The 144179-nt window shown below is 35.4% G+C and overlaps 5 protein-coding genes across 14 annotated transcripts in view; 4 read left to right on the top strand and 1 right to left on the bottom strand.

Annotated features, from left to right (window-relative positions):
* Window positions 1-5778, top strand: part of LOC134850620 (uncharacterized) — an 8432-nt gene extending 2654 nt beyond the window's left edge. For both annotated transcript variants that reach the window (XM_063866610.1, XM_063866609.1), the window contains exons 2-6: window positions 1-627; window positions 1291-2425; window positions 2670-2909; window positions 3664-4541; window positions 4939-5778. The exon at window positions 1-627 is cut by the window's left edge. In XM_063866610.1, the coding sequence (XP_063722680.1) occupies window positions 1-627; window positions 1291-2425; window positions 2670-2909; window positions 3664-4541; window positions 4939-5411 (3353 nt within the window). In that variant the 3' untranslated portion in view covers window positions 5412-5778. The remainder of the gene's footprint in view (window positions 628-1290; window positions 2426-2669; window positions 2910-3663; window positions 4542-4938) is intronic.
* A 17166-nt stretch (window positions 5779-22944) lies between these two features.
* Window positions 22945-81366, top strand: LOC134850527 (uncharacterized). 9 transcript variants are annotated; one of them, XR_010164201.1, is made up of 12 exons: window positions 22988-23257; window positions 23640-24026; window positions 40341-41887; window positions 42342-42543; window positions 44490-44653; window positions 77002-77269; window positions 77615-77745; window positions 78773-78971; window positions 79370-79515; window positions 79913-80385; window positions 80765-80828; window positions 81183-81366. XR_010164201.1 is itself a non-coding variant. In XM_063866603.1 (12 exons), the coding sequence occupies exons 3-12, from the start codon at window positions 41812-41814 to the stop codon at window positions 81192-81194; spliced, it is 1725 nt and encodes a 574-aa protein (XP_063722673.1). In that variant the 5' UTR covers window positions 22988-23257; window positions 23683-24026; window positions 40341-41811; the 3' UTR covers window positions 81195-81366. The 9 variants fall into 9 exon arrangements, 8 of the variants coding, with proteins under 8 accessions (XP_063722678.1, XP_063722673.1, XP_063722671.1 ...); XM_063866603.1 differs by having other exon boundaries at window positions 23683-24026; window positions 79913-80375; XM_063866601.1 differs by having other exon boundaries at window positions 79913-80375.
* Window positions 81367-100121: 18755 nt separating this feature from the next.
* On the top strand, window positions 100122-121640 carry LOC134857079 (uncharacterized). The gene is made up of 9 exons (XM_063873427.1): window positions 100122-100668; window positions 103307-103604; window positions 104060-104273; window positions 106516-106787; window positions 107281-107470; window positions 110409-110478; window positions 119728-119850; window positions 120454-120532; window positions 121276-121640. The coding sequence occupies exons 1-9, from the start codon at window positions 100430-100432 to the stop codon at window positions 121387-121389; spliced, it is 1599 nt and encodes a 532-aa protein (XP_063729497.1). The 5' UTR covers window positions 100122-100429; the 3' UTR covers window positions 121390-121640.
* Window positions 121641-135030: 13390 nt separating this feature from the next.
* LOC134850511 (tektin-1-like) lies at window positions 135031-136522 on the top strand. The gene has a single exon (XM_063866600.1). The coding sequence runs from the start codon at window positions 135151-135153 to the stop codon at window positions 136366-136368; it is 1218 nt and encodes a 405-aa protein (XP_063722670.1). The 5' UTR covers window positions 135031-135150; the 3' UTR covers window positions 136369-136522.
* A 3189-nt stretch (window positions 136523-139711) lies between these two features.
* LOC134850463 (3-phosphoinositide-dependent protein kinase 1-like) overlaps window positions 139712-144179 on the bottom strand; it is a 203192-nt gene continuing 198724 nt past the window's right edge. The window contains exons 3-4 of the mRNA XM_063866597.1: window positions 140658-141427; window positions 139712-140493 (exon numbers count right to left, since the gene is read on the bottom strand). Of these exons, the coding sequence (XP_063722667.1) occupies window positions 139805-140493; window positions 140658-141427 (1459 nt within the window). The 3' untranslated portion in view covers window positions 139712-139804. The remainder of the gene's footprint in view (window positions 140494-140657; window positions 141428-144179) is intronic.

Genomic DNA, 144179 nt, shown 5'->3' with positions numbered 1-144179 from the left:
ACCAATCAGCAACCGAAACGTCAAACCTTTCAGGCAAAACTTGGGCTCCACTTTTCATTCCAAAAACTCTTCATAAAATTGTCTTGTTCAAAAATGTCGAAAAATTTGACGGCGAAGATTCAGTTCAGAAGATAAGCAAGCCGATATTAGACCAGCTAGAACATATTAGAAACATTGTCGGACTAGAGGACGGTAAGTTTCTAAAAGTCGACATTGTTATTCTTGTCGCCCAAACACTGCGGAAAAAAACTTCTCAAATAAAGCAAAAAATAGCTGAAAAAATTTTACTAGAAACATCGCAAATCCAATTGTACGTTCTGATGACGAATAAAAAAGTGCCTAAATTTAGTACAAATGCAAAAGAAGCAGCAGGTTTATCAGAGGATGATTTCAAAAAATTGATCACGGAGCTTCCCTCGGAGGATGAAAACTGGCAGCTTTCGAAGATATTACAGCAAGATATTTGTACCCAAAAGTTGACTCTTAACATTGGGGAAAAAGAGAGAAAGTTGGTTGATTCGTGGGAGAGTTATATTGCTAAAAGAAAGGAAGATGATGGTTTGATCAGTGTGCCAGATTGGAACCGAGACACCTCTACCAGTCTTTTGCTTTCTGTCACTGCCGAAGGTAAAACTTTATCATTATCCTAAGTAGTATCCAGTGGTGTTCGCAGAAATTTTTTCTGAGGGCTGCGGATGGCCGCTGTTGTTTTTCGAAAAACTTGAAAAATTTGCGGATTTTTTTAAAGTCGATCAATAACCACCCCTTCCCCCCCTCCCCCCTCCCCCCTCTCCCCCTGGCACCGCTGATAACTTAAAAACGGTTGATAACTTAAAAAAGTGTTTTCTCTTTTTTGACACAATGTTACGACATCGATTTTAGATAAATTTCAATGTTTATGAAGGACAAGCGCAAACGAATTGATGGTAGCTAGTATTTGAAATGCAACCTAATGAATTTAAGCCGTGATTTTTCGGCAAGCCTCAAAATAAGCATATATTTTAGAAAAAAACCTTCGGATCTACTTAACAATTACCCCCTTTTAAGAAAGGGGGGGGGGCAATTGTTAAGAAGATTAATATAACGCATTTTCAACCTATCAGATTGCTGCAAAATTAGAAGTCTCAATACAAAGCTCTAAAGCTAATTTACTGCTTTTATTAATAGGGGTGGCAATTCTTAAGTAGGTACCAAAGGGAGGGCAATTGTTTAGTAGATCCAAACCTTCAACTGATCGGCCAAAAATGAGCATCGAAAAATGGTTTGATTGAACTGCGCTTTTTGTTGTAGGTGATTTATTTCACAACGAGAAACACGTGGGAGAAAAGGTGAAATTCTCAGAGAGAGTTCTGTCCAAGTTGGAAAACGCGAGAGGCGTTCTGATATCCGATTTCGACAATCATCACCTCATGAAGCTGCTAAACATTCCTGATTGCTTCAACTTTGACTTCGAAGTCGACTGGATCCTTTGCACAGTCCAGTATCTCGTAGCTTTTCAAATTTCCTTGTCCACTCTTTCCGGAAGCCTGCAGACAACGATAGTCAATAAACTGGAACAGGTTTTGGAGATTACGATTCCAAAATTAAAATTGGCCCTATTTGTTATACTAGATGGGTATAATAACCCCAGCATTTATGAAGAATTTATTCGACAACATTTGAAGACGGTGATTTATATTCCAAATGCGGACCAGAAAGAAATATCGAGCGTTTTGTCAGACCTGAACAGCTGCTTTTTCAAAGATAAAGTCCCTGAATGCATGAAGAAGTTCAAGAGAATGTTTGACGCTGCGATGAAAAATGGTTACATGTCGTACGTTCAATTGTTAATTCATCCAGAGTTCAATAAAACGCCGGTTTTGTTCTCCTTGAAGCAAGACATGACTTTGGAACTTTTGGACTTGACCGTTTTTGACCTTTTCTGTTGTAACAGAAAGGTAGCCTCGGAAAAGTTTCCGAATTTGGAAATGATTGCCTCTCTATTTTGTATTAGCTGTATTATGATTGATGAAACCTGTCTAAAAACCGAACCCGTTGATATAGAAGAAAGACTGAGACAATACAAACCGCCACAGAATGAAAAGAAAAAACTTGACGCCGTGAAACCTAAATATGAGTTGAACCAAATTCTCAGTTTGCAACAGTGCAATGTACTGAATTCGACAGAAAAGTTCATCGGCTTAATAGGCGAACCGGGATCGGGAAAGACCTCAGTGATGCTGGAGAAAGTGCTGTTCGAATGCCGAGACGACTCGACGGAACTGGTTTTCTTCGTGATTCCGGAGTGCAAACATCCGTTTCGCAAATATGTCGAAAATTTCTTAGATGACAATATGGATGAAAATCATAGAAAGAAAGTGAAAATAGTCCTTGTTGACGAGTATAATGCAGACAGCTTGGAGTCAGAAATTATGCAAAGTCATTCGTAAGAGTATTTTTGAGCTTTTTATCCAAAACAATAATGATGTCAGTTTTCAATTTTTTTTCTGAAAAAAGCAATATTTTATTAAACTCAGCAACAACTCTTTGAGATAAAAAAAACCTTTTGAGAGGCTTGAAACTTGCATTTTTTGCGATCTTTGTTAAAATTAGAGCTGTAATATAAGAAGTACTTAGAATAAAATTCATCATTTTCAATTCTTGTTTAAAGATGGAGGTCTTATTTTTAGCCTGACTTGTGAACACCTGAAAAAGTCGGTCATTCTGATTGAAGAGTTGCACGCAGGTTTCGACATAACGGATCACGGGGAGTACTTCATAAATCGGAGAAATCTGTGCAATGTCATTCTACGATGCAAGCAGTGCATCATTGCATACGTATCTGTCGGAAACCACGACCGATTCCAGTCTCCTCTTAGTCGATTTCTCGTTCAACATTTCAGGGATCTTCTTCACACTTTCCCTTTGGTGTACCTTATCAGAAATTTCATACACTTGAATTAAGATCATTTATCCACGAGGGATAGGACCAACATACGAGCTGTACAGCTCATCACGGCGAACCGCTGTTGTGCCCCTGCTTAAGAACTACATGCAATTTTTTTGGTTATTTTTCTCGGCTGGGTAATGTTGCCTCACCCTCAAGAAACCAGCATTCAGACTTGCTCAAAATAGACATTCTTCTGAAAATGTTTCAATGAAAATGATGCTCAAAGATAGTACTTTTTTGAATTTTTTTGGGTAAGCTATTCTGTTATTTTCCAGAAAATTATCAAAGTTAATTTTTATTTTTTTAAAAAAAATTGGAAAGTTTGGTAGTTTTTTTAACAAAAACAAAAAAATATGGCTGCAAAAACTATGTTAAAATTGGTTCTCACTGCATCATAAAAAAAATCAAATCTGGCCGAGATTTAAGATCAATATCGAAACTGTAGATACATTGGCTCTTTTTCCTCCCCCCCCCCCCCCCACCTCACATAACCGTAACGAGGGGTTTTACAAGGTTAAATATGTGAAGACCAAATATGTATGTCATAGCTAATTAGTCCGCATGCCAAGTTGTGTAACAATCGGACAAAGAGAACAGAGAAATTTTACTATGGTGAAAATTCGCTGGTGGGGAAAAGGAAAAAGCCGATACATTTCCTCGAATTTTGAGAAATGTTTTATTTTTCTTGTCATTTATTTCCAACGGGGTGGATTGTAAAGTAGATCCCATTTTAGTCTCACAAACCTGACAGTTCTCTTCAGGAGTGCTCATCACATAAGTCGCTTTTCCAGCAAATTCATCCACGCCACCAAACCCATCACTCCTGCCTCAGCCAGGGTTCTAGGCTGTGTCCCGTCCTCCCAACATTCTTTCATAGTCGACTATTTCCCAGAAACATCCGAAACTTTCAAAGTTAACACCGACTCCAAGTACAATACTAGTCGTCTAATCACTGTTCTAACCGATAAAACGACTCAACTTGACTCAAGATTGATCAGAAACTTGGACAATGAGCCCGTAGCTCATAAAAACGGTTATTTTTTTGTGGTCGACCCGGTTGAAAACAAATACAAACTTCCATTTACGGGCATTGAAACGTGGTCGGTGGTCGTTATTATAGACATGGCGCATGAAAAGACGGACTTAGTGGCCGTGCAATCAGCAATGCATTTAGCTGTGACCAGAGCTCAGTATGAGGTTGTTATTCTGGCCAATGAGTTCCTAAGGGATAGTCTTCAAGGCTTCTTTGAATCCACAACGTTAGACTATACCGAAACAATGGAATTCATTAAGAAAGATCAGCACTTCTCTAAAAAGCAATTGGAACAAATAGCGTCGGATGAAAAGGAAATGAAGCATAGGATAAATACTGTCTTCAACATCGGAACATTCGATCGACTTAAATCCTTTCTGGAGCAGTTTCCAGTCGAAAGCAAATCAAAATTTGTTCTACCAATTTTGAAAGCATTTTGTCTCAACAAAAGTATGAACAAAGACGAGTTGGGAGAGTTCGTGAAAACATTGGGCGAAAAATTTGGTGAAGAAATCAAAGAGTTGCTACTTAGGGCAATATCTGATCAGCCGGGCCTCGCGACGTTTTCCGACCTGCAAGGTAAGACATATATATTTTTGAAAAAATAAGTAATGCCAACGAACACTAATTGATATATAATCATGATAATTAAAATAAATATTATGATTATTAAATTAACGAATCGCAACCAACGAACACTTATTGGTATTTTGCATTAGCTCAAAAACTTAAAAAAGAATCATGCCTTTGATCAAACGGTTCATCAAACTTAGATAATCCACCCATAAAATTGATAATTGACAAAAATAAAACAAAATCCTTGAAAAATACGGTTCGAAATTGAATTGGCTTTTCTGAAAATTGTCATTTCAGAACTACTGGTAGAAAGAAATGTTTTGGCTGATGTATATCAAACGAGTTGATTTAATTAGGTTGCGTAAACTTTATTTTTGCTGAAACCTTTGATATATTATAGAAATTGAGCAGAAATGTTTGACTTACGGCACAATCGACGCATTTGACTGGATACTGGAGTTTGTCGGTGATGAAAATGCAAGAAATTGGGCTCAAAAATCGGGCCAGTGGCTTTTCATATCTTTCATGAACAACAGACAACAAAAAGTTGTTCCATGGGTGTTGGACAAACTTAAGTGCTATGGACTTCTTGGAGATCAAATTGCAACCACTTACCGAGAGCAATTCGGTTACCATTTGAACGGCCACCGAGAATTCGCTGCAGTAACGCTTCTACTTGCTGTTTGTAGCCAAAATGCGAAAACAGAGTATATTAAACTTCTTGCCGATTCCGGTTTTCCAAAAGAAAAACTGCTGTTTACCCTGGACGGAAAGAATGCTCTTCAATGGTGTCAGCATCACAGGAACTCACATAATTCAGAAGCTCTTCTGATTGCAGAGGGTTGGAAAGATATGTTCGCTGATTTTATCTAAATAATAGATTATCTTCTCGTTAGTTTGCAGTTTCTTCAAAGAATTGATGGGGCTTTAAATTGTTGGGTCGCTTTAAATTGCTGGGTCATCAAAAACCTAAATTTCATAATTTCATTGAGTTCTCTGAATTTTCATTTTTTTTTCATTCTTCGCAGGAAGGGGAGTCTCATAGTGATTAAATTAGTTCACAGTCCATTTTAGTTCTATTTTCTTTATTCCAACTGCATTCAATCTATCTGTCTGGCGCTAATTGGTATTTAACCTTCGAGGTGTCCACCTTTGGTTGACCTCTATTTAATTCACTCCGACTAACCTTGTGATTTGCAGTTTACATCTCTCCTTCTGAAATTTACACTTTCGAAATTTTTTTCTTGACATGGCGCAGCCAACAGGCCAAAGTGGGGGTGGGGGAGAACTCACTGGGGATTACGTCGTTCTGGCCCCCTAAGTTCGCGGAGCCACCAATGCTAAATGAGTTTTGGTTTAATCGGTTTTAATGGGGAATGGTGGCTAAACATGATATTAACCCAAAAAAATTCTACTATGCAGCTACGCTAACAACGGCTCAAGTTGCGGCCTTACATGAGGAGGTGCATGGGGAAAATTAATTGGAGGTGGAGCAGACGCTAATGTCGAATTTATGTACCTGTGTGAGAAACGACAGGATGAATTCCACAGGCGAAAACCACATTTGGACTTGACTTCGACCCGTTATGCTAGGGTCATTAATTCTATGGAAACGGAGTTAAAGAAAGAACGCAACGTGGCGTATGAAACTTTCCAGCTGTTAGCAAGGAAACAGCATATCGGGGAATCATTGGAGCAGTTCTATTTTGTTCTAAGTTCATTGGCGGCACGCTGCAATTTAGGAGCTTTGGAGAACAGAATCCTACGAGAAGTACTCAGTGTGAACAGGAATAGCAGAGAGGCTCAATACAAATTTTGCCGATCGACAAAAAACCCAAAGGAGGTATACCGTATAGCGCTATCTTACGAGCACAGACACAAGTACGTGAAAACGTACGTATCAACGAACGACATTGAAGAGCATTACTGGTGGAGGAGCATTTTAGATCAAAACGGAACCGGGAAAGGGCAATCCGGGGCGGCTATAGGAACAGTAGACAACGCGGACGTGGACCGTAACGAGGACCATCGGAAATCCGAGGAGGAGTGCAACAAGGTAACAAAAAAATGCTAAAATTGCGACCAGGCCATTTTTACCACAGAGCACATGACAAGATGCCCTGCGAGAAGCGCGACCTGCAGCTTCTGCCGAAAGACAGTTCATTACAAAAAAAACGTGTAGGCGAAAATTTAGCAATCGAGGTCAGCTGGCAGTGGGACTAAATCAAGGCCAAGAGGATCTGGGCATGAGCTAACCCGGAGACACAGAGGATATGCACTCGCAACACGAAAGTTCCGTCGGTTGGGTCAACATGCCGGAGGAGAGACACCGATCGCTGGATTTAGACTGTTGGGGTGACTATGTTGTCATGACCATTCAAGGGAAACCGAAATAAAAGTTGCGGGCGAAAAGCTGACAATAAATAGTTAATGGCGAACAGATGAGCGTTTGGATAGACAGCGGAACGCCGATCTCAATTTTTACCATCGGAGAACTAAGGAACATACTGGGCACCGCAGGAGTGAAAGTGAACGAGCTAAAGCCAGAAGATAACGAATTCAGGGATTACGGGAACAATCCACTACACCTACTAAGGACTGACAGTCCTCCTGAAAGCAAACGAATGGGCCGTCGAAGCAAAGATCAAGGTGCTAGGAGGCAGCAGACCATCTATTGTTGGAAGGGACTTGATGTCTAGCCTTGGGTTGCAGCTGATCCAAAAGACACCGGGGGAGAATGTGATGTCCATCCAGGGAGAACAAGATGGTGCAGAGACGTCCAACGCAGAGGCACCACTAGATCAATGGCAACTCTACTTCAGTAAGCAATTTAACAATCTTTTTTGCCTAGTCGGTAAAATTAGAAACTACAAAGTATAAGTTGCAAACATAGTCGAACAACGGTTTTTTGACATACACCGTAATACAAGAAAAGTCTGCGACGCGAGTCATAACGGGCTCAGCGCTTTCATCGAGCAAACAGGCTCCGACGAATCCTTCGCATGTCGCTACTTAAACGACGCTGAAAAAATGTACTCGACGAATGAACTAGGGGCCGAATTTTTCCGAAACTATTTTTTGGGAGGACATTTTTGATTGTTACAGATCATAAAGCCTTAGTCTCACTGCTAAACAGGGAACAATTAAAAGAATAAAACTATGTTCAAACAATTAACACGGTGGTTAATTCGTTATATCTTTTTATTTTCGGATTTGCGAGTAAAAAATAAACCCGAAGCGAAGATCGGTCTCGCAGATTTTTTTTAAGACATCCAAGCTCAGAAGTTGATTCTGTCAGCACACATAATAGTATGTTTACGGTCGCAAAAATCAATTCAATTCGAGGCGCCCTTTCAAAAGTTATATAACTCCAAAAAAAATTTGAGTCGCACAGGCCAATGAAAAGCGAGTATGCATTATATCGAGCAGAGAACGATTGATAGAGGGCAAAATTACATGCCATGGAGAATGTACCAATGACAGTCAAAAGTCCAGCAATTTGCGTATCCGGAAAATCAACTGATACATATGCAAATTCAGTTGGGGCAAAAACAAATTCGAGGAAAAACACTAAAAATTCAGAAATAGAATATATAGCGGCGACAAAATTGAAGAAATTAAACAGAATATGCAAGCATTTAAAACAGAATTCAGGAGTACTAAAAGCAATACAACGCAAGATGGATCCTTTTGGATTGACGATAAGTTAGTAAAACCAAACTCCTGCACGCGGCGGTAAACAACAAACTACGCTAATACCGTCATGGGAAGTCTAATATGTACGAAGCGGCCAAGGACAATTGGTATTCCTTCATATGTCGAGTCTAGCGTCAATAGCGGAAAACTGCCGAGAATGCTCAATGGCCCGTAAGGAATTAAAAAAACATGTGCCGAGAAGAACATGTAGGGGAAAACCTGACCCAAAGAACCAAATGAATAATTACAATTAGATTTCTGGGGACCGATCAACTACTTAAATGAATGTAAAAAGTATGTCCTTGTGGCGGTCGACCGCTTTTCAAGATAGCCCTTGGCCATGGTTTGTAGTTCAAACAGATCCTAAAATATTTAAGAACATATATCACCACATATGGCGTTCCGCGACAGGTTCGTGTGGACCAAGGGAAAAATTTCATGTATAAAGACGTTAAAAACTTTTGGCATCAGGAAGGAATTGAATTTATTGTATCGCCGGTAAACGATCATCGAGCAACGGGTTGTATTGAACGAACCAACGGCAGCCTCTTGAACCTAGTACTCATGCATGCGCGAGAAAAGAAATCGGAGAAGATGCTCGAAAGGGCCCTGGCGCTCTAAGATTTCCCCAAAACGCCACGCTTAAGCTAACGCCATTTGAAGCCCATTACGGTCAAGAGGCTAATACGGTTCTGAGGAATTTGACTAAAAAGCCGTCTCTAAGGAATCTAAGCTGGGTTAAAGTAATACGTTCAAAATCTGCTTCCTTAGATGAACGAGACGCAGATGCCCAATTGATGCCGCACCCAGCAGAAACGAACTGGGGAGTCAGATCTGATACTACCTACAACGTGAAAAACCGACGGCACCCATGGCAGTTATCAGACGATCAGATAAATAATCAGGGGGTGGAGCCAGAAATTGGCCGGAGCGCGGAACCACCGGCGTCAGCAGCGGCACCGACACTGATTATGCAGCAGACCGCGGATAAAATTCTTAGCAGGTATAAACAACTAAAATCTAAAATAATGAAAGAAACCGAACATACTATTAAAATGAGTAACAATGCTGTTCTTAGGAAAACGGGAGTGGCGTTGCGAAAGATCACAACCCCTAGGAAACGCGCACCCGGAGCACCTAGAGCTCCTCCACTCACACCGCAGGAGGGGAAACGTAAAATGATGAATGAGAAGCCATCCAGTTCGAAAAGTAAACGACCGATTACCACAAGCACGAAACGCAGCCGAAAAACCGAAGGGGATTCTTCCGATGACGACAATGACTTGCCTTTAGCGACGAAGCGAATGCTCGGACAAGCAACGACAAGGGCGCCGGGAACGAGTTTACCGGAGGATGAACGGACAACCACCGGAAGTCAGGAGGCGGAAGTGAACCGGCCAACGGCCGAACTGGGGGAGCGAGCCACAATCAGCGTGAAAAATAACAACGCAATGAAAATACGACCGAGCGATTAGGAGACCGCGACGGCATATACGATTTAGCGAAAGACGGAAGTGGCCGGAAATCGAAAAGACCGAGTCGAAACGGAACCGGCGACGTTCGAGGACAACGAACCTGTGGCATTGGGGGAATCTTAAATTGCACAGGCAAGCACGAAGAAACGAGTTCGCAAATAGCGGCTGGTATTGTACTCGAGCCAAGAATCGGCAAGCTCACAGGACGAAACATCTTCGAGACGTTCCGGAAGAAAACCTACGGTGGTCAACAAAATGGGGGCTGTCATGATAGATCATATCCAGAAATCAGAGGGCGGAGAAAAACAACTGGAGTAAAACTTAAAATTTTCAATGTAGTACAGGAAGAGGGCAGGCCGTTGAGCGAACAAAAACTCAACATTTCAGTTTTACTTAGTTGGTATCAAAACCCAAAACTTTAGCTAAGAGTTTTCGTCATAAATCTAAGTTTCATTGAGTACTCTAAGTTTTCGTTTATTTCATTCTTCCACAGGAAGGGGAATGTCATAATAATTAAATTCCAGTTCTATTCTCTTTATTCCAATTGCATTCAATCCATCTATTTGGCGCTAACTGGTATTTAAGCTTCGGAGTTGTCTGTCACCTTTGGTTGAACTCTATTTCATTGTCCCCGACTAACTTTATGATTTGCAGTTTACATCTCTCGTTCCGAAATATACACCATTTAAACCTCTTTCTTGACAGGGCTTTCAATTTTCCCAGGATTAAATGTACCGGATTCTGATGTCATAATACTGGTGTTTTATTATCTTTGGAACTCTATTAAGTTTTTTGTATCTGATCTACGTTATCTCTAGTGTGGAAGGAGACTAATATAAAAATAGCTTGAGATTTTCTGTGCTCTCCGGAAACGCCTAATTGACGAATGAGATTTTCTTAGCTCTCCAGAAACGCCTAAATGACCCAATTTAGGCAAAGTTTTTCGAAAATGGGCACAAAATACTGCTCTTGGACAGTTTTGGAAAACTTTTTCTGACTCAAACATCTGCTTCAAAACTATTTCATACAAGCGGCAATGGCACCTTAAAAAATGGTACCAAAAGGCTGAAGAGTGGTGAAGGGGTCGAAATCAGTAGCGGTCTTAGGGGGTATGGACGCCTCCCCTTCTCAGGGAGTTGACCTTGGGGTGTATCTTTTCTCGCCCTAATTCTGGTATGACATATTTTGGTAGTTTATAATTAAAACAACATGAAAATTTTAATTTTTTGGAAAAAAACGACAACAAATTAGTTACTGCGAATCTAAGATGACCTGTGAAATTCTAGGCATGTGTCCAGGCGCATATCTAGGAATTTCTCGAGGGGGGATTTTCAAAAAAGTTTTGACAATTTTGTCGACCTTTTTTTTAGGTCAACCAAATTGATTTTTTGAGCTCTCCAAAATCACTATTAAGGCTGTAATATGACAAAATTTTCTGCGCCGTTTGCAAAATTGTGAAAAAACAGGCCAAAAAAGTTTTTTTGTGCACTTTTTGGAAAATTTCGTCCAAAAAATCACGTTTTTTCGGCGCGCGCTCCTCCCTCAAAATTAGTATAGATTGGCGCCAAAGGCGCCTTTAGAAAATTTTTAAGGTCAGTTGGCCAAAAATTGATATCTTAAAACTGTACAAAGAGGGGACCCTTTGGGTTGGCAGGGGGTCGAATTCCTGAGAAGAAGCGTCCTCCAACCGCCCCCCCCCCCCCTATATCCGCTACTGCATGAGTCTGTGGTCATTGGCTTCAGTTCAGCTTTTGATAACAACGTCTTGGTAATTTTAGCAATTTAACGGAACCAGTGACAATGCTCAAGTGATCAATTGAGTGAGTGAAAACAGTTTGAAAGCTGTCGCCCAAAGGAACGGAAATAAATTAATTAACATAAACTACTTGAAACTGAGTTTTAGTTAGTGCAGGTCGCTGATGTTACCTATCCGGCCTTTTTATATAACACAAATCAGGAACTGATTAAAAGGGGCGCACGCACCGTTGGGAATTTGACTCCATGACTACAAAGGGTCCACACAAACACACCCTGACTACGCAAATTTCTCAAGCTAATTTTGGTGCCCTTATTTACTAATTTCCACGAGGGCAATGAACAAACTAACAATTGTGAACAGAATTGTTCTTCATACTTTGCATCGTAACTTCACGCGCTTAGCCATAATTACACGGAAAGCAAAAACAAAAATTGAAAAAAGGAAAGGGGAGTGGAAAAGAGCCAAAATTTTTAACACTTTGAATGAACCACATTCTTCTCAATTAAATTCTTGATCCGCGCCTGGCTTTCGGTTATTCAGCCCCTTCGCTTCTCCTCCTAAACGATGAAATTACAAAACAAGTTGTTTCATTAAAAAATTGACAAATAATACCGATAAAGGCAGAAGATTCATATGGGTCAAGCGAAAATGAAGCATTCTCAAACACCACGACCCATAAGATCCGCAACTAATGCTGGGGTACCACGTTCTAATCTGCGTTTTTGACTATGGGTTCCCGTTTCACGTCTTTCCAGAGCATGAAAACCAGATTTTCTATTGAATCCCGATTTTTGTTATGGCGTAATGTCAGCAATCCTCATTTTTGCCCGAGGGTGTTGCAGGTCAATTTCGTGTCGACAAACAACACACTTGGAGTATGCTTTCAAAAGAGTTTTTTAATATATAATACTCAAAGCATCTCTGAACTCAGTCTTTGAAAAGTCGAAATTATCTTCTAACAGCGGCAATCAAGCCAACCACAGAGAACAGTTATTATTTTTACTTCTCATACTGAAGGTCTGCTGGCAACAAGCAAGCACTTCATCCAGTTTGTTTCTATCCAATTCTTTCTGTTGCTCCTCATGGTTTCTACTTACTGCTTTCAATTTCGCTTTCTGCTCGTGTTGATCAAATCCTTCCTGGATTCAATTAGAATTAACAAGACAAGATGTTGCTTTTCGCGAAACAAAAAAGCTAAATTGGCGCTTTCAACTGGATTCCTAACTACCAAATTTCCTCGTTTTGCAGGAAGTGAGAGCAAAACACAATCGGTGTGAGTGATATAAGAGACTCCCAGGAGATTGGGCAAAAATTTTTCTTGCAACAATTTTTCAAGAGAACTGAACAACTGTGGTGTATCTTTATCACTCTGTGAACAACGTTCCATTTACATTGCAACCATTTTGTTGTGCTTACCAGTGCAGCGTGAGGTTCATTTTCAAATTTTGATAACTCATCGATGCACTCCAGCCATTCTTGATTTTGTCGCAATGAAATTGTTCTTCCCTTCTTCTTAACCATAGCTACTCATTTGTTGTCACCCTTCTAGTATTTGGATACCGAAACTGTCAAATGAACACTGAGCTTCATCAAGAAAGTTGGGATGTACAACCAGGTAGCTCTTGCTTGGCTCAGGATAGTAAACAAGTTTTTTACCCATTCTCAATTAGAAATGTCAGGCAATCAAACAGTTTCTTTAACTCGCCAATAGCTGCCAAATCATCTGCGTACCACGTTTGGCGATACTCATCTGGTGATTCGAGTGAGTTCACCAGAGGTATCAGAGAGACACCATAGATCAATATAGCCATTGCATCTCGCTGAGTTGTTACCTCACGGCTGTAAAGAAAATTTGTTGTTCCTGCATCTATTAGCGATGCATATCTTCTGCAGGTTTTGAAGAGAGAACGGGATTACCTGGGTCATAATACTTTAATATTCCACAATGCAGTTTCACGGCTTAATGAGTTGAATTCAATTAAGGAGTCCATTAGTAGAAGGCCACCTCCAACCTTTCTGTTGGTATCGATGATTTCTTCCATTGCGTGGATTGCTCCCTCGATGCCTGACTTTACGCCACAGGCCAGTTGATGTTTTTAACAAATTTCTTCAGAATCTTTTTTTGGTGGCCTCGGCAACACATTTACACATTATTCTTCTCAGGCTTTCGTCGATTCCTATTGATCGGACTCCCGGGCATATGTCCAGTGCAACCAATCGATCAGACGCCAACGCTCGAATTCGGACCCAAGGAAAGTTTTCATTTGGAATTGTGTCAATAAATATGAAACTTGAAAAGGAAAAAATTAAGATCATATATCATGATGAATGACACATGCTAGAGGTTTAATTGAGCAAAAACACCTAGTCTCACCATGATTCGAATCCTGGCTACATTTTTGTAAAAATGCCCTAGGCGGTTTTATTTCTCCAGACAAATTTCGATTATTAACTAATGACTTTTGATATTTTGCTATAATCTGACATGTATTGATTTCGTGAAGCTATATTGACAATTTTTTCAGGCACACCAAGAAATTCTAATTTTTGAAAATTTTGTTGTCTCAGAAAATGAAGCTATAGAGAAGCTTTGCCTTTCGTTGTGTTTTGGTTTTTAATTTTTCTCTCCGCGCAAAATCAGGTCGCACAAAAATTCAAGCGGATGAATTAATTGTTATATCATATTTACTGGTCTTAGCAGTGGCGTGTGAAGAAATTGTTTTCCGAGCTCTCAGAAAAAACTATAAGAAATTCTACTGTAAAACACTATGCTCCAATAAACTACGTTGTTCTCCAGGCAAATTTCGATTATTATTTAATGATTTTTGACATTTTGCTAAAATCTGACATGTATTGATTTCGTGAAGCTATGTTGACAATTTTTTTAGGCTCATCCAAGACTTTAAATCTTTTCACTTTTCAAGGTTTTTTTTCAGATGCAGTTTAACAAGAGGTTTTTAATGTTTTTGATGCGATTTTGTTCCCGAGTTGAAGCGCTGGACAAAAATCGGCATGTATTGATTTTTTTGACTTTCTTCACAAAATTTTGATATGTTATTGTGTTCTTTATCCAGGAAAAATTTGTTTGTCCGACTGTGCTTGATCCAGATTAGATTTGTTTCAATTTTAGCAACGAAAAGATGTTTTGTTTCGACTGTCTCGTGGTGACGCTTAAGCTGAATGAATATAACTGAAAGAATATCTGAAATTTGAAATTGGTGAAAATTAAATGTTCCTAATTGAATTTTCCATTTTTGCTTGGGTTGTTTTGGTTTTCGACTTTTAGGTTAAAACTGATCTGTTTTCCGAAATAAGCTCAACACTAAAATTTGAGCAGTGATGTTGATTGATATTGACAGTAAATTGGACGATTTGCTCGACCAAGCTGAAAAATAGGTCAAGCACACTCTAATTACACCCAATTTTGATTAAGAAAGTCGAAACATTGATCCAGCACAGACGAAACATAGGTCAAGGTTTCGACTGTGCTCAGTCTATATTTCGGATTTCTCAAACAAAAATGAGTACTTTTTTATAAGTTTTGTTTTTCTTAGGTATGTTTAGATTTTTCGCTTGATTTAAAATTGCTTTTTAACCGCAGTTTTCAGTCGCAAAACTGCGCTTTCTCGGATTTCAAAGTGAAGAAATTAGGCGAGCATTTCAGTCCGGGATATATGGTGCTAGAAAATGACTGCTGCGGTTTTCATTGAGGTGATTTTGACTTTGCAGTAACTTGATATATTCCAAAATTGAAGCTGCAGCTGGTTTTGAAAGTTTAAAATTGACAGAAAATGCTTAAATGAAACAGAACTTGAAAAAGATAGCTCAGAGGCCTTATAAATACCAAAATAGTTGAATTGATTAACATCTGTTGCCTAAGGTATAGAGAAATGTTTTCATTAACACTCATCTTTGAATATTTCAACCCATTTTTGTCCAGTTTTCATTCCTTGCTACTCTTAAATATAATAACAAAATTCCAGCCATTTTCTCGAAACTCGGATTTTTTTAAATGTTTTTGATGCAGGTTTAGGTATGAGGTGGGGGGATGCCTGACAGGAGCTGTGCGTTTCACGGAAATTTTACCTTAATCGGTTCAATATGAAAAAGAAATTTTCCAGTTTTTTTGTTCCGAGCAATTGAAAATAGGGAAGAACTTTGTATTCTGGTGTGTTTTAATTTTTTCCCTTTTTTACTTTTTTGCTTTCCGCGCAAAATCAGCCACCACAAATTATCATCTGAGAGAAATGAGTAATATATCATATTAAAGTTTTTTCAGTCGTGATTTGAACGACTTTTAAAAATTCCAAAACAAATCCCAGTGTCGAGAAAAACTGATTTGAAATTTTCGATTTTTACCACGTTTATTTATGCTTAATTTAGGCCATTTACAATAGCCTAATTATGCTTAATTTTATATTAACTCCAGTAAAAAAATGTTTTTGGAGGTTTTTATGTCCATTTTGGGAACAAAAAACTTCAAATGTTTAAAGAAAAAACACTCTGCAAAAAAAATCGATTTTAAAATTTTTTTTGTGATTTTTTTGTTTTTTTTGAGTAAATTTTCTTAAGACACTTTTGTCCTGTTTCCCTAAATTACTATGACTGTATTATATGCCCAAATTGTAGTTTTACGTCAGATCTTTTTATCATACTACGCAGAAAAAACGACACAAAATTGAAAAAAAAAACATAAAATTCGTAGATTTTTAATGACTATGGTCGGAACATTCTGTGCTACTTGCACAGTAACCAGCTACTCTTGTTTTTCGATTGAATTTGAATTATTTCCGATTGCATTGTTGAAAATAAACAAATGCGTTTTTGGCGCTTAAACAAATTAGCTTGCCTCAAATCTGTTTGAAACACTTTTAGGCTACTCATAAGAAAAATCAGAGAAACTTATAACGTCTGAACGTATCAAGCAATATTTTGATTGAAATTTAAAATTTTTGTTTTTCTGTTCATCATACTCCCAGGATTTATAATAACTCGAAGCGACCAAAAACGTACAGTCGACGAAACGAGTCAAAACATACAACCCATCTGATGAACCAAATCGTGTTATAACCTTTAGTTTTGTGTTATTTGACAACCATCGCTCAGATTCATCCGTGTCTATTAATTTCCTGATTTTTTCATCAAGAAATTCTAATTTTTGAAAATTTTGTTGTCTCAGAAAATAAAGTTATAGAGAAGCTTTGTCTTTCGTTGTGTTTTGGTTTCTAATTTTTCTCTCCGCGCAAAATCAGGTCCCACAAAAATTCAAGCGGATGGATTAATTGTTATATCATATTCAGTGGTCTTAGCATTGGCTTGTGAAGAAATTGTTTTCCGAGCTTTCAGAAAAAATTATTAGAAATTCTACTACTAAAATTAAAATACTATGCTCCAAAAATTGCGCTGACAACCATCTCTCAGATTCATGCCGTGCCTGACAATTTTTTTAATTTTTTATCGAGAAGCGCAATTTTTTTGTCTGAAAATTTGGCGGCACCAGAATTGAGGGGGGTGGGGAAGTTTCAGTTCCCAGCCTCCTCTCTCGGCACTCTACTCTACTGCTTCTCAGTTGTGATTCGAGAGACATTAAAAACATTCAAAAAAAAGTTTCTCGTGCACAAATATTGATTGTTAAGTTTTGATTTTCACTCCGCTTTGAGCACCTGAAGCTGGCAAGCAGGCTAGTTTCGATCGTTATCGCGCTGAAAACTTCGGTATACTCCACTGTAATGTTAATTTTTGAAGTTTTTTACTGTTTTTTTTGGGATTAAAGAATATAAAAAATTCTAAGCAATTCTGCAGTCAAATAGAAAAATTTTTCATTTTGACTGTGCAGTCAAATAGAAAAAGTATTTTCGATCTTTTTTCGTTTTTATGGTTTCTATAGTCATTTTTTAAACAACGATAATGTTCAGTATGCCTAATTGATTATGAAGGTCATATATGCCTAATTACTAAGTTTTGGTTCACTTTTTCTCGCACAAAAAAACGACACTAATATGTAGAAAAGAAAGAAAATGTAGTTTTTTAAGATTATGATCAAAATATTATGTGCTACTAGCAACTGCTTGTCCTTGATTCTAATATAAAATTAAATTAATTATGTCGAGGTTATTTCTGGGCTGAGATAAATTATTTCTAGGCTCTTTTGGTACAGAAATTTTTTCATTTTTTCAAATTTTTTTTCTGGTCTAAAATTTTCTAAATTTCGTCATGTCTGGTCTAGATCATATTTTTGGTCACAATTTTTTCATAAGATTTTGTTTAAAGAGTTTTTAATGAGTTTAAACACTTTTTTTGGGAAGGTTATATTATTTTTATCTCAAAAAGCTCATAAACATTCTCGCCTTTTTTACTATCGAAGAAAGACATTTTTACTGCCGAAGAAAGCATTTACTCAATATTGACCTCTACTTTTAAGAAAGGGGATGTAATGTTTGAAGTAGATTAAGGGTACCAATTTAGTCCAGTTTTTGACCAATCAGATAGCAGCATAATAAATGTTTGATAATAAAACTGTACTGATGATAATTATAATACTGTTTTGATTAGGAGAAGGGTGACTCTTTAGTAGATACCATTATGGGTGATAACTGTTTTTGGTTGAGTAGATTAAACAGAATTTTCGTTTTCTGTGTGGCTCAATGTCTTCCGGCAACATTAGACATTCTTAACAACAATTTTTTATGAATGATTTTAAGGGGCATTTAAAAACATTGATTCTCTGAGATCAAATTTAAAAAGGCAATTTAACTGCAATCAAGGTTTTAAAATTGCCAATGGCTCTGATTTCCAATTACCAACCAATTTTATTGAAACAAATTGCTATTAAATTTCTTTGTTCATAGTATATAACAAGACTACTCGAATCAGGAGTGAAGCTGTGAATGTTCCGACTGCCTTTTAGGTTCAATGGAGTTGCGTTCGCTTTGAAAAAAATGATGAAATTTTCAAAAACAGGAAAAAAACTGTGACCGACTCGGTGACCTCCAGACTTTTCAGCTTCCTCACTTTTATGCATCTCGATTTCTGACTCATAATTTCTGTCTGTCTTCCGCCGAATTCAATATAGTTTGTGGTCACTTCTTCCCTTCTTTTTTTCAAGTTCTTCTTCTTCTATCCGCACGTTACAGACTCGGTTCTTTCTACTTCCTCCGTAGGAATTGAAAAACCGGCAGTCTGCCCCTTCTTTTTGCAGAGATTAGAGAAGTTGTCTTGTGTAGAACATGACTGATTGTGTTCTATAGTGAGAAACCTCCTCAGCAAAACCAGCGCAACCTTGAACTTGATTCTGGTTACTGGTAAACGCCTCAACTTCCCGCATTCTGGTGGTTTGGAGAGTTTGCCTGTTGATTTTAAATAGAAAGTGTCGGCTCTTGATTTTTCTTTTTCTCATCTAGAATCAACTCACATAATTCTACCTAAGCAGAATTGTTGGACATATTTTTGGGCCGTTTTTTCTTTCTTTCTGCATTATCTTTGTCAATTTTGCGGGCGTTCGCTGCGTTCATATCGTTTATATTTTGTCTTTCTAAGGCATCTTCTCTATTGCTAGTTTTTTTGTTTTGATGGGTGGTCATTGGGGACAATCCCTGAAAGACTTAAGAGCAGATTAATTTTTAGACTGACTGCCGAAAGAACTGACCTACCCAATTGACCCACCCGGGCTGAGGTGCTCGACTCATGATTCGACCGAAACGGTCGAACGGTGTCCGTTTTCGACTCTATCAGTCGAACAACGTCCGATTTCGACTTTTTGAGTTGAGCGATGTCAAGGTCGACTCACACGGCGTGTATGTAGTTGAAAGAAAAATTCGGTATCATAATAAACCACTCTGATTCGAGCCCCCGTCGTTTTTTAAGTTAAAAGAGCAGCATTTCAAGCGCAACGAATTGTTACATCAAAATATAATTGAAGTTGAAAAAGTTCAAAAAACTGTCTAAAATAATGAACCATAATTTTCTGAATGAAATCGTTCGGAGTTTGTTTTATGAAAGTTGATTGTTCTTCGATTTCTATAAGAAATGCTAGCCTGGAATGCTGGTCAGGGATGCATCTAGGACTTTGTTGACTCTCGTAATTACTATATATTGACGCCTAATGCAATCAACGCTATGACCACCCAAAAGGTACCCGTTTAATACTGTTTTACGAAAAAATTTTTGGGCAATCAACCTTAAAAATTTAATGAAGGCTATATTTTTAAGGTTGATTGGCCAAAAAACCTAAAACAGTTCTAAACGGGTACCTTAAGCAGTTTTGTAGTTTTTCAGCAGTTTTGTAGTTTTCAGCGCGATCCTGACTTTCAAAATTCAATGTTGGTCCAAAGTTTTAAACTGTAGCAGTTTCTATTTCATAAACCATTAACTGTCGGTATCATTCTGTACCTAAAAAAAATCAAGTTTGTGCTGAATTTGATCGTATATCAGGGAGAAGCACTTAATACCCCGACTGCACTTTAAGGCCTATTAAAGTGTTTTTTCTTTTGGTTGCAACGCTTATGAAATAATAGGGGGAAAAAAGTAATTTTTTTCTTGAGTTTTTCTCCCACCGCTAGTGTGGACTACAAAAGTATGTGTTTAGCGTCTGTCCTAATAGCATCTGTCCTAATAGCGTCTGGCATCCCAATCAATTAGCTTCAATTCAAGTTGGAATGATCTAATCCGCGACTTCTTCGTGTAATGAGAAGGCAATTTACCTCGCGTTGATTATCCGAAATTGGCCTAATAAGCCTTTTCAATTATCTATAATTTAAGAAAATATGTACAGGTAATTTTAATTTGTTCATTTGTGTTCGGAACATCAATATCTTTGAAATGGTAAAAGAAAATTTTTGCCACAAAAAGTTTTGTTAAAAATTCAAAAATTGACAGAATGGAAAAAAACGGTCTGGAAAAAACAGCCTAAGCATAAATATTCTGTTTTCTTCGAAAATCGAAACAACAAGGAAAATTTTTGGTCAAGTGCAAACTTAAAAATTGTTTTTAAAAATTTTATCATACCGACCAAATTTTTGGTTTTGAATTACTGTTTAAAATTGATAGGCTATGTTTTTGTTCCGACCATTTGGGTGTGAAATCAGCTACCACAAATAATCATTGGCAGGGTTGAGTGATATATTATATTAACTCCCTTTCAGTCGTGATTCGAACGACATTAAAAAAACTTCAAATTTTTTTTCAGTGACGAGAAAAACTGGTTTTGATTTTTGGTCTAATTTTGAGCTAATTAGTTAGGTAGTTAGTAAATGCAATAGCTTGGGTATCAAAAAATTGAAAATTCAATAAATTTCCTCAAAAAATTTTGAAAACCTTTTTGAAATTATTTTCTGTTTTTCTAGTCATTTCTCTTCAATTACAAAACTATGACTCTCAAATACGTTTAAGTTCAAAATTTTTTGTTCAGATTTTATTTTTTTATCACAAAATGGAGAAAAAAAACGACAACAATTTGAGAAAACATTTTTTTTTTAAGACTGTGGTCGGAACATTCTGTGCGACTCGCACTGTGCCCGGCTATCCGTGTTACTCTATTGCAATTTGCGGAAGTGTGCTCCACCTTTATTGGACTTTCATGGATAGTAATCATTCACATTGAAGTTTTATAGTAAGTCTTGCCTCTCTAAAATTCAAAATTAATCGATTACATTCAATCAAAAATGAATTGTTATAGCACAAATTTTTACTGCAAAAAATCTATTTTTAACCGGTCATAATCCGTTTGTTTTTTTCATCTAAAAATGTAATACATTTTAACAGGTTGTGTTTAATTACATTCTTTTTTATATGTTCCGATTGCTGTTTTTCGTGTGGTCATTATCATTTAAAAATGAAGTTGGTTTAATTTTTTCTACGTTTTTTGACCTATTGTTTTGAAAGTGTTAAACTTTTCATGAAAGTTTTGTCTGGAAAAAATGAGTTTAGGCGTTACTTGAAGATTCAGACTTCAAGGTTACAATATACATTCAGGTTACTATCTGTTAGGTTAAAATATCAATCAAGTTTGATGGCGTCAATAAATGTACGATGAAAAATCCGATTATCAGAAGAGTGGGAAGGAACGATAGCATCGAGTGGAGTTGTTAAAGCAGAGTCAGGAGCCACAAACTACCGCTAAGACCGTGGACTGTGGTATCATTTCAAAGTTAGTTCAGTTGTTATTTAATTGTTTAAAAATGAGACAATGAGTCGAAAAAATGGTCTGTGTTTTTTGATATTCAGACATAAACTTAGCGAAGAGCGCATGAAATGGAGTCAATTTTTATTGGGTTAATTTTTCATAGTTTCTCTGTCAACATGATGACTAATCTACATCTGTCATGATTATTTGTGGTAGGATTTAGGGGGAGGGGCGGGGGGTTGGCGTCTTCCCTACTCCCCTCAGGGATTCGACCCCCTGCCGACCCAAAGGGTCCCCCTTTGGTACTTTTTAAGGAATCCATTTTTGGCCGACCGACTCTAAAATTTTTCTAAAGGCACCTTCGTCGCCATATATACTAGCTTAAAGGGGGAGCGAGCGCCAAAAAAGCGCGATTTTTCTTGTCTAAATTTTTCAAAAAGTGCCCAAAAACTGAGCAGAAAATTTGGCCACAACAGCGTCTTTTCAGTGCTCTAGGAGAGCTCGGAAGAATCAATTTGGTCGACCTAAAAAAAGGTCAAAATTTTCTAAAATTTTTTGAAAATCTGCCCCCCCCCCCCTCGAGAAATTCCTAAGCCCGCCCCTGAATATATACACTTAATAACTTACTGTTCGCTTTTTACCCTCAAGTTTTCCGGCCACAACGTCCAGGTAATTTCAACATCATAGGTATATCATAATTAAGCTAATTGATCAATTAATTAGTTTAAAAAGCATTCTTTTAATTTGCGAAATAATTATTTGTTTTGGTGTTTAATGAAGAAAGCAACCAAACTTTCGAAAAAAAACATCCAATTTTGTTTTTCTTATAAAACTTATTTATGAAAGAATAAGTCTATCCGAGTATTCTGTGATACTTCTACAGTAACTGTTGTATTTTTTTTCTAATAATTTCTGGTCAAAATAGGGCCATCATTTTGTTTATTAGAAAATAATGACATTGGACGCATAATTTTGCTCCTTTGATTGTATATTTTTAGACATTTCCAGTTTTTTTCTTCTATCCAATATGATATTTTTGAGTTCCCTGGGATTATTATCTAGCTTTCATAGTTGATAAGTGTACTATTACACTGGGGTTTTTCCCCATTTCTGTTCTGAAATAATCCGGACTATTCTTCTATCAAGGCTTTACCTTACTTTTGCAACCGATTTTAATATAATTTATCTCTTGGTTCCGAAAGTAATAATTCGGTGTCAAATAACTAGAAATAAGACGCGGTCTGAAATCCCCGAACCTTGTCTCAGTTCTCAAAACAAGTTTTCCCGACAATTTAGCTACAATAACAAAACCTTATTTTTCCAGCCGTTCGTTACTTCTTTAGAAACTCGTTCATACCTTGTGCTGATATAAAAGTTAGCAACTACCTGACTCTGAATCTGGGTTAATTGTTTCAGTTTGAAGCTCCGTTAAGTGATTGCCCGAGAAATGTTACCTGGTTGTAAATGCGACAGATTAAACTTTGGGAAACATTGTTTTCATTTGATTGCTCCGGCGTGACATACTTTTCAATATTAAGTTACAAATCGATTACAGCGAAGAATTTTAACAGGCTTTCTTCACTGACTTCTTCAAATTTTACGAGACTTTCATTTCTATAAAGTCTAACTTTATGCTTTAAAATCGATAGACAGGGCGCGAGTTAAGTGGGTACGGGTATGTCTATTTTTAAGCATTCAAACCTTTCGCACCCCATCTTCGATGCTAATTTATGACACCCATTATTGGATGATTAACACTATAAAGTTTTTTTGAGGCGACTTCTAATTTTCAGGGGGAAGGCGACCAGAACAGTCAATTTTTTATGAAAGTCTTCCAAAAAATGATGAAAGAAGCCGCAGAAATTTTTGCAGATACTGGGATAGGTTTATGTTTGACTTTTTGTCAAACCTCAAAAATCAATTTTTAGCGATATAAAAAAGACCATAATTTTTTTGTTGTTAGTTTTAAACCGCCCTTTTCACAAAAACTGCAATGCCAGTAAGCTCCAGCCTTCTATTTAAAAATTGACACATTTCATATTGAATTTCAGTATCAAATATTTCGCGTCAATTTTTAATCTCACCAATATTGAGGCTGGGAGCTGAACACTTGGGAGAAAACAAGCTGAAATAACCACTTTCCCTCAAACGCTCAAACGGCTGGAAAAGTGTGTTTTCACTTGAAACTGACAGTCTTTATCAAACCACCAATGGCGAAGTAACTAATAAATTATGCAGCAGAATGTGACCATTCTGACCAAATTAAAAGGATATCGAGAAAGAATGGAACCAAAAATGACCAAAGACTGCCCGTCTGGAAGTTGATTTTATTTCGGAGAACTCGGGTGGAATTCCCGGATAAACTATTCATGTTATTTCGACATAAAGATTATATTACAAGTTCTACTGCGGGTATACTTCAAAACAAAAGCCATACGGTAAGCTTATCATTGAAAATTGAATGGTTTTCCTGGTTTTTAAACGTAAACAAATTAAATTTTCCGAGAAGGCTAGTTTTCAGCCAAAAAAAATTACGTTTTCTGAAGGAAGCTTGGATAAGACTTTCATTTTGTAAACATTTGATTTTTTGCAATAATTTAAGCAACAAATACAAGTAATTCTCGAGTTAATAAGTAAAAGCAGCTTATGCGCCTTCAATTATATCCAAGTTCAAAAGAGTTTTCAAAAGTGAAGCGTACAAGTCATTAAAAAGCCTACATCAATTTGCTGATTATTTATAAAATTTATATGAAATTTTCTTAAACGTTATGTTTGTATGTCAAAAATGCAAGAAGAAATCTTTTTTAATTTCTTACCAATCAGCATTTACTAAAAGATAAATAGCAAAAAATAGTTAAAAACAAATCATTTGCCAAACCTTTGACAAGCATTTTAGCTTTTAATTTTTCAATTTTAAATTTTGCCAGACGATCGGCATATACTTAAGGCTCAGGAAAACTAGGCTTATCTAAGATTAACGGTTAATATAAACAGGCCCTGAAATGTTCGGAGTACATATTAACTAGTCTCAAATATTTTTCCACAGAAGGGAAGTTTGATAAAGCTGTTTATTTTCAAATTTTAAAATTTCGTTGGTGTTTTTGCCCCACAGTCAAACATTTTAAAAAGTGCGCGACGCTTAAGTAGTTCACACATACTTGTTGAAGATCAACGATAAACTCTTCCTATCGTATCTGAACTACCCCAGCATTTTGCTGTTAAAATATCTGCTTACCTTTGATCACAGGGAGTTGATTCCTTTATTGTTCCGACTTTCGATACGAAAGTAACGGAATATTTGTGCTCGGGGTGGGTTTTTTTTTTCTTCAAACAAATTTCGACTATTTAAATAACCATTTTTGACGGAATTTTTTTATATCATTCGAAAGGTATTGTTGTCTTGAGCTCAAATTTGAAAAGATATTTCACCTGTGATCATTTTTCGTAAAGTTACGGGGTTTTAAAGATTGCCCTTTTGGCCAATTTGGGACAATTAACGCGCGATATATTTCGCGCTATTAACGCGTAAGCGGAGAGTTAATCCGTCCTAGAAATCGTTCCAAATTGGTTAAAAGAAGCTTATTTGCCTTAAATGGTTTGTTACAAGGAGCGAAATCTATCCTATTGTACTTCATATGGCGTGTGGGGGGATGATTTTCATAAAAAATTTCAAATTTTAGAAATTTTTTTTTTCATTTCGTTTTATTTCATTGAATTTTTAAATGTTATTACTGCTCCATAAACCTTAAAAGGCAGTCGGAACATTCAGGGCTTCGCCGTGATACGAGAAGTCTTGTTGGGGTATGAAAATGAAAGAAAGTTTGTTAACTTTATTTCTATTGCCTAATTTGGTCCGAATAAAAAAGAGCTCAGCCTTAACAATCAGTTGCTTTAAAGCGGAGCATAATTGCTCGGGCAAAAGGCGGAATGTTCCGACTGCCCCTCAATTGGTATCGAATAGTTTTGTCAGAAAAAATTTTTAAAATAACAATAGTTTTAGACAAAATTGAAATGAAGCGGGAAAAATCGAGTCTTTGAAAATTTGTCCTTTCCGCCTCAATTCAAATTGGAACAGTTTTCTAGCGTGGGATAATATACAATTCGTATTTAATAATTCGTGTTTTTCTTCCAGTTTCATAAGCAAATAGCGCAAAATGTAAGTTCCGAATACGACCAAATGGCAAATTTCAATCCCCAAAATTTTATAAGAATTGATGACAAAATATTTGTTTACAACTTGAACCCAGGAGTCTGTATGTTCAACGGGGCTTAAGAAATTTTAGAATATACTGTTTTCATTGCCAAAAACTGACTGAGTAAAAAATCATCCCAAACAAAAATGTTTTAAATTTTATTGGAAAGTTTGAGCAATTTTTTTTTCGGAAGCTTTTACAACAGTTATCAATTGCCAATTTACATCAATTGACTCTGCCTTCATTTTAACAATCGAAATTTTTTTTTCTGTTTCTAAAAACAATTGAATCATTTTTGAATGGCCAAACAATTACGGATTTTGAAACTTAAAAAAATCTCTATCAAAAAGATAGTGAAAATGTTTAACATAGTCAGCTTTCAAATATTTTGAAAAAATAAACAAAAAAGCATCAAATTATTTAGTTTGAGAACAAAATCATAACTTTTAGATGTTGAAATACATGCATAATTGACCTATGTAAAGCTAAACAAGACTGCTCGTATCAGGGCGAAACCCTGAATGTTCCGACTGCCTTTTAAGTTTTTTGGAGCAGCAATAACAAAAAAATTAAATGTAATAAAATATAATGAAATTTTTTTTTCTAAAATTTGAAATTTTTTTTTAAAAAATCATCCCCCAGACGTCATAATAAATACTAAGTGATAAATTTTGATCCTATTAACAAATCAATTATGGCATATAAGCTTCCTTGAACCAATTTGGAACGATTTCTAAGACGGATTAAATCTCGCTTACGCGTTAATAGCGCGAATTATATCGCGCGTTAATTGTCCCAAATTGGTCAAAATGGCAATCTTTAAACCCTCATAACTTCACGAAAAATAATCACAGGTGAAATATCTTTTCAAATTCAAGCTCAAGACAACAAAACCTTTCGAATGATATTAAAAAATTCTGTCAAAAATGGCTAGTTAAAAAGTCGAAATTTGTCTGAAGAAAAAAAAAACCCACCCCGAGCACAAATATTCCGTTACTTTCGTATCGAAAGTCGGAACAAAAATAGACTTACTTTGCATCTAAGTTTCGTAAGATATAATTAACAATCTCTGCCTCCATTGGTATTTAGAGGAATGTTTCTTCAAGCTTTCAAGAAGTCAGCAAATTCACTATGAAATCTAAATGAAACTTTCTTCTTTTTGTATTTTTCTTCAAGTTCTCTAGAATGAAACGTATTTTGAAACAAACTTTATGGTCTTTTGAGTATTTTGCTTTAAAAACAAATAAAAAGACAAGGCTCAGCACAACTACAGCTAGATTCCGTGATATCCAAGTTTTAACCAAAAAAAATTGCATGTAAGACGGAGACCGACTTAGATATTGCTTTTAAATTATGTTCCGTATTCAAAAATGAAACTGTTTTTCAACATCAAACTAAAACGCTATTAATCATTAGCTAGAATTCATTGTTTACCGATCCAATTTCTGAAGAAAAGGCTTGTAATCATGCTTGAGGTACCGATTCAGTAAGTTTTTGATAATTATGGGTATGAAAACTGCTAATAATGCTAATTAAGGATAATCAACGCGCGCTTTTTTCTTATAACACGCGTAAGCGCCAGAACAATTTGCTCCAAATTGAAGTGAGGCAAGTCATTGGTTTATAAATTTCAGATTCCAGAAGCTCATTACATTTTTTTGGACCGTAAACAGCGCGTGGACAATAACACAAAATTGGAGGACAAATAAAGTTTATCAATTTTTAGCCAAGTTTTTTTAATTGGACTGAAAGAGCAGTCGAAACATTACCCTGGTTTCGCTCTGGTATTCGATTACTCCTATAACGAGTAATCAGTGTTTTTGTAACTTTAAAAAATTGGAAACCGGAGTTCTTCACTCAAACTCCTTCTACCAAAAATTTTGTTTGCATCTTTTTTGTAACGCAACTAATAAGTCTCACTTTTTGAACTAACTCGAAAAGAACGACAACAAAACTAGCTCTTACACAAAAATCATTGATTTTTTAAGGCAGCAGTGTGGGCGACGTATCAAATTTCGCTGATTCGCGAAGCAAAAACAGCTGTGCACCTTCAATTATAACTGGATGCATAAAAGTTTCAAAAACACAAACGTCGAAACAAAAGTTTAAATATCTTGCTAATTATTAAAAATATATACATATACAAAATTTTGTTAGCATAAAGTTTTTATTTGAAACCTTATAAATTAGCTCACATGGTGTACCTTCATTAATCTTTATCCCAAATTTGCCCATTTTTTCAACATCTTAATCTTATACCAGGTGATTCGTATAACACTAAAGGCTAAAAAACACAAGCTCAGAAATCTGAAGTGAACTAAATCAGTCTAAATCATACTTTTACTAAGACTTCATAATATTAAGAAAAAATTTATGGTCGATAAAGTTGTATGATAATTTTTCAAATTTTATGTTTGTTTATTTATTTTTGCCCACAGTCAAAAATTGTAAGCGATTGTAAAAATTGTGCTTGAGTAGTGTGCAGTTACTCTTTGAAGGTCATAGGCAAACTTTCATATTGCGCATAAACTACTCCACAATATGACCAACTGCGAAAAAATTCCAATACACTCAGCCTTACCAAACAATTGCCTATTCCATAAATCAGTTGTTTTTATTTGACCTCAGGGAGTTGATATCTTGGGGTGTCAAAAATTTGTTATCTAAAAAGCCTGAATAAAGTAACCACCTCGAATCCTAGTAGTCAATTGCTTTAACACAATTTTTCAAAGCTTGCACAACAGTTGTCAGTTGTCGGTTAGGATTTTAAATCTTAGTTATTTCTCAACTGATTCTGCGTTCGTTAAATCACTTAAAATGATTTTTTAATGCTTCTAAAGATTGTTAAAGGCATATTTTGAGTTTGGGCATTACAATAACGGGAAAAAACTGCTTATGAGAAGTTATGTTTTAGTCACGGGTCAAAAAACTTTTTGACTTCAAAGAGCAAATGAACGAGTTTTTTCTCCACGTTTTTCTACAAGTATTCCAATTATAGGGTTGAAATTTTGGCATATGCTAGATGAAATTATTTGGCAATATCTAACCGGATCAAAGCTAGATAAAATTTGCTAGGGAAGCGTGAAACAGCCAGTATATTATAACTAATTCCAGAGATGATCTTGATTTTGAAAAATTCTTGCGGCAAACACATGTAGTTTGATTTTTTGGGCTCATATTAGTTCTTTGGGGAGCCGATGAGCAGACATTACAAGATCTTGAACACTTATATCACAACATTGATCAACAAAAAGAAACTGCCAATGAGAAAAGTGTGCATGGCCTGGATTAGTCGTTTTTCCATGACAGTTGCCTTATTTTGTTGCCTTATTTCAATGAACATCTCAAAAATGGTCGAAAAAGTTCAGCTGTTTTTTGACCTTAGACCAAGTAAATTTTTCAGTTGATGCTGGCTGTTGTTTTCCGTCATTTAGAGAGTAAGTCTACCTCATCAGCTTCCGCAAGAGCAAACTTAAGCACGTTAATTCAAAATAGTTGAGTGGTTTGGTGAGATGTTTCCACAGCAAGGACAACTCTGAAGCTAGCTATAATATGCCGACTAATTTACACTTTCAAAACAAGAATTCTTAAATTTCGATTTTGCTTGTTTTTTTTTCAAATGTTTCCTTGTGTCAAAACTCCAAACCTATATTTTCAATATGTGTTGGAAAAAACGGCAAAAAAGTGGAAATCGAATATAGTCATTTGCTTCTTGAAATGAAAAACATGCAACTTCATTATGCCGTGACTGTATTAACTATTGCTCCCAATGGTACTTGAATTTAACTTTTTTCTCGAATACAGTTTAAATCAACGGTTAACCATATACTGATTTTGTACCTTGAAAGATTATCTCCTGGTTTCAAATGTAGTGTTTTCTATAAAGTTTTGTGAAACAACCCACTCAAAAAAATTTCAATTAGCTTGCAAAGCGAAAAAGAAAACGTTCAAAAATTAGCGTGCAAAAGTATAATTTTAGATGCTGAAGTACAAGCTTATTTGGACAGTGCAAGGCTTTGAAAATGTAAAGTTTTGAACAAAGCTTCTTTTAGATCTAGCTAACAATCTCCTTCAGTTGATCTAGTTAAGAAGTTGTTTCAATCGCATTTTTTTTTCTGAAAAAAGTGTATTTTGATTTAAACATTATGTTTTGTTCAATTATAGGATTGGATCAAGAGAACGGCCAGCTTACAAGCAAGGCTGCGTACGCACAGTTTAGATTAATTGAAGTTGACACAAATGGTTTACTCAAAAACCGTATCCCACAAAACTAGTCTCTGAAATTTATGTAATGCAGCTGATAATTTTGTGGATTGCTGCAAAATCGGTTATCTTAATCTGTTCGTGAAAAAATTATCCGATGTTCAGGGAAAAATTTTTTTTTGCAAGAACTGAGTGTTTATTAGCATAAATTTGCAAAAAAAACACTAAGAAACAATTATAAAACTGTAAGTCATAGCTTTGACTTTAACTAGCGGACTTAAAACACAGAGAAACGACGTTACACAAAATTGTAATAATAGATTTTTGGACGACAAACTGTATTTTTTTGTTTTTTAGTGTCGTTCAAACTGCTGTTGTCGTCCACACAGTTTTAACTCAATGGAGTTTTTTTACTTTCCGAATTGTGAGCCGCACGACTTTTCACCTGTTAGAAATACCTGTTAGCAACCCGCACTGATTGGTCAAAAAATCTAATTATTGTTTTGAATAACGTGATTAAGAATATTCGTTTTTTTCTTGAAAAGGAGCAAGATTGTTAAGTTGATCTTCTTTTTAAAACTTTTTGTTGACATTGACTGTGGTAATCGATAAGCAAATATTCTATCTTTGCTAGATGATCATCTTTCCATTATACTTTGCAAGTTTTTTTATTTAGCAGCTGGATGATATTGACCATCTCGATCCCCGCCCCCCTTTAATTGATATGTGTGATTTGCTCACATGGCCATTTGAGATAATGTTTTTTCTGAGATGAAACCTCTGAATCGAGTCTTAATTTTATAATTGAAAAATTTGAGCAAAAACCACTTTTGAGCCGTCTTTTTTGCGTTAACATCTATAGCTGAAATCCTATCATCCTATGATCATTTGTGTTGCAGACACCTATGACCCTACGCTCCAGGGCGGATCTAAGATTTTTTCGAGGGGGGATTTTTGAAAATTTTGTCGGCCTTTTTTTTAGGTCTACCAAATTTATTTTGGAGCTCTCCCAAAGCTTTAAAAACGCTGATTTGGTAAAACTTTCTGCGCCGCAGGCAAAATTTTGAAAAAACAGGCCAAAAAAGGCTTTCTTCGGCGCGCGCTTCCCCCTGAAAGTAAGTCTAAGGCGCCTTTAGAAAATCATTAGGGTCCGTCACCAAATATGGATATCTAAAAATTATAAAGGAGGACCCTTCGGGTCGGCAGGGTCCCCCCCCCCCCCCCCTAGACTCGCCCCTGTTACGATCTTTGGCGTTGCATTTTTTTGTGTTAATGTCCAAAGCTGAACTCCTATGATCCTGTGATCATTTGTGTTGCAATTTTTTTTGACCCTATGATCGCTTACAATCAGGTTAAAACACAAGGTCTAATTCAATATACAATTATCTTTAGCAATTTGCAAACAAATTAGCGAGCAATTGATGTTCTCAAAGAGAAGCGCCTAAAGAACTTCCTAAAAGGAAGAGAATACGTCGGAGCAAGTTTTATTTGAAAACAAAGATATAAACATAATCATAAAAGCAAATGTTTGATTTGCACCGTAGTCTTCTCAGTAAATAAGATATATGATGCCCTATATATTAATAAGTAAATAAGATTTTAAACATAAGATTTTGGATGATGCCCTTGATGCCTTCCATTTTTCAAACATTTTCTTAAAATGCTTTCGGGCAGTGTAGAAAACAACCAATTTGGTGATGATGGGTTCATAACAAGTTAACCAGCCTAACAAGCTATTAAAATTTGAATTGAGGCAAAAAAATTACATTTTAATGAAACGTTTCCGGACCCGAGATGAGTCAGTTTTGGTTTTATACAGCATGTGTTACAAGATTTGAAAAAAAAACTTTCTTTTCAAAAAAAAAATTGATAACACGGTGAATGATAAAATAAACCAAAGCTTTGTCATGAGACAATCTGTTATGTTTTGTTTTATTCAGGGCTTTGATATCAAAATGATGCGCAGAAACTTCAAAATGAAAATTGCACTTTAAAGTTTTGAAATTATTTTGCGACAGATCAACAAGACTGCTTGTATATCAGGGCAAAACCCTGAATGTTCCGACGGTCCCTTTAATCGTATCGAATAATTTTTGGAACAGTGTCAAAATTTTAGCCGTACGAAATAAATACAACCAATTAGCTAGCCTCACTTCAAATTGAAACGATTTTTTTTGAGCGGGCAACCCCCAAAACTTTTAAAAAAATAAACGGAGGTGAAATATCTTTTTAAATTTGAACAAAAAAATTATTGTTGAAAACTATAATTTCGATCGGCGAAACTTGACTGGATCAAAAAATCACACCGAGCATAACTATTCCAATTTCTTCGAAAGCCGGAACAACTAAATAGAACTAATTATTTTTGTTAAATCTTTGACGAACCGATTTTGTATTCAGTAAGAATGCTATTGATACTCAAGTTGCAACAGTAAAAAAATCACAGTTTTGCAAAATTATGTTACTTAAAATTTGGTAATAGTATTGACGGCAGTGATTCAAATTGGAGTGAACAACGCGCAATATATTTCGTCCAATTAAAACGTAAGTGGCAAATTATTTTGTTCGAAATTGAACGGAGGCAAAGTATTTTAAAAGTTTTTCTAATTGTTTAAAAAGTTTTTGATTGACAGTAGAGGGCACTGGGAACATTCAGGACTTGGTGATAAAAAAAACTAGCTGAGTATACATTGTTTATGTCATCACTTTCAAAAAGAAGCTATGGAAGCGCCAGAACTTTGATGTTTTAACATTGAATAACTTCTTGATTGTTAAATTGGGACTTTTGTGACAGAAAGGATTGCTTTCACCTCACCTTATAGACATGGATATATCTCTGCTTTGGTGATTTGTTCTCAATGGGTTCAAAAACAAAACAGAAACCGCTGATTTTTTCTATTTCTTGTTCCACAATCTAAATTGCGGGTTGAATATGGTCCGAATAAATTGTGTATTGATTCATTGAAGTTTTTTTGGCGTTATAATAACGTAGAAAAATGTTATCAAACTAAACTTTTTCGCAACGATTTTGAAGCTTCTTCAGGTCCTGTAGACCCCTCCCCCTTGAAAGTCTTAGTACAAAGTTTCCACCCAATAAAAAACTAATCCAACTGTTAAGCTTGTAATAGTTTTGTACAATGTAACGCTTCCCCTGTTTTCATCCCTTGACAGATCGTCTGTTTTTTTCCGTGCGGGATCCGTGTACGGTGTACTTATACATTATTTTGATATTTTGCAACCTATATCATCTAATGCATTTATTTTCTTACGAACTGGCCAAAGCACATTTTTCGGCTATTTGGGGAGGTTAGAAGCAACTCAAATAATTTTTACTATGGTCACGTTAGCCAAATTATTCAGTCTTTTTGCTTGGAGATTTTTTTTTCATTTCCTCACCGACTGTGTTTATCAATCACTTTAGTCTCTCTTTCATCTGAAAACATTTATTTGTTTGCTTTGACCACACATACTTTCAGTGCTTGTTTTTTATACCTTTTAAATATGGTGAGTTTGAAATCAAGATAAAGGGATAAGCGCAACTTCGATAAGACTTATTGAATAATTTATCAATTGCTCTTGTTTGCTATCAGTTTTGTCGTCTTTCATCAACAAAAAACGCACCTATTTTCATTTACCGTCCAAAAAACTTACTTAAAAGTAGCGCATTGCTTCTTATAACGATTTGGACATGTATATATGTACAATTAGTATACAAGTTTTCATGTTTTCTTTTTGTTTTTCTTAGACCAAGCATGTCATTTATCCATGTTTTTCAGTGGCATCAGTAACACGTCTAAGATTTTCCAGTTTTTTATATTCCATCGAATAAAAATGCCAGTTTGTTAGTGACCTATTTTTCCTCCTTTTCAAACAAATCTCCAGCTCAAATTAAATTATTTTCACCACCATTTTAGAGCTGAGCAGCTACTGCATTATAGCAATATTCGATCAAACAAACATGCAAATACCAACCATTGAATTTTTTCAAGTGAATAAAAGCCACAGGCGTTTTATGGTAGCTAAAAATTCTTTGTTTGAAAGTTGAACTAAATTGCGGTAGTTTTCAGCATTTTATTATTTTAAACCTTCCTTACTGAAAATGAGACAAACGCTTCATGTATCAGTAAGTTCAATCAAAACTAATAACAGTCTCCATTTGACATTTCTTGATTTCTTTTGAATTCTTTTGGCAAATGCTTCTGAACTATGGTTTTTGTCTGTTTGACGACCTATCTCGATATTTTAATTAAAAATTTGATGATAACTCGTTGCTTGAGGGTGAGGCAACATTACCCAGCCCAGAAAAATAACCAAAAAAATTGCATGTAGTTCTTAAGCAGGGGCACAACAGCGGTTCGCCGTGATGAGCTGTACAGCTCGTATGTTGGTCCTATCCCTCGTGGATGAATGATCTTAAATTAACTGTGTGTTGCGTTAATTGAAAATATCTATTACAAACGAACAGCCCTTTGCTTTGAAAGAGGACAGGAAATCGTTGCCATAATTAATTTTTGAAAATCGTAAGAAAATTTTACGGACAGAACAAACTTTCGGAGTTTTGAAGAAATTGAGTCCAAATAATCGAATTGGAATGACCAGTTGATAAATTCTGAGTTGCCATGATAATATAGATATTAAGTTGTTGATTGTTTTGGATGGTGATTTAGATACTTAGCTTTTCATTTCACCTGTCTTTTACTTAGCGCTAAAATGGCCTCATAAAGAACTCAAGAAATTTATTTTTGGATAACAAAAATCTTTATTTTTGGATTTTTGCTGTCAAAACTTTAACTGAAAAAAGCATCACTCGAATATACCACTCAACCTCCTGAAATTTCTTTGTGATACCTGATTATTGTAATTGAAATAATTTCGACCCAAGGCTTCTAAACAAGGCTAGATATTAGTTCAAACAGATAAAAACAGAAATGGTGAGGTTTTTTTATGGAGTTAATATTACTGCAAAACAAACAATTCTTATCAAAAAAACATCGGCAATAATTTTTAGCACTAACTTATGAGCTGAAGTCTAAACCTATTGCTACCTGTTTGACAGAATTTTAGGTATATTCCAATGCTAGAACAGCAGTTTTTCCAACTCCTGGGTATAATTGCATCAAAAAAAAGCTGTAGAAAAAAAGGAAGGAGAGGGAGTTGGTTTTTTTTTAAAACAGGACAGAGATCATCACGTCGTCAAGGTAACCTCTGGAAATAAAAATCGTATTTTTGAAAACCAAACGATCTCATTTGATCTCTGCAAAGTAAATCCCACCCAGTACCGTCAACAGGAAAAACTTTAATATCTCTGGAAATAAAAATCGTATTTTTGAAAACCAAACGATCTCATTTGATCTCTGCAAAGTAAATCCCACCCAGTACCGTCAACAGGAAAAACTTTAATACCTCTGGAAATAAAAATCGTATTTTTGAAAACCAAACGATCTCATTTGATCTCTGCAAAGTAAATCCCACCCAGTACCGTCAACAGGAAAAACTTTAATACCTCTGGAAATAAAAATCGTATTTTTGAAAACCAAACGATCTCATTTGATCTCTGCAAAGTAAATCCCACCCAGTACCGTCAACAGGAAAAACTTTGACGTTTGAAAGTGATTACTTTGATAAGTTGATTTTGCACTCAAATTGTTTGCGGTCATTTGAAAGTATTTTTTAGAGCAAAATTTGTTTACAAAAATAGTCTTAAAAAGGCCACTAATAGGGAGGGGTCTGGAAGTTAGCAATTTGATCAAAGCTAAAAGAAAGGCAGTGAAAACAAAGTCATACTTTAATGTGTTTTTCTCCAATCAAACATGGTTTGCTTAAGTCCCGAAAACATCAAAATCATATATGATAAAAAAGGATATTGGAGAGAGAGAGAGAGAGAGAGAGAGAGAGAGAAAGTATTTAAACCGCCTAGCGAATCATCCTAAAATTATTGAATGAAAAATCTAAGGTGTACAATGAATCCCTCCAAACAAGTTTGCAGCCGCTGGAAAACAATTTTATGACTATAATATTAGATCAAGTTTTTAGAAAATTTCAAAATGAACTGCAAGCTAATTTGGTCAAAATTTTTCATGAAAAGTCTATGAGAAACACTGGATAACGAATCAAATTTAAATAAAAAGATTTATTTGACAATGAACAAAAAAGGTTAAAAAAAGAAATTAAACAGAAACTAGCAGACCTTCAACTTTACTAGAAGTATCAAAATTATCAAAAAATTACAATCATTGTTTTTAGCAGTTATTCGAGTTGTTAATAGACAAAAGCAAAAAAAACATCAAAGATTGCTATGATCATAATAATTTTTTTCTAAGAAACAGTCCAATCAAAAATCCAAATCACTACTAATTCAATTTAATTGTTTTGGCACTCAATTTTTTCCAGATTGCTTGAAAAAAGAAAATTTATTATCCAGCTACGAATGGCAAAAAAAAAGAAATCCAAAAACTGATCCAGCAATGTCCTCACTGCAAGCAGTATAAACAATTGTCTAAAGCTAAAAAACCGCGTATTACAAGCTATCAGGTTGATTGAAAGAAGTTTTTAAACTAAAGTAGAATAATTTTTGCACTTGATTTTTATTTGGAGAAATTGGTCAAAAGAACAATTCTCAATCAAATGAAACAGAAAGGTTATTCTTGATTTTGCGCAAAACCTTTTAGGCTTTGAATCAGAATTTTCATTGTACAAATGTTTCTTGTTTGGGTTACGAGTGCCAGTGTAGAAAAAACGTAAAAGTATGTTTGTCAAATTAAATTAAAGCACGTTCGTAAACCGAAACAAATCTAGCAATTAACTAGTCAATTTTGATGTACCGCTAGGTTTTTGTTCCGACTTTCGATACGAAAGTAACGGAATATTTGTGCTCGGGGTGGGTTTTTTTTTCTTCAGACAAATTTCGACTTTTTTTGACGGAATTTTTTTTTATCATTCAAAAAGTATTGTTGTCCTGAGCTCAAATTTGAAAAGATATTTCAACTGTGATCCTTTTTCGTAAAGTTATGGGGGTTTAAAGATTGCCATTTTGGCCAATTTGGGAGAATTAACGCGCGATATATTTCGCGCTATTAACGCGTAAGCGGAGAGTTAATCCGTCTTAAAATTGTTCCAAATTGGGTAAAATAAGCTTATTTGCCATAATTGATTGGTTACAAGGAGCTAAATCTATCTTTTTGTACTTTAAATGGCGTGTGGGGGGATGATTTGAATAAAAAATTTCAAATTAAAAAAAAAATTTTTTTTAAATTTTATTACATTTAATTTTTTAATGTTATTACTGCTCCATAAAACCAAAAAAAAGGCAATCGGAACATTCAGGGCTTTGCCCTGATACGAGCAGTCTTGGTTTTGTTTATTGTCTTCGTCATTTTTTTTGTTTTAACAATGTACAGTCAAAATTGGTTTCTGGACGCAGATGTTACTACACTACAAGCTCTTGTTTAAAAAGACAAAGTGCAAACTCTCCAAAAAAGTCTGAATAGTGTCCATATTTGGCTTGATGATGATCAATAAATGAATTAACTTTGAATCCAGACAAAACAAGAACAATGCTCTTCCCAAAAATCATTAAAAATCCAAAAACGAAACTATCCGAAAGAAAAAACGAAAACGTTGAGCAATGAAGTCATTGTAGATAGCTTTAATTACAAATTAGGATGTGAAAAACATGGCAAACAGCTTCAAATTAATCTAATTGTATTACCTACTTAGGTTGTGTTTACAAGGAAATCGATTGATTAAATTGTGTGAATGTTCAATCTTTGTTAAGCCAATGGGGCAAAACGACGTGCTTCTTCATGCTGCTACTGAAAAAAGCAAACAATTTTTTTGAAACAACTTAAAAATTGTTTAATCAAAGTTTGCTTTTTCGAGCAACGCAGTGAGTCAATCAAGAAAACTAGAAATCAAAAACCACTTTTTGCCTTCAAAAAACTCTATTTGTATGAACTACTGAAACTTTCAACTAAAAAGGTGAGAAGGAACTGACCTTCAGTTTTTTTAATTAAATATTTTAGTTTCGCTGAACTTACTAAGATTGAGACAAGAATACTGAGAACTCAAAATTTTGTCCTTGATCTAAAAAAGCATTCAAAAGTTTCACTTCAGGCTAGGATAATAAGACTAATGTTTTCTCATAGCTGAGTTTTTTTGAATAGGTTTTTTTTTTAAATAAAACAAGACTGCTCGTATCAGGGCGAAGCCTTGAATGTTCCGACTGCCTTTTAAGGTTTATGGAGCAGTAATAACATTAAAAAATTCAATGAAATAAAACAAAAAAATTTTTTTTTTCTAAAATTTGAAATTTTTTAATGAAAATCATCCCCCCACACGCCATATAAAGTACAAAAGGATAGATTTCGCTCCTCGTAACAAACCAATTATGGCAATTAAACTTCTTTCAACCAAGTTGGAACGATTTCTAAGACAGATTAACTCTCCGCTTACGCGTTAATAGCGCGAAATATATCGCGCGTTAATTGTCCCAAATTGGCCAAAATGGCAATCTTTAAATCCCGTAACTTTACGAAAAATGATCACAGGTGAAATATCTTTTCAAATTTGATCTCAGGACAACAATACCTTTCGAATGATATAAAACAATTCCGTCAAAAATGGCTAGTTAAAAAGTCGAAATTTGTCTGAAGAAAAAAGTCCACCCGAGCACAAATGTTCTGTCACTTTCGTTACGAAAGTCGGAACAAAAAACTAAAACACATCCAAAAACATAGGTCCTTCTCTGTATCGGCGGGTGGACTAATAAGATTAATTGAAGACCGGTTCTTCAAAATTCCATGCTACAACCACAGCAGTTTGTTTACATGATTAATCATTTATTTTTAAAACTTTATTACAATTTAATTTGAACTCGGCAGTCGATCGCTGTGCAGAAAAAAAAGAATGTGCTGCTCAATTGTTGTTGCTAACGTTCAAAAAAATTGTTGAGTTTGATTGCAAAAGAAAACACTGATGGCTTAATTCATTTTCTTACTTTGAGAGTAAAATTAATGGTAAACAACGTATTTCAAACGCATAAGTTCATGCTTTTTGTTTTGCACTCCACCTCGCAATTCAGAAGAAACTTTCAACTTGAACTCAATAAGGGCAAAAAATCAGAATGAGGTCACACTGTTAAAAATGGGAAAAAATGGAAAAAACTTGGAAAGAATTTATTAAGATTATTTATGATTATGGTTATGATTTTTTTTTGCGTAAAAGCACTCTTCTGACCTGCTGGAACGGAACAAAGGCATTTATGTTTCATTTGGGTCGAATAACAGAAAAGGCTCACGCATTTTTTCTGAAATAAGCTTCTGGTTTCAAACTTTTTCTCCTTTTTTGGCAGTGAATTAAATCAGATCGCTTTTTTACAGTACTGAGCCAGTTTGTAGAATGGCTGGCTTATCTAGCGCCCTGTTTCCTCCAGCCCACCAGCCCAGGGAGTTATAACTGAATAAAAAACCATCGCTCTTGCCTATCTTGACTACTAACCACCAATTTAATTGAACTCGGGACCTCTCTCCTTTCTCCTCATTTTCCCTTGACAGGTAGTTAGTTATCTTCCACGTGTCACTATGCCACAAAAATGCAAAACCAACTGTCCGTCCAATTAACCGAAAGGTATCAAAGCCCAAGTAGCCTATAAACAAAGATCGTAACTCATAAAATAAGTTGTTTTCAGGCTTTTAATCAGGAGTTAATTTATAATTTGCACTTACACCCAAAGCTTTGAGAAAGTCATTTGACCATATGTTATATACAAATTAACTTAATTCTTGATTAAAAAAAAACTCACAATCTTTTTATATGACAGCAACGAAGGTTAGTAAGGAAGGTTTGTAATATTAAGTTGGTCGCTTCTACCATTTTTGTATTTTTCTATCGGAAATTTATTCGACCTCAAATTGATTATCATAAAATATCTACGTTTTGAGTTCTCTGCCCGTTATCTTTTCTCAATCATAAATGATTTTTCCACATAAGCACCTTTCGTTCAAAACCCGCAACTACAGTAGCATATAACTTTTTATATCAAATCAGGAGACTTTTTTCAAATCAACTTTTCACCGGGCTGCCTGAGTGAAAAGAAACCATGGAATTGCATTGTCTTCCGTTCCCCTTGTCTCTGATTACAGCCCGGGGCTTTTTCCACTTTTACCTTGCAAACTCCAAAGCCAACAAAATTGGATCGCTAGTTAGTTAATTAACTACCTAATCATATTTGAAGTCTTAAATCTGAAAATAAAACAAAAAATGATGTATTTATTTTAAATGTCAACGTCATCTTAATGGCTCTTGAATAACAATCATGAAACTGTTAAATTTATTCCATATTTTCCTCTTCTGTTTCAGAAGATTTCATCGGAAACTTTGGGAGCTCTCATTTTGCTGCGGATTATCAAGATAGACAATTTTCATCTCGAGTACGCGTTGTGAAATCATCGAGTTAAGAAATCATTTTGGAAAGTGGATTAAAAACTCTCTATTTTCTTCTTGCGCTTACGGACTCCCATTAATGAAGTTTATGACAAGAAGTTATTATTTTATGGGCAAATCTCTTCCTGAAGAGGGCTTTGCATCTCGTTAACTTCATATTCACGTGGAGTTACAATTTTGAAACAGCAGTCAGTTATATTTCTACTTTTACATTTCTCTATTTTTCTATTACCTAATGCAATTCCCTTCATTTTTCCATTCATCCATGAATGTTTATTGAAGTCGTCGAATATCTCTAGAGCTTTCACTCAGCGAAATTGGACCGAAAAAAGAAGCGCCAATTTATCAATCTCAACTCAATACTATTTGCAGGGGTAGATAAAAAACAGCGGGCAAATCTCTAGGCGAAGTTGCCTTCAAAAAACCCTACCGGTGCATATTGAAAAGAAGACGTGCCCTGTACAAAAAATTTTAAATCGAGGAGTTATTAATATTTAAAACTCCATAGAAAAAAAAATAAAGCTTCGTTTTTTCTCGCAATTCTATTAGGTTATTTGACGGAATAAAAAATATACCATCCTGTTATAAACAGTTTATAACCAATACCATATTTATTTGTGCTGATTAGGCTGCCGCCTGAGACTATTATCTTTATCAATTGAGGTCAGTGTCGCGTTTATTTTCAATATAATCTTACTTTTTATCGTTCAGTTCCAGCCCAACGCCTCATTTCCAAGTTAGACCCGTTGGTACCAGTGAGTATAGCGTGGGTTTTTCCCATATCGCTATCTTGATCCAGCCACTTCAGTATTTTCTAGCCCAGAAAAATAAACGTCTGTATAACATAACATTCGCTGAAATAAAGCACCATCTAAAGGTATATATGTACACCACTACACTACACCTTGAAAAAAAATACCAATTGAAATATTGATTGTATTTAGAGTTGGTGGAAAAGTGAGATATTAACTTCGTTTAATTTGCTGATAGATAAAACAATTATACCAATACACTGCGCTGTACGATACTCTTTACGTACTGATATTGGTCATTCCTTCTTAAAAAAATAGACATTTGAAAAAATTGCGTATCGGAAAGTTTTGATCTCGTTTTTTTTTAATCGGATGTCATATTGCTATAAATTACTGTTCATAAAAGTACCAATTAGCTCAAATAACAGGTACAGAAATGTACACAAGACGTTAATCTTGTTATCAAGTCAACTTTATGGCTGGTTTATGTTCGATCAAATCCCAGGCAGCCATCTGAGCCTTAGGATTTAAAGGGACGAAAAGAACGATTTGATTATTTTACATCATCTAATCCCGCTTATTGGTGCTGCTCCCTCTTTTCCTGCCATTTTCCAGTTTCGACCTCACATTACACGATGACACTTGTCAGCCTATTCGTCGCTGTTATGACATGGTGGACGATAGCGACAGGACAATTCGACCCTCAGCCACGTGAGTGAAAAACGTATTACTTAATATTTTTCTTTGAAAAATTTCCGTCTGATTTAGAAGTTTTTTCAATCGTTTGTTGATTTAATTGAAAGAAGTTTTTCTAGGTTGATTTAATTGGAAAACTCTTCTTGGCTTAAAATTGTCGAACGTTTGAGTTTTGATGTTTCTTTCTATCAATATTGTCGCTTTCAGACTTTCAATTAGCCAAATTAGTCTCGATGAGTCAAAATCAGAAACAATTCACACACATCAGATATTCCAGACAACAAATTTACCGCGTTAAGATTAAAATAAAACTAAATAACCAAAAAAAAACTAAAAAAAAAACTTTTTCAAACCTAATTAATTGAAACAGTCAATTTAGAGCCAAACTCAACGTCGACTTTCCTTAACATAAAAAGCTTGAGAGATGTGATGTAAACCTGTAAAGAAAGCTTAAAAAAGTTTGTTGTAGTGGAGAGGACGTACATCCTGTCTGGTCCTCAGAGGTGGGAGGGGTCAGTGAACAAGCCAGTGTCCCTTAACTGCGAGGCCTTCATTCCCAGGAATAACATCATTCAGGGGGGCGTGCAGGTGCAGGAGATGCGCTGGATGTACAAGGCCTCTGGCGCTCAGAAGTTCCAAGAGGTGCAACAGTCTGCAAGTCGCACCAACAAGTAAGAAGTCGTGTTCCCACCCTGCACTCGAAAAAAAAGACAAAATAATTGAGATTTCGTTAAAGCAAAGGGTGGAGTTAGAAATGTGCGCGGGCACTGTATAACCTTAACCGCTGGCTCTTCTAACGTTTCTCCCTCATCTGCACTTTTTATATTCTTAACTAGTTTTTTGCACCTGTTCCAATTGTCATGAAAATAGAAAACTGGGTGTATGTGGTTTTATTGCCAAAAAACAAACCCACTTTTTTCAAACTGTACATCCTCGTAGAGTTATTAGAATTACCGCAAAATTGATGTTAATATCCGGAAGAAGGTGCAGCGAGGATAGACATCGGATTTTCAATAAACTGAATATCTTTTGACCTTTTTCGACAATCCAAGCCGTCTTAAGATACCGAAAAATCCCAATTTCAACAAAATTTTTACTATCGATATCAATACGTCGAAATAGATATCAAAAAGTCAGAGCATAAACCGATTTCGTGTGGTGTACCGCAAGGCTCAGTTTTAGGACCTCTTCTTTTTCTTATGTATATCAATCATTCAACATTGTCTTGCAAAGAAGGTGAGACTGTTTTGTTTGCAGACGATACTACAATTTTAATTTTCCATGCTGACAAAATGGACAATGACATTTTTGTTGAAAATATGGAAATCTGCGAAAACTGGTTTGAAAAAAGTTGCGTAACCATCAAAGAGTCAAAATTACACTATATGAATTTGAACTTTGGGATAAAAAAATATGTTGAGTTGGAAACTTTCCAAAGAAAACACGAGTCAAATGGTTGCAAAATACTTAGATATTTTGATTGAAAAAAAATTATCGTACAATTATCATACTAAAAAAATGCAGCAAAATTAGCAGAACTTTGTGGTGGTCTTTACAAGGCTAGACATTATTTGTTAAAGAAACAAATCATATATATTTTTTAAAAATTCCTATCCTAGAAGTGAAATACAATATGGTATAATGGTATATGGTTGCACATACAAAGGTCATTTGGGCAAAATTTTCAAAAAAAAAATAACCAGGGCAAACAAAAATTTCAATCCTTTTGTGAAATCATAATTGAAAATGGCATGCTTTCAGCTTTTGAATTGTTTTGCAGTAAAATATTTAAAACCCTGTTCAAGTCAACAAAAACAGCATGAGACATATTGATTTTGAATTAGGCAAATTAAACAAACGCATTGAAATAGGCAAATTGAATTAAACAAACGCATATCAAACACGTAATAGAGCCAGAGGCATTTTGGCATCTATTTCACGTCAGACTAATAATATGGAGAAGTCCCAGACACGTTTCCTTATAATATAGCAAACAATTTTTTGCAGAAAAATTTCCTTATGCCCTTAAACCTTGAAAAAATTGATATCAAAACTTCAAATGGAAAACCTCGTCAATTATTGATTTTTTTTTCAATTTAGCTCCCGCTTGTTGAGTAGTACTTAATAATTTACTAAATACGTGGTAACTTAATTCAAACTTCAAAGTTATCTGCTCGGCCTAAAAATGCCAAAAATGACGTTTTGGAAGTTAAAATGAGCACGCGCTTCCCCCCTAACTCTTTGGTGTTTATCCGCTGAATCTTAGGAAAGTTTTCAGGGCTGTTTGACTCTGAACATTCAAAAGGAGAACATTTGGCAGGTCAGGGGTCGAATCCCGGAGGTCGACACTAGCCCCCATAAATCTTTTCCTGACCCCAACCCATCCTCGTGATTTCGACGCTTTTGCCCACTAGTTTACTAGTTGGTTTTCGACTGACGCCTATCGTTATTTTTTCATAGGCGTGGGCAATTGCCGACTTTGTAACAAAGTAACACCAAACGATTTTTGTTGTAGATTGTTTGCGTAGTAAATATAACAGAGGTGTAACACGCTAGACTTTCAGAATTTTTTTAAAACGAACTAGTTTCTGCTGAACTTTGTTATTTTTTGTTACAGGGTCACCATCTTCACTACCAACTACAACGACAAAGCCCAGACCAAATCATCCCGACTGGAGTTCGAACGGGTGCAGGGGGGCAATGCGGGCGAGTACAAGTGCACGGTGGGGGGAGGAGTGACTTATGGGGGAGCAGAGAGCGAGATTGCACTCGTTCGAATCAGTGAGCATATCATTTTATGTTTAAACACATAGTGTCAGGCATAGCAATCGCAACCGCCTATAACACACATTAAAGTGATTCTGTTTTTTTTAGCTTATTTTTTGGTTTCATCTAGTAAATTAGTGATACTCTGTCTAGACGGTAGACTTAAAATCTCTATCAAAATCAGTTGAATTTAAATTAGGAACAATCCAGGAAAAAACCAGCATTTTTTAAGCTAGTAACCCGTTTACTTGAGACAAATTTCCCTGATGCTGTTAATACCATCCATTCCTTTGGATCGGTCGCGTTCCTCGAATGAAAGGTTAGATAATTAGTAACACCGCCCATTTAATTTGATTTATTCCAATATGTCCATTTTAATTTAAGCATCGGGCGTTTTAATTTGAGAACTGGTTATCGAGCACCATCAGTAAATGCATCTGGCATTTAACATAAAGGTTCAACCTAATTTCAAACGGGCGAATAACCAATTTTTTTCATCGCAGTTCACTTTAGCCTGAGCTTACCTTACCCATTGCAAAAATCGATGTTAATACAAGAACAACTATGATTGATTTTTTGCCTCTCAATAGAAAAAAAGCACCAGTCTTTTAGTAAAGGTCAGCCACTTAATAGCTAACAGGCTGTCAAGAAAGTGCTCTTGCCATTTTTCGTCTTTCAAAAGCACCCAAGGCCTTGTTAAGTTTTTTACATGTTACGGACAATTTTTTATCATGTCACGCTGGTAATATTTTAAAAGGGAATTGGTTTGACGTGTAATAGCAATTTTTACGTCACAGCCTCTTCTAAGCTGCAAATGGTTTCAAGTCTGCATACTCGTGAAGAAATCAGAAATTTTTGTTCTGATTTTCTGAACAATGAGCATGAGCAAATCAATTTCCTAATTAGTTATGGAATTAAAAGAGCTCAGAAATTTTGTTTTCTGTTCCTTTTTTTGCAATAGTATTTTTCCTCGTTTCATTCTTTTTTGCCGGAAGTTTTATTCATTATCTTTACTTTTATAACTAAAAATGCTTTGCTTTAAATTCTATCGCCTAAAAGCAAACGTAATTGGCTTTGAAAAGCGTGAAAGGAAACTTCCACTTTTTGATGAATTTGAACAATTGTTTTTTAGTTGACAATTTTTAGCTAAGTAAACCTCACGTCATTTTTTCATTTTTATAAAATTATGCTGGGCTATAAAAGGACCGAGTTGGTTAACTCATAGAGTAATTTCGGATAGGGTACACCGTCTGCTCGTCACGCTATCTTATTTTCGGCCGGATAGATTCGTGCAACTTCTTAGTCTAATACCGATCCTAATCTTACTCTTATACTATCTAGTCTCAGGTTGTTTAACTAGTCTCTGCTAGGCTCAATAGATCTAGGGTATACTGGTTTATTGCGGCTGCTGAAGTGATCGGGAGAGTCCAACTAATTTCTAAGTTAAATTCAAATCTCTCTGGTGCTGAAATTACAAGTAACTTCAGCACTTACAAATAAGTGGGTTGTTAGTTAGATGGATCATGATTGGTTAATATTAAATACTTTATATTGGTAAAATATCTAAATTATCCAATCATAAAATGTAGTCTAGATCAGGTTCCACCCATCCGGGTTTTACAGAGTTTTTTAGAATAGTTCTTCTGCAATTCGAAGGATGGATGATGGAAGTTGGTGTTTGGCGAACATCTTATTTCTTCTGTTTCCTTTTTGTTAAAGAAGTTCCAGGAAGCTGGAGTTAGAGACATAAGACGTTGTGTCTTCTAGTGACAACGACTAAGTCTTCGCAACAAACTCAAATCTGATTTCAGAATGGTTGGCTATGTCAGGTTTTTCTGTTCTGCGTGGAGAACTTCTTTTGTGTCTGATCTAGTTTGGGAATGGCGTGGAGATTGTGCGTGGAGGGGATGCCTGGTTACTCGGATCTGTACGTATACTTGAACATCGAGGTGGTCATTGGTCTAGTTCAATGAAGTCCTTTTCTGCGAAGTCAAGTCGTACTCTAAATCCTTTGAGTTGTGATTGTGAGTGGCATATCGATTGTGGTTGGTCATTCTCTCTCGAGTGTAGTGGGGTCGTTTTGTCTTTAGATGTTCGTCCTTGGTGTTGTATTCTGATCTATGTATTGCATAATGTAATTTACATTTTATAAAACATTTATTAGTTTAATATTTTTTAATTATGATTTTAGTTAGTTGTTTTCACAAAAGCTTTTTGTTTTAGTTCGGTTATTTTGAAGAGTTACTCACACTTGAGTAGCTCTTATTAAAAATAGAGGTGTGGTCACAAAGCGTGGATGTAGCGCGGTGGGTTAGGCCGGCTATAGAGCATGCTCAGGACGTCCTTCCTGGTGGGTTAGGCCAGGAATGGGAGTATGATTTCATGCGGTTCTTGTGAGGGGTCCTGTTATGTGACAACGTTTTATGTTGGGTTTGTTGTGGTTTTTCTTATGTCTTGTTGGTTATGTCCTTTTTCCAAAAAGTAAATTGTTCGTGGTATGGGTTTGTCTTTCGACTTTTTTGTGTTTTATTATTTCTTTCTTAGACTTTATAATAGTCTTCAAAAGAATAAATTATCCAGTTTTAAACTGGGTTAATCCGGTTTGGGTACCGTTGGTTTCCTTTTCTTAGTCATGCTGTTATTCTATGATTTGTGGTATTTAGTAAGCTGCGTTGGTTAGTTTTGTTTAGTATATGATTCCTTTCCAACCGGGTTAAAGGAAAGTTTGAAACATGTTATTATATGTTAGAGTTGTTGAGTGTGAAAACTTGAAACTGAAATTCATTATTTTAAACAATTCTTCGTGGGCGAGCTGTGCGAGTGTGGATAGAATTTCTGTGCGAATGAATGAAAATATCAAAAGGTTAGTACTGCATTTGCATTTTATTAATTTACTGCATAGAATTTGGAAATTTACTGCTAGTTATGGGGGAATTTTAAGTTACAAATTTTCATCATAATTAGATTTACTGCTTGTGGGGAAAATTTTAGAAATGAATTTACTGCATTGGTATTAAATTTATAAATTTATAAGTGTAAGAGATTAATAGAAATGTTGAAATCTGTTTGATGAAATTTGCGATCTTTATTTGTCTTTTGTGGTTTTTGTAGGTGATCGTCGGATAAAGGCTAAAAATCTAAAGAAAACATGAATAAAGTATGGTGAGTTTTTTAATATTTTAATTAGTTAGTAATATTCATTTAATTCATACTTACCTGTTAGTCGTCGGGGAAAAAACCGTGGGGGAAGATGTCGTGAATTAGTTCTGAAGTTGTTAGTAGTTTAGCTAAGATGCGGATGATATTTTTAGTCTGAAGCAGTGGCCAAAGCAATTGAAGTGCCTTAATAGTGGTTAGTTCTTCAGTGCCAACTGCAAACTCATAAGGTGTGTTTTGGATTAGATTATATAATTTGTGATTGAATTTAGTGTTGTGGATGAATTCTAAAATTGGGATTTCTATGGGTTGTACAAACTCGTGCGGGATAAGGAAGGGTCGGGATTCTTCGGCGTTGAAGGTCTTGGTGATGGGACAGAAGATGTACATTTGGGTTATGGGATCATAATTGCGAAGAATACCATGAAGGTTAGTATCTTTAATGCAATATGTGAAATTTAGGAAAAATGGTGAAGTGTATTTGGAATTAATGAATTGAAAGCGATGGTGTGGTTGTCTAGAGGGTGTGTGTAGGTCAAAGTGATTTTGGATGAAGCGATAATAACTATATGTGTGGGTTTGTTTAGTGCGCAACATAATATCGTGTGAGCAGTGCAAATCTCTTTCGTGTGGTGCAAGGAAATGAAAGGTTAGTGAAAATATTTGGAAGCGTTCTTTAAAACTTTCGTATGCTTGTGTGTCTGTTAGTGCTTCTGAAATAATGTGATCAAACTTTCGGTCGAAGATGTTTAGTGTAAATATATATGGTGTCTTGATGAAAAATTTCTCGGTAATTTGTGGATTAGCGAAGCGATCGTCGTCTAAGAATTGATCTTGGTTAGCTCTGATGATGTTGTGATCATAGTATTCGAGTGTATATTCGTTAGCTCTAGGTGCAGTGTGTGTTTTTAGTGATTTTTTATATCCAACGTAAGTAAATTGTCTAGCGGTTAGTGGTGTAGTGAGTCGATATAGCATGTCCGTATTTCGCTCTATATCGATGTGAGTGTTAGATAAAGGTAAGCAAAGAGGGTTAGTAAAATGATAATATGAGGTCCAAGAGAGAGTGGGCATTAAAACGTATTCATCTACAAAGTTGCGTGTTTCGTTAGTGTCGTGGGGGGTGTTTAAGGTGTATTGTGGGAATGAGGGTAAGGTGATGGCTAAAAATTCTTTTGTGTTAGTATGCTTGGGGTGGTTGATGTATTCACGGGCTGTTCCTGGTTTTGCTGGGAAAGGATGGTTGGGGAACTTTCTTTTAAAAGTGCGGTAAGCTCTATTAGTGTTGAGTGAAGATTCAGTTGATGTGGATGATGGTGCTAATGATTCAGTATAATTTGAAGAGGGTGTAGGGGTAGGGGGATTGGATGAATTTATAGTGGAGGAGATTTGGTTTATGGTTGGGGTATTAAGGTGGTAGGGTTGTTGTTGAAGGGTAATAAAATTATCTAGCTCTGGGGAGATTCGGGGGGTGTCTGGAGAATGAGATGATTGGTCAGAATGGTATGAGGAGTAGGTTGGGGTAACTTGGGAAGCATAAGAGGGTGTGGGAGTGATTGGGTCAGGGTTATTGGATAATATGGGTTGAAAAGGGGGTTGAGAAAAATTAGAAGAGTTATGAAAATTATTGGATGGGGATGGTTCTGAGTCGGCAAATTCATCGGGGGTTTCAATATTCGGGTTATTGAGTTGTGAGATGGAATATAAAACTGAGATGTGTGAATTAGTGTCGGAATTCATGCCTGATGTTACATTACTAGGTGAAAAATCGGGTGGCGGAAAAGCAAAAAGTGGTATTATTGGGATTGGAGAGGTAAGATTGGTTGGGTGGGAATTTGATCGGTGTAGTGATCCAAGTTGGCGGCTCATCGTGGGCTAAAAAAATGATTATTTTGAGACTGAAAAGCGGTGGTATGGGGTTGTTCAATAATTTGTTCATAAGTATTATCATCTTGTGACTGGTGTGTCATTATATGTTGGATGGGACTTTGTGATGTGGTGAGTCGAAAATTTGGATTATGTGTGATGGCTAAATTTCGAAAATTTCGTGGGACTAGGGATAGTGGATGGTTATTTGGTAGGGGTGGTAATTGTGGTGCCGTTGGCGTTATGTCTACATTGTTATGTTCTTCGTCGTATGTATTTTGTCGTGTTGCTATTTTTGTGTTATATTCTTTTATTTGTGCGTCTAAAAGAATTTTGTTTATAGATGTAGAAAAGATTCCAAAAAATCCTGCAAAGAGTATGCGTGCTACGCTTGCTTGTCTGTTTACTTGTGTGTGTATAGCACATGTGTTGTAGATTCCTTTTAAAAGTGAGAAAAGAAATCCAATAAAGTTAAACATTGCGTATAAAATAGTCAATTTTTCTAAGATGTAGTAGGGCCATCCTAGAAAATCGAGGATCTCATTTTTGAGTGTAACAAAGCTAAAAATGTTAATTGGTGATATATCTTGGGGACGGTATTTTTCACCGTTTAGATATATATAATCTTTAATGTCTTTAAAATATCCGCTATAGTCTTGCGTGTAGATATCGGCAAATCCTGCGGTTTCTGCAAGTTTGCGTAAATTTTGGTCTATTGATTGTCTTTGTATAGTGTCCATTTGTGTTAATAATTCTTGGAATTGTTGTGTTCTAATGTGATGTTGAATATCTGATTTTGAATAGATTCCTATTGATTGTAAGTCTATATTTGGGTTTCGAGCAATAGCGCGAATGCTTTCTGGTGAAAATTTTTTGAGTGATTGCATTAATGTGGGATATGGAGTGAGAAGATAATATTTATTTTCATCAGGGTTTAGTTGTACTACATTGTGGCTGTTTTCTGATCCACATGGGACTGCGGTATCCCAGAAATAGGTTCTTCGTGAAAGTGTATCCACGAAATGTACTTTATTCTTATAAAAGATAGGGATTCTTTTATAACATCTTTTATCTTCAAAAACGTATAGTGGTGATATTTTTTTAGTACAAGTGTAAAACCATAAGATGTTTCCTTCATAGTCTAAAAAATTTGATCTATTTCCAGATAATAAGTATCCTGCATAGGGTATTTTTAATACTGCTAGTGCAAGTGATTGTAATATTTGTGTTCGTTCTAATTCGCATAGTTGGTGTAGTGTTTCTAATACGGAGAGTGACATTTCTTGAAAAATTCGGCTAATTGTATAATCTAGTTTCATATCTAAATGAATATCATAGTGGATATTACCGAAATATGTAGTATTCATTAGTGATAATTCTTGTAAGCGTGTGCTTCTGGTGTCATGGGGTTTTAGATGTCCACCAGGTTGTCCGTTGCTTTTTTCAAAATTAACTGGTATATAGGATGTTCCTTCGTTTGGAGGATGACCTGTGGCATATGGGTCGATTTTTACTTTTCCAGTGGTCATGTCGAATCCTTTTTCGTATTCAACTAATATTTCAGAGTATTGTGTTCTGTGAAGTGGATTCCTGTATTTACATGCAAGTTCTGTTTCTTGATATATTTGAAAACGTGTCAATTTATTTTCTATATTGTCTATGTTTCTAAAATTAGAACTTAGTTTTCGTGATGGATGGACTTGTTCATATGGAATTGATTGTATAAAATATTTTTCGTGAAATTTTATCATACGAGCGTGTATTTTTGCTACTTGAAATGTTGTACATGTATCTTCGGGGAACCAAACAATTGTTGCTTGTGTTCTCGTTGTAGGGTCGCAATAACCTTGATCATTTTTACAAGGTAATCGGATTCCTTGATAGATCATTGTATTATCTGATAAATCTCGTGTTAGTTGTATTTTTTCGAGTTGTATTTTCCAATCAAAAAACATTATTTCTTGGTATCCTTTATTTTTTGTGTCTGCTTTGCAGTTTGATGGGTCATTTATACCAATGTGTGGTATCCAATGTTTATCGTGTAGGTCATAGGTTAATCGTCCGTGTGCGCCGTTATACGGGTATTTTTCGTCTAGTTTTATATGTCCTTGGTGTCTTTCAAGTTGTGATTGATGTACAGAGTCTGGAAAAACTTGAAAATTAACTAACTTTCTTTGGGAGTTTTTATTCCGTGTGATGTTTAGTCTAAGTAATTCATTTTTACAATCGTCGGGATTGAGATGTAAAAGACGTTCTATATTACTTTGATAGAATGATTCATGGTCAAGTCGGTTTTTGTTTCCGTTCGAGACTTGTGAACAATGTACTTTCTTTTCGGAAAATGTTGCTGTGAATTTATAACCTGTAACTGTTGTTGCTCGGGCTTTTGAATAGAGTGTTGCTATTACATCTGTGGTTTCTATAGCTTGTGGTTCTGTTTCACATTGTGATACTTGATTTATTGCATATTTATGTAGTGTTTTTTGTTCATTTTCTTCACAATCGTAATGTGTTACTAATAAATCTTGTGGTCCTGTACGAGGGGAAGGGTTTATGTTTTGATTTGAGATTACTAGAAAAAGGAGTTGGAGAAAAATTAATAATTTTAGAATATACATGTGTATGATAATCCTGAGTATGGATTATAAAATGTAATGTAGCCAATTGTGTTTTTGGTATATCTGTCGTATTTGTATATTACTTCAGTAGTTATAAACGGTGGTGGTAGTGATTGAGCTGTTATGTTAGGTGGATTTAATGGGTAGGGATGTTGGGTAATATTATTTAACTTAACTGTGATTTCAAACTTTAATTGTAAACTGTTTTGTTGGAGTATTTGAATATTGTGATCACGGATATCGTTGTGAATATCTTGGCGATATTGTAATCTATTAAGTGCCCAGTTATGAAGGCGGTTACTTTCTTGATGTTGTCCAAATAGTGGTGGAGGTGCTGTAAATGTATTCCAATCTAGTCTTAAAGGAATATTTATTGATGATTGTTCTCGATATCTGGCGTCGAGATTATTTGGAAAATTTAAGTTAAAAGGTGGTGGTGAAATCTGGCTTATTGATGGTGTTGATGGTAGTGATAATGTTTCTGGTAGTGATGAGGATGTTGTTGTATCCGTAGAAATATCTATGGGGTCATTGACTAAATTTGGTTCACCTTGTGTAAATGAATGTGTAGTCCAATATGGAAATCGTGATGTTTGGTTTGTGGGGTTGAAAGGATTTTCACGTATTTGCTCAGATGTTGGTGTTGAACCTAAGTAATCTGATGGTAGGCTTGAGGTGCTACGTTGTGAAAGAAGCGTAGGGGTTTCTGGTAATATACCAATGGGGTTTTCTGGAGTGTTTTGTGATGGGGATTGAGGTATATCAAAATGAACTCGGGGAGTTTGAAGATTTCTGTTTCGTCGAGGATGTATAATTTGTCTATTTATTTCGACTGTATTTTGGTTTTGACTAGAATTTCTTATTCTACTTAGTTCTTGTGGTAGTGTTGGGTATAGGTTATATGTTGGTTCGCTTAAAAGTGCTTGTCGTTGAACTGGTTCTAGTGGTTCTGATAAACGAGCATGTCGTTCTTCAAAAGTGTATGGATTGTCTTGAAAAGAAATTCGTGTAGATGTTTGAGGATTTTGAGTAGTTGAAGGTGGTGTTTGGTTATCTTGGGATGATGTCGGTGAAGACTGATTCTGTGACTGTTGGGTAGCAATTTTTGATGGATTTTTGAATGGTTACTTTAGTGGGAAGGTTTATGTTTATTATAGTATTCTTCCAAAAAAAGAATTAGAAGGATTGTTGCTAGGGCAAATGTGAAGATTGCTTTCTTTATACATTTACATATTGTCAAAATGAGGGATGATAAAAATGTTATGAAAATTACAAACAATAAAAAAATATCGGTTCTACTGAAAATTGTTCGTATCATTTAGACAAGTTATATGACTCGTACCTGTGGATGTAATCAAGGGTTTTGGAAAGTTGGAGGAATAGTTCGAGTATAGTGTAGAAAATTAAAAAAATGTTACAAAAAATGATTAGGATTATTAGAAAAGATTCAAGTATATCAAAAAGAAATATTATAAAGGTTTCAAGTATTGTAAAAAAATGTTTAAGATTTATGAGTATTTGAGTAACTGATTGAGAGAAGAGCATTTAAGAAATGATCTCTTGGTCGAATATTTTTTGCTGTTTGAGGCGATTTTCTAGTGTGGTCGGATTATTTATTAGTTTTTTGACAAGTGGGTTGAGTTTTGTAAAAAATTGTTGGGGCAATTTTCATGGTGACTGGGAGGTCGTCTTTTTCTTTATTTTTGTTTGTCAAATGATCCGGGGTATGGTGAGATTTTTATACTTTAGGCTAATTAAAATGTTCATTTTGTTACTTTAGGCTAAGTTAACAAATTTGCTTTGGGGGTATTCGTGGTCTGAGTTGGGGAAATATTGTTGATCTTTGGGTTATTAGATAAGGGAGGGGTACGGTATTATGGTGATATTTATTTTAGTTGTCAAGTTGGAGTGGTTTGCTTATTTTTGACCTGGAGGTCGTAAAGTTATAGTTATAGATGTGCCTGGAGTTCTATATGATTCGTCTTAATTGGTCTTAGTTTGAGTTAGAGAAAGTGACGGATTGGATGAATCCTATTGGTCTATTTTGAACTAGAATTATTACGTACTTGTCAGCATGTTATTTTGAAAAATGTAAATGAAAAATGTTTCGGAGGTTTCAAGATTGTGAAGCAAATGTTAAAATTACTTTTGAAATTCCACTTTCTTTAAAATTTTAGATTGGGGGATGAATATTTTATAGTTTTTACGTGGTTGATTTCGGAGTCTTGTTGTTTTTCTATTTTCTGATTTGTCGATTTGTTCTTGGGGTATTATTTGTTCGGTCATTTTTCTATTTTTTCTTTGTTTTGGAGATTCTTTATGGTTTTGTGTATTGTTTTTGGTGGCGGTTGGTTTTGTGTTTTGATTTTCGGTGGGGTTATCATTTTGTTCTGTGTTTTTCAGATGTGGTTCATTTTGAATGATTTTTAATCCTGTGAAAGAATATAATTGAGTTAATTCGCGGAGTGCGTATTCTTTTGGGTAATAAGGTAATAGGTTGTTTCGATGTTGAACGATTTCTTTTTTGTTTGAGTCGGTAATTTTATATGTGACATCAGTGGGTTTTGCAATTATTTGGTATGGTCCTTTTCGAAGGGGTTGTAATTTTTTAGAAATTCCTTTTTGAGTATTAAAATTAGGTATTAAAACAAATGTTCCAATTTTTAATTCGGAGGCTGGTGTAAAACGTGAATTGATTTGTTCATTAATGTTTTGTCTTTGTAATAACTTTTTTGTTATTTTTTGATAAATTTCATTGTGTTTTTTATCTCTATTTAGAATCCATTCGGTGTGTGTACCGGAGGCTAGTTTAAGAATTTGTGGGTGATGAAAATGATCTTCATCGTGTGTATGTAAAGGTAGGTTATAACAAATTGAGTCTTTATTTGGTTGACAATAACCTTGTGCGTTTTTATGAGAATTTGCTGTAAACATTATTGGTTTGCGTGGCTTTTGGTTAAAAACCATTTCGTATGGTGACATTCCTAAAGTTGTCGTAATTTGTGAATTATACGCTAAGGGAAATAATTTTACATCTGCTGACCATTCGGTATATTTTGTATCATTTCCGTTGATGATACATCTAAGATATTCTTGTAATGAACGGTTCATACCTTCGACTAAGCCGTTTGTCCAAGGTGCATGAGATGTACGTGGTTTGTGTTTAATGTTATATAAATGACATAGTGTGATAATTTCATTATTTATGAATTCTGTACCGTTGTCTGTAACTAAAATTTCTGGTAGTCCGAATTTTGCTATCCAGTGTTCATAGAGTGTTGTGTAAGCGTAATAAGCGTTACAATGTGGTACTGGGTTAAGTGCTACATAATGTGTAAATGCGTCAACAATTACCATAATGTAGGAGTTTCCTTCTGATGAGGGTGAAATTGGTCCTTTAGTATCAAATGAGATACGATGATTAAAGTACAAACTTTGTCCTTTAAAATCTTGTTTTTGTGCTATTTGTTTTTGATTTGGGTAAGGTTTATTTAGTTGACATACTATACAGTCATTGCATAGTACTTTTATCCAAATTGGTGCATTTGGGAAATAAAAGTTTTGTATAAAATTTGAATATGTTTTCTCTGATCCAGAGTGTCCTTTAATATTTTGTGTATGTGAAATATTAAAAGCTATAAGAATCATACTTAAAGGGAGACATGGAACTGTAGATTCATTCAGGTTATACTCTAAAAGGTCTGTATTTTCGTTAATTGTTGTGTTGTTAAATTTGCGAAAGTATCGGAGGAGTGTTTTGTTTCCTAGAATGGTTGAATCTGCTTTGATAGGTTTAGTTTTATATTTGTGCCATGATTTCAGTTGTCGAATTACTGGGTCAAGGTTTTGATATTGTTTCAGTGTTGAAATTGTAATTATTTCTGTTGGGGGGAGAAAAATGTTTTTGATTTCTAATTTAGATAAGGGTATTGTATCAAGTGGGTCGTGAAGGTCAAAAACTTGATTTATTGTGTATTTTGAATCATTTGTTTGTGGTCCTGATAAATTTATTTTATCAGTTAAATCTTCTTTTTCAATTAGTGGAAAATGGTCTTTCTTAGGCGGGTGTTGTTTTGTTCGTTTTTGTTGGGTGTTATTTTTTATCCATTGAGAATATGGGATTGGTTTGAAGGTTGATGTTCCAAGTAAATCAACTTCATAATGATTATTTTGACAATCTAAATAAAGTGGGAAATGTTGTAAACTATTTATTTGTGATTGTTCAATATCAGTTTTTACTGCATATTTGCATTCCAATCGGGGTGATGTTTCGTTTTCTGCAAGGTAGAATTTTATGTTTTTGGGTATTTCAACTGTTGTTTTTCGTGTAAGTAATTCAGGTGGTGTATTTCGACTTAAGGTGTCTGGTAATGCAAGATTTTTTCCTGCAGTCCAAACTATATGTAAGTTTGGAAATTTCATTAGAATTAGTTGAAATCTGTAAACTCGGTGGTTTGGGTTAGATTTTTGTGTAAAGAGAAAGATGATTGGTTTATGGTCTGTGAATAGAACTGTTGGATGTTTTGATCCAAGTATCAGAAATTCATATTCTGTCAGTGTATATATTATGGCTGTACATTCTCTCATTAGAGTTGAGAGTCGTAGCTCTGCTTGAGTGAATAATCGAGAATTTGCTGATATGAGGTTCATTTTATTTGTACCATTATGTGATTGTAATAGTGCTGCACCGATGCCAAAGTTCGAAGCATCGCACATTGCATAAAATGGTTGATTTGAATCTGGAATTGTGTTTGAAATTTGTTCAGTTAAAAGTTTCTTTACTTCTTCAAATCGTGTTTGATGTTCTGTGTTCCATTCAAAATTATTTTGTTGTCTAAGGATGTTATAAAATGGTCGTAGATATAATTGCATTTTATAAACATATTTACTTAAAAAGTTTAACATTCCAAGAAATTCTTGGATTTTCTTTTTATTTGTTGGTGGTTGAAGTTTTTGCATAGCGTCAATGCGTGATTTCAATGGAGTGATTGTTTTTCTTTCTATATTATGTCCTAAGAATTTAACTCTTGTCAAAAAGAAGTGTGATTTATCGGGGGCGGCCTTCAGATTTTCGTTCTGAAGTATTTGGTGATATTTTTCTAAAACATTGAACATCTCGTCTTTTGTTTGTGATTGCATAAAAACATCGTCTAAATAGGTGATTGCGTTTTTCTTGAGTATTAGTGGTCTAAAAATTTTGCTCATAAAAGCTGAAAATGCTGCTGGTCCTATGGATATTCCATAGAATAAGCGGTTGAATTCATATTGTTGGTTTCCGATAACAAATTGTGTTAAACGTCGTGATTGTTCATCTAGTGGCATTTGATTGTATGCACTATTCATATCGGCGGTTGTAAAGTATTTGCCGTTTATTTTTGTTAAAATAACTTGTATTGGTTCAATGGGCCAATTACATTTTGATTCATCTATGAGTGAATTGAGGTATCTAGCGTCGAGAACGATTTTTAATGATTCTCCTTTAGCTAGAATGATAACGGGGTTGATAAATGTGTTGCCTTTTGGTTGTTCTTCTTTATTAACTGGTGATATAATGTTGTATTGTTCTAAAATATCGAGTAATCTGTTCACTTTATCATGTAAGTGGATTGGTACTTTACTTGCTCTCTGTTTTTTGAAAACTGCGTCTGGTTTTAACGGGAGATGTAGTGATGAACTGATTTTTCCAACATCGAATTTTGATGTTGCATAGACTGATGAATATTTAATTAGCTGTTTGGCTAATTTTTCGAATTCGTCTTGTGTTATTTGTGAATGTTGGAAATTAAACATTGTTAAAAATTTTTGTTGGTCCTCTGTGTAGTTACTTATGTTGAATGTAGGTTTGAAATATGGAGTTTTTGTGAAATAATCCGTATTTCTGTTTTCGTTACTTATTATATTATTTATAGATAATTCTTCATTAAGAATTGTAGATTGGCAAATATCTAGTAATTGGAGTATATTATTTACGCGATAGGCTTTTTCGTGTATTGGTGATATTGTAGCGTTGGTTTCACAATATCCTAAAAGTCCTAAAGGTAATGTTACTTGGTAAGGTGTGTTGTTATAGACATGTAAGGAAATGATATCGGAATTCGAATTTTTCAAATATTTTATGGATGAGATTGTGATTTTGAAAAATTTGTGAATAGGTTTGAATTCAAATTCTGACATATTAAATTTTTGTTTGTTTTGTTCTTTATCATATTGGTGAACTTGTTTGATTGAAAAATTATAGATATTTCCTGATAGTGGTTTTAGGTGTTTTCTTTGTTGGTTAAATATCGGGTAGAATTTTGAAAAGAATGGTGGTTGTTTATTTAATCTTTGAAAAAATGTTAAGGATGTTTCTTTTGTTTTTGTATATTTATTAAGGTGTATTGTGGGAATGAGGGTAAGGTGATGGCTAAAAATTCTTTTGTGTTAGTATGCTTGGGGTGGTTGATGTATTCACGGGCTGTTCCTGGTTTTGCTGGGAAAGGATGGTTGGGGAACTTTCTTTTAAAAGTGCGGTAAGCTCTATTAGTGTTGAGTGAAGATTCAGTTGATGTGGATGATGGTGCTAATGATTCAGTATAATTTGAAGAGGGTGTAGGGGTAGGGGGATTGGATGAATTTATAGTGGAGGAGATTTGGTTTATGGTTGGGGTATTAAGGTGGTAGGGTTGTTGTTGAAGGGTAATAAAATTATCTAGCTCTGGGGAGATTCGGGGGGTGTCTGGAGAATGAGATGATTGGTCAGAATGGTATGAGGAGTAGGTTGGGGTAACTTGGGAAGCATAAGAGGGTGTGGGAGTGATTGGGTCAGGGTTATTGGATAATATGGGTTGAAAAGGGGGTTGAGAAAAATTAGAAGAGTTATGAAAATTATTGGATGGGGATGGTTCTGAGTCGGCAAATTCATCGGGGGTTTCAATATTCGGGTTATTGAGTTGTGAGATGGAATATAAAACTGAGATGTGTGAATTAGTGTCGGAATTCATGCCTGATGTTACATTACTAGGTGAAAAATCGGGTGGCGGAAAAGCAAAAAGTGGTATTATTGGGATTGGAGAGGTAAGATTGGTTGGGTGGGAATTTGATCGGTGTAGTGATCCAAGTTGGCGGCTCATCGTGGGCTAAAAAAATGATTATTTTGAGACTGAAAAGCGGTGGTATGGGGTTGTTCAATAATTTGTTCATAAGTATTATCATCTTGTGACTGGTGTGTCATTATATGTTGGATGGGACTTTGTGATGTGGTGAGTCGAAAATTTGGATTATGTGTGATGGCTAAATTTCGAAAATTTCGTGGGACTAGGGATAGTGGATGGTTATTTGGTAGGGGTGGTAATTGTGGTGCCGTTGGCGTTATGTCTACGTTGTTATGTTCTTCGTCGTATGTATTTTGTCGTGTTGCTATTTTTGTGTTATATTCTTTTATTTGTGCGTCTAAAAGAATTTTGTTTATAGATGTAGAAAAGATTCCAAAAAATCCTGCAAAGAGTATGCGTGCTACGCTTGCTTGTCTGTTTACTTGTGTGTGTATAGCACATGTGTTGTAGATTCCTTTTAAAAGTGAGAAAAGAAATCCAATAAAGTTAAACATTGCGTATAAAATAGTCAATTTTTCTAAGATGTAGTAGGGCCATCCTAGAAAATCGAGGATCTCATTTTTGAGTGTAACAAAGCTAAAAATGTTAATTGGTGATATATCTTGGGGACGGTATTTTTCACCGTTTAGATATATATAATCTTTAATGTCTTTAAAATATCCGCTATAGTCTTGCGTGTAGATATCGGCAAATCCTGCGGTTTCTGCAAGTTTGCGTAAATTTTGGTCTATTGATTGTCTTTGTATAGTGTCCATTTGTGTTAATAATTCTTGGAATTGTTGTGTTCTAATGTGATGTTGAATATCTGATTTTGAATAGATTCCTATTGATTGTAAGTCTATATTTGGGTTTCGAGCAATAGCGCGAATGCTTTCTGGTGAAAATTTTTTGAGTGATTGCATTAATGTGGGATATGGAGTGAGAAGATAATATTTATTTTCATCAGGGTTTAGTTGTACTACATTGTGGCTGTTTTCTGATCCACATGGGACTGCGGTATCCCAGAAATAGGTTCTTCGTGAAAGTGTATCCACGAAATGTACTTTATTCTTATAAAAGATAGGGATTCTTTTATAACATCTTTTATCTTCAAAAACGTATAGTGGTGATATTTTTTTAGTACAAGTGTAAAACCATAAGATGTTTCCTTCATAGTCTAAAAAATTTGATCTATTTCCAGATAATAAGTATCCTGCATAGGGTATTTTTAATACTGCTAGTGCAAGTGATTGTAATATTTGTGTTCGTTCTAATTCGCATAGTTGGTGTAGTGTTTCTAATTCGGAGAGTGACATTTCTTGAAAAATTCGGCTAATTGTATAATCTAGTTTCATATCTAAATGAATATCATAGTGGATATTACCGAAATATGTAGTATTCATTAGTGATAATTCTTGTAAGCGTGTGCTTCTGGTGTCATGGGGTTTTAGATGTCCACCAGGTTGTCCGTTGCTTTTTTCAAAATTAACTGGTATATAGGATGTTCCTTCGTTTGGAGGATGACCTGTGGCATATGGGTCGATTTTTACTTTTCCAGTGGTCATGTCGAATCCTTTTTCGTATTCAACTAATATTTCAGAGTATTGTGTTCTGTGAAGTGGATTCCTGTATTTACATGCAAGTTCTGTTTCTTGATATATTTGAAAACGTGTCAATTTATTTTCTATATTGTCTATGTTTCTAAAATTAGAACTTAGTTTTCGTGATGGATGGACTTGTTCATATGGAATTGATTGTATAAAATATTTTTCGTGAAATTTTATCATACGAGCGTGTATTTTTGCTACTTGAAATGTTGTACATGTATCTTCGGGGAACCAAACAATTGTTGCTTGTGTTCTCGTTGTAGGGTCGCAATAACCTTGATCATTTTTACAAGGTAATCGGATTCCTTGATAGATCATTGTATTATCTGATAAATCTCGTGTTAGTTGTATTTTTTCGAGTTGTATTTTCCAATCAAAAAACATTATTTCTTGGTATCCTTTATTTTTTGTGTCTGCTTTGCAGTTTGATGGGTCATTTATACCAATGTGTGGTATCCAATGTTTATCGTGTAGGTCATAGGTTAATCGTCCGTGTGCGCCGTTATACGGGTATTTTTCGTCTAGTTTTATATGTCCTTGGTGTCTTTCAAGTTGTGATTGATGTACAGAGTCTGGAAAAACTTGAAAATTAACTAACTTTCTTTGGGAGTTTTTATTCCGTGTGATGTTTAGTCTAAGTAATTCATTTTTACAATCGTCGGGATTGAGATGTAAAAGACGTTCTATATTACTTTGATAGAATGATTCATGGTCAAGTCGGTTTTTGTTTCCGTTCGAGACTTGTGAACAATGTACTTTCTTTTCGGAAAATGTTGCTGTGAATTTATAACCTGTAACTGTTGTTGCTCGGGCTTTTGAATAGAGTGTTGCTATTACATCTGTGGTTTCTATAGCTTGTGGTTCTGTTTCACATTGTGATACTTGATTTATTGCATATTTATGTAGTGTTTTTTGTTCATTTTCTTCACAATCGTAATGTGTTACTAATAAATCTTGTGGTCCTGTACGAGGGGAAGGGTTTATGTTTTGATTTGAGATTACTAGAAAAAGGAGTTGGAGAAAAATTAATAATTTTAGAATATACATGTGTATGATAATCCTGAGTATGGATTATAAAATGTAATGTAGCCAATTGTGTTTTTGGTATATCTGTCGTATTTGTATATTACTTCAGTAGTTATAAACGGTGGTGGTAGTGATTGAGCTGTTATGTTAGGTGGATTTAATGGGTAGGGATGTTGGGTAATATTATTTAACTTAACTGTGATTTCAAACTTTAATTGTAAACTGTTTTGTTGGAGTATTTGAATATTGTGATCACGGATATCGTTGTGAATATCTTGGCGATATTGTAATCTATTAAGTGCCCAGTTATGAAGGCGGTTACTTTCTTGATGTTGTCCAAATAGTGGTGGAGGTGCTGTAAATGTATTCCAATCTAGTCTTAAAGGAATATTTATTGATGATTGTTCTCGATATCTGGCGTCGAGATTATTTGGAAAATTTAAGTTAAAAGGTGGTGGTGAAATCTGGCTTATTGATGGTGTTGATGGTAGTGATAATGTTTCTGGTAGTGATGAGGATGTTGTTGTATCCGTAGAAATATCTATGGGGTCATTGACTAAATTTGGTTCACCTTGTGTAAATGAATGTGTAGTCCAATATGGAAATCGTGATGTTTGGTTTGTGGGGTTGAAAGGATTTTCACGTATTTGCTCAGATGTTGGTGTTGAACCTAAGTAATCTGATGGTAGGCTTGAGGTGCTACGTTGTGAAAGAAGCGTAGGGGTTTCTGGTAATATACCAATGGGGTTTTCTGGAGTGTTTTGTGATGGGGATTGAGGTATATCAAAATGAACTCGGGGAGTTTGAAGATTTCTGTTTCGTCGAGGATGTATAATTTGTCTATTTATTTCGACTGTATTTTGGTTTTGACTAGAATTTCTTATTCTACTTAGTTCTTGTGGTAGTGTTGGGTATAGGTTATATGTTGGTTCGCTTAAAAGTGCTTGTCGTTGAACTGGTTCTAGTGGTTCTGATAAACGAGCATGTCGTTCTTCAAAAGTGTATGGATTGTCTTGAAAAGAAATTCGTGTAGATGTTTGAGGATTTTGAGTAGTTGAAGGTGGTGTTTGGTTATCTTGGGATGATGTCGGTGAAGACTGATTCTGTGACTGTTGGGTAGCAATTTTTGATGGATTTTTGAATGGTTACTTTAGTGGGAAGGTTTATGTTTATTATAGTATTCTTCCAAAAAAAGAATTAGAAGGATTGTTGCTAGGGCAAATGTGAAGATTGCTTTCTTTATACATTTACATATTGTCAAAATGAGGGATGATAAAAATGTTATGAAAATTACAAACAATAAAAAAATATCGGTTCTACTGAAAATTGTTCGTATCATTTAGACAAGTTATATGACTCGTACCTGTGGATGTAATCAAGGGTTTTGGAAAGTTGGAGGAATAGTTCGAGTATAGTGTAGAAAATTAAAAAAATGTTACAAAAAATGATTAGGATTATTAGAAAAGATTCAAGTATATCAAAAAGAAATATTATAAAGGTTTCAAGTATTGTAAAAAAATGTTTAAGATTTATGAGTATTTGAGTAACTGATTGAGAGAAGAGCATTTAAGAAATGATCTCTTGGTCGAATATTTTTTGCTGTTTGAGGCGATTTTCTAGTGTGGTCGGATTATTTATTAGTTTTTTGACAAGTGGGTTGAGTTTTGTAAAAAATTGTTGGGGCAATTTTCATGGTGACTGGGAGGTCGTCTTTTTCTTTATTTTTGTTTGTCAAATGATCCGGGGTATGGTGAGATTTTTATACTTTAGGCTAATTAAAATGTTCATTTTGTTACTTTAGGCTAAGTTAACAAATTTGCTTTGGGGGTATTCGTGGTCTGAGTTGGGGAAATATTGTTGATCTTTGGGTTATTAGATAAGGGAGGGGTACGGTATTATGGTGATATTTATTTTAGTTGTCAAGTTGGAGTGGTTTGCTTATTTTTGACCTGGAGGTCGTAAAGTTATAGTTATAGATGTGCCTGGAGTTCTATATGATTCGTCTTAATTGGTCTTAGTTTGAGTTAGAGAAAGTGACGGATTGGATGAATCCTATTGGTCTATTTTGAACTAGAATTATTACGTACTTGTCAGCATGTTATTTTGAAAAATGTAAATGAAAAATGTTTCGGAGGTTTCAAGATTGTGAAGCAAATGTTAAAATTACTTTTGAAATTCCACTTTCTTTAAAATTTTAGATTGGGGGATGAATATTTTATAGTTTTTACGTGGTTGATTTCGGAGTCTTGTTGTTTTTCTATTTTCTGATTTGTCGATTTGTTCTTGGGGTATTATTTGTTCGGTCATTTTTCTATTTTTTCTTTGTTTTGGAGATTCTTTATGGTTTTGTGTATTGTTTTTGGTGGCGGTTGGTTTTGTGTTTTGATTTTCGGTGGGGTTATCATTTTGTTCTGTGTTTTTCAGATGTGGTTCATTTTGAATGATTTTTAATCCTGTGAAAGAATATAATTGAGTTAATTCGCGGAGTGCGTATTCTTTTGGGTAATAAGGTAATAGGTTGTTTCGATGTTGAACGATTTCTTTTTTGTTTGAGTCGGTAATTTTATATGTGACATCAGTGGGTTTTGCAATTATTTGGTATGGTCCTTTTCGAAGGGGTTGTAATTTTTTAGAAATTCCTTTTTGAGTATTAAAATTAGGTATTAAAACAAATGTTCCAATTTTTAATTCGGAGGCTGGTGTAAAACGTGAATTGATTTGTTCATTAATGTTTTGTCTTTGTAATAACTTTTTTGTTATTTTTTGATAAATTTCATTGTGTTTTTTATCTCTATTTAGAATCCATTCGGTGTGTGTACCGGAGGCTAGTTTAAGAATTTGTGGGTGATGAAAATGATCTTCATCGTGTGTATGTAAAGGTAGGTTATAACAAATTGAGTCTTTATTTGGTTGACAATAACCTTGTGCGTTTTTATGAGAATTTGCTGTAAACATTATTGGTTTGCGTGGCTTTTGGTTAAAAACCATTTCGTATGGTGACATTCCTAAAGTTGTCGTAATTTGTGAATTATACGCTAAGGGAAATAATTTTACATCTGCTGACCATTCGGTATATTTTGTATCATTTCCGTTGATGATACATCTAAGATATTCTTGTAATGAACGGTTCATACCTTCGACTAAGCCGTTTGTCCAAGGTGCATGAGATGTACGTGGTTTGTGTTTAATGTTATATAAATGACATAGTGTGATAATTTCATTATTTATGAATTCTGTACCGTTGTCTGTAACTAAAATTTCTGGTAGTCCGAATTTTGCTATCCAGTGTTCATAGAGTGTTGTGTAAGCGTAATAAGCGTTACAATGTGGTACTGGGTTAAGTGCTACATAATGTGTAAATGCGTCAACAATTACCATAATGTAGGAGTTTCCTTCTGATGAGGGTGAAATTGGTCCTTTAGTATCAAATGAGATACGATGATTAAAGTACAAACTTTGTCCTTTAAAATCTTGTTTTTGTGCTATTTGTTTTTGATTTGGGTAAGGTTTATTTAGTTGACATACTATACAGTCATTGCATAGTACTTTTATCCAAATTGGTGCATTTGGGAAATAAAAGTTTTGTATAAAATTTGAATATGTTTTCTCTGATCCAGAGTGTCCTTTAATATTTTGTGTATGTGAAATATTAAAAGCTATAAGAATCATACTTAAAGGGAGACATGGAACTGTAGATTCATTCAGGTTATACTCTAAAAGGTCTGTATTTTCGTTAATTGTTGTGTTGTTAAATTTGCGAAAGTATCGGAGGAGTGTTTTGTTTCCTAGAATGGTTGAATCTGCTTTGATAGGTTTAGTTTTATATTTGTGCCATGATTTCAGTTGTCGAATTACTGGGTCAAGGTTTTGATATTGTTTCAGTGTTGAAATTGTAATTATTTCTGTTGGGGGGAGAAAAATGTTTTTGATTTCTAATTTAGATAAGGGTATTGTATCAAGTGGGTCGTGAAGGTCAAAAACTTGATTTATTGTGTATTTTGAATCATTTGTTTGTGGTCCTGATAAATTTATTTTATCAGTTAAATCTTCTTTTTCAATTAGTGGAAAATGGTCTTTCTTAGGCGGGTGTTGTTTTGTTCGTTTTTGTTGGGTGTTATTTTTTATCCATTGAGAATATGGGATTGGTTTGAAGGTTGATGTTCCAAGTAAATCAACTTCATAATGATTATTTTGACAATCTAAATAAAGTGGGAAATGTTGTAAACTATTTATTTGTGATTGTTCAATATCAGTTTTTACTGCATATTTGCATTCCAATCGGGGTGATGTTTCGTTTTCTGCAAGGTAGAATTTTATGTTTTTGGGTATTTCAACTGTTGTTTTTCGTGTAAGTAATTCAGGTGGTGTATTTCGACTTAAGGTGTCTGGTAATGCAAGATTTTTTCCTGCAGTCCAAACTATATGTAAGTTTGGAAATTTCATTAGAATTAGTTGAAATCTGTAAACTCGGTGGTTTGGGTTAGATTTTTGTGTAAAGAGAAAGATGATTGGTTTATGGTCTGTGAATAGAACTGTTGGATGTTTTGATCCAAGTATCAGAAATTCATATTCTGTCAGTGTATATATTATGGCTGTACATTCTCTCATTAGAGTTGAGAGTCGTAGCTCTGCTTGAGTGAATAATCGAGAATTTGCTGATATGAGGTTCATTTTATTTGTACCATTATGTGATTGTAATAGTGCTGCACCGATGCCAAAGTTCGAAGCATCGCACATTGCATAAAATGGTTGATTTGAATCTGGAATTGTGTTTGAAATTTGTTCAGTTAAAAGTTTCTTTACTTCTTCAAATCGTGTTTGATGTTCTGTGTTCCATTCAAAATTATTTTGTTGTCTAAGGATGTTATAAAATGGTCGTAGATATAATTGCATTTTATAAACATATTTACTTAAAAAGTTTAACATTCCAAGAAATTCTTGGATTTTCTTTTTATTTGTTGGTGGTTGAAGTTTTTGCATAGCGTCAATGCGTGATTTCAATGGAGTGATTGTTTTTCTTTCTATATTATGTCCTAAGAATTTAACTCTTGTCAAAAAGAAGTGTGATTTATCGGGGGCGGCCTTCAGATTTTCGTTCTGAAGTATTTGGTGATATTTTTCTAAAACATTGAACATCTCGTCTTTTGTTTGTGATTGCATAAAAACATCGTCTAAATAGGTGATTGCGTTTTTCTTGAGTATTAGTGGTCTAAAAATTTTGCTCATAAAAGCTGAAAATGCTGCTGGTCCTATGGATATTCCATAGAATAAGCGGTTGAATTCATATTGTTGGTTTCCGATAACAAATTGTGTTAAACGTCGTGATTGTTCATCTAGTGGCATTTGATTGTATGCACTATTCATATCGGCGGTTGTAAAGTATTTGCCGTTTATTTTTGTTAAAATAACTTGTATTGGTTCAATGGGCCAATTACATTTTGATTCATCTATGAGTGAATTGAGGTATCTAGCGTCGAGAACGATTTTTAATGATTCTCCTTTAGCTAGAATGATAACGGGGTTGATAAATGTGTTGCCTTTTGGTTGTTCTTCTTTATTAACTGGTGATATAATGTTGTATTGTTCTAAAATATCGAGTAATCTGTTCACTTTATCATGTAAGTGGATTGGTACTTTACTTGCTCTCTGTTTTTTGAAAACTGCGTCTGGTTTTAACGGGAGATGTAGTGATGAACTGATTTTTCCAACATCGAATTTTGATGTTGCATAGACTGATGAATATTTAATTAGCTGTTTGGCTAATTTTTCGAATTCGTCTTGTGTTATTTGTGAATGTTGGAAATTAAACATTGTTAAAAATTTTTGTTGGTCCTCTGTGTAGTTACTTATGTTGAATGTAGGTTTGAAATATGGAGTTTTTGTGAAATAATCCGTATTTCTGTTTTCGTTACTTATTATATTATTTATAGATAATTCTTCATTAAGAATTGTAGATTGGCAAATATCTAGTAATTGGAGTATATTATTTACGCGATAGGCTTTTTCGTGTATTGGTGATATTGTAGCGTTGGTTTCACAATATCCTAAAAGTCCTAAAGGTAATGTTACTTGGTAAGGTGTGTTGTTATAGACATGTAAGGAAATGATATCGGAATTCGAATTTTTCAAATATTTTATGGATGAGATTGTGATTTTGAAAAATTTGTGAATAGGTTTGAATTCAAATTCTGACATATTAAATTTTTGTTTGTTTTGTTCTTTATCATATTGGTGAACTTGTTTGATTGAAAAATTATAGATATTTCCTGATAGTGGTTTTAGGTGTTTTCTTTGTTGGTTAAATATCGGGTAGAATTTTGAAAAGAATGGTGGTTGTTTATTTAATCTTTGAAAAAATGTTAAGGATGTTTCTTTTGTTTTTGTATATTTATCTTTGATTAATATTTTACTATTTAGTATGTTAATTGTTGGTATATACTTCGAAATAAATGGTATTCCAATGATATTATATTTAATGTCAGTGATATGGAATATTTGTTTAAATGGCTTATTTAAAATTTTGCTTTGTTCCATTGTTCTGGTGGGGAGGAGAAATAATTGGATTTTTCCGTAGTTTATCAATGTTGATCCTTGTGCTGTTGCTAACTTACTGGAGGTTTCAATAGGTGTTAGCTTTGGGTGTAAAGTTTTTATTTCATTCCATGTGGGGATGTTTATTATGTTTGATTCTGCTCCTGAATCAATTAAAAAATCTATTTCAAGGTCTGGTGGTTGAAATTCTTTATTTCTTGGGCTTTCTAAGAGAAATGGTATTGTCCAAATTTTTTCTTTGGGTTGTTCTTTTTGTATATTTTGATAAATATGGTTTGTATTCAAGCATTTTGTTTTGGTATTTTTATTGGTTTGATTTGTAGTGTTATTCTCATTTGTTTCTTGCGTCGTTGGTGTGGAATTTATGGGTGTAGTGTAATAATTTTGAAGAAATTCTGATTGATTTTCATATATGTGTGATGAAAAGGGTTGTTCATATATGACAGATTCATAGTCATTTTCGACTTTTATCATATTGATAGAAAGAGTGTTTTCAGTATCACTTTCTGAATCTGATGATGTACAGTTTATTTGATTGAGTTGTAACGTATCAGTTACTGTGTCATCAATACCTGGAGGGTCTGATGTTGTTTCTGGATTAGATTGTACTTGATTGATTTGTCTTTGATGTTTAGGTGTACTACTTCTGTGGCGATTATTAGGATTATTATAGTTATTATTATTCTGGTGTGGTGATTGGGAATAATTTCTATAACGATTATTATAACTTGAGTGTCGATTTTGTGAATTATTTCGCGATCTGTTTTGGTAATTATTGTTTGGTCTGTTATAGTTCGATCTAATATATGAGTTATTCCTTGATTGATTGTTCGGGTAATTCTGGTTTCGGTTGTTTGAATAACTTCTATTTCGATTATAGGAGTAGTTTCTATTCCTATTGTATGATGAATTTCGTGATTGGTTGTTTGGATAGTAGTTATTTCTTGATTGGGAATTAGATCTAGAAACAAATCGTTGTGTATTTGAATTTGATCTGGAGTAGTTATTTCGACTATTTGGTCTATTGTAGTGATTTTGTGATGAATTATTCGTGTTTCTTCGTTCTGGTGATCTTCCTCTATAACTTGAGTTATATGGTGATTGATTTCTTGTATAATTTGTATTGTTCGGGAGTGGTTTTCCTGAACTGTTGATGCTGTAGACTGTTTTGTTCGGTAGATTTTGATCTTTTTTCATGTATTGATAGAATGATTTATTTGGTTCTTTATATTTTTGAGGTTTATTTTGATTGTCTTGCTGTTTTTGTCTACATTCGGAAATACTATGTCCGTATCGTCGGCAATAATTACACCATTTTTTGAAAGATGGTTTGCCTTTAAAGTTTGGGTTCTTTTCGTAAATATTGAGTATTTCAGTGATTTTTTCAACGAGGTCTGTCTCTGATTCCTGTATATTATTAATACTAGTGGGAGTCGTTTCAATTCTGTTAACGTATTGTAATTTCAGATTTTCCGTTTCTTCTAGTTTCATCGTGATTTCTGCTTGTTCTAATTTGTCTACTAGTTTTCGAAAATCTAAATCGGGTTCTCGAATTGAAGAAGGATGGGATGCTCTCTTTTTTATTGCTATTTTCCTTAATTGTGGTGTTAAGGTCATCATTAAGATTTCTGTCATCTTTGTGTTTTTATAGTCATGTGTATTTAGTGAGTATGCTTTTCGAACTAGTGTTTCGATTCGTACTGCTATTTGCTTGATGGTTTCGTTTGGTAATCTGCGAATTTCATTACATAAAACTCTTTGTTGTTGTTTGTTTCTTTCGGAGTCAAACATTTTTGAAAATTCCTGTGTAAACCTTTTCCAGTTTGATTTTATTTCTAGAGGTAGTACTGAAAACCATTTTTGGGCTGCGCCATCTAAGGTTGTTTGTATTAACGCTGTGCGTCGATGTATCCAATTTTGATGTAGTGGCGTATTAATTGGTTCAGGTCCAATATTTAAAATCAGGTTTGCTGTTACTGCATTTAAATAATCTTCTACAGAGTATTCAGGGTCTGTTCCTGTGAAAACCATTAAAGGTTTGTTTGATGTTATTGATGATCCACCCATAAGGTATGGATTCATTGTCATTTGTAATGATTCTGCTGCATTTGGCATTTGAGAAAAATTTGAAAGTTGGTTTCTTGTTATTTCATGTTGTTGGAGATAATATGGGAGTGGTATTTCATTTTGCATTTGTGATGCTTGATACGAGTGTGCAGTCATTGGATTTTGTTGTTGAATTGGTTGTTGATGTTGTGCATCTATTGGTTGTGGAGAAAAATTTCTATGATTTGTACGTGTTCTCTGTATTCCTTGTCTACGATATTCTTGAGTATTTGGTGCAAATATATCTGGTTGTAAAAAATCATCATCTGAGGATAAATAATCCATTTGATAAGATGTCTGTTTTTTATTTTTATTTTGTTGAAAAAATGGGTAATTTTCACTGTGATCCTGTGGAGGATTTGTTTGGAAATTTATTGAATTAGGTTGGGTCATTGGGTTATCCCAATTTCGAGATCTTGTATATTGGTTAAAATTTCTTTGTGGTTGATTATATGTTTTTGATGGATGTGTATAATTATAATTATGGTCTGTAAAGTTGTTTTTAGTGAATGTTTTGCGTGTTTTTGATGGTATTGTCATGGGTCTGTATGTTTGGTAATCCATATGTGAATATTTAGGGGCAACCGAAGGTTTAACGGTTGATTGTAAGGTTACCTGTGTTTGTGAAGGATTTGTATTTCTTGGTGTTGTTAAATTTGGGCGTATTGGTGAAATACTTTGTTGTGTAGTTGTTGTGTGTACAATTTCTTCATTTATGAAGTGTGATGGTGTCTGTATATCTTGTTGAGTAAGATTCCTAGTTCCATTGAGGTTTTCATTGTGTATAACTGTAGAGTTTAAACTATTATTTTGTGTATCGGGTAAAAATGTATTATAGTTTAATGGTGTCGCATCAATGGTTAATGGTATTACTTTTACATAATCTCTTATGTAAGATATTGTACTTATTGCTTGACTTGAGATTGTTTGTGGGAAGCTTATAAATGCGGGATGAGACCATTCGGGGTCCCAAACATAATCTGATTGTTCTGTGATAGCGGTATCATCGTTCGAGTTTTGGGGTCTAAAATTTTTTCTTGCTTGTGCAATTAAATCAATATTGTGTGTGAAATAATCTATTATGAACCATGCCAAAATTTTTTGTAGATCGTGTTTTGTATGTTGTGAAACGTCGTCTTTCTTGAAATTTTCTTTAATGATGTTTAAATAACTAGAGAGTAGTGTGATTTCATGTCGTACTCTTAAATGTTTAGATGTTTCTGTCGGTGAGACATTTGTTATTGGGATTTCGTTTTCTAGTATCGAAATATAACTATATATTATTGCGAAAACTTCATTGGTGAATATGGAGTTTGCTCTTTGTGAGTTATGATAGTGGATGCTTTTTATATATTCTGAAAAAACTTTTGAAAATTCTAAATCAAGATCGTCTGTTTGAATTGTATATTTTCTATTATTATGGTTTGGTGAGGTGAATTCTATGGAGTAGATTCCATACTGTTGTGTTATGTTGCATATATCTTTTAAGTAGTGGTCTATGATTTGTCTTTTGATTTTTACATCTGGGAACTCTGTTTTACATGGACTGATTCCGGGTTCAAATAAATTTAATAGTAAATTTTTGCAAAATATATGCTGTCCTCTATCAGTGGTTGCATCTACTATAAAAGGAAAGATTTCATCATCATCTGGACTTTCTTCACCTGGAGTGTGCGTTGAGCTCATTTTTTCGTTCGATGACTGTTAATATGTAATTATTAATGTGTCGAATTGGTTGATTCCAATTGTATAAATGTACTGGTTTGTGTTTATACTGCTTTTTTATTCTTCTTTTTCCTCTTTTTGATGAATTTGAAGTTGTTTCTGAGTCAGAAAAATATAATTGATCGTGAAGTGGGTAATTTTTATCTATTGATTCTTTTAGTTTGTAAAGTTCGTCTAAACTGTTGGTTTCTGATTCTGAAAATGCGTTTCGATTTTTTGAAAATCTTTTTCGTGTTATTTGTCTTTGTTTCGTTATTATTTTTCTTTTTAGTGTTTGTCGTTTTGTTCGAATGTATCCAACTGTTTGTGTATGAGGCGTGATTACAAGGTCGTATTTTTTGTTATCTATTTCACAATTGTGTAAAACGATTGTTTGTTTATTTCCTAGGTTTTTAAATGACATAAGGTTTAGAATGACGGATGCAAAAGGTTGTTAAATGATTTCTATTTTCCTAAACTGTTAGTTCTTACGATTTTTTGGTTAGCTTAACCTGGGTCTATTTGTTCAGGGTTGGAGAGAAAAGTATATCGATTCCGAAGAATGATTTTTTACTTTCTCGTGGCTAGTATAAGTTAAGGTGTTAACTTACTTAATCTTACTTAGGGGTAGTGATTGTGTTCAAGGGTTGGAGAATAGTAAATCGATCCACAAGGTTCAGGTATAATTAGAACGCGAGTAGTTCGTTAGATACTATTTTAAACTTACTAAGTCTAAGATTTATCCTGGGTCTGTTAAGAGGGGGGGTCAAGTGAAGGATGAATAACCGAAGTTCTTCACTGTTTATCCTAATTTGAATGATTAGTTTTGTTTAAAAATTTCTATTAGTCTTAGGTCTTTAGAAAGGGTTGGGTAGTGAATCGACGTTTGAGGTCGTTAGACACTAATTAAGTGGGTGGGGGAGAACAAAGTTGTTCTGTTTGATCCAAGGATAAGCCTTGATGATCAAATTTGAAATTTAATTAAGTAGAAAATGATTTAAGATCCAAGGATAAGCCTTGATGATCTGGTTTTAAAATTAAGTGAATTTAAGTTTTAATAAAATTTTAAATGTGTGTAAAGGAAAGTTTTAGTGTTTTGATGATATTAGTGGGTTTATGATTGCTGTTATGTTTTAGGTGATGGAGCTGGAACAACAGGATGATTTATGATTACTAACCATTTATTGTCATGCTACTAATTTTTATTTTTTATTTTTCAATAAATATTTTTCAAACATGTTTTGTATATTACTGCAGAGTTTTAGGAAAACGATCTTAGATCTTTTTATCAATCGTTATTGTATATTAATAATTTTGTTTAGCGCCTGAAATGATTTTGAAGATTAACTTCAAGGTTTTATGTTTGCAAATGAAAATCTAAATTCATTGCCAGTAGTATTCTAAATATAAAAGTTTGTTCTGGTTTTTGCCTAACTATCATATAGCTATATGGCAAGTTTCTACTTTGTCGTATGTCGTCTCTGGTTCGAGGTCTTCTTCCAATTCCGGGTAGTTCTGTTATGGTTCGGAATATTGGCTCTGATCTATTGAGTCGTAGAGACATTTCGATTAAATTATTGTCGTATAACATTTTGTAAATGTTTTTGTCTAATTTCTAATCTATTTTGGTTAATTCTAAGCTATTAAGGTCTTGTTCGAGACTTATGGTCGCACCAGATGAGTTAGGACCGAGTTGGTTAACTCATAGAGTAATTTCGGATAGGGTACACCGTCTGCTCGTCACGCTATCTTATTTTCGGCCGGATAGATTCGTGCAACTTCTTAGTCTAATACCGATCCTAATCTTACTCTTATACTATCTAGTCTCAGGTTGTTTAACTAGTCTCTGCTAGGCTCAATAGATCTAGGGTATACTGGTTTATTGCGGCTGCTGAAGTGATCGGGAGAGTCCAACTAATTTCTAAGTTAAATTCAAATCTCTCCGGTGCTGAAATTACAAGTAACTTCAGCACTTACAAATAAGTGGGTTGTTAGTTAGATGGATCATGATTGGTTAATATTAAATACTTTACATTGGTAAAATATCTAAATTATCCAATCATAAAATGTAGTCTAGATCAGGTTCCAACAAGAACAACTATGATTGATTTTTTGCCTCTCAATAGAAAAAAAGCACCAGTCTTTTAGTAAAGGTCAGCCACTTAATAGCTAACAGGCTGTCAAGAAAGTGCTCTTGCCATTTTTCGTCTTTCAAAAGCACCCAAGGCCTTGTTAAGTTTTTTACATGTTACGGACAATTTTTTATCATGTCACGCTGGTAATATTTTAAAAGGGAATTGGTTTGACGTGTAATAGCAATTTTTACGTCACAGCCTCTTCTAAGCTGCAAATGGTTTCAAGTCTGCATACTCGTGAAGAAATCAGAAATTTTTGTTCTGATTTTCTGAACAATGAGCATGAGCAAATCAATTTCCTAATTAGTTATGGAATTAAAAGAGCTCAGAAATTTTGTTTTCTGTTCCTTTTTTTGCAATAGTATTTTTCCTCGTTTCATTCTTTTTTGCCGGAAGTTTTATTCATTATCTTTACTTTTATAACTAAAAATGCTTTGCTTTAAATTCTATCGCCTAAAAGCAAACGTAATTGGCTTTGAAAAGCGTGAAAGGAAACTTCCACTTTTTGATGAATTTGAACAATTGTTTTTTAGTTGACAATTTTTAGCTAAGTAAACCTCACGTCATTTTTTCATTTTTATAAAATTATGCTGGGCTGTTTTAAAATCCTTTTATTTATTTATTGTTTTTTGTGTCCTACAGATTTAGAATAAGAGTTAACTAAGGGTCCTACACTAACCCAGCACGAAGAAACAAGTAAGGTTAAAAGTATATTGCAAGTCAGTCAAATGAAAATTTTTAGAAAGGTTACGAACTAACAGTGTTTCAAGATAAAAATAACTGTAAAATCATCTTGACAAAGTGAGCATTAGCACCAGTTTTAGTAATTACTTGAGACCAGCAGTTGTTATTTCAACAATGTAAACCTATTATAATTTTTTCACTTTGCTTCAAATTACAGACACACGATAAGCAGAAAATTGAGACTAGCTGAAAGTTCAGAAGACCGAATGTTTAAAAAAATAGTTTTTCACGCCAGAGCCTTTTTGGAGAATTTTGAAAGCAGTTCAAATCAACTTGCAAGCCTTTCTCCAGTAATCAATCAGCTCGCAAAAAACAGTTGCTGTTCGGATCAAGCTATGAAATTTCGATATCGCAAGCTGAGCCAGACCGTAAATCGGTTTCAAAACTTTACGTTTCATAGAACGAATCAGTTCTCGAAAAAATAAAACTTACTCTGAGCAAGCTATTGAAGCTACGAATCCTTAAATAATTCAAGTTAATTTCGGGAAGTGAACCGGAGTGCGAAAAATTTTTCTAGGCAAGCTGTTCAAGCTATTAAACTTCAATATTTCAAGTAATTTCATGGAGCGAATTGGTTGGCAAAAACACTCACGTTTTATCGAAGCAAGTTATTCAAGCTATAAACAATTGAAATATTTCGAGTTGCTTAGATCAAAACATTTTGCTAAAATTTTTTTTTAAGCGAGCTAATGGAGCGAGCTAATAGAACGAATCAGTTTTAAAAATTTAAAATTCACTTAATCAAGCTAATTTAGCTATAAAAAATTGAAATATTTACAAGTTATTTAATAGAAGGAAACATTTTGCGGAAATGAGTTTTTCTGCGCAAGCTAATCGAACCAAAAAATCCAAGCGCTTCGTAGACCGAATCCTATTGCCAAAAGTTAAAAATTCTAAGCAAGCTATTAAAGCTATGAAACTTTGAACTTTTTCGAGTTTTTGTGCAGACCGAATCGGTTCGCCAAAAGTTTGAGTTTTTCTAAGCAAGCTTTTAAAGCTAAGAAATTTTGAAATATTTCAATTTAGTTCATAGACTGAATCAGTTCGTGAAACAATTAAGTTCTTCTAAGCAAGCTTTTTCAGCTAGAATTTTTGAAATAATTCAAGTTATCTATAAACCGAATCAGTTTGCGAAAAGCTAGAGGTTTTCTAAGCAAACTATTCAAGCTATGAAACTTTATTTTGTGGATCGAATCGGTTCGCGAAAATTTTCAGTTTTTCTAAGCAAGCTTTATGGCTATAAAACTTTAATTGATAAAGCTATGAAACTTTGAAATGGTTATATTTATTTCAGGGACGAAATCGGTTTTCGAAAAAAAATTCTCAGCTTGGAGGTTCCTTTTTGCAATTTATTCGTTTCAGACTGAAATGAATCTGTAAACGCCAAATTTTGGACAAAAAAATGGCAAGTACTGTCTAGCCTTGAAGTTGGATCGAGTTCATCTTTATCTGATGGTTGCTTTGAATGATTCTTAAACGCTGTGGTTGATAAAAAAAGTTAAAACGTTGCGTCCATAGCGCACTAAACTTTCATTTAATATATAAGATATAAGATACTGAAAATGCTTTTGCATGAGATGCAAAAGTTGTCAACCGATCATTTACGACGTTTTTTTTTTTCAGTTGGTTCTAGAATTTGCGTAGAAAATTCAATTTCGGTGTTCGGTACATCAAAGTTGTTTGCAGTTCGAGAAGTTACAATTTGAATGAAATTGATTTAAATAATTTTAGAAATTAAGAGACTTGATTTGGTTGGCTTATGAATCTTCTGTTTAGTCCCGGACATGATGATCTATCCAAGTGTGGTAAACATGGAGCTGAACAAACCCTTTTCGATCACGTGTAACCTGTCAATCAACCCCGCCCAACTATACGACACACCTGGTCTGGGTCTGAACCAGAATGGACAGAATGTTCTGAGACCAGTAGTGAAGTGGACTGTGTCGACCCAATTGGGGGTGGATCCGGATGATGTGAACAGAATGCAGGCACTGTACGAGGACTATGCCAGAGACCCGCAGACACTCACCAACCTCAACATTATGTAAACACTTCTATTTTAATATAAAGAAAGTCCAAAAGAGAGTACATGTTATTTGAGGTTCAAAATCATCAATGATATTAAATAAATCTATATTGAAAATAAACCGAAATTAAATCTATTTTTGCTCAATATCAGCAATGAGCAAACGTTAACTTCGCAACAACGAGCAATAACTAATTACCAATAAATGTCTTTCTACGACAGTGCTGTACTTTTTTTTAAATATAGAACATACCAAGAGTTTCTATGAACTATATGAAGGTGGTTTTGTAAGGCTTAAGTTTCATCGAAATAAAAAGATAATTTTTTCAATAATTTCACATCAAATTGGTGTTTTTGTCCAAGAGTGTCGCGCGATGGTCAGACACTGCACGTGGCCAATGCGACCACAGATCACGCCGGCTACTACTGGTGCACTTTCCAGAGCTACTCCAAGTCATTCACTGGACACATCAAGCAGAGATCCATAGTCAGGTGTAAGTAGCTGGGAGAGCGGTCTGTATTTAGACAACCGCGTATTCAGACTCGTCCGAATTTAGACAAATACTATATGAACCAATCAGAATCGAAAAAAGACATAAATAATCCAAAATAAATAATAATTATTTAATAATTTCTTCTTTGTCTCGATTCTGATTGGTTGAAACAGTCTTTGTCTAAATACTGCTATGTAACCAAGTAGCTGCCACTTCTAAATCACTTTTACTGTGTAATTTTTTGAGGCAAAGTGAAAAATCTCCCCTTTATTAGTTTAGGGAGGAGACCGTTTTTTTTGGTTGAAAGCACTGCTTTTCAGTCAATCAGAATTTCATAGAACTGGATGATTGTTGGATGATTGTTGGGTGATTGTTCAATTGGCTAATTTAGGGGCGGATGGGGGAGAGGAATAGATGAATTGGGCTCAAGATTTGATTGAAGGTAGAAAAAAGTATTTGGCGCGCCCGAAATAGTAATTGAGATAAAGCAAAACATTTGCAGTGAGTTCTTAGCACGTTCTAGTTTTGGCTTTTGATTTTATATCAGATATCTTTACTAGTTGACACTAACCTGGTCCTGTAATTTTTCAAAATTGGCTCTGGCTCAGTTTCCTCAAAAATTATCAGTTTTATCAAAATTTGAACAATTTTCTTCCATCGTAAGCAACTTTTTCTTTAATTTTAAATCAGAAAATTGATACTGCACGGTCGAGCAGAGTGTTTTCCTGGTTTCGCCTACTTTCCTATTTTTGAGATACTCATGAGTTATGACCTATTTGGTTATACTCATAGAGTAATTTCAGATAAGGTACACCGTCTGCTCGTCACGCTATCTTATTTTCGGCCGGATAGATTCGTGCAACTTCTTAGTCTAATACCGATCTTAATCTTACTCTTATATCTCCTAGTCTCAATAGATCTAGTGTACACTGGTTTATGCGAGTTAGTTTCCAGAAGGAGAACAACTGTATTCTAAGTTTAATTCAGATTGCTCTCTTGTTTTGATGATATTTTTGATCGGTTTCAGACGGACCTCGGTTCCAGGAGGCCAAACTGCGCCACTTCAACACCACCCGCACCCTCAAGTCCTTCTTGGGGGAGACAGTGGACATCTACTGCAACATCATCTCCCTCCCATTCGGGGTGGTGCAATGGTACCGCAAGGGAAACATCCCACTCCAGCACAGCCAGCAAAGATACCCCCTCCACCCTCACAAAAGCGACAGGTTATTCACACCCCCTTGTTATAGTTTAAATAAATGTCTCTATGAGACAGAAAAAATTATGTAATGATAGAATTTTTTTCGCAATTGATAAGAAAACAGTGAGGAAAAACTTTACAAAAAAACTTTCCAAGCAGTTAATCAAAGTTTTGTAGCTCAACCTTTGCACAAATTAATTCTACTCGCCCTGAAATCTATCCGCTATAATATTTTTGACTTCATCAGACGGTTTTAATTGTACGTTGCGTTAGTCTTAATTAGGATTGGTTAGTACCAGTTAGAATTTGAGCCGTTAGATTAGTACATCTCTTTAGATGTATGCTTATGATCTTTTACATAAACGTGTTGTTTTATGGTTTTGTTATGTAATATCTCGCCATACATGCTGAGTCTATTACTAGGTACTACTACTTCCAACTGGACAAGTACCGCAACCCTACAATCCTCAGACTGAACCGGGTGCTGTATGACGACAGGGATGAGTACACGTGCAACGTCACTGCAGGCGGCATCCGACTCTCCTGGTCCACACTTCTCAAAGTCAAAGGTAGCCTTTGATAAGTTTTGGGGAGGGGGTTAGAAAGTCGAAAGCGAGGAGGAAACGGGAAGAAAGGGGAGTTCGAAAACAATTTTAGCACGATAGTACGAATAACAATTAAGAGTACGAAAAAAATTTTACGATAAAAATTTTTGTTCGAAAATAATTTTTGTGATTTGCTTTCGTAATGTTTTCTCACTTTTTAATTTCTGAATTTAAACTCAAAAACTCCTTTTTTGTATAGACCGGTCTTTTTTCTTAATGAGTAACGTCGCGCAACTTTATGGCATGGTATGGCACAGGGGGATTTAGAATTTTCTTGAGGGGGAGGCGGATTTTTTTGTCAACAAAATTGGTTTCCCGAGCACTCCAACAACACTAAAAAAAGCATTTTTTTTCTTGTCAGACAAATACTCAGCCTTCTACCCTCTGGGAGTCATTCTAGCCCAAATAGGACTCATTTTCGGACTCATTTTTGGAGCTGAGCGAGTCTACAATCCCAAAGGTCACTCACACTCCCACCATCATCACAATCACTCCAACGCGCACAGCCACCACAGTCACACTCACACCCATACTACCCACAACGACCCCCTAGGCAGACCCCTGGGCAGTTACGGGGGCGGGGTTCTGAAGAATCACGGGGGTGGGGCTGGGAGCTTACCTCGCGGGATCCCCTCAGGAGCTTACGAGAATTACCAGGGGAACATTAGTCAACACGGGGGGACGATGCCAAATGTGTATCTAGATTCATCAAATCAGCAACGCATGAACAGTAGTATGAACATAATAAACAACAACAACGTGAACAACTACGGCGGCAATTCCCTGAGCAGAATACCTTCAATGCCGCCTATATCTCTTCTACAGTAAGTGTAGGTGCGTGTTGGTTGCGGCAATAGTAAAGTCCAATTTTTTGGCATTCATTTTTCAATCGAAAAATTTGATCTAGATTTGAAGGTCTATAATAGCTAATTTTGTTATATAGAAGTAAAGTTTTATACTTTTTTTTCAAGAAAATTTATTTGACACATATTTAAGATAAAAAGAGGTTTGGACTAGATAACTGCCATGATCAAGGGCATTCCCAAAAGTCTTCATAAGGTCACTGCTGTTATTCCCGAAAGTTATTTACTATATAAAAGTTGAAGAATTTTTAAGTTGAAGAAATTTACTATATAAAAGTTTTTAACACGTTGATCATTGCAGTTAAATACGTAATAATTACTGTTATGTAATAATAGTTATGTAATTTTAGTATGAGTGATGTATCCCCAAATGGGAGGAGTCCACAGTCCACTAATTTGCTGTTCGCGTCAAAGGTAATTGGAAAAAATAATTTTGCAGTTAAAGACAAATCTTAGAACTAGGTGAAACAAAATACATTGCCCGCTGATTTTTTTTGTTGGTGAACTAGTTTAATTTTTGGTGAGTCTGAAGCTTTTCCTGAGTTTGGGTCTGAAGCACGTCCACTTTGATATTCATTGATCTTGAGGCTATATAAATATCTTGAGGCACTTAAATATCTTGAGGCTATAGTTTACCTTATTGCAGCTTGTCAATAAATATTAAAAAGACGTTTAAAAAATTTCGCCTGGACTTTTTTCATTTGATCGGCAAGTCTAAAGGGTAAATAGTACTTCTGCGATCAATTCATATTAGTTATATTTTTTCAGGGTAAAATTTGAGACATCAATTGGGAAGACACTGACACAAACCCAAATGAACAGTGACAAGAAACCTTGGAAAAACTGCAATGCTTGATTTTATACATAATTCCGATTCATGGTTTTAATTTAATATTTATTTATATGCTACGGATAATGATTAACCTTGGTGTTATCAAACTTTTCGATACAATTCTTTTTTGAGAAGAAACTCTTCAAGTCTTGTTTGAGACGAATTACATAGTGGAAATTCAATTGAGGTAACCAGGGGCGGATCTAGGATATCTCGAGGTGGGAGGGTTTTCAAAAAAAATTCGAAAATGTTGTCAACTTTCATTAAGTAGACCAAATTGGTTTTCTGAGCTCTCCGAGAACACTGTATATATCCTATTTTGACGAAACTTTTAAATGTTTTGAGCCGCAGGTACATTTTAGAAAAACTAGTCAAAATAGCTGTTTTTTTTCCGACGCGCTCTCCCCATCAAAATTAGTACATTTAGGCGACGCAGACGCTTTTAATTATAAGGGTTGGTTGGCCGAAAATATATGTCATAAAATGGGGGGACCCTTTGGTTGGCGAGGGGGTCGAACCCCAAAGAGAAAGAGCACCCGCTCCCCCCACCACATCCTCTACTAAATAAGACCCTTGAGGTAACTATAACAAAAAAAAAACTGGTTCTTGTCTAACAAAGCGTTCAGACCAATGTTAGTTATTGCAAAAATTAAGTCTTTTTCAAAATTTTCGCTCCAGTTTTCTTTACAATTTTTGTGTTTTCTGGACCGAAAATTTATGAGAATGGAGAAGCTAAAATTGAGCTGCCACAACTAGTTACTGGTAGCGTAGTTCACGTTCAAAACTAACAGTTGTCACTCTCTACTTGCTTAAACTGACTTTCAAAGACATCAGTTTTAAAGCTTAAAAAGTTGAGATTTTTTTATTGCAGTTGTGACGCGTATCACGATTGATATATTTTAGTCTGGTATAACAGTCGACCCATGTGAGTCTTTTTTGTGATATTTTTTTGGAGTAAAAAAAGCAGAAAAAAAACAATAAATTATCCCGGATTCTTACAAAAATTGCCATCCAAAAATTGGCTAAGTTGAAAAGTAAAACGGCAAATAATCGTAGAAGGCAAATATAAATATGTAAGCAGTAAAAAGTATTTCTGTGGTCATATTATATTGTTTTATTAGGGGTGACATTTGAGACATCAACTGAGAAATAATTGACCCAAACAAAAATTAACTGTGACAACAAATCTTGGAGAAACTGCAATACTTGTTTTCATACATATTTGCGAACCTTGATTTTAATTCGATATTTATGTGCTACGGATATTGATTAGCCTTGGTGTTATCAATCTTTTTGATGCAATTATTTTTCGAGAAGACACTCATTAAAGCTGTTTTGAGAGACGAATTACATATTGGAAACTTAAACCAGGTAACCACGTGCAGATTTAGGTTTTTATCAAGGGGACGTCTTTCAAAAAAATTTCAATCATTTTGTCAATTTTTTTTTTCAGGTGGAAAAAAAAATATTTTCTTAGCGCTCCCAGAACATTATGAATACCTTGCTTTGTTGGCATTTTTGCGCCGCAGTCACTTTTTTGAAATAACTGGTCAAAAAGCTGTTTTTGAGCACTTTTTTTTATAAAGTTTTGGCTAAAAAAAACGCTTTAAAATCCCCTTCAAAATTAGCAGATTTAGGCAACAAAGGCTTCTTTAGAAAATATTAAAAGTTGGTTAAGTAATACTATGTAACACCAAAAAATAATTAGGTTAAATTATGTTTTTAGGTCATCAAAATCTATCCTAAGGCAGCTCGCTTGCTTTATTTGCTCGAAATTAAAGAAATAGTCAAAAATTACAAACTAGTTTCTCACAAAATTGGGTAAGCTGTTAAAAAAATTTCTAGAAGACAATCAAATCACGACTGTAAGGGCTTTAATTTATTATTTCAACCAACCCAGTTCAATGACTATTTGTGATACCTGATTTTTCATGGAAAGAATACAAAACATTTAAGTTTCTCAGCGATAGGTTTAAAAATGGTTGCTCAAAATGAAATTCTGAAAAATTGATGGAAACTGGAAAAAGTTGATGTTGTTGTTCCGACTATTGAAAATGGGGAGACCAATTTCATTAGTCTGATCAACAATAACATCAACGTTTTCAAGCTTTGACCAATTGTTCTGAATTTCAATTTTGAGCCATCTGTTTAAAATATATCGATAAGAATTTTAAATGCTGAAATATAATCTGGTCTACACGTATCTTTGTTTTTTGACTTTGGGTTGATATCTGAAAAGGTATCCCTGTTTGAGTATAATCTAGCTGCATATATAGCGGGTGAGTTATTGAGAGTTAGTCCAAAAGGGCCCAAAATTTTAAAATTTTGATGTTTATTAGGAGGTTTTTTAAAACTATCCGTGTCAAAATCAACCAACATAATTTCAAACAATTTCAGTTTTCGTCTTAAGGTACTCCAAAAAATACGAATAGAACTGCAAATTGTACTTATTCTAGCTAGGCATGAAATTAAACCTGGACTCGGGTACCTCAACTGAATCCGACTTAAATTACCGTGTTCATTGTGAAAAAACATCCAGGTGAAAGTTTTTGATGGTTCATTGAGGTATCCCAAAAAACCACACAAAACGTTTTAAGACAATAGACAAAATTTTTTTGCAATTTTATCACTTTGGTGTCGTACTTTTAACTATCGCATCGATTCAATGATGACGTTTCAATTTTAAAAAAAATATTTTTTGCTATGATTTATTTTTTTATGTTTTATAGCTTAAAATTAATTCTGCGCTATAAGCGCTGAGAAAATTCTGTCACGAAATCTAAATAAAAAAGACTGCTCGTATATCAGGGCCTTGAATGTTCCGACTGTCCCTTAATTCATTCATATCGAATAGTTTTTGGGAAAAGAAAATATTGAAAACCTATAAATTTTTGACAATGTGAAATGTTGAGTCGTACGAAGTTAATACGACTAATCTGATCAACTAGCCTCAATTCATTTTGGAACAATTTTGTTGTGCTGGATAAATCGCCATGCAAAAAAAATTCGAGTTACGCTCTCAGCAATAGATTCTTCAAAGCGAGCATAATTTTGTCCACAACATGGCCAATTTGGCAGCTTTCAAACCCCCAGAACTTTACAAAAAACAAACGAAGGGGAAATATCTTTTTAAGTTTGAGTTCAAGAAGTCAATATCTGCACTGGGGTATAAAAATTTTGGGGAAAACTAAGATTTGGATCGGCGAAAATTGACTGAACGAAAAAACCACACCGAGCATAATTATTCCGTTTTTTTTTCTAAAATCGGAAAATTTAGCAGTCTCAAAAATATTTTAACCAATTTTCCTACGGCAGTAATTTATCGAAGAAAAAATGGTGGAATATTTATGCTTGGAGTGGTTTTTTGTTCAGTCATTTTTTCAAATTTTGCTAGCCAATTTTATCAGAATATTTTTATATCATCTAAAAAGTGTGGTTGTTCTAAGCTCTAATTAAAGTATTTTTTGTTTCATTTTTCTGAGAAAATTGTCACAATTTTCATGCAAACACTGCTCCATAGACGTTGAAAAACAGTCGGATCAAACAAAGTTTCGCCCTGATATGAGCAGTTTTTTTTTCGTTTCAAAGTTTGCGCGTCTCATAATGCGTAAAGAAAAAACAGAAATAGCGTTTATAACGAGTATCCTTCACAGCAATAATCCATCGAAACCTTGTTTTATAGTAAAAGTGTTAGTATAGTAAAAAAGTATAATCGAGAAACTTAGCACAGTCTATATGAAATCAAATCATGCATTGATCGAAGTATAAAAACATTACTCTTCAAAAAAGTCTGTAACTACCAAGGGTTAGCCGCAGTCATAAAACTTTTTGTTCACCACATCAAACAGAGTCTGCTAAAACTTTTAGTAAAAAATTCAGTAAATTTTAAAATAACGAACATTACTCAAATGCATTACTCGCTTGAAATTAGACTAAATCGCAAAATTTTCAAAAGCGCCTCTGAAAGGGCCTCAATATAGAATATCACTCGAGCCATTCCGATGTTTATTTGTGTGTGGTACCTGATTTTGCAAGGAAAACAAAAAACAAAGGTAAACTAGATTAGCCGGTTGCTGTGCAAGTAGCACAGATTATTCTGACGAAATTCACTATAAAAAGACGAAAAAAACTACACGAATTTGAAGAACATAATATTTCAAAAAATTTTAATTTTAGCGTTGTGATGATAAGACTTTACACACGCGTTAAAAATAATAATTTAGGTAAAAAGATCTAGCCAATTTTTCAAATGGTCGAAACAAAAATGATGAAATTAAAATTAGGCAGAAAAATGAGTCCAACTGATATTAAATTGTGTCGGCCTTTTAGTAGAAGTCTGCAAATGTCGTCAATGCCAAACTTCAAATCGATGATAAGATTTTCTTCATTTTAGATTACCAGTAGTTATTTTTAGCAACTTCATGCTTAAAAAAAACGATAAGAATGCAAAAACTTACAAGACGAGTAAGTGCATTCTGCAGCAGCGCATGCACGACTGGGATCGTGAATTTCTGCAATTTTATGAACATCAGAGGAATTTAGTGGCATTTCAGTGCAAAGCGGGAAGCGCCTCATGTTCTTCCAGAATGGCTCCCAAAATGCACTATGTTTGATACTGTTACAGGTTAAACAAGTCATCAAATCTCACTAAAGTTGACATTATATTCTCACTTATAATCGTTGATCAAAGTTAAACAGCACAAAGTTGACAAGATGTTGTGATCTTACATCAGGTTTTGCAATTATTGCAAAACATACTTAGTTAATTAACCGGTCACTCATATATGACCTTCATGAGCCATTCTCTCCGGCGGAGAGAATGATCTCTCATTGTTTTAATGTTTTAACTTATCGACTAATTCATCTTAATTCTTATTCTTTTTATTAGTTTTAACCTAGAATTAGCTACAACAAAGTAATATTTTATCATGGCGCAGTCATCTAACGAATCTAACGTGAGAGCAATACCTCCCTTTTGGCAAAACCATACGGTAGACCCACCCATCCCTTGGGAAGACTGGAGTGATCTGTTTCAATTAGCTATAATTGCTAAGGAAAACATAGATATAGAAAATTTACTCAATCCGTCGGAGAGACATCACCCACTACCTCCAAATTTGGAAAACTCAACGGACGGTGAAACAGATACTCAAAGACGCTCGAGATTGGAGAGAAATTCCCAAGAACAAAGACGATATGACGAAGAAGAAACAGCATCGATAAAAACCGAAACCAAGAAATTCAACGGAATGCGAATAGAAGAAGCAGACAAGAAATTACGTTCGGTTTTATATCTGGCATTGGGAAATGAAGGAAAAAGGATCTTCGGACAAAAATTTACTAAGGTGAAAGTCCTACAAATTTCTTTTAAGGAATTCTGGGAGTTCTTAGCGATCGCTTTCGTAAGAAAAACAAATGTCACATTTGAACGACATAAACTGTTAAATAGAAAACAACGCGATAGAGAATCCCTCGAACAATTCTGGGGTGCCTTAGCTGAAATGGCGAAAAAGTGCGACATAATCGCAGGAGAAGAAGAGTGGATAAGGGATATTTTCATAAATAATATGAAAAACTATGACATCTAAAGGAAATTGTTAACAGAAACCCTCCCTCCACGCGAAGCACTAAATGTAGCACTCATAGACGAAAAAGGAATTTTAAATCATTTGAAGTTTACCAATAATTTTAAATTCAACGGATCATCCGTACACAAACCAAGCAACCACTTTAACGTCAAAAGAGAACCAACACTTAACATCGAAAGGAGTAACAACTGTATGAAGTGTGGCGGATTATTCTCAAAAGGTCACTTAGCAGTTTGCCAAGCAAAGGACACGACTTATACTTCATGTAAATTCAAAGGACATTTCACCAGACTTTGTAGATCTCGTCGCAAAAATGTAAACATTGTAAATACCCAAATTGTAGATAATACAGATTTTAATTCGTCGGATATTCAGGATGTAAATACTGACCTCATGGATAGAGAATGTTGTGGCGTCATAAGCGCATGGTCAGAATCTGGACAAAGCGAAAACGACGATTATTCTGTACTAAATGTAACTACGATTTTTGATAACGACGGAAAAGAATTGAAGAAACTATTGAACATTGGACTCGGAAAAGAAAACCAAGTAATTTTAAACATTCAAGTGGATTCAGCTAGCCCGGTGAGCTTCCTTAAGAAAAACGTACTTCACGAATTAAGGTTAGGAGACCCCTACTTGAAAATTTATCCAGTGGATAAGACAACTAGAGACCATACTGTGGATTCACAGATAATGCCATAAACATCACTGGAAAGGTGAAGCTTCTAATTTTTTCAAATGGTTGGTCAGACAACGACTGTCAATTCTTCCTAACCGAGGGACACGAGAGAAATATCTTAGGAAACGACAACCTGCCAAAAGTGGGGATAGAAGTCTCTCAGAAACACTTCCCACACTTTCAGACTAACAAGCAGTGTCAATAAATTCCATCTCTCAAACAAACCAAGATAGGGAAATTTTGAATATAACAAAATCATTCAAAAATTTATTCCTTCGGATTGGAAAAATTAAAAATCAGATGAAAATCACCCATTTCCATGAACCCTTAAAACCAATCCAACTAAAGGAAGACGAGTCCCCCTTCACTTACTGGACGCGGTAAAGACAGAACTCAATAAACTAAAAGCGGAAGGACATATTAAAAAATTAGAAAACTGCGATGAAGACAGATTTATTAGCCCAATAGTCATCACTTGTAAAAAAGATAAATCCATCAAATTAGCCTTGGATTCCAAATTCATAAACAAACAGATTTACAAGAACAAATATCAAATGCCAAACATCCACGAACTGGTAGACAATGTCGCGGCAAAAATTACTAATGATTCCGTTGGAGAAGTGTGGTTTACTAACTTAGACTTAAAAAACGCGTACAGCCAATTAGCACTAGATAAACTCACTAGTAACCAATGTAACTTCAGTATCGTGGGTGGTGATATTACGGGTACTTACCAATTTTTAACTGGTTTTTACGGCTTAGGGGATATGCCTAACGAATTTCAAAGAGTAATGGACTCTACGTTAGGTTCAATCCCATTTACTAACTGTTACTTGGATGACATTTTAATCTCTTCCAAAGGATCATTCTTAGACCACAAGAATATTGTATTAAAAATTTTATCAACCCTCGACGAATACAATTTCGCGGTGAAATGGTCAAAATGTAAATTTTTTCAAAAAAAAAATAGAATGGTTGGGATTCAAAATCTCTAAATCAGGTATTACCCCATTATTCGACAAATCGAAAGCCATAAAAGATCTACCTACTCCGAAGAATTTGAAAGAACTACGATCATTTTTTGGTTCTATAAACCAATACATTAAATTCGTCCCAAACTTAGCATCCTTAGGAAGCCCACTCCGACCGCTTCTAAATAAGAAATCAATATTCCAATGGAACGATGACCATACAAAAGCGTTTGAAAAAATTAAAGGAGAAATCGTAAATCTAACAGAGAATACCCATTTTGACGTGAAACGTAAAACTAGAGAAAAAAACAGACGCGTCACATAATGGACTCGGAGCTTCGCTTGAACAACTCCATGGGAACGATTGGAAAACAATCTCATTTGCTTCACGCTTTCTAAACTCTCACGAGTCTAAATACTCTACGAACGAGCTCGAACTACTAGGGGTTGTATGGGCCGTCGAACATTATAAGAACTACCTTTACGGATCAGATTTCGAAGTAATTACTGATCACAAAGCTTTATTATCCGCTTTTTTACCAAACCACGGGAATAAAACTTACCACAGTAGACTAAAAAGATGGGTAGACAGATTATTACCTTTTAATTTCTCTATAAAACATATCGCAGGAAAAGACATGGGTTTCACTGACCTTATTTCTAGAATTCCATCAGGAAAAGCTCTTCGAATATCACATTACGATGAAGAATTCGTAGTAGCAAACATTATTAAGATTAATAAATCACTAAATCCGTCAGAGAAAATAAGAACTACATGCTCAGCCATTGGTTTTAATCTGGAAAATTCCGATTACGCTTTTTTACGTAATTACCTAATGGCAGCAGTGTTAAAACTCATTAACTCGTCTTTTCCAATTTGCTCATTTAACCACAAAAGAACAGAATTTTGTACTACAAATTGCATTCCAACGGATTATTCTAATACAAATACATTAATTATTTCCATTTCTAATTCCGCATTTCTTTATTTCTTAATCTCTAATTGTAGTTTAATTATTTCACCTGTAGATAAAAAAAATTGTAGATACTGTTAATATGAATAATAAGAATATTGTAATTAATCCCACCACTTCCGGTATTTCCGTAGATTTAGACTTTCAACTTTTACCAGACCACGCTAATCTAGTTAAAAAATACCGCGAAAACTTGAAGTTGCCGGATCGACCCTTGGATTTAAATATTTTATTTAACGCCAAGTTAGTAGCTCTCTTGACAGAAGACGATCCCATGTTAAGCCCAATTGTTAAAGCACTTCAAAATAAGGTGGAGAAAATTAATGCAGATTCTCCGTATTTCAAACATTTTACCCGAGACCTGCACGAATCCGACGGATTACTCTATATGGACGGTAAACTCGTTATTCCATTTACTTTACGAAGCGCGATGATGAAGACCCTCCACGAAACACATCCAGGTCAATTTGGAATGAAATACTTGGCTCAATACATCTGGTGGCCTCATATTAACAGGCAAATCTACTTTTACGGAATAAATTGCTCAGAATGTACATCGGCGGGTAAGAATTTGAAAACTGTCATCCCTAAGTCACAAATTAGTGAACTTCCTCCACTATCGGAACCGAACGAAGAACTTAATTTAGATTTCGCGGGTCCTTTGGATTCTTACTGGGGGCCAAAGAAATACGTTTTACTTTGTATCGACAGATTTTCTAAATTCCCGTCGGCAAAAATTACATCGTCTACTTCTTCAAAAACAGTTGTAGAATTTTTACAAGACTACATATTCTTACACGGGATACCTTATTCTATAAGGGTAGATCACGCTACTTGCTTTACAAGTCAAGACTTCAAATCATTCTGCGATTCCAACAACATCAAAATAATCTTTTGCACAGTAGGCGACCACCGTTCCAACGGATTAGTCGAAAAACTAGTACACACTGTGAAAATCAAACTACTGGCTATTTCAAAAGAACATCATAAAAGCACACTGCAGAGTGCCGTTTCAAAAATCATCTGGAATCGACGTTCTACCTATCAATCAAAAATTAAATGTTCACCCTTCGAAATCCACTATAACAGAAAACCAAATACTATTTGGAAACAACTAGCCTCTGTTAAACCCTCCTTTGGAATTCTCCTTCGAACAATTCTGGGGTGCCTTAGCTGAAATGGCGAAAAAGTGCGACATAATCGCAGGAGAAGAAGAGTGGATAAGGGATATTTTCATAAATAATATGAAAAACTATGACATCTAAAGGAAATTGTTAACAGAAACCCTCCCTGCACGCGAAGCACTAAATGTAGCACTCATAGACGAAAAAGGAATTTTAAATCATTTGAAGTTAACCAATAATTTTAAATTCAACGGATCATCCGTACACAAACCAAGCAACCACTTTAACGTCAAAAGAGAACCAACACTTAACATCGAAAGGAGTAACAACTGTATGAAGTGTGGCGGATTATTCTCAAAAGGTCACTTAGCAGTTTGCCAAGCAAAGGACACGACTTATACTTCATGTAAATTCAAAGGACATTTCACCAGACTTTGTAGATCTCGTCGCAAAAATGTAAACATTGTAAATACCCAAATTGTAGATAATACAGATTTTAATTCGTCGGATATTCAGGATGTAAATACTGACCTCATGGATAGAGAATGTTGTGGCGTCATAAGCGCATGGTCAGAATCTGGACAAAGCGAAAACGACGATTATTCTGTACTAAATGTAACTACGATTTTTGATAACGACGGAAAAGAATTGAAGAAACTATTGAACATTGGACTCGGAAAAGAAAACCAAGTAATTTTAAACATTCAAGTGGATTCAGCTAGCCCGGTGAGCTTCCTTAAGAAAAACGTACTTCACGAATTAAGGTTACGAGACCCCTACTTGAAAATTTATCCAGTGGATAAGTCAACTAGAGACCATACTGTGGATTCACAGATAATGCCATAAACATCACTGGAAAGGTGAAGCTTCTAATTTTTTCAAATGGTTGGTCAGACAACGACTGTCAATTCTTCCTAACCGAGGGACACGAGAGAAATATCTTAGGAAACGACAACCTGCCAAAAGTGGGGATAGAAGTCTCTCAGAAACACTTCCCACACTTTCAGACTAACAAGCAGTGTCAATAAATTCCATCTCTCAAACAAACCAAGATAGGGAAATTTTGAATATAACAAAATCATTCAAAAATTTATTCCTTCGGATTGGAAAAATTAAAAATCAGATGAAAATCACCCATTTCCATGAACCCTTAAAACCAATCCAACTAAAGGAAGACGAGTCCCCCTTCACTTACTGGACGCGGTAAAGACAGAACTCAATAAACTAAAAGCGGAAGGACATATTAAAAAATTAGAAAACTGCGATGAAGACAGATTTATTAGCCCAATAGTCATCACTTGTAAAAAAGATAAATCCATCAAATTAGCCTTGGATTCCAAATTCATAAACAAACAGATTTACAAGAACAAATATCAAATGCCAAACATCCACGAACTGGTAGACAATGTCGCGGCAAAAATTACTAATGATTCCGTTGGAGAAGTGTGGTTTACTAACTTAGACTTAAAAAACGCGTACAGCCAATTAGCACTAGATAAACTCACTAGTAACCAATGTAACTTCAGTATCGTGGGTGGTGATATTACGGGTACTTACCAATTTTTAACTGGTTTTTACGGCTTAGGGGATATGCCTAACGAATTTCAAAGAGTAATGGACTCTACGTTAGGTTCAATCCCATTTACTAACTGTTACTTGGATGACATTTTAATCTCTTCCAAAGGATCATTCTTAGACCACAAGAATATTGTATTAAAAATTTTATCAACCCTCGACGAATACAATTTCGCGGTGAAATGGTCAAAATGTAAATTTTTTCAAAAAAAAAATAGAATGGTTGGGATTCAAAATCTCTAAATCAGGTATTACCCCATTATTCGACAAATCGAAAGCCATAAAAGATCTACCTACTCCGAAGAATTTGAAAGAACTACGATCATTTTTTGGTTCTATAAACCAATACATTAAATTCGTCCCAAACTTAGCATCCTTAGGAAGCCCACTCCGACCGCTTCTAAATAAGAAATCAATATTCCAATGGAACGATGACCATACAAAAGCGTTTGAAAAAATTAAAGGAGAAATCGTAAATCTAACAGAGAATACCCATTTTGACGTGAAACGTAAAACTAGAGAAAAAAACAGACGCGTCACATAATGGACTCGGAGCTTCGCTTGAACAACTCCATGGGAACGATTGGAAAACAATCTCATTTGCTTCACGCTTTCTAAACTCTCACGAGTCTAAATACTCTACGAACGAGCTCGAACTACTAGGGGTTGTATGGGCCGTCGAACATTATAAGAACTACCTTTACGGATCAGATTTCGAAGTAATTACTGATCACAAAGCTTTATTATCCGCTTTTTTACCAAACCACGGGAATAAAACTTACCACAGTAGACTAAAAAGATGGGTAGACAGATTATTACCTTTTAATTTCTCTATAAAACATATCGCAGGAAAAGACATGGGTTTCACTGACCTTATTTCTAGAATTCCATCAGGAAAAGCTCTTCGAATATCACATTACGATGAAGAATTCGTAGTAGCAAACATTATTAAGATTAATAAATCACTAAATCCGTCAGAGAAAATAAGAACTACATGCTCAGCCATTGGTTTTAATCTGGAAAATTCCGATTACGCTTTTTTACGTAATTACCTAATGGCAGCAGTGTTAAAACTCATTAACTCGTCTTTTCCAATTTGCTCATTTAACCACAAAAGAACAGAATTTTGTACTACAAATTGCATTCCAACGGATTATTCTAATACAAATACATTAATTATTTCCATTTCTAATTCCGCATTTCTTTATTTCTTAATCTCTAATTGTAGTTTAATTATTTCACCTGTAGATAAAAAAAATTGTAGATACTGTTAATATGAATAATAAGAATATTGTAATTAATCCCACCACTTCCGGTATTTCCGTAGATTTAGACTTTCAACTTTTACCAGACCACGCTAATCTAGTTAAAAAATACCGCGAAAACTTGAAGTTGCCGGATCGACCCTTGGATTTAAATATTTTATTTAACGCCAAGTTAGTAGCTCTCTTGACAGAAGACGATCCCATGTTAAGCCCAATTGTTAAAGCACTTCAAAATAAGGTGGAGAAAATTAATGCAGATTCTCCGTATTTCAAACATTTTACCCGAGACCTGCACGAATCCGACGGATTACTCTATATGGACGGTAAACTCGTTATTCCATTTACTTTACGAAGCGCGATGATGAAGACCCTCCACGAAACACATCCAGGTCAATTTGGAATGAAATACTTGGCTCAATACATCTGGTGGCCTCATATTAACAGGCAAATCTACTTTTACGGAATAAATTGCTCAGAATGTACATCGGCGGGTAAGAATTTGAAAACTGTCATCCCTAAGTCACAAATTAGTGAACTTCCTCCACTATCGGAACCGAACGAAGAACTTAATTTAGATTTCGCGGGTCCTTTGGATTCTTACTGGGGGCCAAAGAAATACGTTTTACTTTGTATCGACAGATTTTCTAAATTCCCGTCGGCAAAAATTACATCGTCTACTTCTTCAAAAACAGTTGTAGAATTTTTACAAGACTACATATTCTTACACGGGATACCTTATTCTATAAGGGTAGATCACGCTACTTGCTTTACAAGTCAAGACTTCAAATCATTCTGCGATTCCAACAACATCAAAATAATCTTTTGCACAGTAGGCGACCACCGTTCCAACGGATTAGTCGAAAAACTAGTACACACTGTGAAAATCAAACTACTGGCTATTTCAAAAGAACATCATAAAAGCACACTGCAGAGTGCCGTTTCAAAAATCATCTGGAATCGACGTTCTACCTATCAATCAAAAATTAAATGTTCACCCTTCGAAATCCACTATAACAGAAAACCAAATACTATTTGGAAACAACTAGCCTCTGTTAAACCCTCCTTTGGAATTTTAGACAAAGGGAAATCAATTCTGTCTAAGGAACGAGCTAAGGATTGGAATGCGGACGACAGACTAGAGGATGGCTACAAGGACGACTTGATAGCGAAGAAGAATCAAAACCCGAAAGAAAAAGGATACGACACGGACTACGCTTCATCCTCGAAAATCATCCCAAATAGACTACCAATCAAAAGTCCATTCAAAGGTAAAATCCTTCGGAAAACTAACGGTAACATCAACCGAGACTGTTTCTATAAGGAACTAAATAAAAGAATTATAGATTCTTCTACTTCGACAGTAAAATTATCCGACGGAAAAATAAATCGAAAATCCGACATTGCGATTCCTATTTCTACTTCAAATAAAATCAGACCTTTTAAAGGAAACATTTCATTCCCGTATTTTCCTAGTCCTAATGTTGAAGTAGGTCAGAAACAGGAAGGCGTAAGACGTAAATCAGGAACGAAAAAGCCAACGAAAAAAAGGACCAGACAAGTGGATCCGACCCCTTCTGACAACTTAACTAGGACACGCATATCAGGATCATCACGCAATACTACAAGAAGTCAAACACGCTACTCAAAGAAGTCATCAACTCCTCCAGGTTACCTTGCTTCGGATGAATCTATGCTAATTCCTTCGGATATTTCGGATACCAGTGAATGGGAATGGATAGCGGGAGGCTTCCCTTGTAGGGATGTAGCCAGAGAGCGTTTTATTTCAGACTCACTTACACCTCACCTCTCAATCGCAAATAATTCTAATCACACCATAACCAATCCTGAAATAAAATCTGAGATTTTAGAAAACGACATTGAACCAAGCAGAGAACAACCTTTGGACCAATCTTACGAGTGCCCAATAAGTATAATACCCGCCAACCGAACACATAGTACTGAGGAGCAGAGAACCTTAAGCCAGGGAAGGGACAATGACACCATTGAACAACAGGACCTGCAAGACGTGCCTAATCCAATGGAAAACGATTCAAATACGGACTTCCCGGTGTACGAGATTAATGACTCAACCGACGAGTGTACTGTACCTGACAAGTGTACTTTACCTGCTAACCCTACCAGCATTTTCGGTAAAATTCCTCCTACCATCCGCCGCTCCAGTAGAAATGTTGGTCCACCAAAATTTTATGGTAAACGTTATTTTATTGATGCAGTAGAGAACGTTCAAGAAGCCTCGGGTTCGGCGGCCGATCCTATCGTGATAGAAATTGAAGGACCACACGACACCATCAACAAGACAAATCCGGCGGAGTTAATTGTCTTAGATTCAAATTCAACATCACCTGATCAAACGTCAACTTCATCAACCGACGAATCACTGAGAATGGAAATAGAAAATTTTGGAGATCACTCTGATCTCGATAGCGAACTTTTCAACACAGAACTTGAAAACTTTTTAAAAGAATATAAATCATTGTAATCACTCAGCTATACTCCAATCTGTTATTTTGGCTTACCAAGAAGCACATACTACCTTATAAACTGGTGCTAATCTTCAAATATTAATTTGTCGATCGGTAATTGTAAGAACTTTATCCTTCGGATAAACTTAATCCAGAAAAAGAAAACATCATCGTGTGCTCTCATAAATCATCCAAATCGACTTCCCTTCAGTTAGTCTATTACAAAGCAAGACCCCACCCATAAAACGTTGTGTAAACTTCACCGCATTTTATTTTGCTTTAACATAACCCTTATCCGTTGGATTCCGGATAATCTTTCTTGCAGTTATAATAGCTGTATTTAATGCTATAGGGAGCTTTAGTTAGTGTCAGTTCCTCATTTTTAAGGCGCTTTAATTTTCTTTCCTTCGTCCTTAAAGGGGGAGAAAGGAGTCAGTCATAGTTAGTTATAGTGCATTACCTTATTCGCAATTTAAATTTTTTTCTGCTTAGGGGAATGTTGTGATCTTACATCAGGTTTTGCAATTATTGCAAAACATACTTAGTTAATTAACCGGTCACTCATATATGACCTTCATGAGCCATTCTCTCCGGCGGAGAGAATGATCTCTCGTTGTTTTAATGTTTTAACTTATCGACTAATTCATCTTAATTCTTATTCTTTTTATTAGTTTTAACCTAGAATTAGCTACAACAAAGTAACATTTTATCACAAGAGGTAAAAAGTTCCAGGTTAAGATTCACTGGTGAACAAAGTTAAAAGCAAATTCAGGATTATATTAGCTAAATATCTAATTTCAATGTCCATTTTGGACAACATTTCCTTCAAAATTAAGCATATCTTTTACAAAGGCTAAGTGCAAATGATCAGAGCTACCCTCTGTGAAACTGTCAATATAAATTTTGCATCGTATCAGTGTGAAAACTTAAATAAACTCGGACATTTCTTACCTTTTCACGCAAATTAGAAACCACTTGCTGCATATCAGGAAAACAGGCTTTTTCAGAACCGGATTACATCGGTACCTTATTGAAAGAAAACATTGATAGTTTCACAGAGCGTAACGACGCTGTTCGTTTGCACTTAGTCATTTAAAACTTTACCTGATGTTTGTTTGAAATGTTGTCCAAAAAGGGAGATTGAAAACAGACATTTCAGAGAATGAAATCATGAATTTGTGCCTAACTTTGCCCACTACTGTATTATTAACGCTAGTGACCAAAATCAAGCGCAAAATCCCTTTTTTCCCTAAACGCCTGTTTCATGGATGATTTTGGATAGCATTCCCTGGATATTCAACCAACATTTTTTACTGCAACTGTTAGCAAATGATCTGAACTACACTCTTTGAAAGTCTCATTTTTTATTTTAAAAAACGAACAAATTTTTTCCGTGAATGAAAATACCAGTTTTCACCATCTGCTTTTAGTTTCTTAAAACGCAATTCTCAAGAAACAGCTAAATTTAGCAAAAATGTCCAATTTTTACCCCATTTGGTGTTTAGCTTATTTGTTTTGTTGAAAATGTCGCGCGTTCTTATCAAATGACTGAATAATTTTACTCAATTTTTTCGAAAAAGCGTTTAATTGTATGAAAAACTTACTGCAGATGTTAAAAAAACTGGCCTTTTCAGACCCGTAAAGAACTGGTAATGACTTGAAACCCAGTTTTGACAGTTTTGTAGAGAGTAGCTTAAATTGTTCTGTCCTGGTTTTAAGAACTTCATTAAATCACTTGAGAATTTTTTGTCGCTAGTTGCTGGTTTTTGTTGTTCTTGCATCTCATGTTCATTCAAATCCTGCAATTACATTTTCTGGTGTAATTTTTGTCAACAAAATTTTATATTGATTTCATCAGTCTAGAATGGCTTAAGCCAAAAATTACCAACAATTAGATTACATTCAACTCGCAACATAATCGTGAGACAGAACTATATAATCTGTTAGCTCGAAATATACTGCCATCTCCCGAATTAAAAAATGACAATGTCACTTAAAATTTAGCACATATTTTTGAAAAGACTGTTTTAGAGTTTGATGATCAAATCATAGACTGTTTCTCCTAAATTTCTTTTGAATGAACATTTCTTATAACTGCGTGAGTGCTTTATTTCGCTGGTTTCTAAGAAATGTTCATCCAAAACAGATTTAAAAAAAACAGTCTATGATTTGATCATCAAACTCTAAAATAGTCTTTTCAAGAATAAGAACTTAATTTTAAATGACATTGTCATTTTTGAATTCGGGAGTTGGCATTATAAGTCGAGCTAACAGATTTTGTAGTTCTGTCTCACGATTACGTTAAGAGTTGAATGCAATCTATTCGTTATTTTTAAGTATAGTATTTTTTTGCTTTAGCCATTCTAGACCGATGAACCTAGTTTTTTAATTGTGATTTGGTTTTGTAAACTGTACATTAAAAATTGGTGAATTCAATTTGTTCAGCCTTTCGTGAACAATTTTTTGTAATTCGTAAACATATGACTTACAAACATGCAGCACATTGTCTTCAAGAGAAGGTAAATCTGTCGATGCGAACCTCCGTTTGTAATTTACGAGTCTTAAGAACCTTTCAAATCCTTAAAACTTTTTAAGAACCTTTTGAATTCTTCGAGGGAAGACTTATTGACATATCCATAAACCAAGATGCCGCATTTATTTTTGGTTTAATATATATGTCCGAAAGACGCAAAAGCAATCTTTGGTTCAAAAATTTACGCAATTGACAGGTCAAACCCTACCAATTTTGCTATTTGAGTGAAATCATTGTCTATATGTAGCTGATACTAATTTTGAAGTCAATACAGATATTAAATTTTTGAACTAACAAAGAGTGGAAGGCCGTCTATTTGCAGGCAGGGTGTTTCCGAATGGTATCAATTTGCATTTAATTTTTTTCGTTTTAACATTAGAGCTCAGATATCAGATCTTTCCCTACCATATTGGCTTCTTTCTGGAACTCTAGATGATTTGTTCTTTGAGTAGAAATCAGAGATATATCATCTGCATAAAAAATAACAACAGTACTTACAGCTAACAAATTTGAGTCAATGATATAAATTTAAAAAGTAAAGGGCACAACACAGACCCCTGCGGTAGACCATGAGGCACAAAAAACGTTTCTGATTTAAAACTGGCAATGTCCACATATTGCATTGCTTTACTTGAACAGCTTTCTAGCAACTTCGAGGTCGGCAAAGAGATTTTCAAATGGTGAAAAAGTTTTCAAATTTAAACTTTTAAACATTATTCATCTATTGGTGTTTTCTCAGGCAAATGGTAATAGAATTATGCAGAAATCTGCAAAAACAGCGAATGTTTGCAAAAAAAAAATATTTTGCGTTTTCGCATTGGAATGGTTTCCTCGTAATTTAGTCTGAATTATGGTAAAATGCATAAAAATTGTTCTCGGGACTGAGACTTTTTTGATTTTTTCGGAATCCGTGTTACGATCAATAGGGCTTTAGTGAGCAGCCAATGAACACTTTCGAGCTTGCTTTGATATAGGAAACATTGTGTGATTGTGAAAAACAGTGTGTTCATTGTTCGTTACCTTTCTTTATGTGGTTTGTTCGGAACTAAAACTGGTCGAAAACAACACAACCGGTCGGAAATAAAAACCAAAAATTAAGCAATCATTCAAAACAAATCTCAATCTGTACAAAAAGAGGGAATAGTTTTTTAGTATAAGTTATCTCCACGCGCTAAACTGTTTGTTTTTTATAAATTTACAATCTTTCAAGCCCACTGAAACGTCCATGGCAAAAACTCAGTTCAGTCGTCGTATTGAGGAAACTTGTTTTAGTCTACATTCAGGTCTGATCAAACTTCCGGAAACAAAACTATTACTAATTTTCTGAAAAAATCTGAACGTGAACACGTCACCAAAGTTATAAATCCAGATTCTCTCAATGCATTTTCTGACTTCATCCGGGAAAATAGAGGCTGTCTAGACCATGATTTTTTTACACCAACTGAAATTCTGCGCGAGTTTTAATTTAAAATTGGTAGCTTAAATCTCTGTAATTTTACCTACACGAAGAGAAAACAGAACTGACGTAACTATTATGCGGCAAACCTTTATTTTGTTTTAACCCCCTGTACATGGGGCAGACAACTCAGAAGCTTGTTTAGGTTTGCCATAAAGCAATCAACATGAAAACCAAAACAGGAGCTTTAGCTGTTATTGTTATATTTTCTGAGCTGTCTCTAATACCATGTCGAAATATGGTTTCGCCACTGTGAGTTCACACTGAGTTCTTATATTTGCCATATTTTGATAACCGTTTCCTGTCTAGAAATACATGATAAATTCACTGCTGGAACCTTAACCCAGATTTATCTTGAGCCAAGAATCTAAATATTCTAACAACTTCTGAAGTTGAAAAAGGTACATACAAACTCTTAGCTATAACCCAAATGCACACATTGAAAAAATCAAAGCCTAAAAATCTATTTGACTTTAAATAAACATAATTATTTATAAAAACGAATCGGCTGCAATAATTGGAGACTTTAAAAATGACAAAATGTTTTATTTTCTTTGTTTGTTTTATGGTTTTACCAAACATAACAACGCCAAAACAGTCACCTGAAGCTAAAATTAAAGTTAAACTGTCCGATAAATTTATTGACCAAGTTTTTCGCCAATTTTCTGAGTTGCTGAGTGAAAAAATGCACAGCTGGAGATATTCATTGGATTTCGACGACAACTTCATGACTTCTACCAAGGATGGAACAGTCTTGATTGGATCATTCAGGTGAGTGAAACAGGTTGAAAACCCATCCAAAAGTCGATGCTTCCAACTATATGAGTAACTTTTTTTTCATTCAAAAAATCCTTCTCTTATGACCAAAAAGCTATGATATTTTAAGAACAACATATATCGATTGATCAAAACAAGTAAAACATTGATTATAAAGGCGAAAAGAATTTCTTCCAGTGAAAACAAAAAAAAATTCTATACAAAAGTTTTTCTGTGCAGTCTAGTCTGCCAGCCGATTTTCGAGAAAAATCACAGAATTTCTCCCGTTTATTCCGTTTAAAGTCGTCACAGCATGCTGACCATGAATAAGAAGACAAAACTTGGCAAGTTTTCATGCTTAAGAGTATTCTTTTTTCTCCTTTTTTTAATCTGAAAATGGAAGAAACGAACGGTTTAAATTTTTTTTTCTTCAGACCAGTTTCGACGTTTCAGCCAGCTAATTTTTGTATCATCTGAAAAAATATGAAGCCTTGAGCTCAAAATCAAAGATATATTTGACCTGTCATCTTTTCCGCATGAAGCTATGAAAATTTGAAGAAACAATTTTCTACAAATTTGTAAGATACTTCGAGTTGGTTCATTTTTAAACCAAAAACTAATTCAGATATTTTAAAAAGCAGTCAAAACATTCAAAACTTTGCCCTGATACGAGCGAGCAGTCTTTTTGCTCTTGGTTTTCGATATTAAAAAATAGCCATTCCATTCCAATTTGTTCAAGAAGTGACTGAACATTTGTTCTTGGTTTTTTTTTCTACAGATAAGTTTTAATTTTTTAATTAGCCATTTTTGAAAGGATTTTTTTTTCAGTCAAGGCAACAAGACTGCTTATATCAGGGTAAACTTCGACTTAAAATTAATGGAGTAGTGTTCGCCTACAAAATGATGGAGATTTTCCCCACAAGCTATATAAAGTATAAAAATTATTGTTCCGACTTTCGAAGAAAACGGAATATTTATGCTCGGTGTGGTATTTTTATTCAGTAAATTTTTGGCGATCGAAATAATAGTTTTCGACAAAAATTTTCTTATTCCATTGAAGATATCGACTTGACTTCCTGAGTTCAAATGAAAAAAGATATTTTACCTCCAATAATTTTTTAGAAAGTTCTGGGGGTTTGAAAGTTGCCAAATTGGCCATGTTCTGGACTAAATTATGCGCACTTTGAAGAATTTATTCATATAAATGATAGCGTAACGCGAATTATTTATTCGTGGCGAATTACCCCGTACAACAAAATTTTACAAATTGAATTGAGGCTAGCTAATCAGATCGGTCTTATTAATTTCGTACGACAAAACATTTCATACTTTGATATAGTCCAAAATTTATTGGTCTTCACTATTTTCTTCTCCCAAAAACTATTCGATGTGAAGTAAGGGATAGTCAGAAATTTAAGGGCTTTGCCCTGATAAACGAGCAGTCTTGTTTCCTCTATAGCAACATATTAAATAGTTCAAATATGCATCAGTCCAATTTGGAGTTAAAAGGGATTGAACCTTGGCTTACGCGTTAATAGCGCGAACTATATAGCGCGTTAATTATCCCAAACTACCTAATAGATTATCTTTAAACCACCATAGTTTTACGAAAAACTATCACAGGTAAAATATCTTTTTAAAAATGAGTTGAGGACAACAACAATGATACCAAAAATTTCCGTCAAAAATGGCTGATTAAAAAGTCGAAGTTTGTCTGGAGAAAAAAACTACCCGAGCAAAAAAGTCGGAATAATAATGAGCAAATTTCAATTTTAGAAAAAAAATATTTCCTTTCAATTATTTTTTGAAGTTATGAGGAATTGAATTTGGGACTATTTTGACCAACTTTGGAATAATTACGCCCGCCATCAGTTTTCTGGAACTAATCATTAATCTTAATAAGTTGCAAATTCAAACGTTCAAAAATTATGCCATATTGAATTGAAGCAAGCAAATTAGTCCAAATAACGCGTTAGTAATAACAAAAGTATCTCTGTGTTCTTGACTTTGTGCCTAGTGGGCTAACTAAAAAACGAAACTTTCAAAAGAAATTTTTTAAAACTTTATCTTTTTGTCAAAAACTACTTCACGTAGGTTATGGGGCCAGTCGGAAACTTCAAGGTTCGCCCTCGTACAATCTGTGTGATAATACGTAATTATACGCAAAACCAATTGTTTTGCACTTGACATAGCGAGTTAGGCGGAATTTTTTTCATAAGTTTCATCAATTTTTAAACCGAAAAAAAAAAATTCTTAAATTTTAAAAGGCGGTTGGGTTGTTTTTTGATGTGCCCTAATACGAGCAGCCAGAAACAAAAAACTATAATTGAATAATAAACCAATAGCGCTAGCAGCATTACGGGGACCCTATAGAAAAATAAACTTAAAAACAGGAGCCCCTCGCCCCTCAGGAGTTTAACTACCCCGATTCTGACCACCATAAGGGTCCTATTTTACATGAATTTTTGACGAACCGACCCAAAAATTTTCTGAAGGCGTTTTTGCTGTCAATTCATGCTTATTTTGAAAAATGCGCGCCAAAAAAACGCAATTTATGGTCACTACTTCCAAAAAAATCTAAACAATTGATAACTTGATTTGCCTGTTTGACAATACACTTATTCGAAACTTTGCTCCTTACTAACTTTTTCAGGGATCCAATTTTAACAGTGGGCAAAGAACCTTCGAGTAAAAAGATCTCAATCACTGCCACGTTTCCCGCTCTCACTCTTCAGTGGAACTACCAGCTGTATGCTTCTGCCTTCCGGGTCAAAGTGTACTGGGGCAGAGCGAGGTTGAACTTCAGACTGACGAATCTGGCGATAACCTTTAACCTACCCGGGGTCAGTTTAACCCCTGAAGGATCTACGTTGTCATCGGGCAATTTGGAGTATGCTTTGAAGATGGACGGACCTGTTTCGTGGACTAGCAAGGACTGGTATCTGCAAAAAGTTAGAAGTGCTGATTTTTTAAAATTGTGAAAACTTTTACTTGATGTTGCACCAAAATTCAATTGGCGATAAAAAAAATTAGCTTTCCAAAGATAATACAGATTCGGCGATGGTTGACAGTGGGACTACTTTTACTTTTAATTTACTTTTACTTTTACTTTTAATTGTAAATTTTACTTTTAATTGTTTCAATTTTACTGTTAATTGTTTCAATTTAATGGTTTTACTTTTTTAGTTTCTTACAGTAATTTTACTTTTAATTTTACTTTTAACTGTTTCAATTTAATTGTTTCACTTTTTTTAGTTTCTTATAGTAATTTCAAGAAAAAAGCACGTTAAATGTGTTTTTTTAAATATTTTCAGGATATATTTAGGGTATACTATTAGTTTATTTTTGTATGGTGTACACAAAACATATTTTTTGTATAAACATCTAATGTATCTTCTGGTTACAGTGGAACTTTGAGAAAGAATTCGGGCAGGGCGAAGACTACGGTGCTAAACTACTGCAGTCGAAGTACCAGAACCAAGTATTGCGAAACCTCACGAGAACCTTGGCAAACTGCCTCGACGAAGACACAAGTGTAAATATTGATACAATCACGCGTTTTCTCAATGATTCGGTCGGAAAACTACCCAAATTATCTGCCAGTGAACCTCTTCTTAAAGGTATGAACTGTTTCAACACGTTTTTCTGTTTTTTTTTTGCCTTGAAATTTATGCCTGCAGCCGAAAAGGGTCTTTATTTGGTCAAAATAGGGTCTCTGTTGTGGTTTCTATTGTTTTTTTTGAAAACCTTCATCCCTCCCTCGAGAAAATCCTAGATCCGCCCCAAATTGCAAAGAAACCCTCTACGGTTCTTTTTCTGGATAACAAGATAATCATGTCCGGATATTTTTGTATTCAGGCTTTTTTGATTCGCATTTTATTTTTGTTCCAAACACGTCATAATTAGTTAGGGCAAAGGCAGTAGCTGAGTAGGGGAGGGGGGAGGGGGCGGTCCAAAGTGTCCCTCTTTTTGTTATAATTTTACGACATCCATTTTTGGCTCAGGCTAGCCTCAAAAACTTTCGAAACGCGACTTCGGCGCCAAAATAACTAATATTGAGGAGCACACGCCGAAAAAAACGCAATTTTTTGGTCAATCTTTTAAAAAAGTGCTCAAAACGCCATTTTGAGCATGTTTTTTGCTCGGAAAATCAAATTAGTCGACCTATTTCATTTTTTTCCCGAAAAATCGCCCCTCCCCTCTGAAAAAATTCTGCGCACGCCACTGGGTATAGGGTAATTTTTTCAGCTGATTTCAAATACTTCATGGGAAGCTTGCATGTTAAAGTCTAGACTGCGGTTTCTATAGATCTACACAGGCGCACAATTTTATGGCTTCAAAAAACTCATAGTTTCGCCCGATGATATTAAAAACAAGTTATATTTTTGTCAACCTTTTAAGCAGAAAATCTTATTTCTTAAGACTGTGTTCAGAACGCTCTCTGCATTTTGCAAAGAAAAGAGGCATTGCACTTATTTCAATCATGCTGATTTCTCTGGAAAGTAACTTGATAATAAGTTTGAGGCTTCCAACCAAGAATCGTAATTTTGGCTGAACCGAAATGTGCCAAATAAATAAAACTGTGCCGAAAACAGAGGCGCCCCTCTGGAAACACAACACAATTTGGAAATACAACACAAAGGGGGGAGCTTTTCAGTTTTTATGTGAAAAATATAGTTAAATAATGATTCATTTAATTTATCATTTGTATGAAAACGACTGCTTGAATATCAGGTAGGGAAAATTTTGGCAGAGAAAAATTTGATGAAATACAATTTTTTGCATTTGTTGCAATATGAAAACCCTATCTTAAGTGTTAAAATTTGAAAGTATTTTGGACCGTCTACATATTGTAGAGGAAGATAAAAAAGTAGAGTACAGCTTTGATTTATTATCTAGCGGAAAGCTGGTAAATGGCGAAAAATACACTTCCTTTGCCGGAAACGCAATTTTACTGTCGGAATCGGCGCCGAAACTACCCTAGTCGATCAAGGAGGGTTATCTTGCTAGATTTTGCAAGATTCCCTCAAATGAGGGTTATCTTGCAAAATCTTGCAAGATGGAGGTTATCGTGCAAGATCATCAACTATAAAATTTTCGCAAAACCTTATTCTGAGAGCCAGAGAAAGCTATTAAGATCCAATTTGACTACTGCCACAAAGAATTCTGAAATAAAGCTCGGAAAAAGCAGGTTAAACAATTTTTGAAAATGATTATATATTTTGATTTTTCATTTTTCGTGATGTAAATTGTTTCAGATTGCCGTTATAATTTATGCATTTCAAATTAAAATTTTCAACAACATTATTTTTGACTTTATTGGAATTTTTCATCTAGTTTTTGCAATTTCAAAGGTTAAATTTTAATTTTTCTTTTTATATTCCAAATTTTGTTGAATTAGCTTGAAGTAGAGAGTCAATTAGCTTGAAATATTTTGTTTGCTGTGTTCAAGTAAATCCGATGACTAATTACGTTTTAACAAGTTTTGTCCAAAAAATCGCGTTTTTTCGGCGCGCGCTCCCCCTCAAAATTAATATATGTTGGCGCAAAAGGCGCCTTTAGGAAAATTTTAGGGTTGGTCGGCCAAAACTGGATTTCTTAAAAAGTACCAAAGGGGGGATCCTTTGGGTCGGCAGGGGGTCGAATCCCTAAATCCGCCCCCCCCCCCTAAATCCGCCCCTGTCTAGCAAGATATTGCAAGAATCTTGCAAGATCTTTTAAAGAGATGCATCCTCTTTAAAAGAACCTTGCAAGATCTTGCAAGATAACCTCCCTTGACCAACTAGGGTAAGCTGAATTATGCCGAAAAATAAGATTCCTTATTCCAACAGTTGAACGCTCATAAACTGCCTACTTTTTTAGTCAACAACGACAAATTAGCCAAGTTGAATGTAGCGCAACTATACGAATACGTTTCAATTGGCCTTTACAGCAACAACCGCTCTGTTTGGTTTTCCATCAACCTCAAGTCCACAATCGGAACACGAAATCGACGCAGGCACGTAGCCGAATTTAAAAATGGGGAGGAACTAGAGGCGGATTGTGAGGATGAGAAACCGGACCAGGATTTGAGCGTGGCTGTAAAAAGAGTTCCCTACAAGATTGACTTAAGCAGTGAATCAGCTCAGTTAAACGTTTGTATTAATTGTTTCCAAGTTCTTTTCCTTTGAGCTCTATGGCAAAAAAACACAAACTTTTTTCTGTCATTTTTGAGAAAAGTGGTTTTCTTAAAAAATGAACTGCGTTTAAGAACGTATCGTTTTGAATTCCTTGCCTAATTTTCTAAGCCTTAGCCTTCAATTTTTTAAAATTTCGGCATGGAAGGGTGCCAAAAAATCAACCAATTTTAATGGCCAATGTTTCCACAAATAATGCAAAAACTACGAACCTTTCAACATCTGGAGAGGTAGCCGTGCCTTTCTCAAAAGAGCTCAGATATTCAACTTCGTCGGACAAAAAGCCGACAAAATTCCGCAACACTTTTGATAAAAACTTCAACATGACCAGGTAATCTGATTTTGAAAAAATTTTGCGCAGTCAGCGAAAATGGTTCCAAAAACTTTAATAGGGGACATTATGATTTGATGCTATGTATCACTGTTTTACTGATTTTTGCTTGATTTAAAGGCTCTGAAATCTTTGGACTATGATCTTTTCCATGAGAAGGTCATTGGTCCCTGGAAAGATGAAGTCCACACTCTGGTGGATAGAGGAAACGAAGTGAAGCTAACGGGTCATAACGTCTCCTTTCAACAAATTGGCCAGACTACTGGATCTCGACTGGAAAGAAAAGGATCGTGGACTTTCTCCGAAATTGGTAGATGATGAAATCTTTAACCGAATCGCTGAGCGGATCCCGTAATTTATATCAAAATATTCGATTTAACGGCAGAACCTTGAATGTTTTGACCTCCTTGAAACGTTAGGTAGTGTTTGGCAATATACAGGAGAACTTTTTTTAAAAGAAAAAAAAAGATTCAAAAAACTGTTTTTTGAAAATCATTTAACTTTCAATATCAAGAATAAAATTATACATTTTGCCTCTATCAACTCAAATTTTGAATTTAATGGCGTGCCTCAGTTTAATTTGGAACGATTTCAAATTTGTTGGCTGCTCACACCACGCGTTATTAGAAAATTGGTGAAAAATTCGCTCTAACTATCCCATATTGTGTAGTCCCATAATTAAACCCCCATAACTTTATTAACAATGATCAGAGGAAAATATCTATTCAATTTCAGCTTAGGGAATCAATATCTTTCAGGCTGCATAAAAATTTGGTCACAAATATTCGGTTAAAAATTGAAATCTATCTGGAGAAAAAAAAACATCTCACAAAAAAATTGTAATTTTTTTTTCAAAAGAAGATGAAGAAGAAGAAGAAGAAGTTTTTTCACTCAACGTGAACAGAAAAAAATTGATTCCAGAAAGAACAAACATTTTGTTGAGTACAAATTTTAGCAAATTGAAAGTTTTGTTTGAATTGACAAATCGTAAAATGCACTGAGGAAAGTTGATTGTGGATGCGCGTATGGTTGGATAAAAACCCATTTGGAGCGTACCCTGGTGACAAAAAATTTACTCAAAATTTAAGCATCGATTTTAAAACTTTTTACAGGAAAAAACTGAATAAAAACTAAAACAAAAAATTTCATATACATTTTTGATAACTCATCCACTAGAAAAAAAATGACCCCTAAACTTGCGGAAAATTTGGGCGGGATAACGCCCCCTTTTTAGACAATTTTTCAAAATTCTTCAAAAATTACTATACTCTATTGATGCAAAATGAAGCCACCCAACTCTGTATTCCCATTCTCACACTTGAATAGTAAAAATTATGTTGTCTGCAGACATTGCCTGATCTCTGCAAGAATGCAGTTCGAACAACCCCACCCCACACCAGAAATAATCATAAGTATATCAGGTCGCAAATATATTTCTCAAACATATATCAATTGGCAAACATAAATAGCGAGTTCAGTTCAGTGTTTTCGAGTGTTAAGACATCCCTCAAACTCTGAACAATTTTTATTTCAATTCCTCTTTTTTTAATTAGAAATTTTTATTAGATACTTAACTGTTTTGCTAGAAATAATTCAACAGTTTGCATCCTCTGAGCTATATTGATGGATGTTTTAATCTTGTTTGGAAGCAAGAGTTTTTCTAGAAAAAAAAAACAAAAAACAATTAGTTGTTCGACTTTTTGGTTTTAAGATCTGAAACCTTTATATTGAAAAAATTGTTAAAATAGGCAGTCAATTTTAGGTTATTCTAGAACTCTGAACAAAATTTGACAAAATAGTGCGCAAATAGCTCATGAATTGTTTAATATTTTGTGATAATTAAATTTTCACCTGCATTTATCGCTTTTTGTCCCGTAAAATATCATCCTGATTTTTTGCAGAAAAAAATTAGGGTGGAGTTTGGGTTGAGAAACTTGAGAAAATAGGGTATGAAATCAGCACTTCGTTTGGCACAAATTTCATCATCTGGGCAACAACTCCATCTTGTCTTCCTAATTTAATTTTAAACTTTTCAACATGCGTCTACAAAGACATTTTTGAATCAACAAAAACACCGAGATATTTGCAAAAATTTTTTATTGTTCTTGTGTGATGATTATGACACAAATTAAGAATGGAAGCACTAATGTTATTTCGAAAAAATAACGAAATTGAGTAATAAACGTTAATTAATAACTTATTTCTATTCAGTCAGCCACATATATTGTTAATATCCCTAATGAAAACTTCCAAGAAATCTTTCAGGCATGCAACATTAGTGTCATCCGCAAATAAATAAGTCGTAGAGTCTTTCACGCATTTGGGCATACTTTTTACATAATTCAAAAAAAGTGGTGGACCATTTCGAGACTCTTCCGGACTTACTTGTGATACATTGATTCAATGAGAGTACACCAGTTTCGTTAAAAACACCATGTCGCCCATTACATAAATAGCTCTGCAACTAGTTATTGCATTATCGCCTAGTTTCATAATTCAAGTTATAGTAGAAATGATTTTTTTGTAAACGCTTGTTCGATTTCCAAGAACATGCTACTGTTCATTTCGTTTTTTTTCTAAATCGGAGTTTTTTAATTCGACTAATGCATGGATGGTTTTGTATTTTTTTTTGGAATCCAAATTTTATTCATAAAAAATTAAATCTGTTCAAATAAATGTATAGACGGAAACAAATTTTTTTGGGGAAACCTTACCTCGGCTATTTACAATAGAAATTCGCCGATAACTTTTTTCATCTGCTTTACTCTCATCTTTTCAAAACGGTAGGACTTTGGTGTTTTGAAAGAGCTGTGGAAACTTTCTTTTTTGAATGACGCTAGATTTATCACAGACGCTAGATACGGTGGAACTACAGGCGAAACTTTTTTCATGGTAATGTCTTTACAGGCGAAACTTTTTTCAACTATTTAACTTTTTTACTAAACCATCCGGAGGACGGATTTACTTTTTTAGAGCTGACCAATTCCGGTGCAAACAGTTCTAAAATTTTAAAAAAATGTCAGAACAAAAGTCAAAGTCTTTATTCCAAAGTCGGAACAATTAAAAAAACGTTTGATCATAACAGTCTGGGTATTCAAATAATATACAACTCTAACATTCGATATGCTATGGCTTTTCATTGAGTAATGTTTGTGGCTTGTTAGAAACATAGTAAATGCAGATGGCTAAAGGTTCTTAACGTTATTCTAAGTGAAGCCATTTGTGTTAACAGAAAAACGTTGTTTCAGAAGTTGACAGGCACAGCGACTTCTTCGGAAAACTGAAAACTTATTCTATCCCCTTCACCATTTCGGCCACGTAAGTATTCACATTACAACAGCTAAAATACTCCATGATTCAAATTATATTAGAAAATCAAACTCAAAGAGTTTTCGAAACGTTTTTTTTGAACACCAGTAACAATTTCAGTGGCATCGGCATCTTATCTGTAAAAGCGTTGAATTTGTGCTGATACATTTTAATGCCACATCCAATTTTGACTAAATGCTTTCGGCTGACATCATCCGACAGTAAGCAGCTGCTTGCAACATTATGAGGTCATCGGCAACTCGCAGCGAAAGTCAACCCGAAAAAAAACAGACAACTCGCAATATTTAAGGAGAGAGACAATTCACAAAACTCAACAAACTAGCTCGCATCAGGGCGAATCAATTTTTGCTTCAAATACCCTTTAACAGGAGCGAATCTAGGAATTTCTCGAAGGGTGGGGGCGGATTTTCAAAAAAAATTTCGACCAAATTGATTTTTTAAGCGCTCCCAAAGCACTAAAAAGACTTTGTTTTGGCCAAATGTTGTGCGTCGCAGACAAAATTTTGAAAAACAGGCCAAAAAAGATTTTTTTAGGCATTTTTTAAAAACTTTTGACCGAAAAATCGCGTTTTTCGGCCCGCACTCCCCTCTCAAAGTTAGTATAAATTGGCGCCGAAAGCACCTATAGAAACTTTTTAGGGTCCGTCGCCAAAAATGGATATCTCAAAATAGTACTAAGGGGGGAATGTTGCGCCTTAGTTATCCCAAAATGTCCAAAATGACAATTTTCATTGCCCTTACTTTTACGAAAAACGAAATAAGCGAAATAATTTATCAATTTTAAATTGAGCGAAGCACATCGATAACTTTCAGATAGTATAACAAAAACTTTCGTCAAAAATGGCTATTTACATTAATCGCCGAACTTTGTCTGAAAAAGCTACACCGATCAGAAACATTTCGTCACTTTCTTCAAAAGTTGGGGATCAACAAATGAATTTAAACAAGGCAATTCGAACAACTAGCTTCAAGATAGATGAACGGCCGTTATTTTTTAATCGGCGCAGAATCAACAGTTAACAAACAAGACTGCTCGTATATCAAGGAAAAACGCTGAAGGTTCCAATTGCCCTTTAACTGGTCCCGAATAGTTTTTAGTAAGAATATTAGAAAATAGGAATTTTGAGTTGATAATGTCAAATATTAATGTTTGATTTGTCTTAGGAACTAATACGACCGATTGGCTTGCCTCAAATCAATTTGGAACTAATTTGTTGTGACTGTGAAAAGCTTGGAACTGATCCCAACCGGCTAATGATTTTGGTCACAACATTTTCAAGTTACATATCAGCTTAGCTATTGTGTATCGTCTCATTATCCTAAATTCGATTTTTTTTACTGGAAAAAAAAACTTTCAAAAAACAAAATTGCTAAAAAAACTTAAAAACTTAGTTTTTTAAAATTCTTTTTTAGTTTCTTACTTCAATCATTGTGGTCGCATTTGCTAGAATCATAAAACTTTTTGCATAGCAACTGGTTAGCCTGAGTTTTTTACTCAAAACAATTACGTCTTTTTTGCCAAAGACATTACAACAAGAATAAGTGAATGAACAAAAAAAACACATAATTTAATTGTCGAGTCAGGATGACATTATTTAGCTCTTTTACTGCTTTCTATCTTATTGGTATACGTACAACAATATCTTCTTTTGATATTTGTCGAACAACTTTAAAAAACTGCAGCAGTTAAACGACAAAAAAAAACAATTCATCTGAAAGAATGTTGGATATTTTTTTTTTGAAATTTGTTCAATCAGATAGAAGAAAGTCGGAGAAAAAAGTCATACGCTGTTAACAGGGACAATCTAAGTGTAAAATGTGTTATTTAATGTTGACCGTTTAACCTCTGAGCTATACTTAGTGGTGACCTTTACCATACTAATTTAAAACACCTGCCAAAAGCGCAACGGCTTTTGTAAGATTTGGAATTTGTTCACTACCATGTTTTGATATGCAATAAATCATCTGAAACTAATTCAACCTTTTTAACATCTTTTACTTTAGATAGATACCACAGTCTTTTATTTAGTCTTAGATAAAAGCCTACAACTACCTTGTAGGAATCTTAATCAATCACATTTTTAAACTAGTCTTAGTTTAAGTTATCCAATCTTAATCAACAACGAGTTTTATCCTAATTTTTTAACATGGCGCAGTCAAACGAGTCGAATCTACGAGGACTAGAGTTTTTTTGGAATAACTCATCGAATGAAAATCAACACGACTGGGAAAGGTGGTCGGAAAAGTTTCAACTAACAATTATCGCGAAAGATTCCGTAGACATCGAAGACGTAATCAACCCACCGGTAAGAACCGAACTAGTATACCCCATGGCAGAACCACCGGACCCGTCCGATGATCAAGCCCGTCGGGCCGAAAAAAAGAAGAACACCACCGAATAGCTATACAAAACTACAACGAAGAATTGAGAAGGAGAAGGGCAGAAGACAACGCAAAATTCAACGGACTTCAAATCGGAGATATCGACAAGAAACTAAAATCACAGTTGTACCTAGCACTCGGAAAAGAAGGACAGAAATGCTTCTCACATAAAAATCCTGGGAAAAGAATATTGAACATTACTTTTGCTGAATTCTGGGAATTACTCAAAACTACTTTTACGGTCACTACAAACCTAACATACGAAAGATTTAAATTCTTTGGCCGAAGACAGAAAGAACACAAGTCTTTAGAGATATTCCACGAAACACTTTCTGAATTGGCAAAAAATTGTAAACTGGGGAACTCGAGTCAGAATTAGTCAGAGACATTTTCATCACAAATATGAGAAACGTCGAGATTCAGAAGAAACTATGTATAGAATACTTTACCCCGGAAAATGTACTATCTTATGTATTAGTTCACGAGAAAAGCACTAAAATCCATCAACAGTACTTAAAATTCCCAGCCTATAACGCGGTACAGAGACCACAATACATAAAGAATGAACCAACCCTAAACATCGTCGAAAATAACAAGTGCCGCAACTGTGGTCAGCAATTCAAAAAAAGACACTTAACCACATGCCCGGCCACGGACAGACATTGCAATACGCGGGGACGCAAAGGTCATTTTGCTAAACATTGCAGGAGTTCAGCAAGGACGCAAACAAACATTATCGAACAGAATCAATTACCCCAGGAAAACGAAAAATACCCGGGCCAACCCGCAGGAAAATCCCGAATTTGAAGTCAACTTAGACGATTTTTTAGTTCTAGCTGTAGACACGGATAGCCAAATAAATGCAGTAGAAGACAAGATAGAACGTGGAGTGAGAACTGTATTTAACCACGAAGGATTAGAACTAAAAAAGACATTGAAGGTATCTCTGGGAAATTTCAACCCTTACTGTACTGAAATCCAGATTGACTCAGCAAGCCCAGTTTCATTCATGAAAAAAGACCTACTACATGAACTGAAGATACGAGATAGATTTTTAAAGTTAGAACCTGTGGATGAAATAACAAAGAAAGCATACCAGGGCTTCGGGAGTACAATCAACATTATTGGAAGAGTTCGGGTGAGAATCCGATCGAAGGGATGGGAGGCTTGCGATCAAGAACTCTTCATTACCGAAGGAGCAGAAAGAAACCTCATCGGAAACGATATTTTTTTCCGAATCTGGGAATAGTAGTATTCCAGAAACAACCTTCACCCAACGGGTCAAAGTCACGGAAAGTTCAGAAAGGATCACCCATCGGTATAGACGTCAACCAAATAAGATTTGCATCGGACAGCAAACAAGACCAAAACCAAGAGACACCATCTCAAAGTGAGTTTAAAATATACATATCAAAACATTTTTCAGACCTCATAAAAAGAACCGGCAGATCAAAGAACTTCGTAGTCAATACTTATTTTAACGAACCAATAAAGCCGATACAGGTGAAGGGGAAACGCATTCCGATCCATCTTCTCCCTAAAGTCTAATTATGTGTCGACGAACTACTAAGAGACGGGCACGTTGAAAAAATGTCTAGATGCTCTGAAGATTGTTTCATCTCCCCTATCGTAATTACAGCTAAAAGGGACGGATCAATTAAGTTAGCATTAAACACGAAATTATTGAACAAACAGATATTTCGTAATAGATATCAAATGCCGAACCTATTCGAATTATTTGATAACGTAGCAAATACGATTAGCGGTCACGACGAAAGAAACATTTGGTTCTCATCGATTGATCTAAAGTACGCATATAGTCAAACACCGCTTTCAAAAAAGGCAAGTAACCAATGTAATTTCAACATCGTGGGGGGAGAAGTAACGGGTTTCTACCGTTTTAAAACCGGATTTTATGGACTAGGCGATATGCCTAATGAATTTCAACGCATAATGGACCGTTTGACGGAAAAGTTATCAAATAGCCATTGTTACCTCGACGACATCTTAATCGCCACCGTAGGTAGCGAGGATGAACACAAAAAGCTAGTTATTAACGTTTTAAAAAAGCTAGACGACGAGCGATTAGCCATAAAATGGGAAAATTGCACATTCTTGACTCACAACATAGATTGGTTGGGATTTAAAATCGACGCAAAAGGGACGACACCATTAATACACAAATCTGACGCAATCAGAAATCTGAAAGAACCAAATTGTATAAAAGATATTAGATCACTAATGGGATCGATTAACCAATTCAACAAGTTCATACCAAATTTAGCGTCCTTATCAGCACTGTTTAGAGAACTTATACAGAAAAATAAACCATTTAAGTGGTCCACGGTGCACGCTGAAGCGTTTGAAAAAATTAAGAAAGAAATTTGCAACACGGTAACGAACCATCATTTCGATGTAAAACTGAACACCCGAGTGAAATGCGATGCCTCACATTTAGGATTGGGCGCGTCTATCGAACAAGACTATCGGGGGAATTGGAAGACTGTAGCGTTCGCAAGCAGATTTTTGAACATAGCCGAGTTAAAGTACAGCACCAATGAACTCGAATTGCTGGGACTAGTGTGGGCATTAGACCATTTTAAAAACTATTTTTTGGGCAAACAATTCTCAATTTTAACAGACCACAAAGCCTTATTAGGAGCACTGAAAGATGACAAATATACTAAAACGGCTCAATCACGTCTCATCCGTTGGGCGGACAAATTACTACCATTCGACTTTAGTGTCGAAAATTTACCGGGTAAAGATATGGGATTCGTTGATTATATATCCCGACACCCATCGGGTGAACCCGTAACAGTTTCTGTTGATGACGAAAAATTTGTTATCGCATGGGTAAATCAGATTAGTACACTCCTAGGTTTCGATCATCTGATGCCGAGAAATTCGTGGTCGCAAATAAGAAACAAATTCTGCCAACATTTCTTAGCCAATGACGTCACTTACTGCAACACAATTGGCCAGTCGACAGATCATATGATCTGCCAAGAAATAGAACGTGAGAAACGAATAGCTAACGCCGCTGAAACTTTCCAAGCTATAGCTAACTACTCTAACATTTCAGTGTGCCAAAATTCTCACATGCGTACGGAAGATTGTGACTCATCCTGCAAAATCAACGACTTTTTTTAAACAAATTTTAACATCCTGAAAGAAAGATATGGCTGAACAATTAGAACCTAATCAACAGAAAGAACATTCTACAAATGAAAACATGGATACTTTAACACCAAGTACTAGTAACCCGTCGGATAACCCCGTAAAAAGATCACCTATTAAGAAGAAAACAGTTAACATATTCCCTTTCTCTTGGCCAGAAATATTTGATTCAAAATTTATGTCCTTATTATCAAAACAAGATCTAGTACTGAAAAAGATAATTAAAGCAATTGAGGAAGACCGCAAACAAGATATTTTACAATTGGGAAATTACTATAAATCGTACTTAAATAACCTACACGTTAGCGGAGGATGTCTTTATCTGGAAATTCGACTAGTTATCCCAGCATGCCAAAGGTCGACAATGCTCCACCGGTTACATGAGGGTCACCCAGGCCAGTTCGCAATGAAAAGTCTGGCAACTCAATACATCTGGTGACCAAAAATTTATCGCGAAATCCAAGTCCACGGCGAAAACTGTATTGAGTGCGTTAAAGCAGGTAAAAACTTGAAACCTCTTTCAAACCATAATACCCTAGAGAAACTCCCAACGGTCAAAGAACCAAACCAAGAAATGGAATTAGATTTCGCCGGTCCGTTACCTCTAGTATGGGGAATAAAAAAATACATATTGGTATATGTGGATAGATTTTCAAAATTCCCATCTGCTCAAATAACATCCAGCACATCGGCAAAATCCATCATAAACTTCCTTAGTAAATACATAGCTCTACATGGGATATAGCTCTACAAGAGACTGGTTTTATCTCCAAAGAAGTCAGAGAATTTTGCCACGAACATAACATAAAGGTGATATTTAGCCCAGTGGGTGACCATAGAGCCATTGGATTAGTTGAGCGCTTAATCAAAACCATTAAGGAAAGGCTCTTGGTTATGGCACAAGAACGCCCAAAACCATCGCTAGAATATGCACTATTGAAAATAATAAAATGCCTAAGAACGGTAACTCAACAGTCGCTTAACTGTTCTCCCTTTGAAGCACACTTCGGTAGATCCCCAAACACCATCTGGCATGATTTAGTCAAGTCACCCTCTTCAAATAACCTTGATTGGAACAAAACTTTGTTATGCATAGATAAGGGCAGAAAACCAATGAGCCGAGAACGAAGACACGACTGGGACGCCCCTGACGATATAGAAGACGGAGACTTAGACGAGAACTCCTCATCCTCTGATGATATCTCCAATGCAGTGAGATACGTTCCAACCAGTGCTGGCTCCCCACTCTAGGATACGTAAATCTGATTTAGCTATCAAAAGACAATCTACTCAGAAGAAACCCAGCCCGAGAAAAAGAGACCAATTAGTTAAATTCTACGCAACAAAGGGACTGAGGAAGACTGCGAAACCGCAAAGAAATGTCGGGTTTAAAAGTTCAAGAGCGACGCAAAAGAAAAAGAACCTTCAGTCGAAATTTGAAGAGCTTGATATAGCAAGGCGGAACACGGCCATGAATAGCTCCAGAGAGACTCTTCTTAGAGAGGAAGAAGAACAGAGGAAAAGACCAAGATTTCCAATAGGCCCCGAAAGCGACCAAGAATCAAGCCCGTCGGGCAAACCCGACCACCGTAAAATTTGCGAAAACGAACTTGGAGCGGCGAATTACCCAAATGAAGACATTTCAGACGAAAACGCTAGCGATCTAATTTCGTTAAAAGAGCTTAAGACCAAAACGTCACTTGAATCTGCAAAACCAAAGGAAGATTCAATTCTAGACCGAACAGACCCTAAGGCAGAATTCACGGATCAGTCCGAACAGAAAGTAGAGATGGATAAGATTCCGCGGATCGATCTGGATTCAGGCGACAATGATAGGGACCCACAGGTGACCCAGCAGCTGGTTTTCCTTGACACTCATGAGGAGGCCGAGAAAATGAACCAAGAAACGCCGTTTCCTTTGGAGAATCCTGGAGGGGAACCGACCGAGAAGAGTGTCGAGCCTGACCCTATCAATAAAAAACCGAAACTGTCCGGTACAGCCAAGAGGAAAGCGTCATCTCCGGTGAAATCACCGCCCCCGAAGAAACTGCCTGAGATCTATACACGACAGAACACTAGACCCATGCGAAATAGACAGCCCCCAAAGATGCTGGATGAGAGAGTGTTTACCAGCGTAGTAGACTTAACAGACGAAAATTCAGACGACCAAACATCTAGTTCAGCAAATACTCCCCCAGCCTACCCAATGATAGAAGCAATCTCTGTCGAAATGGAGAGCCATCAAGTTGACGTTGTGGACTTGACAACCTTGACACCACCCTCACCATCGCATCCCACAACAGTTTATTTGCTGGAATAAAGCTTCGAGTATCCGAGTGATACAAAGTCTTCTGTAACAGCTAATCAAAATACTCCACGCAAGAAGGTCAAATTCAGTCCTGAGGTCTGCACCACCCAATTCAACCCATCGGGCCTACCCTCCGAAACTTCCGAACCAACATCTTCACCAATTGTACTCGATCCGGACTGGCTGAACACTATCTCTACCATTTCGGCGATAGAACTCTTAGGACGGCCAATGATGCTTGAGGAGCTAAGGAGATGGACGATTAACAGAGCTGCAAATCGGGACGCAAATTAGAAGTACTTAAGACTAGTAACTTTGCTATTAAAACTCTCAGAAACTATCCAACCCTGCGTAACACTATAACGCATTTAGAGCTAAGACAAACTCCTAGTGCTGGTATAATACGCTAAAATTGGATTATTTCTGGTACCACTATAAATTTTAAATTGAGTCATATAACCTTGCTTTCACTTCTGCTAAATCCTTCTCTCACCCATTGGGTGTCACCACTGGATAAATATTCGACCTATCCATTATAGTGCTACCTTTTTGTCCATCGGGCCCTTCTGTGGGGTCTTCCTTGACCAGCCTACCCGCTCATTCACCCCAGCGCCAAAACAATTCTTTTGTGTGGCGAAAGTAATGGGTTATAGATAAATTTTCGCTTTTATGGAAGATGCTATTATGGTTCACGGTGCTTGTTATAGTGCTATCTTCTTGCCCATCGGGCCCTTCTGTGGGGTCTTCCCTGACCAGCCTACTCGCTCATTCACCCCAGCGCCAAAACATTTCTTTTGTGTGGCGAAAGTAATAGATTATAGATAAATTTTCGCGGGGAATGTAAAATGTGTTATTTAATGTTGACCGTTTAACCTCTGAGCTATACTTAGTGGTGACCTTTACCATACTAATTTAAAACACCTGCCAAAAGCGCAACGGCTTTTGGTAGATTTGGAATTTGTTCACTATCATGTTTTGATATGCAACAAATCATCTGAAACTAATTCAACCTTTTTAACATCCTTTACTTTAGATAGATACCACAGTCTTTTATTTAGTCTTAGATAAAAGCCTACAACTACCTTGTAGGAATCTTAATCAATCACATTCTTAAACTAGTCTTAGTTTAAGTTATCCAATCTTAATCAACAACGAGTTTTATCCTAACTTTTTAACACTAAGATTTTCTCGGGGGAAATTTTTTCTACCTTTTTCTTTTTTTTTTAGGTCGACCAAAATAATTTTTGAGATCTGCTGTCCTCCTAAATCAGTACAAAGATCTTATTTTGACCACGCCCCCCTAAATCCACCCCTGGATGTTAGTCAACTCGGGAGAGTACAGCAACTGCCCCGCCTTTTTTTTTTAGCTCTATGACGGTGAACACTCGATCGAGTGGAACTTCTTTCTTCCACAACTACCTGTCAAGCTGCAAAATGAGCAACAATGAAGAAAATCCGTGCACCGAATGCCATGAAAACGAACAAATTAAGTACGTATTACTAGGGTTCATCTGAGCAATCAAACGCATTGCTTAAGTCAATAAAATTCAAGTTTTTAAATTTTAACGTTGTCCCCTCCCCTAAAAAACTATAAGAAATCAGAAAATTAGGAAGAATGTGGCTACAGCAAAAAGAGTATCTTCCATTAAAAGTTTTTTAAAGTTTTATAAAAGGAAGGAACATTAAGAAGACTTATGACGTTTTTAATCAAAAGATTTACATATCGCCAGGGGCTGATCTAGGATTTTCTCGAGGGGGGATGTTCGAAAAACTTTCGAAATTTTATCGACCTTTCTTTTAAGGCCCCAATCAAAGTGATTTTGTGAGCTCCCCAAATCACTATAAAGACCTTATTTTGACAAAATTTTCTGCACAGCAGGCAAATTTTGAAAGCATGCCAAAAAAGAAGTTTTTAGGCACTTTTTGGAAATTTTGACCAAAAACTCGTGCTTTTTTCGGCGCGCCCCACTAAATCCGCTGGCGCATATAGTCAAACTATGAAGCAATAAACATTGTTGTATTGATAACCAGGATAAAGTAAAAACAAACCTAGACAAAATTTGCAATTTTTTAATGCGTGCTTTTGTTTTTAGAAGCTACGTTCAATCGAGAATGAGATCTTTAGGCGACTTGATTTCGAAAGCCAATTCTAACCTTACAATTGAATGGAAGGTAAGCAATTAATTTGTTAAAAAAACAGAGGCCAATTTAGGATGCTTGAGGCTGCGTAGAACTCTTGAAACAATTAGACCCCTTCAACCAAAAGATTTTTGTCCGATTTATTTACAGCTGACAGATCCTATAAAATGACAAATTTTTTTAAATTTAAGTGAGCAAAGCAAACCGATATCGCAAGAATTCCACGATAGCCTAAACGGTAATTTGTCACGTTCTCTTACAAATTGAGTGATTCACTCTGTTTTCGAATATCTCAAAACTAGTTTAAAATGGTAAGACAAGGAAACATTTGTCAATTTTTGGAATAAAAATAGCCTGTATTTCTGGCACTTCCTTCATAGATTTAGTACAAACTGGCGTGGCGGACCACAGATTCCTTAAAAAACATCAGAAAAATACTTTATCTGCGACATGGGTCGAGTTCCTAAATTTTATTACCAAAACTCGCGTAAAACGAAAAAAAAAATGGCAAAAAAACTAAGTTTTTTTGACGTCCTGCAGAATATAATGGTCTGTACACACATTTTGATCCTTCTTAAACTTAGTAGAAAATTTCACCCCTCTAGCTTTTCGCCCGTGATAAATTACCCCCAGGTCCCATAATAAACTTGGGGGGGGGGGGGGGGGGGGGTGAAATTTTTGTGGCAAAATGCGCTACTAAGTTTAAGAAGGGCGAAATGTTTGAGGGGGGCGACACGTGCCACATTCATTCTATAAAAAAAACAATTTTCATTTAGGTCAATCTGCCGAGTCAATTCTCCTATAGCAGTTTGAAATCTGATTGGACAGTTTATGAGTCAGTGATGGACGTGCAGCTCCATAGCAACATCCTCAACAACAACGAACACTGACAAGAGTCACACGGTTTAAACAAAAAACAGATCTATTTTAAAAATTTCGGTTTTCCAAGAAGGGGGGTTGTCCTCGATATTAGACTCACAATTAGTTTCCTGCATGAAACTCGCCAACCAGTTTTTTAATCAAACACAGGGTAATAGTAAGTAGAAGTCAAAAATTGTAAAATGGATCTGAGAAAAAATAGTACGGAAAAACTGACCACTTCATAGATTGCTGACGATAGTAAAGATATAATTTAGATTAACTCCTGAATTTAATTATGTGAAGAAATAATACAGATGTTCAACAATATTGCTGAGCTTAAATTTATTAATCTAATTAAACTATCTAGATGTTTTGATTATAAGTAAAATCTTTTCTGAGCCTACCACTGAAAATGGGAAGGAACTTTGTATTCGTATCCGTTGTGATTTCATCGATACCTTTAAAAACTTTTAAAAGTCTTGTGCTGAAAAAACTGACTCGAAGTAATGGTTTTTTAGACTAATTTATTGCGGCGAGAAACGCGATCAAGTAGAAAGGGAGCAGAAGCGAATTAATCAAGAAAAGAGACAACTTTTTTTCCATAATTGGGTTGTTCTAAACTAGTAAGGAAAATTCAGCATACCTAATCTCCCTGTAACCAAAATTTGAAAAATTCTGAAAATAAATTTAAAAAAAATAAATGATTTTTTGAATAAGTTTTTTTTCGAAACAGTTTAGTTGATAACAGTGGTCGGAAGTTTTAGTGCTATCTGCACATCAACCGCTCGCGCTTATTACGTTTAAATTTATTAACATCTGAAGTTTGAACAATTTTTTCTTCTGTATGCATGATTCATTGAATAAGTTCACTGAAGGCACATTACGTCAAGTAGAAACGAAATAATTCCTTCACGAAGAGACAATTCTGCATATTTCTTCACCTCCATTTCCGAAAAACTCTCTTCATAAATAATCGACTTAACTTTCAACCTTTCTATAATTTTATTCTTCAATAGTCGTTGCTTCGTCCACGAATTGACTTCATCATGCGCTTTTTTGAACTCTATTTCGCCATTCAGTTCTTGTAACCAACTTAACACTTTAGCGGTTCCAACTTTATGATCAGAAACTTTATGGTCCACAATTACAAAATTCTCCTGCTTTTTTGGACTTTTATCGGGATCATCATTTTTCCTCCGAGAACCCCAAGCGATTGTAGCAGCCGCAATGAAGTGATTGCTCACAAATCCGATGTTCTCAAAGCCGTCAAACGAAATCTCCACTTCCGGTTGTCTGAAATTACTAATCATTTCATGCAATTGTGAAAAAGCGTGAATAGCCATAGTATATGATTTTTCAGGCCTCCCGAGCCAGGAATGTAAAATGGGAACGTGGTGCGCACGCATTCTCATCGTTCCTGCAATTGTTATTAAGTATTGAGAAACAGTCATCGGATCTGAAATTTTTTCAAACCCGAACTTAAAGTCAAAATCTTTAAAATCCCATTTGAAAAACGTGGGCGTCAGAAAAAAATTAGGCTGGGCGATCATGATGTAATCGTAAACGTTGAAGTAATTTTTTATATCCGGGTGTCCGAGGTATCCAAATTTGTACAGCACTTCAATTGGCAAATTGTTAAGTTCAAGAGGTTCGTAATAACAGGTAGAGTTTAGGTTATAATTTAGAGATGAATAATGAGGTAATGGAACACATGAGCTTGGAAGTGATTTGCAACTTGAAGGTTCGCAGAAGGTCAGAATGTCAACAACGTGGGCAGTAAGAGAATCCCGGGTCCATTCAAAGTAATCCAAGATGCCTTTCCAAGAAGCAAAAACGGTAACCCTAAACTGCACCACAGGGTCTTGATATTTGACAAACTTCCAGGGTTTCGCAGTTGTGCTCAAGAACTCCTTGGGTCGTTTCAGATAAAACATCAGTGCGATTCTTTTACGATTCGGGTTAACTTTTGGGATATATTGATAAGGGGGCATCAGTTTATAAGCAGACTCCCTGATATGACGATAGTCGGTGAAAGTTATCATGGTGTTTATCGGCATTAAAGTTTGATTGGAAAAGTTTTCATTCGGCAAGGGTATAAAGCTTTCCAATTCTCGAGCGTTGCCGTACAAATGAGATAATGACCGCGAAATCAGGCAAAATGTTGCTTCAAATTTCCAAAACAGTAAAAGAAGAACTAAAATAACTCCGACGCATTTCACTTTAAGTATAAACCTCGAGAAACGTCGTCCGTTCATAACAAAGCTTTTGACGAGGTAACCACCAAGTTTTTAGAGCAGAACACTATTTTAGCACCAACGTTTCACGTGCAAAAACCGAGAATCGTGGATTTCCGTTAACTAAAATGTTGTCTAGACTAGATTATCCAAAATCGTGGCAAATTTAGAGCAAGTAACGGATTATCATTTCCTTATAATCAATCATTAGAATCCAATTTTTTTTCAACACAATCCATATTTTTTGTTCATAAAACCCATACAAAACAGAATAGTTTTGTAAAAGTGAATTGCTTACTCTGTTTTTTTTGCTTACTTGTCTCGAACACGAACAAACACGCTCATCGATATGTTCACCATCTCTTGTTCCACCTTAACCCCCCGCCCCTCCCACTACGTCTCATCACCTCCGACCCTCTCACAACGTCCCCCACCCTTCATTATGTACCCCCCCCCCCCCCACGCTACCCTTATCACGCATCCATTTAAATGAATATGTTTATTTCAATTAGGAGTTAAGATGAAAAGAAAAAAAAATAGAAAGTTAAGATAAAAATAGATATTAAGATAACAATATTCTATTAAAATCGATTATACGCTGATTTTTTTTCTTCAATAATTATTAACATTATAATCCATTTTAATCAATTATTAATAAATGTTTCCAAACTTTAGAGAAACAGACGATAAAAATCCAATATGATCGATTATGATTCATTAAACTCCAGTGAGGGTCATTGTTTTAGGATGTGAAACGCCTATTCGTAAAAATACTTTTGGAAATTTTCAAACCAATTTTACAAAACGAGCGCAAAAAAAACTGCGGAACTTAAGAAATTAAGAATAGTTACGTTCAAGGGCCATTCAAATTGGATATTATACTTTTTTCTGAGTGTGAAATTGCTCGCTTTCTGCATCTGCAAAAACTTTTTCCACCAGCCTGAAAGTTTAGATTAGCAGTGAGTCTGAAATCAACTATCAGCTAACAGAGGACATCAACAAACTAGTTTAATCTCGTTGTTCAAATTTTCAAAAATATCTTTAAGCTTACAAAAATGCGCTAAAATTCTGCCTAAACAAAGTCCAGGCAAAACCAAGCATGTGGTAAAGCCATGTCAAAAAAGTCGCGGCGAAACTGATATATGACGAGATTTAATTTTAACGCGATTCTATTAAGACATCTAACTTTAATTGGAAAACGCCACTGTAATTAACATCCGCGTAGAGCGCAAATAATTGTCAATGGCCTACCAAGCAGATTTTGTAAGATCGAAACTGCCACAAGTGAGAAATTGTTCTATGCAAAATAAAACAATGATAATTTGGTTTTTTTTCGGCATTTATCAAAAATGTGAATCTAATTGTGGTGTACGGAAAATATCTTAGTATTTCTGTTGAAACTTGAGCAGTTTGTAGAAAAAATGAAAGTTAATTTAGTGCGCACAACCGTTCAAACAATTCTCGCAAAAAGGGTTACCGAACATAAAATCATGTGCCACCTTTTTGTCAAAGGGTCTAAATTGACTTAGATCTCATTAAAATATTAGATCCCAGTAAAAGCAATTAAAATAAAAAAGTGCGAGATAATTTTTTAAATTAAAAAACTAGAAAATGGCATTTTGATTTTCAAAATGGCATTTTGGTTTTTGGGAACTTACAATTTACAGGTTTAACACTGAGAAGTTACAATTTAGCGCAGTTCATGAGGAAAAGTAAACGAACAAAATTTTTGTTAGGATCTTGGAAGTATTTAATGGTAACCTAAGTGGTAATTTAGATAATTTGCTCATAGTTTGCCGACTTCTTTTGGGTTTTCCAATTCGAAGTTTTTCTTTGATGTACATTAGTAGACAAAATTAAACGCAACTGTGGATTCTACTTTCTAAAATGCCTGTTTTCAATGTCCATTTTGAACCACATTTCATTCGAATTTCAGAGAGACTTTTAAATAGACCAAGATCAAATGATCAAAGCTACCCTTTACGAAACTATCGTTACTTGCTTAATCCGGGCCTGAAAATGCCAGTTTTCCTTATCTACACTAATTTTTTTAACTTCGCGTGAAAAAGTGAAAAAGTAAGAAACAGTCGAGTTTATAAAGTTTTCACACTGATAAATTCAATTTTCTCGCCGATAATGTTTGACATCGCATGAACATTTTTTTTCTCCGCTTATTCAAGAAAAAACTCACTACGATGCAAAACTTAGTGCAGTACGAGAAATCCGGCATTTTCAAACCCAGATTACATTGGTAAGTCTTTGAAACCAATTATATGGACAGTTTCACAGAGGACAGCTTTGATCATTTGCTCTTGGTCTATGTAAATATTTTTCTGGAAATCGAAGTAAATGTGGTTCAAAATGGACACTAAAAACATTTTAGAGAGTAAAATTCTAAATTAGCGCTTTTTTATTTTATCCACTGGTGTAATTTCGAAATTTACGATTAAAACTCAAAATTAAGCTTTGCTGATAATCGATTGCAAAGTTTGCTCAGCACACTTTTGGATAATCAATGTGAACGTGCTCGTTTTTTGCTGCATACTCGTTTTTCGCAACATTTAACTTATCTATTTGATTGCAAAAACCATAGTTGGCTAATTTAATCCACGATAACAAACAACCGTTAGAGACTACAACATTTTGTAAATGTAGCACAATTTTCAAATGCGACACGAACAAATTGTGCACTGGTTTTTTAATTACAGCATAATTTGACCGACCAGGGCTAACTTAAAATCAGATATAAAACATTCTATATGTTTCCGTACTGTAGTTGAAAAATTAAATTCTAATGGGCAATAGGTTTTGATGCTTTATTTGAACATTCAATCAAACGAATAGAATGTAATAACTACGTATGGGCGAGATTTTGTTTTCAAATGTGCGTGCTTTTACATGTCGTTTATACTGGATAAGCCACATCTTATATTGCATCTCGAACTTTAACCACATCTTGAAACTTCGTGTCTCAATTTGTGCCACAAAAATTCTCGATGCAGTATATAGCTGTTGTTTATCTACAATATAAGTAACAGCTATATGTTTTATCGAAAACAAGTGTATAAAAAAATGAAGCCACGCAGTTTCGAGATCAGAAAACTCGAGATGCAATATAAACTGAAACTTATCTTGTATAACAATGCGAAAAATTTTTTAGAAAAAACCCGCAACATTCGAAAAAAGTGTTCAAGCTTACACTTTTACTTTTCATTTCGTTTAGTATGATTGTTATAGGAAAAATGTTGCACTAATGATTCAAATGATGCATTATTGTTTTAAATATTGCACTAAAATATGGCACGGAAACATACTGCACACATGTAAAGAAACTATCTCACTGTAAGTCTATCTCACTATTGTATACATCACGTGTGTGTAGGTAAACATACTCGTGCGCGCAATAGACTTTTAGGTCATTTTTTAGAGCTTTTTTATCGTAAATGTTGGCTTTCCACATTCGTTGGAAATTATGTTTTATGATTTCATGTTATTCAAACTATTTTCAAGTGGTTATTATGGGGGGGGGGGGGGGGAGAGATTGCTCAATTGATCCCTTATTTCGTACACTACTGGAGCAAACAAAAGATTCAAAATTTTGGTGAATTAAGCTCTGAAGATTATGCGTTTGGGCCATCCATTCCTTAGCAACCAGACAATTAAACTTTAGTGGGACCGGGATTTGGTATGGATTTTTCTTCGCAACTAATATAGACGGCAAACACTTAATAGCCAAGTAAAAATTGTTGGCTAATTGTAGCATTTGTTTGTTAGTTAATAACATCAACCGACACGTTTAATTTTGCAATTTATTAATTTTGAATTTTCATAAAACTTGCACTATAACGCTCAATTTTGTGCACTAAGTAACTTGATGCTTTTTATATAGAGCACTTCATGATCTTGCTCTTGAAACATAAAAATAGAAGCTCGTTTTATCTTTAAGCAGTGCACTTATAATAAATAGTTGCCAACTTGAGAACACTCGATTTGTCCTATTATTGAAAATCAACAGACGTTTTTTTTTCGCATATGTTTATTGGACTACTTGGATTTTTCAAGCGATTCTAATATATTGAAGGGTATTTAATTCCTTTATCTAATATGCCTGAATGAGGAAAAACAATCGGTACAAAAATTTTTGAGCCGAACAACTATTAGGATCAAATATGGAAATAATATTGCAATTCATAGTCTTTGTGGTAAACTGGTGGACAAAATGAAAATAAAATTTTGATTTTTGTTCTTTAAAACGCCAAACTTCAAGCATCACTTGGCCAAAAATTAATTAGGTTTTCAGCACAATTTTTAACTCTTTGAGCATTTCTATATTTGTTTTCGAAGGCAAGTGTACTCCAGGTCTGAAAGTCGTCAATAACACCACCAAATGAATCACGTTTTTACAGGAATGAGATTTTCACCAAATGAGCAGAATAAAGATAGCTAGTGGCCCAGCTAATGCTTGATCTACGGTTCTAAAAAAACGGACTTTACACTAGACCCTAATGTTTCTCGGCTTTAGTAGGGGATTAACCGCTTATTTAATGGTTAAAATATTACTCGTTCTTTCAATTGAAGTCTTAATCTCATATTTGGCTGGGTAGTTTTCAAAAAAAAGCAAATAAGCTTCTAAAAATCCATCAAAAATTCAAAATTTTCAAACATCCATAAAATTTTCTCTTGATATTGAACATTTCCGCACCCTGATTTTTTAGATTGAACCCTTAATATCAGATTTACTTAGTAGATTTCGAGAATAGTGAAGGTAAACAAACTGTAAAAAATTAAAAAGGAATTTTTCGGATGCCCATACCAACTTTTCTTCAAAAAAACAGGGGAAAAAGCATCATGTTAGTTTTAAAGAACTATCAATCTCAAAATCAGTTGGTTAGTTTTTGAAAAAGACCAATTTTTCAAAAAAACTGGCAAATTTTCAAAAACGGAACACTTTCTAAGGCCTTTTTTTCAAAACACAAGGCATAGCCTCTTGCGCAGGTTAGATTCGAATAACTGTTTCTTTCTTTCGGTTGATCCCTTAATCTCCAATTTGGCAGGTATTTTTTGCGAGAAGTCAAAAAAATTAAAAAAAATTACCCAAAAAGCCAAAAAATGGGCTTATTGAATAGTGAATAGCCGCTTGACAAGGGAAGAGTCCAAATTTTATGTTCTTTTGATTGAAACTTTGATCTCCGATTTGTGCATTTAAAATTTAAGAAAATGAAAAAAAAATCAAAACAAATTGGCCAAAAATCCCCCTACTGAAACTTCTGAAGGCCGTAGAACGTTAGGTAAAACGAAATGAGACTACAGAAATTTGCAGGTACGTAGAAGGGCCGGTTTTTTAGCATCAATTTTTTGAAAATCGGTAGACGTTTGTGAGAAAAATTGAAATGTGCAAAAATTTTTTCAAAGCATCGTAAAAATGTTTGCACAAAGAGTGCAACAACTTTCCAAAGCATCGCAAAAAAACGAAACACACGAAATCCCATAAATTTTCATAATACATGTTTTTTTTTCAAACTGGACCTAACACTACCCGGAAAGCAGCAACATATGCCATTAGATTGTTTGGCCTCAAGTAAGCTTGAATATTAATAAATTGAAATAATTGAAATTCAAATAAGCACTTTTATTTGCGACTTAGATTAGAAAAAAGTTCTTTGTAATAAGACACTACGCTGAGCTTCTGTAATAATGGAATTTGGTTTTGAGTATTAAAATTCAGGTACTCTAATGGTTTACCTGGGCACTTGTTTTTCAATTTTTGACAATTTCCATCTGCAGGATGAACATTTAAATTCTATAGTTTTTCAGTTCTATTTTTAAGGCAAGCTTTGAAGCGAAAAAACCTTCGAACTCTTAAACGTTCGGAAAAAACTACATCTATGATAACTGAACTTAACAGCTGAATTAACTCTGTAGCAGATCAAGTTTTTTAGGTGATGAAAACTTGATTAGACCACATGATATGATTTTCATTTTCATAAACTTTTAAGCGCTTTTAAGAGCAAAATACATACAAGTGACTGCTGTTTTTATTTGGCGTTTTATTTGACTTATCAGTGTTTTTAAATTGCATACTAGGAGCCTCCGTTGGAGTGAAAGTGAAAACTCCACAGAAAATCATGACGAATAATTAGGCAAACTTGGCAATTTTTTTCATTAATAAGTTAATGAAAAAAAAACCGCTCATTTTGAGAGCTCAACCTTGGACCACAATATACCCTGTTTAAAGTTTTTCTAAAACGTTTTTTTTTCGATTCAGTTGCTCAAAGTCATCGATATTGCCAACAATTTTGCTGTGATCTTCCGAAGTGGTAACTCTTGCTAATTGCGAGTACAATCATCGCAGACGTAAAAATTGAGTGCACATTAATAGACGGAGCAAAATGAAAGAAACTTTTTCAAACAATTTTTGTATTTATAAAATATATATTAAACTTTTTAAAACTAAAATCCGAAAAAAAACTTGTAACTCATTACCTCTACAAATGGACTTTTAAAAATGGCATTCAAAAATTGGAAAAAAGATGAACCATCAAAAAGTGCCCGTGCTACGAACTAACCCGTCAAAAACAAACAGACCGACAATAGTCCGAAAAAACCGAAAATTTCCACAAAAAAAACATGTCCCAGCCGGATTCGATTCTTAATCATTTGTCGTCTCAAGCAGGTGTGTTACCTCTACGCTAAATGCGCTAGATAGTTGATTGATTTGAACTTATTATTGAGCAAGATGATACATCTGCGAAACTTTCTTAACAATGTTGTTAACGAAATCTTGTTAACAAAGTATAGTACCTGGTTGCAACACCTTTGCTTATCACCAGGCAAAAAAACTATTAAAGCTACGAAACTCACTTATATTTCAAACTATTGCTTGAGTCGGTGCATAAACACTTACTTTATTCTTAGCAAGCTCGTCAAGGGATGATACTTCGAAGTATTTCCAGTTATTTCATAGCGCAGACGGTTGGCAGAAGATTGAAATTTTTTCCAACGAACTGATCAGGCAACTTCAAAATCTTTTAAGCTAGAAGCCCAGCTAAAGCTGGAGGCACCTGTTTGATAAGTTTTGACTTCGTTGTACTGATGCTAACAAAATACGTAATTTCAAAAATTTTACCATTGGGCTTCATCCAAAACCTTAATTGTTGCTATAAAATATGAGTGAAAATTTTGTGATTTCGCAAATTTCCGCGAACTAAATTAATTTTGTACAAAATTTAAGGCGTAAAATTTTACACACGAAGATTTTCCAAAACCTGTTGCCTCGATTAAACCCTTGATATCAGATTGAGTTGTTTTCGAGAAGAGTCAAAAAGTTTCAAAAAACGAACAAGACTTTTCTGAATGCCATAACTTTTTTATTAGAAAACCTGGTCATGAGCGCTGCGCTTACATAGAAGAGCTTCGCTCAACCCTTTATTTTGATTGAACCCAATGATTAAACCCAAGTTCTCAGATTTGGGAGTGTAGTTTCCGACAAAAGTCTTGAAAAAACGGTCAAAAAACCAAAAACTTGAGTGTTCCGAGAGCCATTAAATTTTGTGCGAAAAAACTTGCGCGTAACCACTCATGCAGTGGAGTTTCCCTTAACGCGTCCTTTCAATTGAAATTAAAATCTCAAATTTGGGAGGGTAGTTCATGAGAAATAGTAGAAAAAAAATCGAAACTGTGTCAAAAAATCCCCCGCACACTTTTCCGAACGCTGTAGAAAATAGGTGAAGGTGAAAAGAGACTAAGGAAATATGCAGGCACACAGAATAAAGGGCGGACTTCCCATTATTACCACTTTATGAAAATAGGTTGAGTAGTTTTTGAGGAAAACTAAATTTTTGGAAAAAGTTTTAAAAGTTTCCAAAAAGACTAAAAAACCCGATCCCATACATTTTCATAAAACTGTTTTTATCAAACAGAAGCAGAAGAAATTGAGCTTCAAGACGCATGTTTAAAACATCAGGGGGTCATAATTATCTGGGTATTGTATAGAAAAAAAAAAGGCATAATGAAGATCTTAATTTGTAATATATTCTGCGTTGCATTACGCTGCCCTGCCTAGCCTAACGTTGCTTTCCCTTACTCTGCCCTGCCATGTTTTGCGCTGCGCTGCCCTGCTATGGTCCTTGCACTGTACTGATTTGCTTTTTATTCAGCTGCCTTGCGCTGGCTTACTTTGTGCTGTCCTGCTCAGCTGTCTAGCCTTGCGCTGCCCTACCTTGCCTTGTCGTGTTGCTCGACCTCCGTGCGCTATCCTGTTTGGTTTTGCTTTGCTCTGCCCTGTCATGCTCTTTCCGCTTACCAGCGCTGCCATGCACTGCCCCGCCTTACCTTGCGGTGCCCTGCCTTTTTCTGCGATGCGCAGTTCCGCCTTGTTTCGCGCTGCTCTGCCAAACTCCTTGCCATGCGCTGCCCAACGTGGCCCTGTGCTGCGCTGCCCTGCCTAGGCTTGCGCTGCCTTTCACTTGGCTGCTCTGCTCAACCTGCCCTGCCTTGCTCAACCTGCGCCGCTTTGCCCCTCCTTCCACTGATTTGCTTCACCCTGCCTTTCCCTGTCATGACTTGCAAATTCACTCCACACACTTTTTCAAGGCTGTAGAAAGTGGGGGTAGGGTTTAAAAAAGAGGATAGAGGAGTATGTAAGCACACAGGGGAGTGGCCGGAACTTCCCAGTAGTACCACTCTTTGGAAAATCGGTAGAGTAGTTTTTGAGAAAAACGAAAATTTTCCAAAGCGTCATAAAAAACCCGATCTTATACATTTTCAGAATACCTGTTTTTACAGGAATATGTAATATAACAGTTTGTGTTTATATCCTCAGCATTGGCTGTATTTAAAAGCTGGTTATTGATCAAAATGAACACTTTCAAAATGAACACAACTTTCGCAACAATAATTGCGTCGCAACAATATTTGCGACTTAGATTTGAAAAAAAGTGAGTTCATAATATAACACAAGCTATGCTTGTGTAAATAAAACAAACATTCGGAATGATTCAATGATTATGTTAAACAATCGCAAGCGCAAAAAGTCGCAAGCGCAAAAAGTCGCAAGCGCATATGTTAAAGTCGCAAGCGCAAAAAAAACGTTATCACTGTTCGTTCCTATTCAGATGGCAATAATTTACTTTTCTCAGCCATAAGCCATCATAGAAATTTAACCGATAGCATTGAGTTAAAATATAATTGCGATTCCTTCCTACAGCTGAGCGTCAATTCCGTCAAAGCCATAAGAAACATACCTCAAGCGCTGTCGAAAAATACAAAGGCTCGGTCACAGGCCGAAGGGCCAACAAACAGAAAACAAGATTACCATTCCAACGACGCGAAATTTAATAATGTTACGCAAAATAAAAAAAGATAGTCACGGCTGTAAAGCAATTGTTGCATAATTCTTATGCAATTTACGTATTTCTGATGTAATTTCGGCTTCAAAATATGGCGGTTTGTAGATACGGCGATTTGTTGAACTTCCGCCAACGGCTCGAATACAAGAGAAATCAGACCCAAACCTAGACGAAGCACGTCTAAGCTGGATCAAAACTATCAAGCAGACTGGTTTTGAAGAAATTTTCAGCTTAATCTTATCCGGTCACGCCGCTCATACATTCCAAACAAGTCCGAACATTTCAACAAGTTTTCATTATTTAAACAAAATTGATTGAATTTTCGTACGGCCTACAGATTACTGTTATATAACAGCTTCCTGTTTTATTAACAGAAGGCTGGTTAAATTCACATAAGTATTCGCACAATTTTAGCGCTCTCATACATAGTTACGCACATAAACAGCAAAACGCGACGCAACCCCGCTTAACATAACTAAATCGGACCAAGTTAACACCCCCCCTCCCCCTCCCCGCTCCTCACAGCCGTTTAGAGGGGAGGATGTTAACATAATCCACTAAATCTGTCATTGAAAATAATTTGTCAATTAGTTTGGGATCTCCACCAGTCCCATCCACTTTGATTTTTTCTGAAACTCGAATTACGAAAGTCTATTTTAAGGGACCTTCGATGTTCAAAACTGCAATAAAATGTGTCTGCAAACATCAAAAATCATTGCGAATTCAGAAAAATTGGACTGGAAGAGAGCCGGCTTAGTTCACAAGTCACTAAAAGTTTGAGTTTAAAAGTCAAGTGTGCTCATGTATTCCTTTCCTTCCCCACCACCTGTAATTTTATCAAATAGAATGTATGTTTACTTAGCCCAATTATTTGAAAACATCCGTGCATGTTAAACCCAAACTCAAACACTTGGTCTTCATCTACAACCTAGTAAAATCAGCATTTTACGCACAAAATTTCTTTTGGTTGGTGGCCGCGGTGAACCGGTGAAAGAGCCTTTAAGTCAAGTCAAGTCAAGTCAAGTTTTTTATTACCATTAGGCAGTGCCCCTTGTGGTCATTTCAAATGTTTTTTTTCCTATCTCCGTTCAAATTCGTACATGTCAATTCCAATCGCTTTCCAATGTTTGTCCAGTTTCCACTTGAATTCGTCGATGGTCTTGCTTTGCACTGTTTCCTGTGGCAGATTGTTCCAGTCGAGAGGTGCTCTTATCGTAAAGTTTTTTTTTCGCATTTCTAGATTTGCTTTACGTACTACTACTTTACATGCGTTACCTCTAGAATCCCTCCTTAAGTGTAATTTTACCGCGAAAAAAGTGTTTGTTTTTTTTTGCGGACAAAAGCAGCCTCTATTTTTGACTAGCTCCCTCATTATTCATACCTAACCGCCGGCTAGTAACAAAAAGGGCCATTTTCCCTAATGCCCTCACATCACTTATAGTTATAAGTAATAATTTTGAGCTCGTTTCCAGTCCCCCTTTCAAATTCAATTTTGAAAGCTTATTTAACGTGGTCATAATGCAATGAAATTTGGCGTGGTGAACAAATCGACGACTGTGAACAGATTTGTTCTTCATACTTTACATCGTAACATCACGCATTTAGCCATAAAAACACGTAAAACACACATAAAACTCGGTATTTTAAAAGGGGGGAACTGGAAAAGAGCCTAATTTTGTTTTTGTGTTGTAACGAGCAGTTTTATAAGATTGCTAATCGAGGCCGAATTTGTTGGCCGTGGCCATTTTGCATAGCAATCCGACCTAGGTGAACCTAAATCTTATTTGTAAAAATGCGCAGGTGGGGAAAGAAATAGATACTAAAAAAACTATAGACCCACCAATCATTAATTTGGCGGCGCTAAAACGGGAAAAGTTAAATTTTTCATGATGGATTTTAGAAGATATGTCTAACAGTAATGTATTGATTTTTGAAAAGTTTGAGACAATTAAAAATAGCACTGATTTGAACAGGTGTTTGTTCTGGCATTCATAAACGAGCGAATCAATGCCGGTACAATGTTCTTCTCAATTTTATTGCTTTTTTATCGTCAAAAATATGGCACGTGCTTCTATGCGAATAAAAATATACTTAAAAGGTTGTCATATACAATAACAGGCATAATCTTTCAAATATAATCAAAATCAGCACGCGCTGTATGTTATTGTTTTTAAAATAAAACCGCGACTGTGGTACAAACACGAACAAAATGGCCAAACTTGTAGCTCCGCCGCCGAGATTTACAACCGAAGAATGGACCCTGTCGAACAACACGAACTACTCGACAGCCGAACAGAACCGAAAAATCGCCGAGCACATCCGAGCCGAAGCGGATCGACTCGTGAGCGAAACAGCCGAGACCACAGAGAAGACCCAACAGGAGACGACTAAGCGAATTGACCAGCGACTCACGGACATCTCTCACTGGACCGGGCAAGTGGATAAGATTAAAACAGACACTCTCAAAGAGATCGAGAACCTTCTGGACTACAAAAGAAGAATTGAAAACTCCCTCGCCGGGTATCTAGACCGAAACAGGGCACTTACCCGAAAGTGTCTGCAGCTCAGAGAGAACCGAAAGGATATCGACTTGGTGCATGATGAAGCACAGAAGGAGCTAGTGAAGGAGCTGGAGATGATCCAGGGTATCGAAGGACTGCTGCAGAGAACCCTGGAACAGGTTGAGGAGCAGATCCGAGTTTGTCGATCAGCCGATTACTACCTGGATAAAGAGTTGAATGACAAATTTTCTGCCTTTAATATCGACACAAAGTGTCACGGCTTGTCGAACAAGGACGCGGGAGGAGCTGCACATCGGTATCTAGGATCCGACAAGATCACCCCGAACTCAGTTACACCTGAAGACTGGGAACGGTTCTCGCACGACAACATCCAAAAAGCCGACAGAAACAAGAACGCATCACTCAATCTTAGATCAGTCGTGGATAGCGTATTGGAGCAGACTCGCGAAGACCTGATCAAGCAATGCGCTGCTGTGGACGCAGCGTTCCGAAGGCGCATTCAGGAAACAGAACGTGCCTTGCAGAAAGATATCGACCATCACGAGAAAGTTGTCGTCGAAATTTCTGAAGTCGAGAAGACTATTGAGATGCTGATTGGCGCTATTGCCGAGAAGCAACCTCCGTTAATGGTTGCAGAGACACGACTGAACGAGCGAACTGAGCGACCAAACATCGAGTTGTGCCGAGACGCGCCGCAGTACCGACTGATTGGAGAAGTGGCGCAGATCAACGAGAGCATTCGAAGGTTGCAGGTGCAACTAGCTGAGGCACGCGAACAGTTGAAACAGCTGATTAGAAACCAACTGCAGCTAGAAGAAGATATTGACATCAAGAAACACACTCTGCAAATCGACCGGGAACTTTGCGTGGCGGAGCGAAAGAAAATGGAACACCCAATTTTCTAAAATTACAACATGGATGTTATACTAAAAAATTGCGAAGGAGGTTTACCGTTAACATTCTGGAGTCAGCTTGAAGAAAAAGAAAAATTGAAAATTATTGCTAGCATGTATTTACAAAGGAGTTTTTAATTGAATTTCCGGCAACTTTTTTAATCTATCTATTCTCAATTTGATTTGTGTGCTGTTTTGTTGATAGTTATTTGCCCTTTCCCCACCATTTGAGGTTGAAAAAATAAATGACAGCATTTCTGTGTAAAACAAATGACGGTAAAAAAAACTGGGACATTTCATATTTTTCAAAATCTGACTCTTGGATAATATTTTTCAAGTATTTCAAAAGTATACAAGACGTTTGACTTTGTTGAACTGATGCGGGACGAAATTTCGGGATTAGCCGCTTCTGCAAGAAAAAACTCGCGAAACCACTTCTTTCGATTTGATAGGGTATTTTTTAAGAAAAACCGAAAAGCTTCCGAAAAACGGTCAAAGTTCGAAAACTTGACTTTCCGAAATCGGTTACTTTTTTCTACTAAAAGCAGGTCGTGGCCGGCAAATTAGAGAAAATTCACAATTAACATGAGAATCGACGCGGTAATTTTCGAGTAGTCAAAAAACTTCCAAAAAACGGTCAAAGCTGCAAAACTGTCACTTTGTTGAAGGCCGTAACTTTTTTCTAAAAATACTGGGCGTACCAATACATAAAGTTAAGCTTCCAACAAACTGTTGTGTCGATTAAACATATGATATCAGATTTGCCAGGATAGTTATCGAGAAAATTCCAGAAAACGGTCAACAAAAAAGAATGTTGACATTTCCGAGAATCATAGCTTTTGGTTGAAAAATTTTTGAGGTAGCCGCTTATGCAGAAGAAATTCACCCAATTTGCAATTTCTAACGAGGTTTCTAACGCAGGTTTGGAAGAATAGTTCAAGAAAAACGGTTAAAAAAAATCAAAATTTTCCGAGTGCCATAATTGTTTGTGCCAACCAAATTTGGGCGTAGCCGTGTATGCAAAGGAGCTTCGCAAAACCCGTTCTTTAGATTGAATATAAAATCTCAATTATGGAAGGGTATTTTTTGCTGAAATTCATAAAATTCAGGGAAAAAACGCTCAAAAAATTAAAGAAATGACTTTTCCGAGGACGATAACATTTTGTGACTCTTCCACTGTTTCTCCTGCTCATCAACCATAAATTTTGACGATGTAAAAGCTTGGATCACACGTTATCTTATCTTTGACACATACTGATCAGCTAATTTCAAACGCGCTCATCAGAGTACGGTCAAAAAGTAGACAGTAATAAAGTAGACAAAGTCGTGAGCCAATATCGCGAAAAGAAAATATTTATATAAAATTTTTTCAGTTTATTACCATTGTTCTTCTAGCACCATAAAATTAATTTTTTAACCAGTACGATTTCCTATTGTGAGTTGAGCTATTAATAGCTGGAGCTATATTTGACAAGAGCCAAAATTTTTGATTCTCGTATTAATAAAAAAAATCGTGAACACAATTAAATCACTTTTTCAATAAGTTAAATAATTGAAAAGAAAAAACGAAATTGAAAAAATAATCTACCTGAAATTGATTGATAAAAACATATCGGCTCCCAGGTATCTTGCCACAGGTTGCATGTCTTTAAGTTAAAGAGAAAAAAAAACATGGTGATGGATACTCCGGTTGTTTTTTTTTGCATTTGCATAGTTCCGACCATTGCAAAGAGGGAGGAACTTTGTATTCGAGTGTGGTTTTTTTTTCCTTATTTTCCAAGCAAAATCAGATCAAACAAATAGCCATTGGAATGGGCCGCGAGACATATATCAACTTAAAGCCCTTTCAGTCGTGAATCCCACAAAATTAAATTTTCAAAAAGTTGTCCCAGTGTCGAGAAAAACGTCTTAAAAACTTGATTTTACTTAAATTAAAACTAGTTTTGAAAGTTTCATTAGCGCTCCTTTGGCAAAAAAAAGTAGTCTTATAAAAATTTATATTTGTTTTAATTTTAAATTTTTTTCTGCTTGTCAATCATTTTTGAAGACAAATGTTGTCAATTTTGTCTATCTCACTAACTTTCTCCGCGTTTCTATAGTTCTCTTATCACACCACACAACAACGATACCAATTTAAAAAATAGTTTTATAGTTTTTTATGATTGTGGTCAGAACATTCTAAGCGACATGCCCAGCAACCGGCTATCCTTGTTCTAAATTGGTATTGTTTTCTTAAATTATCTGTTTTTTGTACGTTCAATCAGTAGTAAGACAACGTTGGGGGCTATTATCAAGACAAAAGGACCGAAAGTGCAAATTTTTGAATACTGATTTCTGATTGGCTGACAAAAATTGCGGGCATTTGGTCCTTCTGGCATAAGAGATTACCCATGAGATATCATTTTGGAGTACCTATGAGATTTCATTATTCTTAGTTGGGGAAAAAGAAATGTCTACTACTCGGACTTTATGTCATTTATTTAAAATGTCCCACCACTGAACTTTTGAGGATGCGTATCCGCTTAGCCGCATTTAGTTGCCGAAAAAAAATCAAGTATCTCTATTTAGTGTCTAAAGAGACAAAATCATTTAATGTACCAAACAAACGTAGTTTCCTTTCCAAAGAGTACGCTTACAATAAATCCAAGAATACAATAAATCCAAGGTTAATAAACTTTAAGTCATTTTCATCGGATAATAAATTTTGACATACAGGCGAAGCTGTGCTTCGCAAACACCAGCGAGAACACGACAAAAAGCAGGTCTATAATAAAAGAACAGTTTTAATTAACACTTTAATTTGCGAAACAGATTAGAAAAAGAAGGTTCGTACTAATAGACTAATGCTCGCAAGCTCGTTAGCGATAATGAAAAATACTGAAAATCAAGAATAGGTAACGAATTAGAAACAAAATTGCTTGAAACGAACACTGGTCACCGCGCAGAAATAACAGCATCACCCTTTGAGTTTCGAACCTGTTAATTTTAGAAAAACAAAAACTTTTTTCGACAAACTGAAAATACTTCTGCGTGACTTCCCACAAACAGCATTGAACAGCAGCTGAACTTAAAGAAAATGTAACCGCGTGAGACTACGTTCATCGACTCTTAAAAATGAAAAAATGCTAGAACAAGTTTTCCCTGAAACTTTCTAATTACCCAGTCACATTGATGTATGACTGAATCAAAATTATTCCTTGGGCAGGCCATTACTCGTTGTAACTAAATTGCAGGAAAAAAAACATTCAAAAAGTGAAAAAGGGTAGTTGTCGTCGACTGATCTCATGAAACAAGCTTTGTGATCAAATAGACAGAGCTGAGAGTTAGGGCTATTTCCACTCACTTTGAGAAAAAATGAATCAAAAGTACTAAATTAGTTTTTAAAATTCTGGACACAAAAATTGGCTTTCGGTCTCTCTCTGATTTAAAGTGCCATACAAAATTAGAATCAACTTGTATTAATCTGTTTGAGTTGATTTGTGGCTTCCAACACTTCGGCCTTCACGCGATTGATGGTTTCCACCCACTCTCTCGCGTTGGCATCCGGGCAAATGAGGTAGTATACGCGACCAGGCACGTGGATGAAAAAAATCTTGTCGTTCTTCAACTCAGGAGTCAAACTGTCGCACCATTTGATCTCCCCTTTCGATTCTTTATTCTTAGGGTCAATGTACAAAAAGAGAGGTCCCTGTAAAAACAGAAACATCCTTCGACGCGAAAAGTAGCCAACCCGTTTGTCCAGTAGTCCCATTTTGATAATTAGTCTGTCCTTCGCGAACACATCCCAAGGGGTTCCCTCACGTTGACTCAGCAGGAGCGCCTTGTACTGTTCAGTTGAAATGTTCCCCACTCCCGACTTTTGCAGATGTAAGCTAGATTGCTGTTGCGATGAGTTTGAAGCACCACTTTGATTGTTGTTCGATTTCTTTCTGCTATTCTGATGAGCAATTTCGTCTGAGTCGTCGAAGCCGTGGAAGACATCAATGGGTCTGTCGTACCATATCTTCTGTTCATCCTCCTCTTCCTGTTCGCTGATTTGGGTCATGTCCGAATACAGCTCTTCACTAGAACTGGAGGCAGGCAAGAAAGGACGCAGCTTAGGCGGCCTCAAAGTCAGAATGTTTTCAAAATCGATACCTTGAACAAGCAAAAAATTTTAATAAATGATATTTTTGAAGCTGAGACACTGGCACGCGAACAATTTTAATGTTAAAACAATAGCTATTAGCTCAGAAATGTTGACTTTCTATTCGTCTTAATCTAAACAAGAGCAAAACGAGAAGGCATCTTTGAAAACATACCATCGAAGAACGGATGCTTCTTCACAGCTTCGCATCCTCCCATTTTGGGGTGTCCCAAGCGCTCCTCATGATTTAGCACCAAAAACTTCTCAACCAGGTCTTTCGCAACTGCAGGGAAACCCTCTGGAAATGAGTAATCTAGATTTAGCACCTTGTAAAACATGAGATACTCGGTCTCGTCCGAAAATGGCGCCTCTCCCGCTAGAAATTGAAATATTATTGAGCCTAGGGCAAAGTAGTCGCATGCTTCAGTTACTGCTTTGTTTTGTAGCACCTCGGGAGATACGAATTGTGGCGATCCGACAAATGAAGACTTGCGCCCGCGATTGCCGTCGTCGTCCCGACTGTGCTCGTCGCCACTTCCGACTTCATTTGAACCTTGACTCGCTTCACTCAAGTCCTTCGCAGTTCCGTAGTCTGTTAGCAGGATATGATAATCGTGTTTAAGGAGAATATTAACAGGCTTCAGATCACGGTGTAACACTCTCTGACTGTGGAGGTACTCTAAAGCTAACACGACTTCTGAGATGTAAAATTTAGTACAGTCCATGTCGAATGAGCCGAGACGTCTGAGAAAAGGTGCCATGTCTCCTCGGATGGCCAGAGATAAGACGAACACGACGTCTTCTCGTGTTGTGAAGCAGGCAATCAAATCGGGAATCAGGGGATGTCTAAGTTTGGACAAAATAAGCTTTTCGCGTTTTAGCCTCTCGACAATTTTCTTTTTAACAGCCTCGTCTTTGTTGCACATTTTCATGGCAAAACGTCGACTGAAAATTCAAATCACAATTAACACAACCAGCGATACAAAAAATATGCCAGTATTTAGGCGTAAAAAATGGCTAAAAGCTGCCATAATTCTTAATTATTGAAATTTTTTTCTGGAGTAGGCTCAATCCAGCCATTCTCTAACAAACTTATGATTCATCAAAGTTCACTTTATTTGACATTGAAATCAGGCGAAGGAATTGATGGTAGAAAATGGGAAAAATTGGATAATTATTTCAACCTTTTACAATCAAATAAAATATTTATTTCAAGGACAAGGCCCAATTCGTTGCTGTATTAAGACTAAGAAAAAACAACAAGAAAATTTGCTCTTAAAACTTTTATCAAAAACTGTTTAGATTTTCTTGGACACAAGTACTTCACCATTAAAAGAATACTTCAGAGAGGTTTTCAATTATAGTTAAATTACTTAGATCATCAGAACAGGCAGCGCTGTGAAAACAATGTCGAAAACGACAATTTTTTTCAAGCGAAAATTATTTGTTTGTCAAAAAAAACAGCTCCAGACCGAATTCGAACCCAGGACCTTTGTTATGCCAGGTACAGACGTTACCTCTACGCCGGTGTGCTTCGTCATCCAACTATACCGAATAAGCCGAGTTTGATTAACTTGGAATAAATTCCGTGGTAGATGAAACTGACCACGCTGAGGCGGCTTATCGAGGACATGTCATCTTTCATCACTTTGCGCGTAATTACAGGCGCTCTCCTGCTTCGGCCCTAATTGGTACGAGCAAAGCTTTTTTGCAGAGCTTTGCTGCTTTCTTTATGCTGCTTGGATGTTAAAAAGTAGAGATTAGTCCAAGTATTTTGGTGTCAATCCAGGGTCGCAGAATAATCTGAACTTAAACTTGAATTGAAAATGATAGTCCTCTGAGTTCAGCACAGGGTGACTGAATATTTGGAGGGGGAAAAAATTTAAGCTTGTGGTAAACAAGACTTATCGCACGTAAGCAGAACGTTTTTACCGTTAAAAAGTTACCGAACTATAATCTTAGTTATTTGGTTGAAGACATTGAAATCGTCAGCACAGACGAAAACATTTTCGAGTGGAGAAGTAAACCACTGAGATACTAGTTGAACAGGGTGTGAGAAACAATCGAGCCACGGTAGACTCCTCTGCGGACTATTCTCGCTTTCAAGGCATGGTCTCTAAACAGTTCTGTCCTACCCAAGGTTCAGTTAGTTGCAAATGTTGCAGCTAGCAAAGGCAAGCAGCTAAGAGTTAGTTAGTCTTTTCATTAATAAGGTGTTCAGGCAAAGTCTTTTGATAGATTATGTGACACGAAAACAGGTCTGTTTAGGGTTCTTTTTGGTTACGCCATGGGAAATGGATTGACCTAGGCACGTTGAGACACTGCTGGTGAAGTGCAGCGGACGAAGCCGAGATGGCGTGGTGTGAGTTGTAGGTACGCTAACTTAAGAGATGAAGCGAAAATATTTTGAAAGATAAGAGTTTTTTGCGCTTTGAGAATTATGGTCGATCCTTTTCAAATGGATGGAAGTTTATAAACGCGTAGATAAGTCAAGCTGTCAAATGATTCAGAGGGACAATTTTAAACGTGGAAAAACGTCTTTGTTCTGATTTGATAACGCTTGCTTATCACAGGTGTAATTAAAGAAACTAATAAGATTTTTCAAACAATTGACACACAGGCGATGCGGAGCTTGACACAACTTGCGATACCGCATAAAAAAGCATTGCAAGCTAGCAGACAGAATTTTTTTTTGAAAAACCACCTTAAATACTTCGAAAGATCTGGATTGATGCTCTATTTGCGCAACCCCCACGTCCAGAAACACAACCCACGGCTTTTAATGAAAACTCACAAACAATTGCTGACGGCAACATAAGAAAAAATGTAAACTTGGATGGTCTATTTGCGGAAAACACATACAAAAACACAATCGAAAGCGTTTAATGAAAATTCACGAAGAATTTATCGACGTCAGCTGAGACAAGAATGGCAACAGAGACGACAAAACTTGGGAAAATTCCCGTAGAACCAAAAAAAATTGTTGTCATGAAAACTTTAAACTGAATTTTATTTTCTTAAAGCATTTTGTACGATTAGGAGGTGAGCAAAAAACAGATAGTTTCCCTGAAACGACCCAAAATAAGGACACTAAGCCAAAAATATATAAGCCGAAATCATTTGGACCGAATAAAGATTTTATTCTGAAAAAATTAAGACACTAAGACACAGAGGCGGAGCTGAGCTTCGCGCCACTTGCGATTCAACATTTATAGAGTGAGTGCACTACACCATGACGCTAAAAAATTTGCAAAACAGAACTTCGAACTATGTTACAATTGAAGAAGGAAATTGAAAACGAGAAAAAACAAAAATGTTTTTTTTTTTTCATTTTTGAATTTATTTGAGTTTTTCAAAGAGGCCCTAGTTGGAATAAAACTGGGCGTTCAAAAAATTGGTGCCAGGGTCTTATTGATCTCAAAAGTACTAACGGACACTTTAAGGAAAAATATGCCGCTAGAAAATTAAGCCGATATCCAATAAGCTGAAACTCAGCCGAAAAACTTGAAAAACATTTAGGAAAAGTTTCCAAGTATCGCCCAAATAGGATCCACGATAGCTATGAAAGTAGCGTATGCAAAGTAGACTACATAATTTTGAAACTAAACCTAGAGAGCTTAAGTCGACAACCATGAAGCCGAAAAACAATCAGTAGTAAATTAATATCAAAACTCTGTAATTATACATACAATGGTTT

This window comes from Symsagittifera roscoffensis, chromosome 1 (assembly GCF_963678635.1).
Source record: "Symsagittifera roscoffensis chromosome 1, txSymRosc1.1, whole genome shotgun sequence".
Taxonomy (NCBI): Eukaryota; Metazoa; Xenacoelomorpha; order Acoela; family Convolutidae; genus Symsagittifera; species Symsagittifera roscoffensis.
Note: the sequence above shows the minus strand (reverse complement) of the source record. Positions and strands in the feature narration are given on the sequence as shown.

Coding starts and splice junctions, on each gene's coding strand:
- LOC134850527 (XM_063866608.1), top strand. CDS start 41,812: ATGACACTTGTCAGCCTATTCGTCGCTGTTATGACATGGTGGACGATA. Junction 41,888..42,341: donor ACAATTCGACCCTCAGCCAC/GTGAGTGAAAAA, acceptor AGTTTGTTGTAG/TGGAGAGGACGTACATCCTG. Junction 44,654..77,001: donor GATTGCACTCGTTCGAATCA/GTGAGCATATCA, acceptor TCTTCTGTTTAG/TCCCGGACATGATGATCTAT.
- LOC134857079 (XM_063873427.1), top strand. CDS start 100,430: ATGACAAAATGTTTTATTTTCTTTGTTTGTTTTATGGTTTTACCAAAC. Junction 100,669..103,306: donor GTCTTGATTGGATCATTCAG/GTGAGTGAAACA, acceptor TAACTTTTTCAG/GGATCCAATTTTAACAGTGG. Junction 104,274..106,515: donor CAGTGAACCTCTTCTTAAAG/GTATGAACTGTT, acceptor CTACTTTTTTAG/TCAACAACGACAAATTAGCC.
- LOC134850511 (XM_063866600.1), top strand. CDS start 135,151: ATGGCCAAACTTGTAGCTCCGCCGCCGAGATTTACAACCGAAGAATGG.